The sequence below is a fragment of the Blennius ocellaris genome (genome assembly GCF_963422515.1).
Source record: "Blennius ocellaris genome assembly, chromosome: 4".
NCBI classification, from domain to species: Eukaryota; Metazoa; Chordata; class Actinopteri; order Blenniiformes; family Blenniidae; genus Blennius; species Blennius ocellaris.
Genome location: NC_137653.1, coordinates 13,078,334 through 13,222,512, shown reverse-complemented (window position 1 = coordinate 13,222,512; position 144,179 = coordinate 13,078,334). Strand labels below are relative to the sequence as shown.

Genomic DNA, 144,179 nt, shown 5'->3' with positions numbered 1-144,179 from the left:
AAGTTTTTTTTTTTTTTTTATTGAATGCACCACAACAATTAAAACATAGTTTGTAAAAATTCAAATTGGAGAACTCATTGCAGTGACCGAATCATCTTGGTTGATTTGAGATTCCCACAGATTATTGACCTGTCCGGCAGGCAGAATGAGAACAATTTACATGATAAAATACTGTGATCTCATATATACGTTTGCCTTCCTCTCAGTGAAGAATTATACATGGCATTGGTGGAAAGATTAAATGTGAACTCTGAGGCGATCAAAGCCAGGGGTTAAACACAAAACCCAGAGAAACGCTTTACTAAATATGAGACTGACCAAGTCAGCTGATTTGTTCTTTAATACATGGAGATCTGCACGCAAAGAATGAAAAATGAAATGAAAAAGCACCCACAATCTGTTGCTTTTTGCTCCTGCATGATTATGTGTGCACATCACAGGCAACCGTGATTCATACAGTTCATCACAGAGTTAAATGCCACGCCTGTCTCGCCAAGTGTCAAAGCCGCCGCTGTTTGACATGCAGCTCTGACGGTAGAAAGCTTGAAAGGGACCACAGTCACACAACTCAGATCAAAATAAGGAGCTTTTTCTGCCACGAGGGAAAATCCTCCAGACATGACTGCCAACTACAAAAGAAGTCAAATAATCTCCTTGAACAACATTTCAGGACGGTCGTAGTTTCTGAATGATGAAAAGAGCCTGACACTTCTCTACAATATCAATTTGAATCTTGAATTGTTTCCTTCAGCGCAATGAGTTGTACACACATCCAAACATTACTTTACAGACCGATGATGTAAAGCGATTGAAAGGCAACTCGGGGGCAGATATCTTAAGAGTGATCTTCTCTTCTTCTGCTTTTCATTCAAAATGTGTTGAATTGGAAGTTTTGTTGCTAAGACTGATCATTTTTATTTTATTTTAAACTTCTCAATGAAATAAAGAATTTAAAATAAAAAAAATCACTATGCTTCTCACAGTGACTCTTCATCACAATTTTTCAGGGATGAGTTAAAGGAGACTTCCATTTTTAAAAAATTGTTTTAATTCACTTCTGAAAAAAACATTTTTATTGTGGCCAGTAACCACTTAATCCCTTGTCTGGATTCCTTTGGAACATACAACAGTCTAAAATATGCTGTCCAGATTTTTCAACAAACTAAAGCTCGCACAGGTTAATAGATTTACCTTGATCTTTCACAAATATCAAGCTTTTAACAAGCCAGTTTCAGTTCCAGCCACCTTAAAGTCTCGCGCCATCAGGAAAAGGTGTCAGAATAGTTCAGAGTAGAAAAGAAGAGGAGTGTAAGCGTTGATGCTGCTGGAGCCATCAGGTGAGATTTCCCTTGAGAAATGCAAGCCTTATGATATTCAAGAGGTGTGCAGTAAGATGCACCTTACAAAAAGCTCATGAAGAATACGGTTAAATGCAGTAAGAAATGCATAATCAGGCTGAAAGTGAGCATGAAAAGCTCTGACAGCTTGTCAGGCCAACATCATGTGATAGCCTAAGCTTTCATGCTTGAGTTTCAGGGAAGAAAACAGGTATATATCATGCCAAAGCGCAGCTATGTCTTCGTCAGATTTTATGTTGCCGTCACAAATCACAGCTATGCCCACTCCTTGGATTTATGTGAGGATAGAATTAAAAGGCAGGAATCTGAAAAAAGAGATTTATGGCAATGTAAACACAATTTAAATACATGGATATGTAAATGTATTTGTGTTTATAATTTACATATCCATGTTAGCCAGCATTCTTGGAAAAAAAAAAATCTGGTATATACTGTTATTTCTTGTTGTATAAAATATATTGTTGAATAAAATAAAAAGACTCAAACAATCAAGGCGTAACTATCACTGAATGGTCAAAATACCTTCTGTGCATGTAAATCAGAATATAAAAAAACAAGCCCTGCTGCTGTCTTTGACATCATTATCCGAACAGACTGGAGATTTCGAAAGGTATAGACGCTCATACATACATCATCATCACCACCCACTGCTTAAACATACTGCGTCAACCACACAGAAAGAAAATGTGGTTATTTTCCGCACCTGTGATTGCAATCGCACTTGTTTATAGCCCAAGTAAACAACTTCCAGGAGGCTATTAATGTAAGTCATTATTTACCAAACAAATGAGCCCTGTTTTATCAGTTCCAGTGTCACAAACAAGATGTACTGCAGTGGTAATAAAAAGCAATTACAAAACAATTAGTTGTTATTTATGCGTGCCACAGACCTCCTCTAGAAATATCTCCTAGAGAGGACAATGAATCAAGACTGTAAGCTGCAATTTAGCTCTAATATTTCTAAACTGTAATCACGAGCTGATATAATGTGTCTGTGGTGTACATGCATGACTTACAAGAAGAGGACGACCCCTGCGTTGGCCATTGCGTATGCCAGTCCGAGAATTCCGCTTCCCATGATTGCATTACCGAGGTTGAAGACAGACATCCCAAAGGAGGTTTTTCCTTCAAACTACAGCAAAAAAATAAACCCATAACAGAGCAGAAAGACAAAGAAGCACATAATGCTGGTGCTTGCCGTTTTACATGAGGATACAGTTGCGCAGTATTTTAACTTACATCTGTGAACCGCGTTGTCTTCTTGTCATCCACGCCTGACAAAAACTCCTGGCTTTCTGGAAGGTTGGCTTCTGCATTTTCAGTTCTGTGAGGGCTAATCATCAGAAACACAATTGTAAAAGTGAAGTAAATGAAGTAAACACATATACAAACACATAAACAAGAATAATACAACGCTAATATATTCTCATAAAACAAATTCAATTCAATTGAACTGTATTTATATAGCACCAAATACAACACAGTCATCTCTCGGTGCTTTTCCCAGAGAAAAGAGAAAAACCCAACAAAGCTATGTTACACATGCCAAATGCAACATATTCTCCCTTCATTATGGTGTGATACATACCTTGCATTCTGGGCACTATTGCCTACAACTTCACTACAAGCAGTGTGGGGAAAGGTCATCCATCAAGCAACGAAAGCACAAAGTGGAAAAACACCCACAGTCATAACATAATAATAATAAGAGGAACAATATTACAGTGAGTAGAGCGTCTATAAATTTCCATCCGCAACGAGGAAAGAAAAGCTTTAATTAAACCATCTATTACTCTTGACAGGAGACACAATGAAGACAGCAAGACATCCCGTGATGAGATAATTAAGCACTGTACTCTCTCTCTCTGTTATTCAGTAACGGATTCTTGTGTTAGAAGCAGGTAAATGTGTTGTTCAAAGGCACTTCATCGGGACCACAATTTGACACACAGCGACTGCTGTTGCTGATTGTGTCTGCAGACCCTGGGCTACGAGGGAGTGACTCCAGCGTTTACGGTGAATATTTTTTTATAGTGATACAATTAATATACCATATTGGCAATGTGGTATTTCAGAAAGAACATATATTTACTGATCTGTGACAATCAATGAAACAAAATTCCTGCTGAACACAATATTTTGTGTCTTATCTCGGTAAGGGTAATTTCTCCTGGTGCTGATGGAGTCGACCTTCTTGATGATCAAGAAACAGGCAAAGGTGAGTCACATATAAATGTAATCTGATGTGATGAATGCGTAAGTAATACTCGCATTAGGTGGGAGGATGAAACTTGGAGTTACAGGTCCTGATGAACCGAACTATAAGAAACCATCTTATTTTTTTTTTCCTTCATTTGAATGCTCACAAACTTCCTCTGTCTAAAATGATTGACTGTATTTAGTACAGTAGTCCAGTAATTTGTATAGTTTATTTCTGTCTTAATTAACTTCTCCCAACAATTTTTCAGACCTACAGACCTCTTGGTTCTGATTGCCTGTTTGATTCTTATTTGACATTGTTCTTTTTGTAGTTGTTTTGTGATTTCTGTCTGCATTCAATTTTGTTATGTTGATTGCCTCTTGTTAAAGTTGACAATGCCAATGGAAAAAGAAATAGCTTCAGGTAAGCTAACCTAGCATTTAGTAGTACTGTAGTCTTTCTATTGTGTAATTGCACTTTGAAGTGACAACAAGAAAACAATCATGCAAAAGCTCTTCTAAATGTTGACAGCTTTTGCAAGAAAAAAAAAATCAACATTACTATATTCTCTGTTCATTTATAAAGCTGCAGATCCAAGCCAGGTGTACAGTCTTGTAGTTTAGTGGTATACTTACTTCTCACCATCTGCTGCGGGGAGTGTTTTGGCCGAAGCAGCGATATCTTCCCCGGAATCATGGCCTTTCCCATTGGGAATAGCATTGGCCTCAGCTGGGCTAGGCTCCGCAGTCTCGGCTGGTTTATCCTCACTCATATCTGCTCTTTAGGGGATGTCAATGTGTCTGTTGCAATGTGTGAATATGTGAGTCTGGTGCTGGATGTTTGACCAGTGAGCTGACGGTGATGTTTTCACTTCCCTCGTGGGATCTGTGGGGGTAAAAGAATGTTGCCAATTAGTGTGACAATTCTTCACTGAAATGAGAGAGCTCATTATCATTATAGACTTTCTTTTTCAAATAATACAAAAGAAATTGTACAAGAATATCCAGTCTTCTCAACTTACTGGCTATCTCATCTTCAGATTTTACAATAAGAAGTATGAAGTATAAGATGCTTCGCTAAACACGCCAGTCATTGTTTTTCAACCAGCACAGTGGCGACCATGGATGAAAATAACAGACATTGGGTCATATTTAGTAACAAAGATCCCCCCAGTCTTAAAATCAACAAAATTATCGTTTGGGAGTATTTAACACTCGCAAGAATGGAATCCCACAAAAATGTATTCATTCATACAGAAATAATCTGCATGCGGAATTCAAAATAATATGGAAAGCAGGATTAACTGATTTTCATAAATAAAAAAAAAAAATGCACAGATCGTTAAGCTGAACTTGAAAGGGAAAGTTCGCAAGGAGAGGAGAACTGCAATTGAAACGATGAGATGACATGACGTCAGCAAATAAGAGGGACAATGGGACAATGCTTTATTTCCTGGTTTACCACAACGTGAGAAACATGAGAAAATGAACCGTGGACATCCAGTTGAGCAACTGAACTCAAAGCGTTCACCATGCAACCAGACAGAGAACTTGGCAAAAACTACCAATGTCTAACAATAACCATGTTTTTTTTTCTTCCATTTTTCATTTCATAATTTACCATTTAAATGAGCAGTGTGCTTACAACTGAAATGAAGATTGACTGACATGAGGACAAATTAATAATATCTTATATAACTCCATGACAAAAAAATCCTAACCAAGTCTGTCAAATCCCATGAATCATTGACACAGCGAAGGAGAGGTCGGCGCTCAGAGGAAATAAAGCTTATAGTTTGTTTGTATAGACATGACACACTGGGCTTTGCATCAGGCTTCTATTTCCTGGGTGTCCTGCGGTGTTGTCCGAGAGGACCAGCTGGCATGTGAGGCCCAGAAAGGCTCCTGTGACATGTATCTCCTTGATGCTGTTGACTAAAGCCCACTATCTGGCTGGCCCTGAATAATCTCCGTTGCTCTGCAGCTTAAACAGCAGCGGAGGCGATAATGACAGCCACGTTGGGGGCCATGAAGGAGGTACATACAAAAGGTGAACCACCCCCCCCCCCCCCCCCAGCATTGAGATAAAAAGAGAAGAACCAGTCAGGACCAGCTTCGAACCAGTTCTAGCTGTCTTTGTGGCGCCATTTTTCTGCTTGTCACTTTTCTCTTGATTTCCTCCTTCATTGACCAAGGTTCAACATCGCCACAATGCTCAGGGTTTCGTGTACGACCAATTCTGGCACCGATTCAGCAGCCGTTGTTCTCCCAGTTTTCTTCAACCTCTCAGCCTTCTCCTTCAAGTATAGTTTAAAAAAAAGAAATAAAAAATGAACACACTGACTACAGTGTGAGGTGAATGAACCCTGGTCGTCAACCTTGCAGTCTTTTAAACCTGTCCTGCCGACTGCATCGCTATGAGCTTCGCTGCACAGTAAGCCCTCTTGGTGTCTCTGGTTAAAGCCAGGCAACGTGGTTGGGCAGCAAAGCACGGCGCACAATGGCACATGTTGTGCGGTTTCCTGGGAACGGGTTGGAGAACAGTGGTACTATTGTGCCAGGCATCATTATACTGCCTGGGCCCCCTTGGCTACAGTTCGCCAGGCCACTCGAGGGGCTGAAAAGGTATTTTACTGGGCTCTAATTGAAAAGGCGCCACCTTGAATTCAACAAATGCCAGTATCCTGTATTCATGCACAGTTGTAGCAGAGTTGCTGACGATAGCAATGGCAGAGGCAGGGCTACTCCCTCAGGACAAATCACTGCGCCGAACCACACTGCCACTCACACAGTCTACAAATCACGAACAGGTTGGAGGAGCCATTCAAAGACAACACGGGATGGGCCGTCCAGCGACAAGGGTTCTTCCTCAATGACCTCGAGCACTGGAGGTTCAAACAGTGGGCTGAGTTGTGTCTTCTGCAGTCGTTGTTTTCAATGGAAACGCAAATACATGACATCCTTGAGAATGATTAAATCAGCTATGTCAGTGGGAACCTTTTAGTTTGGTTTTGAGTCTCCTGAGTTTATCACAGTATGTTGGAGGGAAAGTGTTGATATGTCGAATTCACTTTCAATCTTTAACTTTATTACCAAGTTATAAGTATATAAGCAAGTAAAGATATATATTTAGAGTCGGCTATTATAGAAACTTTGATTGATTGATACAACTTGATATAACTGTGTCATCACCAGTGGAACAAATCAAGACTCAAGATGTATTTCATGCAGAATACGTTTTGAAACAATAGCAGCACATTTATTTATACATTTTCATGTTGTAATTTATCTGTGAATGTGAAAATTACCAGTTACTCATCCAAGACAATATTCACTTTTATTGTACGTCAACAAGTGAAGCTCCTTTCCACCATGACAATGGCAAGACGGAGATGTAAAAACCAGTTGCTGCAGAACCATTGTGGTGTGGAACAGAGGAAAGGTTGTATGTATGAACTGAAATGCATTGTTGTCTGTAGACATTATGTCACATGAAAACATGCATGAATCTGTCTATATAAGCCCGCACAGTTTGTCCTTAACTCAATATACTTGTGTCCAAGAAAACAAGAGCAAGGACTCGCAAATGATCAAGATTTGTATTGTTATAAATTAACATATAAAATCATGTTATTGAGGGAATAGTGCACGACGCTTTTATATATCATGGCTTCTGGAGAACATCATGTTACAAGTATAATGAATGAGTTCAATCAAATGTCTCTCTACATGTGACCATAGTTACCCAAAAGCTCCCTACTGAATAATGACACAAAACTAAACAGACGTAGGTAATACAGCTAAAGAATCAAATGAAAAAAAAGACAAGATTATCTTCAGAAAACCAGCACTTCCTCACTCGCTGTCCCAACTCCCAAATCCGATGCGAGACTTAATGCCACATTGTGATTCTCTGGGTGGGAGTAAATGAGTCTTTTCACAGCAACAGCAGAGGCTATGTTTATTCAAGTCCTCATTCAAAACATCACCTTCGTTTGCCAACACACAACGAGTGTGCGCGCTTCAGCTCATCGGATCTGACGTACACAACTCCACTGAGAGACGTCATTCCACGAGGGGGGAAAACAGAGCCAGGTGGTTTCGCTCATTGTTATTCTTCAACGGATACCTGGACCAAATTGTGCCGCGCATGCTGATTCATCCTCTTATCGGTGTGCAATCGTGCGCTCACGATTCATTTTATGGATACTGCAATTAAATGTGAGACTTTGTGTGCGTGTTTGTGGGAGTTTATGTAATGAGTAATCTAGAAGTGCAATACTGCCTCTTCTGCCGCTACTTGATGACATTCTAATAGGCCTTTGGCCTTATAAGCTTTCTTAATTGAGCCCACACTGTAATTCTCAGAGACTTTTAATCTGCTGAGGTCTGTGTGAATCTTTTTGGTGTCGAGGTTTACAGATGCAGTAAATGCAGCAATAACCTGCATAAAATATCTACCATATTCATCAGGAATGTTTTTTTTTATTTCTCAAGCTGATTATACTGAAGTTTTAATCAAAGCTATCTCATTATACCACTTATGAAAAATAAAAATGAGAACTCACACTATCAAACACTGTCAGGATTTTTTTTTTTTTCAATAACTGCTGTGCTGAAAAAGTGACAAACAACATTCACAAAGCAGACTTCCTCCAAAGTCATGACTGGGAAGAGATTTCCTGCATCTTAGCAGAATACACACCGTCCACCGTTTCACTGACAAGCAGCTAATAAATCTATCAGCCAACCTTTCATGATAAAACATGGAGTTCCGCCTTGGAAGCTCTGACAATCATTATGATAAGAGCCTATCAGATTAGCGCGCATCTCGTTCAAACAGGAAATCAGGATCAAACCACCCAGGTCACTCCACACTCCCTTGCCCGGGTATAAAAATAGCTGCAGAGGAGTGAATAGCTTCGATGTAACGCTCTGTCATGTCACACACAAAGCTGTGTTTAAGTGCTTCTGCATGTGCCGCTGAACACAACAGCGGCCCTGAAATAAGCAGCGAACACTCCAACGGATGCAGCCAGCAACCATCTGTCTGGATTGTGGTTCTTCACACAAGGATGAACATGCACTTTATCTCACACACACACACACATTATATACAGCATGATTAGAGAAAATGCCATATTGTCTTTGAATGAATGAAAGACAACAGACACACACCAGCAGAGTTGTGTCTACTGCCATGACCAAAAAAAAAAAAAAAAATAGAGAGCCTCATAGAATATGTATGTATGTTTCTAGACATAAGCTGCTATAGTTCTTAAATAACATAAAAAATGCTATTTACTTAAAAAGAAATTGTGGCGTTTAACTGTATAGTAGAATACGCACATCATGTTTTGTGAGACTATACCAGAGATAAACTGGATAAACTGTTCTGAAATTGCATTTCTTGTTTAGTCAGAGTCAGAATACATTTTTAGGATCAACCAATTCGTGGGGGGAAAAAAGGAGGCACTTAGAACCTGATTCACTGGGATCCTGCATAACGTGTGCTAAATTGCCTGCTGGGGAGAACCGATAGCGCTTTCAGTTTGTGTGCGTTTTGCAGGTGATTTACAAAGAATAACATCATGACTTGACATAACTGACTGTTTTGTGTGTGTTATGCTGTTTACAAGAGACAAAATCAGTCTCAATCTGTTCTCATGTGTTTGCAGTCACTATGAAGTGAATGGAAGGAGCACTGAGACCCCATCAGCAGAAAAATGTGCACCGAGACATAGTTATTAAAAATATCAGTGCATTACACAGTAAAATAAATCTGAATTCAGAAAAGAAAAAAAAATACAATGACTTGATTGGTGTTCAAGGTTACATAAGTTTGAGGTACAACACAGAAATAATCTAATAATAAAGTCTGCAGGCAGAAGGCATGGCGAGTCAACTGAGGGAAAACCTTCGACCATAGTGACGGCAGCATTTCTACTGATTCCTGAGCTGGTCTGGACTTAATTGAAACCAAATGTAATAACAAACAACACAAGCTTTTTTAGAGGTACTAATTCAAATTGTGCACTCTACATTAATCTATTTACATAAACTCCTCTCAGCATTTTATACAATCTGGAACACCTGTCCGATATTCAATATTCATGAAGGCAAACACAGTAGATCAGTTTCCACATATCTGTGCGCATATAATCAAGTCTGCACCCATTTTCACATTTGCTTAGCTTTAATAGATCAGGTCCTTAACTACACACAACAAAAACAAACCTGTGAGCTAACTTGAATAAAAGCACAAGTAAAAAAGGCAATTACAAAGAGAGTCATCCAATCTTGGGAGTCTAAATTGATAAAAGGCTCATAGAAATCAGCAAACCTTTTAAATAAGATCAGTCAGGTTTGTGAGTTCAGTCGCATTCATTAACAATACTTGTTCTTTCCAGCAATGAGAAAAGAAGCTCAGATGGTGAAGATTCAGTCAAATACCAGATCAATCTGATTATAAAAAGCCATAAATGTTATGGTCCTGGTATTTAGGTGTGGTTCTTTTCCCCAGTAGTGTTTTGTTTTTGTTTTTTTATTTATTTTTGGTTTCACCTGATTACCTCCATGGTTCCCTACGTGTCATGTATTTCAACATTTCAATTAAACATACCTGGGGTCTCAATGAGGAAAAAAAGATTTTGTGCCTACTCTGGCATTGATTCCTGAAGACCCAGGTCCCAATCAGGCTGATGATTTGGGAAAAAAATAACAAATGTTATTACACTACACGTCTAATACAGTGGGCATGGTAAGAAGGCCAAAGTCATGCAACAACATCAATTAAAAACAATAGAGGCCAGCATCCATGTTTGATTAGCCATAACCATGGAGGAGTTTCAACGTGATGCTTTTGATGGTGCTTTATGCAAATGCATCCATTGAGACACTGGAAAGAAAATCAACCCTGGTTGTGAAGTTGGATCCAAAACATCAGAAATGCTCAAGATTAATCAAAGCACAATGGCGATAAGTTAGAGAAGAAAAAGTCTCCCAACTTCATGTGTCTTTTCTGTCGCCAGAGTTTCTCATTGCATCATGTGTCCTTTGTCCATATTCTATGTTCACTCGACTTAAGGTCACACTAACTTGTTACACTTACCTTGTTTTAGATCTGGATTTTACCCTCTGCATGTGTTGGACTTTGTGTTTCAATTTATATCCAGCATTATTAAAGGTTGCTTTTTGTTGTAGTTTGGATTTGGGTCTTCAACCTCTGTCCCTGATCATGAAACCCTATTTGTGCCAACAAAGGTATTGGTTGGTTCAGTGTCTGCTGTAAGCAGGTATTACGTGTACATCAGGTCAGACAGACTTCTCATAAATGTGGCCATGCATTCGGAACCTAGAAATATGGCGGCAAGGATTTGTATCAAAACTTTTAATGTGAGTTCACTACAGTTGACAGCAGCTTCCAGAGGTCTGATATGAAACGAGAAATGGAACAAACAAGATATGTGACGTTCAACATACGACCAGACCTGAAGATGTACCAACACTTAAATTCTGTTCAAATATTTAGTTGCTTGTCATTTTTATTATACGTTCAATTTGTAAAAAGACACAGTTTACATCGTACATCCTGGACAGGTCTTCAGTCCATCACAGGGCAAAAGTAGTACTGTACTACAGTGTACTAACATCTTTTAGATGAGTCATGAGCCAATGGAGGCCCATGGGCTGCATGTGGCCGCAGTCCAAACTCTGTGGCCTGCAAGCCAGTTTCCCAAAATAACACAATGGGGTTTTTTTCCACATATTTTGAGAGGAGGACCGAGACATAATATACTTACTTTGTAATTGTGCTACCTAAAATAATACTAATTGCAATATATAATATCTAGCCATAGTTCTCATACAACATTCTGGTCAAATGTATTGCTCACTCTATCTCTCAGGAGGTGATGATCAGGTTTTGTGGCCCTGAGATTTTTCCATGTCAGCTTTAGATAAACATTCAAATACTTTAGTCAAATATAACAATACTGTAGAATAACAACTCTCATGCCACTTATGGAAACTTTGTCACACTAACACGAAATGATTGAAATGTCACGTGTACCACATGATGCCACATATTTAACAGTGTATCATTTCAAAATAGCAAATATTCGTGAGAATAAAATGGCAAAAAAAAAAACATGTTATGTGATACTGGTCTGTTTTTTGCGTTTTGTGTGGCAGCAAGATACTTGTGGAACATTTGTTTTTTTTAGTAGCACAGCAGCAATAATTCTTGGAGAAATTATTTGGTGGTTGGTGGACAGGACCGTATATCTCTAGATGAAGACAGGGCCTCAATATTTAAGATATAAAGCTCTTTGCGTTACATTTAACTGTATGAAAAGTGCCCTGCCACACTGTGAGAATATCCTTCATTTGATTGTTGGGTTCAGAGTGCATGGAGTTTCCATGTTCTTGCAGTTACTTTGGTGTCCTCCCATAGTTGAAACGCAGGCATATTTGGGGAATTATCTTTGAACTGAGTAAAAGTGTGAATGACAGTGTTATTGATCGCCTGTCTTTATGGCGACCCTGCGATGGACTGGTGACCTTTTCAAGGTGCAGCCTGCCTTTCACCTATTATAAGCTGGTATCGTCTGGAACTGCAACAGTTAATAAATACCAGTGTCCCTTTTCATTATCGGTATATTATTCAATTACAGAGTACAGAATGCTTTTACATACCATGAGTGATGCTGCAAAATAGTGCAAAATAATCCACCATAAACCATTTATATAGAATATAATTCAACATGTTTGATTTCCATATAGTTACACAAATGCATTTGCCTGAGCGTCACTGCTTATGTAGTTCCTGCACTGTGCCTTTGAGGGGCAGCAGAGCTTCTGTGTTACTGCAACTTGTGCAGAGGAAGATTGTGGTCTACACAAGACAGAATAAGAGTCCATGTTTGTGTGTCATTGCTACCGACAACACAGTCGTCCTTTAAAGAAGAGGTAAAAAGCCAACATGAACATACTCATATGACACCTTACACATCTCGCAATAGATGCTACTTTCCCCGTGGGCCTCTGTATCCCCCCTGTTTGTTCCCTTACAGTGTTGTTCTGGCATATCTCCCTCCCTGCTGCAGGCCATGAAGTACCACTGTGATTAGCCAGGGAGAATAGGAGATTAACTCCTGACCAGATTTGTATGTCAGCATCAAAAATGTTCCTCATCTCCAGGATCACTATAAGCTGCTGTGAGATACACACGTCAGAGACTATAATGCGAGCTATGGTCTCGGCTTGGCACTGCCTTTAAATATCCACTGTGAGGTGGAAAGTATTATCTTACAGCAGCCATTCCAGACAGAGTCCTTAATCATGATAATTTTGTGCCATTCAAGCAGAAAAAATAGATTGCAATACCGCGCCCTCTAATCTCAACTGATGATTTGGTGGACGACGTTTGCCGACAAACTGAGGGATGCCACACGTGCCTCGTGAAAAGTGTGAATTTCCCACACTGGCTGCCACACACTTCACTTCACAGCTTAACACCTTAAATATACAAGCACTAAAGTCTATTGTCAATCGGAAACAAGTCTTGCCACACTAGTAATTAGTCATTTATTCTATCTTAAAAAATTTAATAACAACTCTATTTTTCTGACTCCTAAAATCTATCATTGTTGATGTATTACAGTGAAAGAACTCAAAACCACTTGGATTGTTGGTCTTCTCAGCCCACAAATAAATTGGCTCTAGTTACATTATGCCAGTTAATAATTAATCTGATGCTCCATCCCTGTGATAACGTACACATCTTCTCTTTCAATCTATATTTCATATCATTCCATCCACGTTTAGCCAAATTTAACTTTTAGCTTCACAAATGCAAACTTCATGGTACACACTGTTCCACTCTTTTAACTCAGCGTTGTGTATCTACTTGCAGTTAATGAGACTCATACATGTAGGCTGAACAATCATAGAGAGAAAAAAAACCCAAGAAATGTATATATAAATTATATTTCACACTTCATCGAACATGAGGTAGAAACTGTAAATATCTTGGTTCTTTATCTGAACTTAAAAGAGGAGATTTTGAGTGTAAGCAAATTAAGCAACTCTCAACAGGTTATGGATTTAATGTGTCACTAATAACATCTTGAATGCTTACTTTTTTTAAATGCACAATGCAGATGATTAAGATGTGAGCAATGTTCTTTGAGACCTAATAGAGCCAAGTGGAGTGTTCTGCCTCCATGTCTGACTGGCATGTGGCACCTCAAGGAGGATGACTCCCACAAGGTTAGACAGGACCCAGGAAAGAGGTATGTGGCAGCGAGGAGTGCCTTCGGTGTCTTGTGATAGGCCTGCGTGGGTGCACCAGCCTGATGACTCACTAAAAAACTGCATTTATTTATAGAATCACACGACACTTCCTGTCACTCTAACTTAATTCTCACACCGAGGGCATGAAACGATGAAGGGAAGCAACTAACGCTCACAGAAACGTGTACAGAAAGCTTTACAACAATAAGTATAAAACATTAAATAGGCCGCTGTTCAAAAGCTTAGGGGAAGCCAAACTGAAAACTAAATCCTTGTTACATTCAAAGTAATTAACACAAATTCAGGGGAATTGGGAAATATCCGAGGGAGTCTGCAGCAATTCTGACGTGATTACAGACGTCATTAGAACATGCACGATGGTGTATGGAGGACAGTATGAAGACAATCTCACCTGCTGACAAAATGCAATGTGATCAAAAAGGTGAAGTAATGTTTCACCTTCACATAAGGAGAACTATTTTATCTTGCACTCTGTGATTCTCGTGGATAGGACTTTGACAGCCTTACAAACTGCATTATGGACTATATTTTGTGTGGAAAACACTGCACCCACTAGGATTGGACGGTGTTTTTTCAACAATAAACTATGGATTCATCCTGACATGAAGGTTCTCCTTACGGAGAAGAAGAGCGTCTTTAGGTCAGGTAACAAGGGGGAGCTGAAGGCTGTGCAGGGGGAGCTGGGGAGAAGGATCAGGGAGGGAACAGGCTGCAGGAGGAGGATGGAGAAGCAGCTGCAGTAGTGCCACATCAGTGGAGTTTGAAGAGGCCTTAAACCCAACTCCAAGACTGGGGAAGATCAACAGTGGGTCAATGATCCTAAGTCATTCTTTAGCAGATTTGAGCGTACATCTGTCTACTGGTGGGCCCATCGACGGACCCACTACAGTTTTCCTACCAGCGCAGCATCAGGGTGGATGATGCCACCGTCTTCCTCCGGCACAGAGCACTCTCTCACCTGGAGAAGCCTCGGGGCACTGTGAGGATCATGTTTGATTTTTCCAGTGCTTTCGACACAATACAACCTGTGTTCTTGGGGGAGACGGGAGGGAGACAATTTGCAAATGTTCAAAAATTGGCTAAAGTGGTCGGGTTCCATCTGAAACTTGAATGAGATGACAGTTGTTTTTAAAGAGTGGAAAATAACACTGATTACACAGTAAACTCATCGATATTATTTTGCCACTTGTTTGATGTTGTGATTGAGTGTCAAAGAAACTCTAAAGCATCTGCATAAATGAACATGATTGAAAGATAAGGAACAAGAATTACAAAAAGGGACAGCCACTGAAGGCATCGCCACATAAAATGCAACGGGCACTTGAGGTGCTCCAAATATTTGAGAGGTTAATACGTTTCTCTGCCGTCTGTTTGAACAACTGTCTTTGACGCAGATTCAAATGTTCGTTTGATTTGACTGTGACCTCTTCTTCGTGGTTCCCAGGCGGTTCCCAACGCTGTGCTGATAAGCAATAAAAGAACTGAGCTGTTGACGAGCATTTTTTACAGCATATTTGATGAAGAAATCTGACATTCATTTATTTTCATTATCAGTTTGAAGACTATTAAAGTGCAACAAGGGACTTTTGTGATTCTACTGCTGCTGGTTCTACCACTAAATCAAAAATTACAACTAAACACTGATAGTTTATACATATCATTTTCAAATGTGTTGTGAGAAGTGCGCAGAAAGTTTGAGATGACAAAGTTCTGTGATGATCAGATACATGTATAAATATGATCATTTATACAGTACATTCCGTCGTTAGCAATCGCACCTCACAGTTTCGGTTTATACTATGGTTTCTTCCACAATCATTTGTGGTTTTCGAGTAAATCTCATAGCTTGTATTTGTGAATGTGTGTGTGAGCTTGTCTGTCTCTCTCTGGATTTTTCTTGTGATGGAATAGCGTCCTGTCCAGCGCTAGCGTCCTGTTCATTCAACTTCCAGTTGAATGAAGTGGTATGGAAAATGGATAGATGCTTTTAACATTAAATATTACAGTATCACTATGATAAAAGTTAAGAGATGATGCCAAAAAATATATCCTGTCTGTTAAAACCAGCAAATTATTGTTTTGGTTTTTCTTTCTTTTTTAACTTGTACTGAAAATGTAAGCGTGATGTGTCCTGGCTCATTCAAGGGCTTGCTAGCAGTGCAAATGCTGATTTTTAAACTAAATCAAACTTGGCCTGTGAGCTGCTGCATGAGCACCAATAACAGTGTATTACTCTACAATGGCAAAGCTTCCAGGTCAGGGGGAAAAAAACAAACACTATTTTAAATGATCTTTGAACACCATTTTCATAAATAATGTTGAAATCAAAGAATATTTGATAAATATCCCATTACATGCAATGTAGAGAAGAACATCATCTTATCAGATATTTGATTTCACATGAAAAACCCAATTAGTGGTTTAACGGCATGACCACCACAAAGGCTCGGGCCAAACTTACAGAACAGCTTCAACACAGCCAAGGACATTGCGCTCATAAGGAAACTGTGCAGTGGTCGAACAATAGGAGAGAAACTGGCTTTCCGTGCAGTCAAACCTTCCTCATCAGCACACTCTTCAATGCCAGCTCTGTCTTCTCTAAATCATGTGCCCTAAAACAAAGCACCATCCTCTCCTGGCATTTGCCGCCCGACTCCCTCCTGTTTCCCCCTCATCACATGGGCTTGTAAGTGGGGGAAGAGCATTCATTGAGCTGGAAGTACATCTTTCGCTGTGTGTGACCACCGTCGTGGATATTGTACTGCTGGCTTTGTCACATGCCACGGCACCTCGGAAGTTCAAATCCAATACAGTGACAGAGAAGTCCGGAACACAGCAGGCACCCAATGTAAGCAGATCAATGTGAGTCTTAAGAATTAAATCCTTCGTGGAATTAAGAAATGCACACGGTACAATAGCCAGTGATGGAAAATAAGAAAAACGACATTCTAGCTAAAGCTCAGGAGTAATGTACCCAGAGTTTTCTAAGGTTGATTAAAAGATTTGCTTCTGTCTGTTCAGCTTAAATGTCCTTGGCAGTGCAATTACTTCAACCTCTGCCCTTTGGCAGTGGTTATCAACGTGGAGGTTCGGATTTTGGGCAACAAAAGCCAGCTCAAAATTAGGTCTTTGTTTTTTTTTGGTTTTTTTTATTAAATTCATAATGTGGGTTTAAGCAGTACCTCTTTGGGCCGCAAAACTTTCAAATAAACAGCTCAAAACTCACAGACGGTCACCCAAGAGTAAAGCGTGGGACAATGCCAAACCGTAGTAAAGAGATTGCAATGCATGTAGACACTTTGTGGCAATACAAGGCATGCGACTCAATATTTCAATTAAATAGGAAGCCGTTCTCATGAGATATTTACTACAACTCTTAATCTGTTGCTGATTACAGGATAGCTTAATGTTAAGGGCGTAATAACTTTCCCCTGCTTTGCCCTCATATATTCAATATGCTGGTATTTATCCTGAGAGGTGTGACTTTATACCAGCAGCCTCTAATATCATTCAATGTGTCCTCTAATACCACAAGCCTTTATTATACCAGTCTGCCAGTGGAAAACACAGGTATTCTGAAACATAACAGGTAACAAGCCCTTAAAAGGATAGATCCAAATCTCCAAAGTACTAAATTGGCAAAAAAAAAAAGGATGTTCTCTTCAAACTTACTTTTCAGTATTTTCCAATATTAAATCTATCTCTCCTAAAGCTCTGCTGGAGGAACAACAGGCAGAAGCAACACACCGTGCATTTGGCAGTTTTTTAGTAGCACCAGGCTCATCTACGAGAGCTAACAAATCTCAGCATTAGCTTTGTGAATAAGGATAGGATAAGTTATGGCAAATTCTTCTTTGATTTTTTTTCCCACTGTTTATTTAGTTTGCAAAATTCACAATCAAATTCATGTGAAACCTCCATGCCAGATGGTGGTTCATGTCCTTTCATAGTTCAATGCCATTGACAAAGTCATAGCGGGGGTGTCCCTTTCGTCTGACGATGAACTACATCACCCTCTAAGACTAAGAATTTCCTTCATGTTTTATTTTCATTCTTGTAGATGTAAACCAGTGCAGCTTCAGGTACAGAATGTATTTTGAGGGATTTCAGCTTTAAAGTAACACATCAGTGAAATCCTTTGGACATTTATTCTAATACTGAAGAGAAAAAGAGAAAAGAGACTTCAATATTTATCCTTCACTAATGTAAGACTTTAAAAGCAAAACAATACATTTTGGGTGCACCACTTAACCACAAATTTATGGCAGAACAACAGACCTATCAAAGAGCTACTGACACAACCTCGCTCTGATTAAATTATTAGCACCCATTCAAGAAAAAAAAACCTTTCATAATTGTGAACGAAGGCCAAGAACTACAAGCAGCTCCTACATCTTTCCCAAATTCTGACCGATAGATACATTTTATAATCAACCGGACAAGCAATGACATTTGTGTCCCACTCTGAAACAGATAAACGGAGGATTTAATCACACAGCAGATCAAAAGCTCAGCACACCCAATGACAGCAGAAGCTGGATCAGCCTGTGAACGCTCTCATTTCATTTTGGGATGGACGCGGGAACTGGCAGGATACTGGCCAAAGAGAGGAGTCAGTCGATTGTAGTAGCAGAGGCCAAGCAGGCCAGACATGAGCTCTTGTCTGTGCCAGCCTGTCAAGTCCAGCAGCCACAGCCTCACCTGCTGCCCACAAGCCCTTGAAATGAGTCACCATGGAGTAGAGGATGACTGAGGAATTTGCCTGAAGCAGGCCAAAGAAACTCTGCTACTCTGGATTTCTTTTATGCAGTCCAGCTACACAGATTAATATTAATGCCAAATTTAGACGTCATATCTATTTGACGTGCATTGTCAGTAATTACATAAATATACAGTATATATACATGATCGGAATAATATCTGTTTCATATTTTGCCCTGCCAGTAACAATGAACATATGCTAATATATTGTGTATGCTCTCTTCCTAGCTCCACTTGACATTGAGAAAAACATGTGAGTATGTCCCTCGGGCTAGCAAAGGTCACCACACATACAGTAAAGTCCAGATGGCACCTGTAGCCACAGTGTGAAGTGATAAAAGCCAGCTTGCTGGTGTGATTTAGAAAATTGGACAGCCATACCAAAACTGAATGGTGAGAATGAACAGCAACCCAGAGTATCCAGTCTAAATGCATCGAATCAATCAACACATTACTCTGTGCTACAAATGCACAATACTAGAGATATAATCCATAATCTGTTCCTTGGATCTTCAAGAACACAGTCTTCAGGTAGAATACACAGGAAATGTGTATATAATCATTCAAATAATTCCTGAGGATTTACCCCAAGGAGGAAATGTCTATTTGGGGCACTGGTTCTCAGTAGTAAAGTGGTCTACAATGAAGATCAAGTGCAGCATGTTTGTAGTGTCACCTCTCACGACACAGGACCTGGATGTCATTCGAATGAAGCCATCGAGTCACCTTACTTTTAACTTTGCCAAATCCCCTGTTTGCAATGTTGCACACGACGCCTGATGCTGCACATACAAAGAGTGACGGCTTATATCCATTTAGAAACTCATAATATACAGGTACCCCCATGTAAAATCGAGTGATGCAATATAATGAACACAGACTGGGGTTAAAAAAAAAATGGACAGCAGTCTTCCCAGTGTCTTACCAGACAAGTGCCAGTGTCCTCCTCCAACTCTAAATATCTCCACACAGATCTTGGCTGCCCCTCGCTGCTCTGCTCTGCCTCGCTCGCCCGGCGGCTTGATGTCCAGTCCTCCTCCGTCCCTCGACGTCCGACCGCCTTTCCGCCAGCTGCTGTAATGTCATGTGTTTCCCACTGAATTGTCCTCGTAAGCTTCTCAAAAGTGGGATGCTGGAGAGTGGTCGGGTTCCGCCTACCGCACGTAGGGCGACTAAAATCACATGTATTGTTGTGTGCGCGTGTGTGTGTGTGTGTGTGTGTGTGTGTGTGTGTGTGTGTGTGTGTGTGTGTATGTGCGTGTCTTTGCTGGGAGGCTGATTGGAGCGCGCAAGGGACGAAGCGACAGCTCTCTCTCTCTCTCCCTCCCTTCCCAATTGGTACGCACCTTTTTAATCGCGTGGAAAAGCGAGGTCGATTGACTATCGTCAGGCGACTTAATATGTGAGTGTCTTTTCACACGCTGTGGATGGACGTTTGATGCATAATCGTGCGTTTACCGTCGTGGTTGAGCGAGCATTAAAGACAAAGAGACGCGCGCGTCGTACATTATTTAATCAAGTCTCCGGTTTTCCCTTTAATTGCTGCCGAAATGTCGAGATGTCAGCGACCTTTAATTAAAAACCCTCCAATTGCTGTGCCTCTTCCCCGAACACGCAATCGTCAACGTAAACATCAGCCTGTGCCATGTGCCGCCGCCGCCGCCGCTGCTTACGCACATAGGATGGGGCTATACGCACGCTCCATTTCTAGGTCATCGGCTCTGGCGCGTTTTGATGTCACTCCGCTCCGAGGATCGTCTCTTTTTTCCCCCCCTCTCCTCCAGCTCATGTTCACTGAGGAAGACACGCACCTGCAGTACAAAACGCACAGCAACAGGAGCTTCCTGTGGGTGCGCACACACTTCTCCAATTTATAGTTGATTTAAAGGACATTAAACCTGCATAAAACTTTACATCTGTTTTCAGTTCAGTGCACCAGAAATGCCATGCTGTCCTCTTGAAACAAGCGCCCATAGTTTCCTTTGAAGCTGTCACAGTAAGCCTGACCTTGTGGAAAGCAGAGGACATTTAACCTGGGGGTCATGTCTGCTCTGGGGATGACCCAGTGGGGAATGGCTACCCATAGAGGACAGGGCCGGAGTTGTTGGGAAAGCAGCCTGTGCATCTCAGAGGTCACTGGAGGGGCTCAACAGATGTATGCCACAGTTCAGAAGAGTGGGTCTCAAGTGCATGAAAGCATGTACTTTTAACTGGTTAAGCTCCAAAGCACTGGCTCATCTTGTGTTTTGTTTTGTGTTTTTATTTCTTTTTCACAGTGTACTAAGTCAACTAATGAGGAGATTGTGAATTAAAAGACATGGCAAGTGGCTCTGTGAGGTCAATGTTTGCTTTCAGCAGGAAGAACTCCTGTTTTCTCTGATTTTAATGACACAAATTTGAGCAATTACCACTCCTTTTTTTCGTGCTTATGGCATTTCACATGTACATACAGAACATACAATAGAGGATTTAATAAACCGATATTCATATAGTCTTTTTGTGCACTTATAAGAGAACAAAAAATCCTTCAGTTTGTGAGTTTTTGTATTAAAGACGTTTCCACTTTTTCAAAGCCACACCTGTGGTCATATAGGTTGTTCCTCATTCATTGAGTTGTGCCCTCTATTCAAATAGTTTTCTTACTTATGCTCAAAATGAAAAAAGCAAACATTTGTCTCATTTACTTCCAGTGAAAGAAGCAAAAATGGCAAACAAAAACAGCTCCAGGTGATTCTTTTTATTCTATCTTTGTACCGCGATCACAGGTGAACTTTGACCAAGAAAACTGCATTGTTTGCCTACAAACACAGCCAGACATAACATGGCTTAAGAAAACAGTATTTTCACAATACATCTTGTTTCAGCTCAGACAACGTAAATCACACAACCTGCTCACTGAAAACACAAACTCCTCATCTAGTCAGTGAAACTGATAACTGTGCCATTAATATGTTTGAATAAGCTCCTCTGACCAGGGGAAATTATCTGACATAATGGGATATGTTTATAAATTGAGTAATATTATCTGTACATGGAATAGATTACATTAAAATCTAGTGACTAAAGTTAGCATACCTATTTATTTTAAAACAGACGATGATGAGTTCAGTTGTTTGAAATCGTGGACTTATATGACAGAAGTTGTTTTCACTTGTTTTAGATTTCTGATAAAACGTATTTGAAACAGCAAATACAAATCTAAACCAATCCTGAAGTCTGTTGATGCTCAGGTTATTTTCACATGGATCTATTTGCAAGAATCAATGAGTTTGTTGGTTTGAAAGAAGCAAAAAAAAAAAACCTGTTAAATCCCCTTTGTAGAAACTTCAGTTCAGCCTGTGCATAAAACCGTTAAAGCAGTACTGAACAGCTTTGAGCGGATTTCTGAAAACAATGGACATCTGTGACTTCTGCGAGGTCAGGAAAATGTGTAACTGTACAACAGCTTATACCTTTGATAGCTGGAGCAAATACATACAGAAAGTGGATTTAAACCTTTCAAAGTCAAATCTGACAAAAAAAAGAAACAAGAATAGCTTTTCACTACTGTGAGATCCAAACTATTTTCTTAGAGCTCTGTTACTCAAGTCTGGAGCTTGATTTGTGGCCTTGGTCTAGCCTCCCCATCTCCATGGCCCCCGCCATGTGTGTAATTAGGAGAAATGGAAAGAAAAGATCTCATCACAGATCACTAAACCTATTCAGGACTTTTTTTTTTGCGGAACCCTACTGGAAGATGCTACAATCCAAGTCAATTAAAGTTGATCCGCTATCGTGCATTCATCATTTCGGAAGAGTTGCCAGCCATTGTGTGATTATGCCTCTTCATAGATGGGCAGTAGATATCCATACTGTGGAAACAATGTGGTTATGCAATTACCTGACTAATGTTCTCAGTGAAAGAATGCTTTTGGATTTTAGGCAGTCTGGTAAAAGTGTATTACACTAAACTGCTTTTGTGCAATTCTTAAATGATAATAAAAAAAAAATGCCCAGTCAATTATGCAGACTTCTGGCTCCTAATTTGCGTTGGCTTGTTGATACTACATTAATCGGAATGAATAAAAAAAATCTGTGCTGGTCTGGGTGAATGAGTCAGTACAGTTTCAGTCACAGCTGTCAGATGTATTTATGTTAGTCACAACAGTTATTTCACTTGTCAAGATCTGCCAGATATATATGAATCCCACAGCTCTGATGTGGATTTTCATGAAGCATCCAATAAATATGAACATATCTAGTCAACTGAAATTTGACCCGTCTTCTATACTGCTTTCACCAATTGATAGTTACGTTGAGCCAACTTACGTTAACTATCAAATAATAGAGAAAAAAAACCAACAACACTAAGAATTTGTTAAACAGATATTTTGAAACGATACCAAATTATCCCGAAACCTCTGCAATATGTGAGACAAACTGTGACTGAGTAAAGAAGTCGCTGTATGAAGGTGTCCGTGTATTCTGTGCCCATATTGTGTGCTTTTGTAATTTTTCTCTTATGACAGCCTATTTCAAAGTGGTTTCTGTTCTTGATCATGAAAGCCACAGCAGTGTATAGGTTTAACAAACAATTAGCTTCAACAGACTTGACTGCAATGAATCAGGCTTTTTGAAGAGCTCCATGGTGACACATTAATTAAAGTCAGGTGAGAAGTAGCAGGAAGACTTTGGAAGCATGTATGAGTGTGAGATTCCAGGACCGCGAGTGAGCATGCCTGCAAGTAGATTATATATATATATACACTATATAAACAATATACTTTCCACAGTTATTGAGCAGAGGTGGGCAACTTGCAGCACCAGTAGCTCACAGGGGCATTTTAAAGAAAGTAGACCTTTGCATTGCTCAATGCCATTGAAGTAGTTCTCTTGTTGACTCTTGTTGTAGAAGCTTTCCGGCTTGTTAAAGCAGGATGACATTGATATGCAAGACTGCGGTCTCACTGTTTAACCCATGCCTTATACTATATTCAGACCTTATATGCTAAACAAGCTTGGACAGCATCATTTTCATCTCCTATAATATTTGTGTTTGTTAGTTTGTTTTACAAAATGTGTAATCATAAATAAACTGTTATGAGTGTATCATTATACAGTGACATCCTTGTTTAAACATTTCGATTTAAATGAAGCTTGAGGGAAGAAAATGCAATGCAATTTATGTCTTGCAATGTCCAAGAAAGAGTGAGGAGACATATTTCCAATATGTTCCAATTACAACGCTTAATGGCTCTGGATATTTTTAAGTAAACTCTGCAGAGAATGTATCCCCCATAAATGGGAAAGGCTTGGTCAGGCATGCCTTGCATATAACTTTCCAAAATGCAAATGTAATGGGGGGGGGGGGGGGGGGGGTAACCCCTAAGTGTGTTCTCTCCATCATATACTATCCTTTTGGGAATTAAAAGAATGACTCATCTTTCTGCACGGAGATGCAAGAAAAAGGATTGTCACCATTTGCTGCACTACTATGAACTTTTGCAATGTGGGATCATAACTCAAAATGTCAGTGATGGAGATAAAATTGTGTAGTCAGACAGATGGCAGCAGGGAATCAATCTTTATTTTTGCTTTACAACAACACAGCAAGAATAAAGATGAAATATTAAACTTCACATACATTACCTCTAAACACACTTGACATGAACCATCACACACACCCAGCTGTCATGTAAGATGCTGCAAAAGACATATGCTGATGGAACAGGATTAACTGAGGTGAATCACACCTACTTCCCTGACTGCCATGCTGTTGAATACTGATTTCTTTGAAAACACAATCCCTGAAGGCATTGCCGTTATTAAATAAAAGAGATTAAATATTGGTTTAACAACATAAATGTACAAAAGTTCTAAAACTAAACTTGAACTTAAATACCAATAATTCAACGGGCAGGCAAAATGGGACAAAAAAATAATGAAATAAGTCCAAGCTACATCAGTGCTGAAATTCAATTAGCAGTAGCCTTTTGTTGTTGTTGTTTTGTTTTGTTTTAAGTCTGAGTCATATTGCTCATGTGTTTCTCTAAAGATCGTGGTTTTAACAAATCTAGCTTGCACAGTGATTCTGACAAACCCTGTCAAGTCCTGATCAGTTACACAGCTCCAAAAGCTGCTCTTGAAAATCCTGTACAAGAGGAATATTTTGGATGAGTGACGATGAGCTGTGGTGTGGTGTCCTGTGCTGATTAATCTTTGCAAAAGCTATTGCTAAAATCTGTGATTCCCTGTGAAATAAATGTGACAATGATTCACATTCACACTGTGTGAGCATCAGCTAACACTGACGACACTTGAGATGGCGCTTTAAGCCATGAGTCTCTCTGTCGGCGATCAGGAGATTTATAGGTCTGAACAGCTTAGTACTGTTTACTGATAATTAATCAAATTACGGTAGCTCAAAATGTTGTAAACATGAAAAAATATTGACAAAATGTATGGCAGTTGACTAAATACATATTTTTGTAAAACATATGGGAATTTATTACAATTCAACATAGAAGGAATATGCATTACTTCTGATATGCACAATCAGAGTTAGTTAGGAGCAAGTAATAAACTAAATTGAGTCTACAGTACATGATGAAGTAGCCATCAAATTGTGCAGGTCACTCAACAATTACTTATGCATTTTACACCTTTAAATGACTAGGTCCCTTCTGATTAAACTATCAATTGATTTATTAGAAGGTAGTCCAAACAAGCAAGTTGTTTTAGGCATGTTACAATATTTGAGAAACACCAATCTAGTTACAGTCAATAAACTACAGCAAGAACTAAAGGCAATACAACACGTATAAACTGTAAATGTTATATATTAACAGTAGGCTAGAATAATCAAAGGATTTCAGAAGCCTTTATCAAGAGGAGACATCTGTCATACCAGAGGACTGCTGTTTGTTGTTTTGTCCAGGCTTCAATCATCTGAGAAAGTTTTTACAGAAGAGGTTCACAAAGTGTCCCCTCTCCTAACACACATAAACACATACTTGGGCCACCTGCCCACCCTCCTCTCTTGCCATCAAAGAGCTTAAACTGTACTCCACACACACACACACACACACACACACACACACACACACACACACACACACACACACACACACACACACACACACACACACACACACACACACACACACACACACACACACACACACAATTCATCTCTGCAGGAGGAATTCCCTGAAGCACCAGTCTGGTTGTTTCGTGAGGGGGCTGAATCTCTAAGGTCCTAACGGGGGCCAAAAAGCATCGGCAGAAAGAGCTTCAGAAAAAAAAAAAAAACTTGATTACATAAACATTTGAAAAATGCACCTTTATTTTTTTGTGATTGTAGTCCAACCATCTTATCAAAAAGTAAGATCAAAGACACAAAACCTGTCTCCTTCATTGCTTAATATACATCTATCTATCTATCTATCTATCTATCTCTCTATCTATCCAGTACACACATTGCAATGCCAGAATCTATATGGAGAATATATTTTATGTATTCATTTACAAATATGTAAGAGGACACTTAGATACAACTGAGATAACTCAACGATACTGAAAGTTTACTCAGACATGACCTTTGTCATAAATATTGTATTGTCATACAGTATATAGTATTGTAAGAAAATTCAGATCTATAACAAAATATGTAAATTATCTTCTTAGAAGTTACTCAAGGTGCTTTATTATAAAGGGTTAGGGTAGGATCTCTCGTCCACAATAGCTCTTCCAAAATTAACTTGAAAATCTCGGGGATGAAATAATGATAGATAGAACTCCCTCTTCTGTGCAAAACATTAAAAACACCACAAGAAATCTCATGGAAATGGAGAACTATTTCTTCTGATTCTCTTAAAAGCAATATTTGCACTGTTTTCTGTGCTAAGCACTTGTCACTTTAAATACAGGCAGTGTAGTCTGTTTTCATTCATAAAACTCTGGGGTGTCAGAGAATGTGGAAAGTGGATGTGCCTGAGTAAAATAGAATGTATGGTAAACCTACTTCAGGCCTTCAACCTTAGTCATTCTTATCAATGTTTTCACTCTACAAGTTCCTATGACAAGTCATAAAACTCACGGCAGAAGTGTTTGAGACGGAAAAAAATTTTTATTCCACCATTATTGTAAGTGCAACTGCTTTACAACACACAAAGTATAGTGAAAAAAAGTCCAAAATTGGATTCTATGCATTTTCATTATAGAGATTCTCAGCCAGTCACATTTGAATTCATCAAATCATTACTGACCATCCATTTAAATGCATCCATTTGCTAGATGCTTGGTATAGACTAAGGTTACTTCTTTAATCCCCACGAAGTTCCTAAAATGAAAGGCTTGCCGGCAAAATGACTTGACTTTGTGTAACAAGACTCCCAATTATGTAGATTTTGATATAAACAGGAAATACATGCATGGCAAAAACAACAAACGAGAAATACCAGTTGAAAGACAACAACATATTTAGATTCCAACACATTCCAACAAACAGATGCTTTCAGGAGCTTATTAAGGACCCCATGAAAGAAATACCCAAAGCATTCTTTGGGGGGTAACAAATAAATAACAAAGCAGAAATACCTTGTATTATGAACGCTAAGATTCAATAATACATCTAAACTCTTTCTAAATGAATTGTGCGGGCCAGAAGTTCCTCAGATATTGAATTGAGTTGTTCTGTGTTTGGACAGCTGGCGGGGAGTTTTAAACGTCTTGCCTGCATGAGACAAGTGTATTAGCAGTGGGTTCTTCTGTTTGAAACTCATTTGAGTGTAGTCTTGGATGCACTTCCTTTAAGATCCCTGAGGAAAGGAACACAAACAAATGGATGGAGACAAACATGACATTGTACAGTACGTCCTTAGGATCAGTGCGGCTTTAAAACAGTCCACCTGAGACACATCCCATAAAACTGTCCATGTTTAATCTCATAACAATGACGTCATTACCAGCATCTGTTTGTGTACAAACACTGATATCACATGATAACTTTCTATATGAGGCTAAGAGCTAAACAGTTCCGCTTGGAACATCTGAGGAGTGAGTTTGTGCTCAGAGTAACCTTGTACTACAGTCAATATCGAAATGTACATAAATACTGGTTGTGTTGTTCATTAAGTGTAATCTGTGAAAGCCTCATGAACAACTTGAAATATCACCTTGTGAATGAATACTAGTAAATATCTACTGTGTGCTATTCTGATCAGCCAGTGAGTCTCTCGAAAAGCATGGATAAATACTGAATTGCAACAAATACTCAATTCTCCGGCCATACTTGTCTGCAATACATATTTTGACCTTGGTGGAACCGAGTAGTTTTCAACTGGCTGAGCTTGTATTGTCTATATTTGTAAGCATGAACTCTCCAATCTTGGCAAACTGTAAAATTTGAAATATTCAAAGCAGATGTCAAGCAAAATGCTGCTGGACATGTTAACAAATGCTGCAATATTTCAACAGCATCATCAACGGTCATCCTCATTTTTAAGGACACTATAAGCTAAGGACACAGAAGAAATAGTTATTGGTGTGTGTGTGTGTGTGTGTGTGTGTGTGTGTGTGTTTGTGCCCCAGCTCACATTCCTGCTATCTTTCAGGCCAGGTGAGTATCTGACGCTGCTCGCTGTCCATTGAAACAAAATCCCTAAATTTAAATGAGTCATGATTATTTAAAGATGCACTTACTTTAGTTTCCTGTTCATTTCATTGTCACGATACATCACATTAATACTTAAGCACTTACCACTACTTCTTAATTTCTTTTCCCCAAATGTGGAAAGAGTAAATGTTAGATTGCTTTAATTCCACTCATAAATGCAAAAGTAATCTTGTTTAAAAAAGAAAACGTAAGTAATGCCACAAAGTATCCTTCTTAGAAACGACTTTTAAATCATGGTCAATTGCCTTGTCAATAACCAGCATTTCATTAAATTTCTCTGTATGAAATCAAAACAGACATGCATTAAATTTTCCTTATGAATAGATATGCATTTGGTATTTATTCTTTTAAAGATTTATTGGCTTCAAAAATGCATATCAAAAGTTGTATTTATTTAAGTTGAATTGAGGGCTTACTCAGTAGTGATTTGAGGTTTTATAAGTAGTGAAGTAAGAGATATACAGTGATGTGTAAGTTAAATTACATATGGAGAAAAGTACCAATACAACCAAATTACAGTGATGAATGTAATTTGTTACTTTCACCCTTTCTTTTCCCACCTGTTCCCATAATTTCATATATTTTGCTACTATCTATTAATTAAATGATGCAAAAGACAAAAAGCTTCACTACACTGTAAGACAAGTTATCATGAATCATCCCAAAAAAAACAAACAATAATAATAATTTAAAAGAAACTGGGGGGGGGGGGGTCATATGGCCTGCTTTAACATGGCACAGTAATACATGCAAGACATCTGAGGCCAAGGATCTCAAGCTTTCCCCATACATTGAGACGTGATGTAGTTGGGACAGCCCCTATCAAAGCGCAAGTGTGGTCTCTGACTGCGTAATGCAAAATAGTTTAGTCAACTGACACAGATTCGGGTAAGCTGAGCCAGAGCCATGCTGAAAACTGAGTAGGCAATCACAAGTGTCCCTGTGAGACAGTGAGCCGCAGCATTAATCAACAGGGAGATCAAAGCTGTCATTCTGCTACGACAAGCTTAGTTAATCTGTAAGGCTTGGCTGCCGGTCAACAGGAGACCTGGGTACAATTTGGCATCCTTTCTTTCCGTGCCAAATGGTATGACACATGGAGTTCGTGTATGTAGCAATACTGAGGGGTTTTCTGCCATAAAATGTAATGGAAGTGATTCAGCTTGGCTTCAAGCTGCAGCACTGTGACACAAGTGATCCTAATCTCCCTCTCGTTTCCCCACCCGATGCCTTGCAAGATGGTGATCCACACAACATCCATGTCCCAGAGACAGAGAAGGATGTCGCTAAAACAATGCAGCAGCAACACAGCAATCACAACAAACTCAGGGTGGCTGTACAAAGTGCAACAGCACTTGTAGGTATTTCTTATTATAAAAACAGAAGTTTAATCATGTCTATAATAATTGGTTGAAAGACACCCTTCTGAAACTGACACTGCCCCCTAGTGTGCAGAATGAGGCTTTTTATTTTTTTAAACCACAAAACCAAATTTTATGAGCAGCACAAAATCATTCAAATCAGGTGATTGTACTGAATATTTAACTCAATAGAGTGAATAAAGAAAGAATCCACACCCATCTATTGTGGTAGGAGAGATTCCCATCCAGCAATTTGTCCACAGCTGACATTTCACAAAATTACAGGAGGCTGAAACTCAATTTAGTGGGCCACAATAGTATAAAAGAAAACCACAAAAAAAAACCAACAACACTGAAGAATTATGTCATAACTCATGAATAAGGAGAACATCATATATTTAACATTCTATGAATACAAACAAGTACAAACATATTGAGAAAAAGTACATATTGAATCAAATACCATTTCCCCAAATGTCAAGTTGTAAAAGGAACAATATGCCATTCTAAAGATCGCCCTGGGTGCTGGGAATAGTGAATTGTCCAAAAAACCCTGTTCTCTATTTCAACTTGTAGTTTTTTCTTTACATTTTGTGGATACAAAAAAATACAACAACAGCCAAACTCTGCAGTACTTCATTTTCATCCTCCAAATCTACAGGAAGATCTAAATCTTTCTTGTCAGAGTGTTTCTCTTCAAGGTCTTGCTCAAGATGAGTAAACATCTCAGGGGGTGAGCTTTCTGCTTCATACGCTCCTAGAGTTTCTTCAGCTCCATTAGGAAATTGCTGAAATGTGGAGCATAGCAGAGACACTGAAAAACCTTCAAGACATAGGAATTCAAAGCAAACGCAGCTGGAACAAGTAGGCTCCAGGTGAGAGGATATGAAGACAACATTGAAGACTCCAAATCATAAGCAACTTGTTTTGTGAAGAAGTTCATGAGAACTCAGATTCATTTTTAGCCATCTGGTGTAAAGAGTGTCTCACTATTGCCACTCCCAATGATTGTATGGGATTGTAGTCTTTAGTCAAAGGACTTTAACGAAGTTCTAAGTAATCTGTAACAACAGCAAATGGAAGTATTCCACACACACTGCATTGTGTCTCTCACGCAGTGTAGATACAATAAAGGCATATATGTACAGCGAGCAGACAGTTCTAAACCATTTGTATTGCACACACTCTGACAGCTCAGTGAAGCCTCACAAGGTGTTGTGCTATATAAATGGTGTCAACGCATTGATTTACAACACAAACAGTTCAAGACAGCCACATCAAATATGGAAGCTGTGAGACGCTGGCATGAAGTAGATTTAAAAAAAAAAAAAAAACCTTTGCAATTCACTCTCCACTTTGATCATAGACAGATCAAGAATAAATCACACATTATTTTAAGAGCGTGCTCCGCTAATGGGTCAGCAATGTTGTTTTCGCATGTGAAAGCATAAAGCACCAAAGACAGAAACTTGAAATTAATGTCCTACATCTTTCTGGGAGCATGAGAAGTGTGTAGCTTTCATTTAACACCCAAAACCACTTTGTTCTTTAATTATTGATTTAAGAGATTACTCAAGACTACTTTTTCAGTCATTGTGAAAAAGCATTAATGTGTCCATAGATCTGCTGCTGCTTGAAGATCTTTTCTTTACTATACATTAGATAAATGGCAGCCTGAAGATTACTAATGCATATCTAGATTAGTACTATATATGGTGTAGATATATATAATTTATATAGATTTGTATTTGAGTTGTTCATTTTCATACTGTTGCATTTAAAACATGCTGACAACTGTTTGTGAATCCATAAAACAGCTTTAATCATCACACTGGTATTGAAAACAAAATCTCAGGGGGACCAAATTATTTTATATACAAACTCTACAAACTTATTTTAAGGAAATTATATTCTGAAAGTCAAAATACATTCCTATAATGAAAAAAGCCTTGATTTTACTTACTGTAATATTAAAGAAAAAAATCCTTGTCAAAGGAAGATTATAAATGATACATTTAGATTTCTAAGTTCAGTGTGATTACTTGTATCACATCAGTTCACTCTCGCTCGGTAAACCGTGCGAACATGGCTTTCCAAACAGCATCCTTATAGGGATTTGATGCTGAGAGTTCATAAGAGTTTCCTTTAACACTCTGGTCTTTGCCTTAAGTCCTCTAGGAAGCCTGTGTGAAGGAGCGAAGACAGTTATTTGGTGAGACAGATGAGACTCAGGTGCCCCTCAAGGTAACAGTGCTAATTACTTTGTACAGAAGATGGAACATGTTGACATGCAGATTCCATCTGTCAAAAGACCTGCTGGGAAGATGTGGGTGTTACTTTGCACAAAGCGTGTGAAACAAGTTGTGAATTAATGTGCTTCTCATCATCAAGATGGGAGTGGCCATGGTGGCTCACAATGGGAACGTTGTGAATAATGTCAGAAGTATGAAATGAAACCAAAACATAAGCGTCACATACGTCCATGTCTGCAGTGGTGCAGACGGGTTTAGAGATACACTGTTCTGGGATAAGATGGAATTCTTTTTTCTTAGGTGCAGGAAGTTCAGAAATACTGTATTCCTCTCTTCTTTCTGCAGCTGTTTCTCTAGTATTTTAGCTGTTATGGTCATCATGAGACTTTATTCTCAATAGAAGAAACTCAGAGCAAAAATTGTCTCCTGGAGGTTAAAACCTTAATCTCTTTCCTCTCCGGCTCTGACAAGCTCAGTCTTATGAAAGCAGTGATCCTTTCTGAATTTCCAGGTTTTGCTAACATAATAATAATTTTTTTTTAAACGTAGATTTTTCATGCCAAAACAAACATGATAGTTGAATAGAAAATACATCCTCTTTGTCTCTGTGATATACATAATTAAAAATGTTTGTACTGAAACTCCATGGATTGGACAGATGGCAGAGCTGCAAATATTCACGGTTACTTGCACATAAAATATGCCGGCTGTTCGCCAGCCTCACCTTGTGGAGGTCAGAGATCTGCTGGTGATGCAGCAGAACGTCTTTGTTGGGGAAGAGTCATCCACACAACGGGCAACCCATCTTCTTCGAGTTTGTTTTTTATACCCCCCCCCTTTCCACTGATCCATTGAAACTGTCCTCCTCTGGGTCACTATCAGCACTGTAAGGAGCAATCGGATCACTCTGTGATATGAAGGCGCATAAAGCTTGACAGATATAGAATTAGTTTTATATCATAAACTATGCAAAAGGTAAACAATAGTAAAGAGCAAGTTGACCTTCATTTCTGGCTCATCTTGCCTGTTGTTCTAGGACCTGGGGCAGCACACAGTAGTGAAGTGATGTCAGTGTTGATATAAAAATAATCAAATCCTCCAGCCACACGCTTTATTAATCCAGTAAGTAAATATTGGATTTTAATCAAACCAGAGATAAGGATGATGGACAAAAAAAACATATATATATTTTTTAAATATAGTCATTGAAGTTTGAGTGAAGCAATTTCAGAGATTTGGATGGATTATTAATTTGTATAGCTGTAAAATTGAAGTTAGATGCACATTGTGGTTGTCAATATTGTATGTACTCAACTTTCAGCAAATCTCGCTAAATGTGTTCCTACCTGTTCTGATTTTAATATGGAGCTTCTCCACTGAAGGATTTTTGTACTTCATACATTATGTTTTTATTATTTTCTTCCCTGCTCTCACCTGTGCACACAGCAAATAAAAATATTTTTTGTAATGTTGCACAACAACAACATATCAGAGAGCATACATAAAATGATGGTCACACAGTATCAAGGATGTGTGATTAACAGAATGCTGTATGTGTGCCTGTGAGATGACTCACTATCTTGGCATAATCAACACTGATTGTTTTTCCAGGCAGTGTCAAAAGTGGATGAACGCTCTGGAGAACAGTGAGTAACTGCGAAGCCTCCTGAAGAAAACAATAGGGTATCTCAGTAAACGTGTGATGTACAATATGACGAGAAACAGGAACATTCCAAAGGAGATGAGAGCCGAGCAAATGCGAAGCCTCTATTCTACCCTGTTTGTTTGTCTTTAATGGGTTGGATGTCACTGGTGGATAGGTTGGCAAACGGTGCCAACATGGTTAAAATTCCACAGTCAACAGAGAGGAAAACATTCCTGAAAATATTTCTGAAAACGAGAGCTGCGTGAGAAAACCCACTGTCATCACTGTATTCTCGAGGCTGTTATGGTTCTGCTTTAAAAATGTTTACTCCTGGAGCTGTTCACATCACATAGAAACACATGTTTCAGTTACGGTTACAATAGTATATTGCAAAGCTTCATGGAGAAGCAAAAAAAAAGACACTGACTGGTTTTTGTTGCTTTTTTTTCTGCTGCTGGAGTGCACTGTGATGCTCTTGTCATGGTTCATCAACTTGTACTGTAGAGTCAAAAAACACTCATTGTAAATAAAAAAATAAAATACTGAAGAGGTTTACAAATACAATTAGTAGCTTACAGTACTCTGATTGAGATGAGGGTAAAAAAAAACAGATAGCGATAGCGTATAATAGAATTATGCACTCAAAGTCGATCACTTAAACTGTACCTAATTACAAGTAAAAATGTTGTACTAAAAAATACTGAATTAGTATACTATTTATATCAGGAAACGGTTGGCCAAGTCATTAACGAAAGTCAGAGCAACTTATTTCTGAAAGTTCCACACGATTGGATGTGCTTTTTGTCTCTTGTGCCTCGCCATTGAGGCAGGCACAAGAATTAAGCGTCCATAAATTCTACAGTAACATATATATAATTTGACTTGCACCCCCAGTAATAAGGAACAATAACCAGCAGGGGGCAGCAGTACTGTAACACTGCGGTAAAACCCTCCATAAGAAGAAGCTCGGCGCTACTCCTCCATCACCGCGAGGGGCGCTGCAGCTTCGGGGACGAATGTACGGATTAGCTGCAGAAGCAGATTTCCGCACTGGCATCTCTTGCTCATCGCCCGGAGCCTCTCAGCGCGATGGAAGCGATACTGGATGCCGAGTGTTAAATGTTGCTTTAATCATTTAACTACCTCATATAGCGCATGTTTTGTGCGTCTGGTAGCAGAAGGATTTACTGTAAGAGGACGACGCGCCCGCTCTCGCCCACCGTGACCCGGACACCAGGAAGAAGGTAGCCAGCTGGCTAATGTCAACGCTAACTCAGCACTAACGACAGATTTGTTCATCCTTGCGGATATTTCACATGGAACATGTTATTCTTCCATCAAATGAGTTCCGCATCGCATAGTTACAGGTGGACTCTGGTGTTTAACTGCTATTTATTGGCCGGATTTTCGTCTTTTATGGTTAAATTAATGACGCTGGGCTGCTAGCTTACATGGAGTGACAGCCCATCATCTCCCTGTAGCCTCGGTCACGTGCTGAGGAGGGGATTTATAAATCACGGTTCGCAACGCAGCCGTCTTTTGCACGCGTGAAGGTGAAATGTGTCGTCTTTGTTTTGAAAAAGGTTTCAGCTGAACTCACTTTGTTGTGTCTTTGTTTGCTCAGTCGAGCAACCAGCCAGCATGGCTGAACCAGAGCTTCTGCTGGACTCCAACATCCGGCTGTGGGTGGTTCTGCCCATCGTCTTCATCACTTTTCTTGTTGGGGTGATTCGGCATTATGTATCCATCCTGCTGCAGAGTGACAAGAAGCTGACGTTAGAACAAGTCTCAGACAGGTGAGTCATGTCCACGCTATTGAACAATAAAGTTACTGACGTGCATGCAAAATGACCTGAGTGTGTTGTTTCGTCTCCACATCCAGCCAGGTACTCATTCGGAGTAGAATTCTTAGAGAAAATGGAAAATACATTCCCAAACAGGTATGCAATCGTCAGCACAAGCATGGATCTTTATCTAAAATGTAAAAAAAACCAACCCAAAAAACAGAAAAGCGGTAGTTCATTTGTGTGTCTATAATGATGATTGTGTGACTGCATGTCATTTTTTTTTTTTTTTATTTTAGTCCTTTTTGATGAGGAAGTTCTACTTCAACAATCAGGAAGATGGATTTTTTAAGAAGACCAAAAGAAAGGTTGTTCCACCCTCTCCAATGACGGGTAAACTACTTCTCAAACTCCTTGTATTTAAACATACAGTAATAAACTGAACACATAGAGTAAGGACACAGAATAAACAAAAAGCGATACATTTGCACTACATTGTCAGGTTTATGTTTTTTGGATCCATTAAATGTTATTTTCTGACTTCGAGCTGCACTTCACCTGGGAAGTGACTATTTTTGGTAACATCCTGACAATTTTTGTAAATTTTTCCTGTTTACAACATGTTTTATGATACATACATACTTGTTCATGGTGTTTTTAGTTAGTTAAAGATGGACAAAAAATTTTAATCCTACTTTAAATAGCCTCCCATAATGCCTTGGAGCTGGAAGTTTCCATTTTGGATGGAAACTTCCAGCTCCAAGGCATTCCACTTTTTGTATCTCAACAAACCCAACGAGCTCAACAGGCTGAATGATAGATGAAATACCTCAAGGCAACAAAGCAGTATTTTACAGATCATTTTTTTTTCTGTCATTTTCAGACATTGCCCTTTTCATACTAGTGTAGCCTATTTGAGTAACTTTTCTCCCCATTGTATTACTCTCACAGATCCCAGCATGCTGACGGACATGATGAAAGGCAATGTCACCAATGTGCTTCCCATGATCCTCATCGGTGGCTGGATCAACTGGACATTTTCAGGATTCGTTACAAGTAATGACATCACTCTCTCATAGGTGCTGCAGTTTGTGCTGTGCAGCATATCGCAGATGAAATCAGATGCGCCTTTGCTCCTGTCATCAGGATGAACTTTTTGTGTCTAATTGTACAATGACTGTTTATTTATTGTCATTTGTTTCACGCAGCTAAGGTTCCCTTCCCACTCACGCTTCGCTTTAAGCCCATGCTGCAGCAAGGAATCGAGCTGCTCTCATTGGATGCTTCCTGGTAAACTATGAACACCACCTGGAGACGCATACAGTATCGATTTCGTCATTGTGTTTTAATCTCAAGTGTGTGACCATTTTCCAATTCGGTGTGTGTGCCTCTTATTATCTAGGGTGAGCTCAGCGTCTTGGTATTTCCTGAATGTGTTTGGCCTTCGCAGCATGTACTCATTAATCCTTGGCCAGGATAATGGTAAGTTCAAAAAGCTATAAGGTATTTGGAAATGCTGTGTTGTGTCTGATATTGAGCACATGTTGGTGTTGTGTGTATATATATATATATATATATATATATATATATCCTTCATAATGTTGTTGTTTTTTTTTTTAAACAATCTGAGCGCAGCCTGTAACTTAGATTTTTTTTTTTTTAACATCTCATTGTTGTCGAGACAGTTTTAGTATTTTAATCCCTTAACTGTGTACACGTTGTGATCCCCCGCAGGTGCAGATCAGTCGAGGATCATGCAGGAGCAGATGAGCGGTGCCGCCATGGCCATGCCTGCTGATACCAATAAAGCTTTCAAAGTGCGTGCTGTAGTGACAGCGTAGCTTCTAAGCTCCAGGCTGTGGGTTTATTTATTTATTTATATATATTTTCATGTGACGTTTGTCCTTGATTTTAGGCAGAATGGGAGGCTCTGGAGCTGACTGATCACCAGTGGGCACTGGAGAGCGTAGAAGAGGATCTGATGAGCAGGGAGCTGGACTTTGACGGCATGTTTAGCAAGGAGCTCCCCAGCGGCATCTTCTGATGGCCTCATTGCTGCTCGATGAAGCCTTTCGATTTAGAAGTCGGAATTTTGTTTTTTTTGCTAAAAACTACAGACATGACAAATCCGTTGGTGTTATGCAACGTTTACATGAACTCCTTTTGTGGTCTTTTCAAATGTCTCTACTTTTCCATTCCTGATCATTAAGTGTCTGAAATGACTTAATATACACTGGTTTTGCTGCTGGCTAATACACATTAGAAGCTGTTGCTTTGTTAGTTCATCTTCCAGACATTTAAGACATTTCAGAGGAGTCGGGCTTCGTTTCTGGCTTTCATGTTGCAGTTAGGTCATAGATTTTAAACTACCCAGTGCTTCTTTTTACTTCTGTCATTTTGGAGTTAGAATAGCAGTTTCCATTTTCATGTGTATCATATTGAAATAAAAACACACAAAAAAAGCCCATCTTAAAAGTTGTTGATTATATTATAACTTTAACAAATCACTAATGATCACTAATGTTATCTTATAGATGAGCTGATCTCTGTCAGCTTCCTGGACCTGGAAGTGAGACCAGGGCCAGACTTTTTTTTTAGAGGACATGTTTTAGTGATTGCAAACTTGTGATTCAGAATTATCTCAACGGTTTATTTTGTAATGTAACTCTTTTGTGTTTTGTACAGTAAAAACTTTGTTTTGATGAAAACTCTGGTTTTATGTGTTGCCCTCTACAAACCACTTTAAAAAAATGTTTTAAGTAGTCTTGACTACCAGGTTCGGTGGCGCCCGGACAGTCCCGCTTTCCAGGCGAAAACAGAAACGGCAATATGTCCTCATATTAAAAGTGCTGCAAAGGATGAAGCCTCAGACTCCAATGTATATGCTGTGATTAACTATCAGCTCACCCTGCTGTGAAGGTTTGGTTGTGATACGAGCAAGAATGATGAAGACTAAAATGGCTGTGATTTAACAACTGGGAAAAGAACCCTGGAGAGGTAGGGGAGACAGGCGTGTTTGTAACGTAAATAAGCGAACGTATGTTTTGTTTTCAACAGAATATAAACAACATTTTAGAAGGTGAAGTAAAAATACTGCCAATTTTTGGAAAATTTATTAGCCCAGTTTTCTTAAATGTTCGAGCTGCAGATGTTTTATGCTGACTGATTTGATTTTTAAAAAAGTGATTGTGATAAGACAGAACAAGTAAAGTAACAAAAATAATACAAAATTAGAAGGTATTTGTAGAATCATGCAAGCTAAGTAAAATGTTTATATGCCAGAGGCAACATTAAAAACTGAATTTTAAAACAAAACAATGCTATGTACTTTTGAAACAATCCTCTGCATCCAAAAATGCAGCAAATTACTTGATTGAGCGTTTTAGACTCTATACACCTGCAAACAAGCACTGTCTTACTTGAAATATATTCAATGTTTTGCTTTGCAATTTTTTTTTGGTTTGAGTTGTGTACAATTGAAGCAACATCCCGATAGTTGTTCATAATCTCAGCATTCCAAAGCTAAAATTTCTATATGTCTGTCTAATCCATTATTTTACAATCCAAAGCTTCAAAATTCATTGGCTATTCAAATGATGTATGAGTTATTGTTGGGTAATTTTCAAAAAATGCACCACACTAAAACTTTTCTGTGTTACCATCTATGTAGTAAAATTATTAAACAAACTGTGTGTGAAGTAAAATATAAATACATTTAAAAACTGATATAAGGAGTTGAATCTTGCAGAGGGCAGGGTGTGGTGATCACTATGAGGGTTTGTTTGTTTGTAGATGGTGTTGCATGGATGGATGTGCTCTAACTGTTGGAGAAAATAGTGGCTGTTGATGTTGAGACGTATGAATGTAATGACCCCCGGAGGTCCTCAGGAAAGAGGTCTGCTCAGTGTTTCACAGTCAGAAGCACACAAGATGAAGATGCTTTTAGTTCCTACGCTCCTCACCCCTGGAACAAACCTCCTGAACACCTGAGGACTGCTGACACGTCCACGTCTCTATTATTTGCTCAGGCTTTCCAATAAAGAATAGATTTCACATATTTTATCCCCCTTCTTTCAATAAAGCTTTAAATAATGTGTTTTCCCTCTTTAAGCCTTTCTTAATCAATTTCTTTTAAAGTGTCTTTTTTCTCTTTCTTTATCAAGCACTGTGAATTGCTGTGTCTGAATTGTGCCAGTTAAAGAAACTTGCTCTGCCTATAAATTCCTTATCGACGACTGAGTATTTAATGACTATACACTTATGTTTTTTGTGTAACATATTTACATGAAGATAATCATACGTTTATATTAAGGTTGACTCCCACTGTGGTATTGGCAGCTTCTGCTTGACGTAGTACTGCTAAATGAACGCCAGAGGGCGGTGGCAGCTCCCCTCCACGGAACTGAACCAGTCGCAGAGGAAGAAGGTTTCCGACTACGGCCGAGCCCGTCGATCGCTCGCAGCGCTTTCACGGTACCGGCACACTGGCTGCATGATGGCCGAGGGAGGCGGACCCGAATCGGGTAGCGCGGCAGACTCCGACTCGGAGCCGGTTGCTGCACAAACGCCAACACCTTCAACGGAATCCCAAAAACAGACTATTGGGTCACTTCTGAAAACAACTCTACGGAAGGGGGACGAGTGGTAAGTGGTGGTGCCGCCGTTAGCCTGCCAACGACAGCTAATGAAAAACAGGAAATGCTAACATGCTAATGCTAAGCTAATGACAGCGGTGGTTTCAATTCAGAATGAAAAGCTGCAATGCTACTGATATTTGGCACATTAGCACGCTAGCTGCGATTTAGCCCAACTTGATCTCTCTCTCTTGTATAAGTGGTGCCTTTGATAACTGTGTTCAACGTTTGCCGTGATTCCCCAGAATCTCCCCAATTGGCTAATTTTTACACAGTAGCTGAGTGATGTAGCCTTGTCATAAGTTGGGCGACGTTAGCTGATGCTGTGCTAATCGGCTAACAGAGTAATTTAGGCCCTGGATTGAAGTGTTGGGCTCCACTTCCCGTCAAACCGGCTTGTGACAGAGGTAGTTGTGATCGGGAACTGGGCCTGCTGACAGGATTAATGTTTAGTGATGAAGTTACCTGCTTGTAGAGAGACGGGGCCGGTCAAGTTATGTTCTGTTTCTTCTCTCTCCGGCCACCTGTGTTGGAGAAGATAGTTTCGGACCAAACGGGCCCGGGCTCAATACGAACAATGTGTTGAAATGTTTGAATGTACCACTCATATTGGACAAGAATTATGTCCGATGAGCAAACGTTTCCACTGTTTGGTGTGTTTTCATTCTTATCAGATGATCAGGGCACACTTATGTCAGCTGCTAGCTATAAAACTAATGTGTTCATGCAGCTATTTTAGTGAGTCAGACTCTACCTACAGATTGTGTTTCATGATGCTGTTAACAAAATCCTGTACTACCGAAGCCAAGTTCTCAAACACGTAAACACGTATGTTTAGCCTACGAAAGTGTGGGCGAGAATGTAAAGTTTGCACAGCAAATTCCACTGAGTAAGAATCGGTTGCTGTGTTTCTCCTTTGTGATCACGTCAAATCAAAATAGCCTTTTCTGTGACTACCTGCTACTACACGCTGACAAGCCTATTAACTAAAGGAGATTCTTTAGATGAGATTAAGTTAACTTAGGTCGCTGTTACTATATCTGCAAATGTTAAGGCAGTTTGGTGTTGCATAAGGTTCTTGGATAGCTGTGGGCTGAATACTGTTTTTCTTTCTACACCTTTATGTCCAAGTATGTAAGGTCTAACCATGTGCGTCTTTCAACGAAATAATGAAATGTCTCATGAGGTAGTAGCAGTTTGTCTTTAACTTTCAACAACCAATTTGTTTTAGGTATCTAATAGACAGCCGGTGGTTCAAGCAGTGGAAGAAGTATGTGGGGTTTGACAGCTGGGATATGTACAATGTTGGAGAGCGCAGCCTCTATCCAGGACCGATCGATAACTCTGGACTTTTCTCAGGTAAATTTTCCAAGAATTCTTCTAATGGGTGAATTTAATTGTTTAGCTCAGCACAAGTGCCTTATTATAATAGAGTTGTTCTCCATTCTGTGATTATTATTTTTGTTGTTTTTGTTGTTGTTTTTTTTACACCTAAAGATCAGGAAACTCAGGCCCTGAAAGAACACCTGATAGATGAGCTGGACTATGTCCTTGTACCCACCGAGGCATGGAACAAGCTTCTCAGCTGGTATAGCTGCCTTGACGGCCAGAGACCCATCGTCAGGAAGGTAATGCTGCTGAGAGTTGTTGTCCTTAGTCCGATGAAATCGATATAGAAATACACCAATGCTATCACACATCCACCATCAAAAGGACAAGCAAAAAAAAAAAAAAACGTAGTATTTTGTGTTTCACCGATACACGCTCGGGTCCTAATTTTTTGTTCTGTTTCTATCTTCTTCAGGTGGTTGAACATGGCATGTTTGTCAAGCACTGCAAGGTGGAGGTCTATCTGCTGGAGCTTAATTTGTGCGAGAATGACAACATGGACAATGTGGTCACACGTCACTTCAGTAAAGCTGATACAATAGGTGAGTTGGCTTAAATAACTGCTTCACGTTTTATGAAAAATCTTTGTGCTGAGATTTAGCGTGAAAAAAGGATTGCTTTCTTCAACAAGTGTGGTTTCCATCACCTCTTCCATGTTTCTAGATACTATTGAAAAGGAGATGAGGACACTGTTCAATATCTCATCAGAGAAGGAAACCAGGCTCTGGAACAAATACATGAGCAACACCTATGAGCAGTTGAACAAACCAGACAGCACTGTACAGGATGCCGGTCTCTTCCAGGGACAGGTAATGTAGATCTGTGTTATTCGGATAACCTTGGGATCACTGATACAATCGCAGTCCAGTAACATACTGGTACTCTTTGTGCATACATAATTTATTTGAAGGCATTGCACAAAGTAACGGGAACATCAGTGAGCCAAATGTAATGCAGTACATTAGATCAGCAATAAAATATGTATCGTTGGCTTCATAATGTCATTGTTGTTAAGCAATGGGGTTGTTTGGCTGCTCAGAGACCTTTTGACGCTTAAGTTTACAACAGTATGGGATTGCAAAGGTATCATTACATATTGAAATAGTTTGAAGGCATGAAATTATTTCTTTTCCCAAAGCAGTTTTTTTTTTTTTCAAATTCTGACTTCTCCAGTTAGTTTTGAAATACACAATACATTTATATATATATATATATATATATATATATATATATATATATATATATATTTAAAAATCAGATTCAATTCAACTAAAGTCTTGCAGATGATGTTCTGACATGACAGTTGGTTATAGAAGCTTGAGTTTCATCCCATGTCTGTTGTTTTCACAGGTTCTTGTAATTGAGCTAAAGAACGAGGATGGGACATGGCCCAGACAAGCCTCCCATTCCAAGTGAGCAAACTCCTTATATTTATTTATAGACCTAGATTGGTGGTCCTTGGAAACATTTAGCCACATGCATATTCAGGGTTTTTGGAAACATGTATATTTTTTTCCTCATACTAGATCAAGTACAACCCCATCCAGGAACTTCACTACCTCCCCAAAACTCTCGACCAACTCATCGGTCAGTATCTCCTCAACAGTAACCAATGGGGACAGTAACTGTAGCCCTGGATATACGCTCAACAACAGCACCTCCTCCTCCTCCTCGTCGTCCTCCTCCTCCAGCAACAGGCAAGACATTTTCATTTCTGCCAATATTACTGCCTACTGGCTTATGCTTTGAACTTCCTCTGGTGGATATGAACTGCATGGCTCGTAATTGTTTCACCAACTGCATGCTCATTGCAGCATTTCGAATTATTATTAATATTCGTACTTTGTATGATTTTGAGCAAAGAGTTCACATGGGATGAATTGTGGTTGGTTGTTGAATAATAATCTTTACACTTGAGTATATATCTTTGTCTTGTACACTCAAGTGTTGAACTGTAACCGCAATAATTCCATGTCGAAAAAGAGGTGGTTTAAAAGTGGTGTTTATAATCTTGTTTTTAATGGCAAGTAAATTTGAGTCATTATATTTCCGACAGTGAGTGTTGCTATAATCAGATGGCTAATTTGGGAGACTGAGCAAAACCACCATAATAGTTTTCATTTTTCCAGAACTGTGCATGCTTTGCAATTTGAGTCTTTTAGAATTGGAATTCAGGTCGTTATATTTGTTGATGGTTCATAAAGGTCCTCCTCATCACTGATTGATTTGCTATTATGATGATGTAATATTCATCAGTACATGAGGTGTGGTGGGTGCGCACACACACACACACGACCACTGTCACAATCAGTAACAAATCTGTTCTTCCATCAGATTTGGGGGCTATAATTCATACAGTTCCTCCTACAACTACAGAGAGTCCCAGTCACAGCCTGGTCTGTGTGGGCTCAGCAATTTGGGCAATACCTGCTTCATGAACTCTGCCCTCCAGGTAAAAAAAAAAAATCATTCATGTGGAGGTTCCATTCAGAAGGTCACCATTTTTAGTATATTATATTCTCATATTCTGTTTTTGCCTCTTTTTTTTTTCCTGCAGTGCCTCAGCAATGCGTCTCCACTCACAGAATACTTCCTCAATGACCAGTATGAAGCAGAGATTAACCGAGAGAATCCGCTGGGAATGAGGGGCGAGATTGCAGAGGCTTATGCAGATCTAGTGAAGCAGATGTGGCTGAGCCGCAGCAGCTACGTGGCCCCACGAACCTTCAAAGTGAGTCGTCGCACGGGAAAAATGTATCCAACCAAAATCATTACGTTTTACAGACCAAGATTGCATTTGCACATTCATTTTTATTAATTTTTTTAAAATTTCTTTTCTTTTCAGACACAGGTCGGTCGCTTTGCACCCCAGTTTTCAGGATATCAGCAGCAAGACTCGCAGGAGCTGCTGGCCTTCCTGCTCGACGGACTCCACGAAGATCTGAACCGTGTCAAGAAGAAGCCTTATCTGGCCCTGAGGGATGCAGAGGGCCGTCCAGATGAGGTATACCCACGTATATTTGTGGAATACACGGGGGCATTTTTCACAAATGGTGCTGAAAGGATTTGATATGATGCTTCCTAAATGATTTGATTTAAACATCAAAGAGAATGTCCAAGCTGCTGCACTACAAAGCTGACAGCTTTGTTTCAACGCCTTTGTGAAGCATTATGTGCTTTGATCAACGTTGTTTCATAGTAAGAAAAGAGGAAAAAAGTTTTCCGACGCAGTCGCTCACGAAAGGTTTTCTTTCCGAAATTACAGATAGTTGCCAAGGAAGCCTGGACAAACCATCGCTTGCGCAATGACTCCATAATAGTTGACATTTTCCACGGCCTCTTCAAATCCACATTGGTGTGTCCGGAGTGCTCCAAGGTGTCGGTAACCTTTGACCCCTTCTGCTACCTCACGCTTCCTCTACCCATGAAGAAGGATCGTACCATGGAGGTTTTTCTGGTGCGATCAGACCCTCAGTCAAGACCCACACAAGTGAGTTAAAAGCTTAAATGCTGATGTGCTCCTAATCAAATCAAAACTGCCTTAAGAAGACTTGTAAACCTATTGACAGAAGCTGTTCATGCAGTAATATGGCCTTGTTTTGTTTCTTTCCTTTGTCTCTCAGTATCGGGTGGTCGTCCCCAAAATGGGTTCAGTAACAGACCTGTGCAGCGCCTTGTCCAAACTCTGTGGAATCCCTCCAGAAAATGTTCGCACTTTACCTTCTTCACACCACTTTTTTTTAGTTTGTCGTAAAAGGACAAACTTTGACTTTGTTTGCTGCAATTTATACCAAGTTCTCCTCTTGTTTTGTTTTTTTTTATATAGATGGTGGTGGCAGATGTTTACAATCATAGGTTCCATAAAATATACAGGCGAGATGATGGCCTCAACCAAATAATGGATAAAGACGACATCTTTGTGTGAGTATTGTATTTCTGGGTGAAAAATAATCTTGAGTTCATGTGATTTAACAATTTGTCATAAATCCTCGGTGTTGTTATGCACAGGTACGAGGTACAGGAGGAGGACAGCGAGAAGATGAACCTGCCTGTGTATTTCCGAGAGCGCCACTCCAAACATGCGGGGAGCTCCACAAGCACCATGCTCTTTGGCCAGCCTTTACTCATCACCGTGCCCAGACAGAACCTCATAGCAGACGTTCTCTATGATAAGATTCTCGAGAGGATTGGGTAAGTACTTACACTGGGTGATAAAGCTGTAGCTACATTCGACCTCTAACTCGGGGCAGACTCCACATGCATATGTGTGAAGAGATAAAGAGGTGGGAGGGGCGTGAAGCTGGTGGCATTTTAAAAGTGGTGAATGAAGTTATTATATTTGCAGCACATGCACGCTGACATTTTCATGCATTTTTTTGTTTAGGCTACTCCTTTTCAAATAAATTTTTCGCTTTTGTATGCTGCAGACGCTACGTGAAACAATCCCAGAGCCCCAACAGTGAAAGCAGGGCGTCTGCCTCAGCCACCTTTGCCAGCAGCAGCCAGGCCCCTGAATGTTCCACATCTTCGACAAGCAATGCCAGTCTGGGAGGTTGTGGCAGCCCCTTGTCAGACGGGGCTTCCTGTAGCGCGAGCTCCAGTAACGGCAGCAACCACTCGGGGACCTGCAACGAAACCAACGGGCTGTATGACGGTAAGACGTCGACACAAACGTCTACTCGGCACATAGTGAAAGCAGGAATGCCCAAAAAGTGATGCCACCATTGGGTGTTTACAGGCGAAGAGGAAGCTATGGACCACCAGGTGAGTCCAGAGCCAGAGAATGGACAGTCCGAAGAGGAGGAGGAGACCTCCGACTTGGACAACGGGTCCAAGGAAGACACAGCCAAACTCTTCACTTTCAGCATGGTCAACTCTTATGGAACAGCCAACATCAGCCCTCTGCCTTGTGACGGAAATGTCCTCAAACTTAATCGTCAGTATTGCTACTTTCAAGTTGCATTTTTATTTTTGTGTGTGTGAAAACGACAATGTACTCACACTCCTCCCATCCCTCCGCAGCACATTCCACAGTGGCCATCGACTGGGACACCGAGTCAAAGAAACTGTGCTATGATGAACAGGAAGCAGAGGTCAGTGAGTTGGTGCAAATCTGACAGTCACGTGATGCACAGCATAAACAGTCTAATAATGTTTATTTCCAATGACGTACAGGCTTATGAGAAGCACGAAAGCATGCTGCAGCCCCAGAAGAAGAAAGCCACTGTGGCTCTGAGGGAATGCATTGAGCTGTTTACCACCATGGAGACGCTGGGAGAGCATGACCCATGGTGAAGCATAATCAGCCTCATATAGAGGTGAATTTCCAATTGTATCCCTTCTTTCTTTCATAATCTAAACTGACATTATGTTTGCAGGTATTGTCCAACATGTAAGAAGCACCAACAGGCCACAAAAAAGTTTGACCTATGGTCACTGCCACGCATCCTGGTAGTTCACCTAAAGCGTTTCTCCTACAACCGGTGTTGGAGGGACAAGCTGGACACTGTGGTCGACTTTCCCATCAGGTATGAAAGCAACATCGCTTGTCAGTGAGTACAAAAGACACGATCTGATGATTCTATAAAAGAAGAGAGAGAGATCATTCCCTTTCACCCAATCATCAGCATGTATTTCAACGTCAACATCCCCAGTTGATGTTCCGGCCAATCATGTCATTTATTTTCTAATTGTTCTCTGCTGGTGTGTCCACTGAGACTGTTCAATGTTCAAAACTCTGAAATTACATTAAAATAGTAACAATAGTCTGTTCTATATAAATATGAACAAAACAGACTTTGTGTTAACATTTTCTGAGATAAAAATTGGTCTTGCTGAAGTATTTCACTTGGTTTGAGAATATAGCTCGTCTGTCAGAGGAACTGAAAGAAAGTTGTATCAGTGTGGCTTTTACACTTGAGGGAGCTCTAACATCAAATCAAATAGTGGACTCAACCAGGAAACATTTACTGGACTTCCAAGAAACGGACTCATGTTACTTGGTGCCAGCCTGTCTTACCTCAAAGAACCTGTGTTCTTTCCTGCCCTGATCTTTGATTGCGTAACAGTTCAAATGTAGCCTTGTGCCTATGGGTGAGTCATACACTTGTTTGTTTTTTGTTTTTTTTAGTCAGCACAGCCCGCAATTTCCGCCGTTACTTCTGTTGAGGAACTTGATTCACTAGAAACGACAAAGTAGAGAGGATGATGAAATCCTACTTTCAAAAAAGCCGAGTCATGCTTACTCAGTAGGCCCCTGTACAGTGTATTATAGGAATTACATTTTATTGTTTATGAGGAAGCTGATGGTATTTTTTTTTCACAGGGACCTGAACATGTCGGAGTTTGTGTGTGACCCGAAGGCCGACCCCTACATCTATGACCTCATTGCCGTGTCGAACCACTATGGAGGAATGGGAGGGGGTCACTGTGAGTCTTCCTCTTTTCTTGGGATAATTCTGATACTGCACTTTTTGCTCCAGTAGAAAATACTAAATATGGGGGGGAGGGGAATTATACTACTTCATTAAACACAAACACTTGTCAGCCAATCCAGTTTTCTTCACAAGCACTGAAATGGTATAAAATGTCTTAAGAGTCACATCCACCATTGTTCTCTGTCGACTCAAGTATTTGTTTGCTCTATTTGCTGTGAGAATGAAGTGATAAGATTTTCATCTTTTCCTGGTCAAAGAAGAGCTGGAACACTTCCTGTTAACACCACCGTCCCTCTCTCTGACAGATACGGCTTATGGCAAGAATAAAGTGGATGGAAAATGGTATTACTTTGATGACAGCAGTGTCTCTTCGGCCTCAGAGGACCAGATTGTGGTGAGTTGGGACTCGTAATGTTTCAGGCAGGTTGAACAGATTTGATCAGAGTACAGACACGGGTTAGCTTGAATGTTCTTTTAGAGATGTGTATTTTTTTCTGTCGTGAAGTCTAAAACAAGGAAGAGCGAGTAGCGACTTGGCAGGAAGTCCAATAAATGACAATAAGCTCCATCGGTGGAGGACATGTGACTCCTCGAAGTGAAATGTTAGACGTTCTTTCAAACTCCCAGCACATCAGGTGCGAGGGATTGAGCGCTCAAGTCTGTTGGCTCCTCGCCTTCGGTGTCGGGTATTTCTTTTCTTGCGATGTAATCTCATCCCTGTCCTGCTGTTGCAGACGAAGGCAGCCTACGTGCTGTTCTATCAGCGCAGAGACGAGGAATCCCCTTCCAAACCTCAGCCTTCGGCCTCGTTGGGAGGGGCCCCCGAACCGACCGACGACCACATGGACACAAACTGAGGAGCCCCGGCACAAAAGGAGACGCACTGAATCGCATATGGCAAATAAAGACACTCGGATGCGCACACACACTAAAGCTATAGTGACAGAAGATTCCACCGACTTGACATCATTAACCCACACCCTTCCCCGCGTTTCATTTGATTTCCGTCTTGTATGCTGTCGACGAGAGCCAACAGCCTCTCCGGACGACTTCCTCCCCCCGTAGCTGGTGGCCTGCTGATCTCTGAACATAATTTACTCGTCCTGGGACGAAGAGTGTAAACGGATGCAGATCCTCTCACTGGATGAACAGAATGTCAGAGTGCTGTCGTGCATGTAGATAAACAAATGTCTCTGTTTCCCACAAGAACAGTCAGAAATATAGAAGGCGAAAAGAAAAGAAGAAAAAAAAAAGCCAAATGCACATGTTTCAACCAAAGCGTTCCAAGGAATTTATGATCAAATGAAATGTGAGCAGGTCCCGAGGCCGTGCCTACAGTTATCTCCAAAATACTTGCTGTGCAGATGTCAACGCAGACTCCGAGCAGTGGTGAGTGCACACAGAGCAAAACACGCCAAGGTCACTGAAAGAAACCTGCTGCCAGTTCAAGGCTTTAAAGTAGCTGTGGCAATCGAGCTCCAGGCCTGCTGGATCTGTGTCACCACAGAGGAGGACGTTTCTCATTACAAGGTTGTTGTTTTTTTTTTTTCCCCTTTCTTTTTTCTTCCTTTACCTGCAGTTGTTGGTACGTGTTTTTCCAGCCTTGTTCATTTTCAGCCATCTTTTGAATTTGTGTACTGCACAGCACGGGCTTTGTTTTCTCTCGGGGGGGGGGGGGCCCAAACTTATGAGAGGAGTCTTACCTTGCTAAGGATTTTTTTTTCCCCTTCCTTTTTCTAATCACATTGAAATAGCGGCCTTTCGATTCCTGCAACCTGACAAAAAGGGGCACTTTGAATTCTCCAGGACGACATCATCTACCTGCTTCTGGTGTGTTTAGATGTGACTGAGCTGTGCGCTCGGATCTCAGCGGTCCGTCGTGAGCTTCAAGATCATTTTAATGTGTCTTTTAATCATAATTTGATTGCTGCCTGAATCGGACCCCTAGCTCAACTCCAAATAGCTTGTCCTGGCTGCTTGTGTACATTAATGCAGCTCTGTATTGAAATGGCTATGTTATTTGATATCTTCAAAGCACACTGAGTGAAGCGAAATAAACTAGAATAAAAGTGGTGCTTTATTGACAATACTTGAACTTGCTCCTTATCGGAGGAACAATCTCCGTGTGTCATCATGTGGGGGCAAGAACAGCAGTACCTTAACAACAGTCTCACTAAACGCAGGCGCTTGGAGCCTGTGGGTTTTGTTGCTGTGATCTTAGAATTCAGCCATAAAGTAGAATATAGATTTAAAAAAAAAAAAAAAAAAGTTACAACAGCAGTCTTGAATGTGAGGGACTGAGTATGAATTAGATTGCATTTCATTATCACGATTTTTAAGCCTAGTGAAGACAGACGGCAGTCAGTACTTCTATCTAGTAGATACTTCTATAGTATCTCTTCTTACGAGTCCCGTTTCATCACATGAATTCAACATTGTGTTGCATAACTGCGTTTAAACATATTTAGGGGCCTCAAAGTGCCCCGCCTGCAGGTTTCCCCAACCTAAATATATTTGTTCATGCCTTTGACGAGAGAAGCTTTACATCATATCTAATCCAGGCGAAAGCGAAGCCAGAATTCAGCTTTATAAAACAAAATCTTCCCTCCCCGCCCTCAAAATAACCGCAAATCAATAAAATTGAGCAGATGTAAATAACCACACTATTATAAATAGGTGTATAAATTTTTGTCCTCATATTTATCTTATTGCTGGTATCTGCAGTTTCTTTTTTGTTTTTAAAATGAGAACTATTTGAATTCAACAGGACAATAAAGACTGGAAGCCTCAACAGGATGCTTTGTCTGTACTGATTGTGTGTCGGCTGAACCTTGTGAAATAGCTCCCTTCTTGCGAAATTACCTCTCATTTGCAGATGACGCAACCAAAATTGCCCAGCGCTTCTGCTGACTAGGTTGCGAAATGCAACTGTGCACTGTAATTTTCTGCAGCCGGGGATCAAACATGTAAGCAGTGACGCAGTGCAAATGTACCATCAGCTTCATCCATCCTGCTTTGATAACGCATATTTCAACTTTATGTTCCATCTGGGATCTGATCCCACCCGTTTAAAGGTCCCATGATAATCCTAATTAACTTTCTAATGGTAATGCATCCCCATAGCCTCTGTATGAGCCCCGAGAAGTGAATGTGTCATATCCCTCACTTGCTTTCTCAACTTTTCTGTGTGCTCATACAGGGAATTCAGATTTTCCCTTCATGATGTCATACGGGGAAATAACCATGCCCTTATTAACCAAACATTACCGACTTGGTAGGAACTTTAACAACACTTTAACATTCAGACACAATGTTTTTAACTAACAATCTTCAGGAGCCTCTCCTGGGTCAAGATTCTGGTTCAAACTGGTTCCTACTGTTTACACTCCTTGTGGAGATAAATCCACAGCAAACACTGCATTGTACCAGTGTTTCAGATGAACTGGTTTCCCTGTTAAATGTTGACCCGCTTCCTGCAGCGTCCGTCATTGCTGCTAGTAGCAGCACATTTTTAGATAAGACTCAAAAGCCACATTTGAAAACTTGATTGTAAATACTGTTAAACAGCATTTGTCAAAACAGCCACAGGTTCCTGTTGTGTTTTTAACGTTATATAAATTAGCAACAAGGAACGCTAAAAGGTCACCAGTAGAAACTTAAATCTGAATCACCGGAAAGGTTTTCTCTGGGTTTGGGGAAATACACTTTGAATACATTATCGTTGGGACTTCGAGGTGAAATTCTTGGAAAAACTATATAACGTACCTGGTGAATGCAGGTTATTTTTTTGGACAGGTTCTGCATCGGGCAATTTTAACTCACCAACAACTACCAGAGTCCTTCATCTTTGTCACACTATAATGACTGTAAGCCACACAGGAACTCTTCCTCAGCGCTTGGCTTTGAATTTCAGTTCTGATCTTTAGATTGAATCTAACTATTACATTACACAAATTTTTTTTTAAATGGTTTCATAGAAAATTTCAGTTTCAACCTGAATTTATGATCATAGATTCTCAAAAATTAAGGTTGAATATAATTATGTTGGGGGGGGGGGTTCCTAGACCTCTAGAGGAGCCCCGGGCCACACTTTGATTTATTAAATGTCATCATGAAGTAACAGAGGTCTGTTGGAGAAGTCAAGAATGTTAAATGCTGGTTATAACCAAGAAGCAAGCAGAGAAAGATTTGATTGAAAAAAAACATTTATTGGTCCTCGTCGTTCATCACAGCACCTGTGCTTTACATGCACCCATTGAAGCCGAGAGCATCCTGCCTTTTACATTTCATCAGACCAACTCCTCACAGTTTGGTTTTAGAGCGAGTCTTCATACAGTAAAAGGAAAAAGAAAGAGCCACCAGGAACAGGAGAGCACAGGCAGTGTGGGAGAAGAGTTGGACATTTACCAGAGCCGTGGAGGTAAACAAGGTGAGCACACTGATGTTTTAATAGTGCCAGAAGAAGCCACGGGGAGGTCTGGGTTATTAGGCCTGGCTGAGGAGCTTCTTGATGTCTCCGTCGATTTCGCTGGTGAGGAACCGCCGGCTGTAGCGCTTGAACGGAACTCCGTCCCGTCCGATGAGGAACTTCTCGAAGTTCCAGGCCACGTCGTTCCTGCACACCGGGCTCCAGATGATCAGCTTGGTGTCGCTGATCAGGGACGAAGGGTCGTCGCTGGGGAATGGGAGTTTCTCCCTCAGGAGCACAAACAAGGGGTGGGCATCCTTCCCGTTCACATCCACCTTCTCAAGGAGCTGGAACTTTGGCTGGAAGCCGTTTCCAGGACGGATGTATTGCAGAGAAAGCAGGATTTCCTCATTCTTGCAGTTCTCCTGCAACGGTGATCAGAAAACATCCGATTATTTTAATGTGTCCTCATTTCAACCCGGAAAAGCATCCAGCAAAACTCGTTCTCTCCTACAAGGCCATTCAGATCAAGTTTGAGATTTTCAGATTCAAAGTCTGAATATGTTGGTTCTATTGTTGGGAACCCAACATTTCTTCTCTTGACCAGCAGTTCACCTCAAAGATGTTTACTTTATCATACTGAAGCCAGAAAAGCCTGAAGAGATGAACATGGATGTTAAATATTCTTCTGTTGGTGGAGTTATTGGTTCATGATGGATGTTGAGCACTCTTTTCTATTCTATACAGAAAATATGATGGAACATTATTGTGAGCAGCGATTGAGTAATATAAGTCGTCAAACATCTTCTCACACATAATTTCACTCATGAGTCATTTTTAAATGAATATTTAAACATTTTCATCTCCAATTACTTTTAGCCAATACATCAATTATTTTAACTTAATATCTATATGCTTCATTCTTTATACTTTGCTTTAAAAGAAGCTATTTTACACACGCAATTTCAATCCAAATAAATATCTGACAAAATTATGATAATAATTCTAATATAATAATTATTCAATTATAATTGAAGACAAAGCATCAGAAACAATCACTGTCCGTCCTGTTTCTCATTCTATGAGGAAATAGTAACTGTTTTGTTTATTATGATCACATGAAGTGGAAGAACCTGTTGGTGTAACTCTGGCCAAACTGTAAACTTCCTCTTTCCTGGAACTCTTTCACAGCTCAAAGGTTCAGATGAAAGCATGAGATTATTCCACCATTCAACTTTTAACCCGTAAATGTAACGAATCAAAGGGACCGATGTTCGTTTTAGTTACTAATTGACTGAAGAGGAGAAACTTTTACAAAGTCAGGAGGAAATGATCCTTTTCAAAACACTATTTCCCGAACAAATATGAATGAAGATCGATTTTTTTTTTTTTTTTTTTAAGGATAGCGGTATAATAAAATAGCCTCCCTCAGGGCAGTTACAGGTTCCACTCACCTGGTGGCCGAACTGGTTGCAGGGCACTCCCAGGACGACGAGCCCCTTGTCGCCGTAGCGCTCGTGGAGCTCGTTCATCTGGGTGTAATCCCTGGTGGTCGTCCCTCAGAGGGACGCAACATTCTCGATGAGGACAACTTTCCCTTTCAGAGACGAGAAATTAAATGTTTCTCCTGAGAGGAGTTTGGCCGTGAGGTCGTAGAATTTGGACATTTTGGACGGGAGTTTTTCTTTTCTTGAGACGGGGAACCCGAGTTCCTTCAGATGCCGCTTCAGTGCGCCTCTTCGGTCGCTTCTTCCTCTTTTATGTGACGAACAAAGATGTTGTACTTCTATCAAGATAGTTCACTCCCTCCTGTTCACGACACGGCCTTTGTGGGAAGTACCAAGATTATTAGACGCCCCGTGTGAAGTGCGAAAGAAACGACAACCATAAATGTAAATGCAACATTAAGTTGGGAAACGGTGCTGAAGATGAATGGAAATAGGGACTTCTGTGTGAGATGTGATGCTGCCCTTATTTCTTGGTGTGCATTTAACCAAGGAATGGATCTGAAAACTAAAATCCTTCAATTACAGGATTTATACTTTATGATCATAGTTTTGGGCATCCTGTGATTTTCAATTCTTGTCCAGCATTTCTCTTCACAGTTTACCTTTCAATCCATTTTTTCATTTTGTGTCTTTCCTTGAACAGTTATTCAAACAAACAAAACAAAACAAGCAAAACAAAACTGGTGGTTTAAGAGCTATTTGTCTGAAAGGTCACAAAGAGTTTGTTTTAATGGTGCATTATCTTGCAGTAAGTCTCTGGACTGTGGAGTCCCTCGAGGAAGCTGCCTCAGACCTTTGTTATTTTCAATTTTTACTAACGATATGCTGTATGTGCTCAGTAAGGCTACATTGATTATGTATGCTGGTGATTCCAGTCTTTATCATGCAGCCCCATACATGTTCAGAGCTTAATCAGGTTCTGTCTTGTGAGATCAGCAAATTGTTGAACTGGATCAAAACAAATAAACTTATTCTAAATATATCAAAAACATTGAGTATAATATTTGTTTCCAAGTATAGATAATCACATAATACAAAATTGAATATACAAGTAAATGGTCAAACTATACAGCAAGTAAAAACAATGAAGCTTCTGGGACTTTGGCTTGATTGCACATTGTCATGGTCTGATCACATAAACAAAGTTGTTGCCAAAATGGGTAGAGCTGTTGCCATAACATGTAAATGGGCACCGTTTTTTAATTCACAGGTACTTCGTCGTGTTGTTTGTACATTGGTTTTATGTCATTTAGATTACTGTTCAGTTGTATGGGCTGCTGCATCGAACTGTCTTCTAAGAAAATTACAAGAAGCTCAGAACAAGGTCGCAAGACTGGTTCTTGGTTGTTCTGCAAGAACTAGTGTCGCAGAAATGCATGAACATCTTGCTTGGCTGACTGTCAGGCATAAACTATCTGCTGATATATTAATATACTTTCACAGAATTATTAACACTCAGACTCCTAAATTTCTTTATGATTATATAATTTACTGCTTAAACATGCATTCACATTATACAAGAGGGGCGAATAGTCGACAGATCATTTTACCCTACCTAAGTCTAACAATATGAAGAGGACCGTATTCTATAGAGCAACTGTACTTTGGAACAATCTTCCAGTTGTGGTTTGTAATATTGAGAGAAAAACTGATTTTAAAAAGAGACTAACAATGTATTTTGTTTTCAACACCAGAGCAATATGTTGATTATTTGATTGAGCGAGGTTTTGTTATATGATGCAAGGGTATGTGGCTTTTCTGTATTTTATTGTTTTTATATTAATAAGTGCTTTTAGTGTTGTTTTTTGTTTTTGTTGCCCAGTATGACTGTCATGCTGCTGCTGTCAGAGATTACCAACAAAATTCCATTGTATTTCATGTACATTGAAAATAAAGGCAAATAAAAAAATTAAAAAAAATTAACTGCTCTAAACTTTTTTGAAACGTCTTTTCTTCGTGGTATTTTACCAACAGTGCTTTCAGATGCAACTAACAACAATCTAAGAAATGTAACTGTAGTTTTGCTTCACCTTCCTTTTTCAAAATAATTACCGTCTGTATTTTCCAGTTATTCGGCGGTGGCGCTGCAGTTGGTTTTATTTCATCCTTTCGACGAAGAAGAAGACACGGGGGCGGATACAGCTTGACTGTATATTCTGACGCAGCTCCATTGGTGTGGTTTGTTTTAAAACACAGCGTGTCCCGTTAAGGGTTCCTCTTTATTTTTAGATCACTGAGATCTCAACACCGCCTCACAAATTCCTAAACATGTCAAAAAACAAGCGCCTCCACGATGACGCGGCACTGAACTAGTGGCGCGGAGGTTTGTTTTGTAATTTTAGTTTGTCACGGTGTCCGTGGAGCGCCTTTTATCACTTTGAATAACTCCGTCAGTCTACATTAACTCCTCACTACGGTATGTCACACACTTAACTCCTTGTTTGTGTCGTGCGTATTGGTTAAAGATAAACAAGGAAGTTGTTTTTTGTGTAGTTTGGGTCGCTTGTTTTCCTCTGTCGATGCTAACCTGCTTCACTGTTTGATTAAACTTTTCTATTTTCCACCAGATGATGCGTAAAAAGCGACGATCCTCTGTGGATAAAACCGGAGGAACTGACACGACCACGAGTAAGTTCCACGTCACAAACAGCCACCGTAATGATAATAATGTAACCCACCTATATGTGAGGGTTTTTCTTTTCTTTTCTTTTCTTTTTTTTTTTTTAAATCACTTTATTTTATTTTCAGAGGCGAAGAAGAGTCGCAGCACTGGTCGCCAGGCTAAACAAACCGTCCAGGAAGAGACGAGTGAAGGTGTGTTTGGTGACTTCCTGAGGAAAGCAGGCGTCACCCTGAAGACCTGCGGAGCCCCCAACGAGATCGGTACAAACCCCCAGTCAGAATGTGACTGCCTGGTCCAAACAGGACGCCGCAGCTTCACCTCCACTGTTCGTGTGTTTCCTCCTCCAGCTGTTGACCAGGTGGTTTTCCAGAGGCGGATCCAGCAGCAGCTGCAGAAGAGTCCCCGGTACCCCGGTGTGAGTAGAGACCAGAGCTCAGGTCACTGGGTTAGATTTAACCCTTCATATCAATCAGGTGTGATCCAACAGGAAGAGGGTCGCATGCCAGACACAGGTACTCCAGGACCATTCTCCAACTGCTTCTCCATCCATCCGTCTACTATACTATCTGCAAGACATTAAGAGCCAATCCCAGCTCACTGTGGTCAAGGGCACGATACACTTGGAAAGGTCACACGCTCTCACATTCACACCGAGGGCCAATTTATGACCAACAATTAACCTCGCATGCATGTTTTTGGGCCGAAACCAAAGAGCCGATACACACATGGGGAGAACATGCAAACTCCTCACAGGTATTTGAACCCACAACCTACTCTGTCACCACTGCACCACGTCAGAACATTTTAAACTTTTAATGCACTTTTTTTTGACAACTCCAAAGATTTTCTCTCGTTTCTGTGCAAAGAGAGATGGATATGTAAGGAAAAACTAGTTTAAGGGAATAAAAAAAAAAAAAACAAACAACCAAAGCAACAACCCCAAAGTTTTTTTTAAGAAAGATAAGAGCAATTAAAATTATTTACCACTGTGTTGTGTGATCCTGTGGGTCAGATTGGAGACTCTGCACTCTTTGTTTGACACCCCAGTTTTAGACATACCGGTGCATCACAAATAAATGAGAAAATCAGATTGTATCCCCCTTGTTTAATTATTATGATTATTGTTATTATTTTTTGGGGGAGCAGATCATACAGGAATTCCTCACTGGTCTGGAGTCTTATATAGAAGATACCGACAGGTTCAGGAACTGCCTCCTTCCATGTGTTCCACAACTCTCTGATGGAGACTCCAGGTAAACCTCACACAATACGACCTGCTGCCACTGTTGATGATGATGATGATGATGATGATGATGATGAAACAGTTCTAACACAGTGGCGTTCTGTGCTGCAGCTCTGCCAGCTCCTTCCAGGAGAGCGTGCTGCGTGCGATGCTGGGGATCGAGATGTTGCAGGTAAAAGACCAAATCATAAACCTCCAGGTTTTAGCTGTAATGTGTGTGTGTGTGTTTGTAGCGTAACACTCTGTTTTCCAGACTTTGATCATCAACACTATGCTGGAGAAGCTTCCCGAGTTCATGTTTGATAGGTCAGCAGTTTCCACTTTGACATCATTTATTGTACCACGATTGCATCTTCAGAAGCTTTTCCTGAACGTGTTCCTACTTTGTAACTCTCAGTGCCGCTGACGGAGGTCTCGGTGTCCCGCGCCTGATAATCAACCAGCTGAAATGGCTGGACAGAGTCGTGGACACGAAGGTAAGCGGCTTTTGTTGCCCGTTTGTGTATCAGTCATTAGGCAGCATTACGACAACATGGTGAATACAAAAAACAACTACAACAAAAAAAAGATCTATTTCCCAAGCAGTCATGTGATTTTTTTTTTTTTTTTAAACTTCAGATTCAATTCCACTGAACTGTGTTTCTTTCTTTTTGCCTCTGTCTCTCAGGAGTTGGCCTCGAAGCTGATGGAGCTGGTGTCGGTGGCTCCAGTAGAAGTTCAGCGCGACATTATCACCAGCCTGCCCGAAATACTGGAGGACTCCCAACACAACGACACGGCACGGGAGCTCCAGTACGTCCACTCAGTGTCTCTCAGCTCGTTGACGCTCGCATGCAGATTTTAAAGCCGTCGCTCTCGTCTCTCTCTCTGAAGCTCTCTGCTGCAGGAAAACACTCAGCTCACCGTCCCCATCCTGGACGCCCTCTCCAGCCTCAATCTCAGTTCCTCATTACTGACGGAGGTAACACGCATACACACACACACGCTCTCAAGCTGATTTTTTCTTTTTCCTCACATGTCTGCTCTCTCAGGTCCGCGGGGCTGTTATGGCCACACTGGCTGCTGTGCAACTTGAGGACCTTCCTGTTGTTGTGAACTTCATCCTTCACTCCGTCTCAGCTTCTGATGCTTACGAGGTCTTTCCAACAGCATTTAGCAAAATGTGCACTCACTTCTTTGTTTTTTTTTTTTTGTTTTTATTTGACACTAGCAAGTTTGACATTTCTCCTTCTGTGCAGGTGGTGTGTAACCTCCGCACCAAGCTGGAACTGGAGCAGTGTGTCCTTCCTCTTGTGCTGCAGGCCTCTCAGAGCCGCGTGAAGAGCAAAGCAGCAGCCGTGTAAGACGCCAGATCTCTCTCCTGGTACAGCCGGATGTCAGGATGTGTAATTTGGAAGCCTCCAGATTCACGCGTTCATGATTTCTTTGGTTGTGAGCAGGGCGGCCTCCTCGTCGACGGCTGGCGGCAGTCAGGACAGCGTCGTGTTGATACTGGACTGCATCAAGTCTGCGGTCCAATTCCAGAAAAGCATCTCTGAGGCTTGGATAAAGGTATGGAATTAACGTGACACCGTGGCCACACGGGTGCTCACTGCAATCACTCCTGGAACATGAAGAATGTGGGGGGGGCAAAGGGAAAGCCGCTGCAAACGTACATTGACATACATCCAGGGTAAACCCTGGAAAGGTCGTCACAGAAAACACAGGAAGAAGGAAAAATCACACACACTTCCACACCAACGGGCAGTTTAAAGACGAACTCACAGGAACAAGTAATCATACTAAACCTTCTCCAAAATATGTGTAATTATGCAGGAATGCCCAACGCTCACTTCAGTGTTAAAACTCCCTCTCATCCCGACACATCATCCAGTCAACTGACCGGGAACAGTAATACAGTAGTGTCAATCCTGCTGCCAGTAGGTGGCGCACTAACACCACCAAATGAACTCAGAGAGAACCCACACACCATGTAACTAATGTAACATTATAATAGAGAGAAAACCAATCCTGTCAAGTCAACCAGTTTTATTTAATTTTTTTTCAAAGTATTGAAATCTTACTATTTTCACCAAAACACTCTCTGTTTCCTATGATCAGGCGATCGAGTCTGTGGACGAAGTGGAGGACCATCGGGTGAGTTCAGGTTTCAGTGTCTCATCTCAGAAATTCTAATTACTATTTTTTTCCACAATCAAAATTTTTTTTAATTACAATTGTGATAATTACGTTTCACTGACTTACGTTTTGAAAAAAAAAACCAAAAAACGATCTTAATTAATTAACATACCCCTGTATTGTGGGCCAGAGTTCACAGGATACTGATGCAACTTGTAAAAAATTAAAATGGATGATATTAAAAACGATACATTTGTATCGACAGTTCTATGTGATGTAGAATCTTGTGTATAGAGACAGGACAACAGTTTTGTAATCAACGCGTTTGATATAGTGTCATTTTATCCTCGATATCCTTTTTTTCTTTTAAACACTCAGGTAATCGATCTGCTGGTGCTGCTCATCCTCCACTCCACCAACGCCAACCAGAGCCGCCGCGCTGTGGAGAGAGTGCTGAAGGCCAAAGTACGGACCGGTCTCATCCAAGACACTTTGCTCCAGAAAAGCTTCCGGGACTTTGCTCAGGTGGAGCCACATGCATTAAAGCGGTAGCATTTATTGTAAACGAAGAGCGTTGAGTACATGGTTTTTGTAATTGTAGGTCATGCGGGGGCAGTTTCCCTCCATACTGGCTTTAGCTCAGAGTCTGCTGCGCTCGCCCGACCCCTGCATGGTGCCGTTTGGTGCCCAAATGTACCGACACTCGTTCGCTGCATTTGATTCCTACTGCCATCAGGTGGGTCGAAGGTCAAACCTACACTTGGAGTTCTTGATGCAAAGACATCGGCGTGGTTTTAATTCTGTATTCCAGGAGGTGGTGGGCTCTCTGGTGACCCACGTGTGCAGCGGCGTTGGTGGGGAGGTGGACACGGCTTTGGAGCTGCTCTGTGGCCTGGTTTCTGAAAAACCTTCAGAAATGGCTCTTTATGCTGTTTTTGCCAAGGTGATGAATCCATTCTAAAATTGTAGCCTGCAGAGGTCCCCCAATAATCAACCAAAGCACATTTCTCTTCAGGTTTAGGGTCACATCAATTTAAATCATCTGATTTTAACAAAATGGTCCTGATTGATCAAGTTGGATTTGCTGCACGTCTCATTTTAATTGTTTTATGTATTAAATGAGGGCCATATTTGGAGCTTCTTTTGACTTTCATGTATATCTTCCTGCTGAATCTGCCTATAAGACATTAAAATTCAAGTGCACATATATTTTGTGTGCTATTTGGTTGAAGTATTTCCTTTCATTTAATAAATGACAACCTCTTTACTGTTGCTCTTAAATCTTGAAAGCTTAGACACCAGGTTACACAGAAATAAACCTTTTTGTCTGATCATATGTGCCAAACAGGGAATCTTGGACTACATGGACAACCTCAGTCCCCAGCAGATTCGCACACTCTTCCAATTTCTGAGCCGACTGGCTTTCGGGCATCATCAGCAGGGATCTCACATTCAGGTTTTCGTCCAGAGACACAACATCTGAGGCAACTCACAGTCCGTACCACTTTATTATCCACCTGCCAACAACACATCACTGTGTTTTTTTTTTTGTTTCCTCCCTCAGGATGATATGCACATAGTGATCCGCAAGCAGCTCTCCAGCACAGTGCCTAAGTACAAGCGCATTGGCATCATCGGTGCAGTGATGGTTGTTGGCAGCATGGGCGCTCTGGGGTGGGGGAATGTTTTTCTGTCATCATTTATATATATATATATATACACACACACACACGCACAAGTCCCTCCATCTTCATCACACTGACTCATGTTCTACTTTTATTTCTCAGGCCAAAATTAAAGGAATCACAGCAGAACCAGTCATTGAGCCAGGAGATGTTAAGACAGGTATGTACGTGGATATTAAATAGCACTTAGGCAGTGTCTTATGTTTATGGTTTAACAAGGAAAGGCCTCCAGCCTGCCCATGTTGGGTATTATTCATTGTTTTTTGGTTGGGTTTTTTTTGCCTGTGTATTTGAACAAAAGCTTCCTATACAAGCATGCTCTGTAAAAATATGAAGAATCACTCTGCAGCTAGATTTAGTGTGAAATCCCATGAAACTGAATCTCCAGGTAATATTTCTACATCCTCACAGAGAAGTTCAAATGAGTTATTGATTCCTCACTTTTACCAGCAGGCAGCCAGACACTCATTTGTCTTCATGTTGACACAAGCTTTTGAATTCCCACAGTTACTAACATGGAGTCATTTTCCATCTTTTTTCCCCGCAAAACATCGGTATGACTTCCAATAAGGTTGGGTTTACGGTGAAGATCTACTCAGGGCAGACAAAAAATACACTAAATGTGACTTTGTCTTTCAAAACTTTGATTCAGATGTTCATGTTTCACACAATCACATTGACACATCTCTCTTTTCAACCTTCCTGTAGATGATTTATAATAGAAGCGAGGACATTTAGATTCTCTTGAGAGTGACACATCTCGGCATTATACAGTTCAGTGTAATATAAGTTATGGTTAAGAAACTTGTAAATATTTGCTATGCATTTGTGGACTGTAGGTGAACTTGTGTATATTTGGCTGGCTGCAGGTGACTGGCTTGTTGGAGCTGGTGAAGTGGAGCAGCGAAAGCTCTCCTGAGGCTGCAGCTCTGTATTATGATGAGCTGGCCAACCTCATTCTGACCTCTGCTCTGGACCCTCAGGTGCAGGTATGTCTTGGTGAATTACAATACATTCTGCATGTGTTGTTTTAGATAAAACTGAGCCGTGTTATTTTCCTCCCACGGTCAGGAAATGATTGGAAAGAGTGTCTTAAATGACTTTGAAAGGGACTTTGTAGTAGACCTGGGCCCAGATGTAAAAGGGTGAGTTCCATTTAAAAAAATATATATATTTTCACTGTAGTTGGAGAATTATTCATTGATATTCAATCCATCTGGCCTGTTTGTTTCAGCTCTTATCCCTTTCCGCCTCGTGTGATGTACAATTTGGATGAGGAGGATACTCAGGGGGGCATTGCCATCAACTTGTTGCCTCTGCTGGTGGCAGACATCCAGAATAAAGGAGAGCACCAAAATCAAACGAAGAAAGCTCAAAAGTCAGTTGGAAGGAGATTAAAAAAAAAAAAAAAACTCATTCCAATTTTACTTAGATAATTTGTATTTAAAAGAAAAATGGAGAGAGAAATGAGAGCATTGATAATGTGTGACGTAATTAAAATGTATGTTTTATCGATGAGATTTTGGGCTAATTTCTTGTGTCCTTTGGGAGCAGACAGATCTCTCCTCTCTGCTTGTCTCCTTTTTTTCGTCTCCTGAGGCTCTGCGAGGAGAAACAATATCAAGGAGACCTGGAGGAGGTTGATGGGCTTCTTGGTGAGGGAGCCAAAAGTGACACATCCCTCTGAGCTACATAATTGACTCTTCAATGGCCTGCAGCATCATTATAGCTCTCTTTACATTTTGCTGTTTCACAGGGTGCCCTCTGATACTGACTGACATGGATGTGGTGGAGAAAGTAGAAAGCCTGTCGAAAGCTGAGAAAGAGTTCCTCTGTACGTTGCTCTTTCATACCATCAACTGGTTCAGAGAGGTAAGTGCACGTTAGGAAGAAACTGACAAGTTTTGATCATTCAAACAGGCGACGTATGCCTCCAGCTGTGTGTTTTTCACAGGTCGTGAATGCGTTCTGCAGCCAGAAAGGAGCTGAGATGAAGATGAAGGTGATGACTCGTCTGCAGAACATCACTTACCTGCAGACACTGTTGGAAAGGGCTCTAGCAGGTTTGTTCTTGATGCAGCACTAACGAAAAGTCTGAGGGTCTACCCAGCATGTCCAACTAAAAGTTCATTTTCTTTATGCTCCAGGCACACCTGGTTTTGTTCCACCTGTTTGCAACTTTGACGGAGAACCCACGGATGGGATTGTACTTGGCTCCACTGCTCATGTGAATAAGACCAAAAAAGGTAACGATACATATTTTTTAATCAGTTATAGTCTAATTGTGTGACCATGAGATTTTCCAAATTGGACCCAGGCCAGTTTGAGTGACTCCAAACAAATTCAGGCAGTTCATGGAAGTGAAGATGACAAAGAACAAGCTGAGCGCGTGTCTACTTTGAATCAGGAAGTGATAAAGGCCTTATGAGAGTCTTCAATGTAATTCAAGTATGTAACAGCAGTATTAAGGTTTCTTCAATAAACGATTGAGTAGCCATGAGACCAAATAACATAATCATAACGCAATTAACATCCAAGTGAAGTTTGAACATTGAAGCACCAAGCTCCAACTTTGGTCCGAGCTGTAACTTGCATATGTTATGTCGATGGCACAGGAAGGAAGAGGAAAGCCGCCAGTAAGAATTCCTCTGAAAGGAGCTCTCAGACTGAGGACGCGAATGAAACGGATGCAACTCAGCAGGTAAACACTGATCCCTCACACGCTTTGGGGTTAGAATGACATGACTGCCACGAAAGTGTGATGAGTGTGTTTCTGCTTGTGCTGAAGGAGCAGCCCGAAAAGGAGAAAGAAAAGGAGAACCGGCCCAGCGTCAGCCTGACGGCCTACAGACAGTTCTTTCGGGAGTTGGACATGGAGGTGCTCAGTGTCCTGCAGTGTGGTTTGCTTTCACGCTCGCTGCTCGACTCGGAGCTTCACACCAATGTAAGTAAAACAATTAAAAGTATCCCTCCCTCCCCTGAAACTGTGTATTTCATTCTACTTCCCAGATGTTGAATTTATTAAGACATCAGTGTCATCATTTCCCAGGTGCGAGAGGAGGTTTTGCTGGGTCCTGCTGAGCTCGTCTTCCTGCTGGAGGATATGCTTCGTAAGCTGGAGTTCAGCCTCACTGCTTCCCCAACCAAGAGAGCGCCTTTCCTCAAAGTAAGTCAAGAGGCGCAGCAGTTTAACGCAGCGCCTGAGGGGCAAAACTGCTCTCTCACAATCAGTGAATTATAGTTTCATAATAGTTCATATATTATAAGACTCATTACTTTCATACGTTTTTAGATGGAGGTGTGTAAGTTGAGGGTTGATGAAGTTACATTTCCCATAATAGGATGTGACAAAGGTCTTTGGCAAGTGACATTTATAACATGATGAGACGGCAACAACTGCAATGAAACCTATTGAACTGGTCTTTTAATGCAGGCAAGGACTGATAGGAGTGTTGGCTTCTCCCACCTGCAACAGAGGACCTCCAAAGATATAGCCAACTGTTGTGTTCAGCTGATGCCTGCTCTTTGCACACACCTGGAGAATTGCCACAACCATTTTCAGGTACAAAACACTGCCCCCTCTAAACTTTTCAGGAAATGTCTCCTCTGTAATAGTTCAATGTGTGCATTTCTGTGTACTCAGGCTGTGCTGTCTGAGAACAACGGCATTGTGGACGGTCCAGCCACGGATGTGCAGCAGCACCAGTTAATGTCTTCATGCTACCAGCTGCTTCTGCAGATCCTGAACACGGCGTTCAGCTGGTGAGGCCGAGCATACCTGTTAACTTTGAAGCAAACTTGTTGCCATTTTTTATTGGTGGAGTGGAAGTTTGCGACTGATGTGATCCTTTGCACATGCGCCAGGTCTGGCTTTAGTCAGCCAGGACAACGGAGCTTACTGAAGAAGGCACTTGGAGTTCTGGCTGGACGCATCAAAGAAGGAGGAGCCGAGTTGGATCTGGAGCAACTGGCAAAGTGAGAATTTACAACTTCAGCACCAAATAACACTAACTATAATTTGATTAAACTACATTTTCTTTTAATTTGTTTTTGTACCAAAAGACCAGAATTCTCTGGAAGAAAGGAGTCATTGTCAACAGTAGCCAATGACCATTAGAAAAGGTCAAAGTGTAAAATGTTATCCAACCAAGCAGGAACATGTTGAGTCAGCAATAATTATTTTGCTTCTGTGTGATAAAAGATTGAACATTTCCCCCCTTTTTTTTTTTGGTTCAGGCACAGTTTTGAGTACCTGCTGAACTTCCGGAGCACAGTTCCAAATCTCAGCACAGCTCTGTGTCACTCTCAGCTTCTGTCTACTGTGTCTGAGAGAGGAGGAAACTCAGCTGCCTACAGAGAGCAGACCGGTCAGGCCAATACGTCTCCTCACTTTAAGTTATTTGTCCACAATCTAACAGACTTTGATTGTAATTTGCCTGTTTTTCTTCCTAGCTTCCCTTGCGCGTGGTTTCCTGAGCCAAAACTGGGTGACAGCCGGTGGGGAGAGAGAGCGAGGAAATACATTTAACAAAGCACTTCACACTCTGCTTAGGTGTGTCTGCACATCCAAAATAGCCCAATTGTACTCAACAAATGTAGAGAAAATGGCAAACAATCACAATGCTTGAGTTAGATCCTGAAATACAGATTATAAACACATTTGATCACTTATAAACACATAAAAATAAGTGAAAACTTCAATGCAGATGAAAATGCTGTCTTTTATAAATCCACTAAAAAGTGAACATCCATAAAATTCCATTTTCCAATTCACATTGTGGGATGCCCACTGTGGCCATAGAGGGGGCAGTCCATCATGGAGAACCAGATAGACATTCATACCTGCACTAATGTAACTATTGGCCTCGAGCTGCAACATCCAGAGAAAACTCAGGTAGAGAAATCATGCAAACTTCACGCAGTAGTGCTTCAAAGTCTTCAACAAACTGACATTTCAAGTCTATGAAGGGAGGGAGAAAACATGAAAGCTAATGGTTGAAGAGGACTAGTACTCACTTGCTTCTCTTAATTTGAGGCTCAATTTTACTTTCTGATATGAGATATTCACGAGACCTTGTCGACGCACACAGATCCAAGTTCACACAAAAATCCAATTAAACGCGCTGAAATTATTTTACACAAATGCGAACGTGTTTCTAAGCAGAAATCTAAGCGCGCATGCACAGATCAAAGTACAGACACAAACCATGATGCACACGATCCTTCATATGCGCATGCACAAATAATGTTTGCTACTATAATAGCCCCGCTAACGTTTCTGCCATCTGCATAACAGAGCACCAAAATAAACCTCATAGTTGCAGTATGACATATTTCTGACCCTATATAAATATAAACGGGCTTTTCTGCAGCGTCTACCTGGAGCATGTTGACGACGTTCTGAAGGCAGTGGAGGAAATCGCTGGAAAAGGAGTCCCTGAAATCCTCAATGCTTCAAAAGATGAGTGCTCTGCTTCCTGGCCCACTCTCAGCAGGTAGATCCTCACCTCCGCCGTCAAGTTGTGCTCATCTCACTGTGCAGTGCGGGATTCATATGAATAAGGAGGTGGACAGATCCATGTGCTGCTGTCGTTCTGCATGAAGCTTTGATGATGATTATTGTTGCTCACCTTTGAGTCTTCTTGTCCTCAGACAAACCTTCCTGGTATTTTACAAAGTGTTGATGGCAGAGCTGGAGAAGGCCATACGCAAGATTCCTGCTGGCAAAATAACTGACACCACTGAGGTCAGCCATGAGTTGTCACACTCGTCAGTTTTTATACTATATGTAGCATTTACAAATTCTATTTTCAAGAAAAACATCACTTTCTTGGCCACTTTTTGCTTTGCAATCAGTGAACGTGCCATGTTAGTTGGTGTTTTTAGTATTTAATATTCTTCCCTTCATGCTTCTAATGATTGAAATGGTGTAACCTGTGTTCCTGATCTAGATTCAGACTCAGAAGCTGCTTATATGGAATCTGGCTGTCAGAGATTTTCACATCCTGGTCAACCTTGTTAAGGTACCTGTTACTGTAGTCATAAAGCAATAAATGCAGCTGTCTTTCTGTGTTACTACATCTTTTAACACAGTAAACATAGCCGTGTGTCACGGTGAGGCTCATCTGCTTGTTAATTTGATCTTCTTGTAGGTGTTTGATTCACGACCAGTCCTTATTGCTTGTCTGAAGGTGAGGCACACTGACGATTCACTTCACATCCATTTCCATGTTATATCTTTTTATCAACGGATTATACTTTTGTGACCCTTATTAGTATGGCCGCCTTTTCCTGGAGTCTTTCCTGAAGCTGGGGATGCCACTGCTGGACTACAGTTTCAAAAGGCAAAAGGTAGATGTCATACATCCTCACAGAAATGGAAAATGTACTTTTTGAGAATATGCCCAACGTTGTCCTCCTTCCCAGATGCGTGTTAGAGACTGTTCATGCTCGCAGATGTTTGAGAACCAATTCACAAAAATAAATATGATCAAAGTTTTAAGTAATCTGACTCAAATTAATTTGATCTGCTCAGCATTTGATTCAAAATACGGTTAAAGAAAACCCAACTGCTAATAAGCTTGTTGTTGTTGGAATGTGATTTTAATCACTATATTATATCAATGGTTTTGGTTGTTTAGACATTTTTTACAAGCTAACCCTTAAAACAGATTACATGAAGGTACAGAAGTACTAAGAGAGATTTTTCGACTTCAAGTTCAAATTTCAGCTTCTGCTTTTCTGTACTGCATATGATTTAAATAAAGATCTACAATAAAGCTCAAACAAACATGCGTGTTGTGTTTAAGCATCCATAGTGATTTGTGTGCGATTCACTTTGTTTTTCAGGAGGATGTTCAGAGCTTACTGAAGACCTTCCAGCTCAGCACTCGGCAGCTCCATCACATGTGTGGACATTCAAAGGTAGCTGCTTGTCTTCATTGTCGGAACCCGGCCTTAGGCCCGCTCGTTCCTCCCGGTCCTTTTATCATAAGCTTGGTTGTTCAAAATAAAGTCCAAACTTCTGAAGTTTAACATTTTCATTAAGCAAAGATGGCCAAGTGCAATGTTCAGTGCTGGACCCTGGAGAAGTGTTGTACAAAGAGCATGACGTATCCTCTGAGTGCCAGGATTTCAGTTTCAAACAGGTTTTTCTCCAGGTTTTGGCCAAACCCAACGGGATGGACTTGGGAAATGACATCTTATTTTCCAGCCAGAAAAGACGTCCCATCAGTTCACGTGTGAAAATATTCTGTCAAGGATCAGTTGTTTGCTCCCCGAGTTACCTTGTGGCCTTGACTGTATTGGGCCGTTTCAGCAGTTTCATCAGGTTTAATAATGAATAGTTTTGTTCTATTGTCCAATAAGACCCAGACGGCCAGACATTACTTCAGCATCTTGATCAAAGGCATTCTATTCTACCATTTAGGCCCAAATGTCAATGTAAGATAATAGGGCGATGCCGATGGCGCAGATTTGTAGCCTCGCTTCCATCAGTCTACCCCAGGGCAGCTGTGGCTACATGCGTAGTTTACCACCATCGAGTATGGAGTGAATGAATAAAGCAATGTAAAGTGTCTTTGAGTGTCCAGAAAAGCGCTATATAAAACCTATGTATTATTATTATTTGTATAAGATTTTAGTCATTAACGTTAGAAGTGTAATATTCTTCATTATCATTCATCATTTTTGCACCCAGAGATGCAAAATGAGAGCAAACCATTCCTTGACACTGCTTGTGTTAATACCCTGGAGCTTTGTCATAATGTGCTCAGATTCAGCAGGATACCAGCCTGACCAACCACGTACCGGCCGTAAAGAAGAGCCTGGAGCTCTTTATATACAGAGTAAAGGCCATGCTGACGCTTAACAATTGTCAAGAAGCCTTTTGGATGGGTAACCTGAAGAATCGCAACCTGAAGGTAAAGCAATGTACAACTTAGATGCCTTTAAATCGAGGCGCATGGCATTGAAAGAGATTTACTTTTAAATCCTACAGGGTGAAGAGATTCTTTCTCAGAGATCACAAGGAAGTGACGCTGAAGACGAAGAGAGAACTTCAACCCCGCAAGAGGTGTCGGAGGACGAGGTGCTTCTTAAATACAACTTGAACCCTATTTAGTTTGACAGTATTTTTAAATTGTATTACTTCTATTTAGCACATATACGAATTCATGTTGACTTTCAAACTAAATTATATTCAAAAGAAAAAGTCTTTATCAAACTTGCTATAGGGACACCAAACACATTGTAGTGTGAATAATATCCCTTGATATAAACCACTCTACCTCAACCAACACTCATCTATGAGTAGATTGTACCCTAGCAGTCCATTACAGAAGACCACACACTGTCACACATACCCAGGGAGAACATGCAAACTCTACGTCGCAAGGCCTCAAAGTCTAACTGACTAATATTATCGCTTTGCCACTGCGCGTCCCTCTCTCTGCTGCCATATTGTCTTCTTTCATTGCAGAGTTGCATTAGAGACACCTGCCCTGAATGTTCTCATATTTTGAAAAGCAGGGTGCAGAGTTTTGTCAGTCCATCACATGGTTAAAAAAGACAAAGAGAAACACACCCACACAATTTCACTGTAATTTTGGAGTCACCGGTTCACTGAACAAACCTGTTTTCAATGTGGACGTGGAGGAGATGCTATACTTGCCAACTTGACACAGTTGGATTCTGAGAGCAGTAACTGAACTGGCTGTGTTGAAACGGTGCAAATCACTATACCTCAGCAGTGTTGGGCAAGACAACCCTAAACCCTAACCCTTTATGATCTTTAAACTCTGTTTGCCAGCAGAGAGGCAGTTGAAAGTGTGGAGGGCCGCAAGCTGATAAGATAACTGATGGAGGTCTCCTTCATGCTTTTGATTAGTGATGGAGACGTTAACGTTTGATGCCAGGCTCCAAGGCTGTTCCACTTAATGGCACTTTTAGGCCAACATATTCATAACTTTAAATATTCTTGTTGTTAAATGTCTCTAATGTTCTTTCCTGTAGACCCTGGACAGTGACACAGACGATGTGAAGAAGACTGACAGAAGTGGAGAGGCGGACGAAGACGAAGTTTCAAATGATTCAGAGTGATGCTTCTGAACTCACTAAGGATTGAACAGTTTTTTTTTAATGTTTGTGTCTTGGTTAGTAACAAAGTTCTTTTTCACTTTCTGCGGAGTTTCAGACACAGATTTACTTCATAATACATAATAATTCGCACAGTTATTTATTTTCTTGTGTCCTCTCATGGAGGCAATGGCGCACCCACAAAGCCCATTGAAAAGCTCACAAGATTTTATGCACAAGTGCAATTTATGTTTTAGGTTTGGACAAGCGAACAACACTTTTTTGAAGAAAAAAAGTGCAATGTAAAACGTGTTTGTAAACTAAATAAAAATTTGTAATGATTTTGACAGAGTATAAATATATTTTCTTGTTTTTTCACAAGATCATTTGAAGTGTCACAACATGAAAAACCTCATTGACATTGCACAATGCTTCGTTGCATAATACATCTCTCCTTTGAACTGAAGAGAATCTGACCTTTTCTTGACTGCACCTTTTTTTTTTTTTTTACAAATACAGTTTCAAAATGAGGGATCATAATCATATGATATAATAATGACAATAATCAATCAACTAAATAATAAAAAAATGCAAGAGCACTGCCATCTTTTTTTGAGTATTTACTCAAAAATGAACAAGTTAAACTGGTTTGAGACAGAAATACCACAGTACAATACACTGAAGCAACGCTGTGGTCTCTATTTTAATCCCATGAAGTGCAACAGTGCAGATTAGCATGAGTTTAACATGCGAGGAAACCAAATCCTTCATACTTTTAGGCCCAGTGAGCATATGGAGACATAACATAGTGATTCAGACTTTACTGAAAAGTGAAGCAACACATTGGGGAAAAAAAAGTATTTTATTTTTAGACTGAAAGGAAACTCGATAACCTGGAGAAAACCCTCATATTTGGACAACATACCAATTCCACATAGAACGTCCCCCAGCTACCTAAACTTGTACTGAGGAATTCTAACTATGAGTACTGTGCATCATGCTCTAGTATGGAATATTTTAAAACTGATAGCGCTTTTCCAACGTATATTTTGCATTGTATTCTCCATTATGTGACGGAGATGAGTCAAGAAGTCATAAAAATCTTTCCTATATATATTTAATAAATGAAATTGTAAATTGTTTGACACATTTTTAATCAAACAATAATTTGTCAATACTATTATTCATAATAATAATAATGGAAGAACATCAAAAGTCAAAGTTTCCTGATCAATCGTTTTCCCCTTTCTATCGAGTTGAACCATCACGGAGAAAAAATGGGGGTGTTTCACATTCGATGCTCTTAGACTTTTGTCTTGAAAAGGCTCAGAGAGGGTTAGATAATTACAATATATTTTAGTAAGAATTTACACTGAGTGTTGATTTTTGAAATGCGTGGTTTACAAATTCAAGCCAGCCATTTGAAATATACGTGGAAGAATGCCTCCCCCGGAAAAGATCAAAATGGTCTATCCAGGAAGCGCGCTCCACTGTTTGGGGAAATACCGTAAACAAACTGCCATCGCTGTCTACTTTGACGAGTGTTTCGTCTTTCCTTGCAGGTGATCGAGCCAGGGGAAACGTCATTTCACGCACTCCCTCGGCTAGTTTTATTGCCTGTGTTGTTGGCAGGAGCACAATCCCTGCGTGTGTGACCCGGAGGAGGACGTTTTGGCTCAGACACATTTTGCAGATCGCCCTGACTGCAGCTGGACCGCTTTGAAAGACCATGTCTGATTTATTTCTGCTGCTCCTCATACTTGCCCTCCTGGTGTGTCTGATTGGGACCGTGGGGGTCTTACTGATGTACTCGGGGATCCTGTCGGAGGTGGTTATTAAGACGGGCCCCCCTCCAATCAGAAATGTTACCATCGCTTATAAGTTTAAAGAGGGATCATACAAGGACTGTGGTGCCGCTTACACGGAGTGCTGCAGCATTGGGCCAAAGCTGAACTCCATTGCTGTATTTTACGATGACCAAAAGCAGGTGAGACCCCGAGAGCCAGCACCACAGGGTTGAATGTGTATTTACACTTGACCTCATGACACAACCACAAAACCCAGCGTACTTTGTTTCCTGATAAGATGTTACAGTGAGGGAGATATGTGCTGTTTGACCTGGACAGAGTCCCAAAGGTCACTCGAAAATTGATTGTATGTACGAGAAACGTCGCTTTTTTTTAAGTATTACATTAAAAAAAATGTTTTACCTTCCCACTGGATTCTGTGAGCCCAGTAAGATTGAACATGGGTCGGATGATACATGGTCCCCCAGAAAAAAAAATCAGTCAATTGGAAATGGAAGTGGGGATTAAGAGATATTCTGGTGAGACAATAAAGGAAAAAAGTCACAAGAAATGGGAATATACTTTTAGTATGGGCCATCACTGTCTCAGTTTTCCATAGGAACCACTGATGTGTCTCTTGTGTCTATAGAAATGGAATTATTTGGTGTACTTAATGTGCATTTAAGTTCAGGAAAGCTGCATCTGATATAATAAAAATATAAAATTAGTATATGATTGTAACTATTGCAGTTTCCATTTTTTCTTTATCAAGGCCTTATGTAAACAAAACCAATACATTTGAACTGTTAAAGTGGCATTTTTCACCAAATGTATGAAACATGCAAATGTTGGACAGACTTCCATCAGCAAATATTTGTTCACCAGCTGAAGCTTGTAGAAACAAGTTGATACTTCTTTCTTCCAGAGATAAATTACAAAATACATTAGTACAGTAGCACTCTCCCCAAAAAAGAGAAACTTGAAACTAATCAACAAGATAGAAACAAATCACAGCAAAAATCCACAACATTATTTTTTTTTTTAGGGGACAGCAAATTGATCAAGTGTGAAGAAAAATTCTCAACAATCTCTAAAGAAGAATATGATTTAACTTGATAAACCTTAAATGTCGGTTATCTGTCTATTTGAAAACATTGAGTGAGGCAAGCTGAGAAACATAAGTTGTTTAACAAAGGTGTTTAAGTTCATTGTACGTCAAACATTGAGTTGGATATATAAAGCTGACAATTTATCAGCTGCACTTCCTGAGACTCTCAGCGATGAGGAAAGACAATACTGTGTACAGTAACTATAAAATCATGTAATTGAGCATTTGCACACAAGGGGTTAATTGCACAAGCCTCCTTTTGAAGGAACTGAGTATGAATGATGAAACCAGTCAGCTGTTCAATGCCACGTTGCAGTGTTGATATTTTTCCTTCTCATCTGTGGCTTCAGGGTGTTTCAGGATTTGTCTGCCTCTGACTCAGTGATGGTAACTAGACTCCGACCAAGAAGGGCACACACAGCCTCTCCCGTATGTGTCTGAAAATGTACGGGTTGAGGCAGAAGTCTGAATGGAAAAGGTATTACAGGCACAATCTAGATGCAGTATTCAGTGAATTTCCTCTCGTCACTGTGATCTTACACAAATTTGGCATAAAATGGTTGCTCCTTAGTGGAGAATCATGGCTGTTTCCTGCTTTCATGCCACATGCCGCTGCTGGTCACGAGTTGTGTTTTTAGTCAACAAGACACGTCTGCATAACAGCTGCTTGTTCGACATGAGTGTTTGAGTTCCCAGCTGATAGGGGAACAGTATCCACAAATGATGTGTTTATTAAAAAAAAAAATGCAAAGTATTGGGAATAACTTATGTGCAGCTTTTTAAAAACCCAAACTAAATGTGCAGATCTTCTGATAATCGGATTAACTTGTTTTTCTTTTCTCAATTCTGCTGACATTGAGTTCCATGTTTACTTCGCTTGGGTGATTTAAGCCACCTGACACACAGTGAGCCAAAATAAAGGCATTTGGCTCCCCAGCCAAAAGTTCTGGGTCTGCGTGGTTGACAGAGGACAGAGTCACTGTGTCTGAGCTGCAGCATTTATGGCTACTGAGCTAGATCATAATTTAGTCGTCCTTTGTGGAATAAAGAATGTGACACACTGGCGGGACAGTTTGTAATTCTGCTTACACCCACTAGTTTCTTTCCTTCTTCAAGTTAAAGCTCTTAGTTGCCCTGACTGTGAGTCACGCAAGTGGAAAGTTGTAGCAAGAGGCTAATTGACTAACTTTCAAAACTTTTCTGCTTGTGCTGGAGTTTGCGGAAAGTCTGGATTGTAAGGAGCCATTACAGTGTCTCTCTATAGAGCAAATAGATTGCAATACACATCTCATGACTATGGCTTAATGCAGAAATATCCCTGTGATGATGAATTGTGCTTCACTTGGGTGAATTACATTCACAGACACGCTAACTATCTTTGTTAAAGTTCAATTCAAAATTGCAAATGTTTAATCACATTTTGACTTGAAGTTTTGCTTGCTGATGCAGAAATAAATGACAAACAATATGAATTATTGGTCTGCAATAAAAGGTCAGTAAATGTTGCATTGTGAAAGAATTAGATGAAGGTGTTTGGTTAGTTCAAGGGTTTTCACTCAATCATTCACATTTGTTTTTCTATTTTTCTTTTCAGTGTGTGTTCTATAATTCTCTGATTATTCACCATCTAGCACAAACATTAGATCAAACTGTAGGGGTGCCTTATTTCTCAGCTTTGGCTGAGAGGGATTTTCTGGCATTATGGTTTTATGTAACAAGACCAATACTGCAATGTAGTAAAGCTCACTGAAAGGGTTCATTGGATCAAGTCTTTTTACTTCCTTTGTGTTTGTTTACATTTATTGTGCACAGTTGATAGTTTTACTTGTGAGGGAAACAGTGTGAGACTCAATATGGATTATGGTATTCAAAACTACAATTACACTTGTGTTGAATAAGAAACTTAACATTGTGGTATATTCATGATGTGCTCCTGTTACAACAGAGAGTGGTTTGGTGTATTATTCCATTTGTTTTTCTCACAGTGTTCATGGGTGCAATACAATCATCATAGAAACCACCAAAGAGAACAAATATAACTATTCATGTCGGAATTTATAAATGGAAAGAAATCACGGGTGACAGTTCTTTTCCAGTTCCTTTTTCTTTATGTATCTAAAATGCAATTTTTTTTAACATAACTTCAGCTGTGCCATCACTCATGTATAAATCATGATGAGAGTTTCTGTCCTGTATTAATATAACAGACAGCCACTGTGTATTTCTGGAGACAAAACAGATCAGATGATTCAATTATGAAGAAAAACACAGTGTTATGTGATTTTCATAATTGTTAGACATTCATTCATACTTCAAAAAATGTATAAATATATCAAATTAATTCAGATAGTTTGCATTACCTGGAAATACTGCATTACTGGAATTTTGTACTTACTCTGATCGTGAATTAGTCATCGACTTGTCCTGTTCTCCGTTAGGTACTCATCATGTTCCGTTTACTGTACATTAATGGACACTAGATGGCACTATTAGCGTTGAAAATAAGGTTGTGTGGGACGTGGGAGAGTCCTCAAAGCCATACAGATCTTTATAGTAATTTTCTATTAAAAAAAATAACATAAGTAGTGCAACTCGACCTTGTCCACATTCTTAATTAATTTAAAATGAGTTTTATATTTTAATTAACTCAAAATGAATGCAACAAAAGGACCTTGTTGCTGCGGCTGTACTTAGTTTTTCACTCCTGCTGCTGGATCTTGGAGTGTGGTTGGTGTTCAACAAATCATTTGCATTCAACTTGCATACATTGTATCCTAGTTCCTGTTTAATGACAGTTCCTGTTTAATGACTATGATGAAAGCCAGCAGGACTCTTGTCTCCCCAGGATGAGAATTCAAAGCGAACTCAGCCAGTTGATCAAAGAGCAGCCTTCTGCTACAGTGGCTTGTTCTGTTGTGTTGTGTATCTGACAAGTCTGGGAGCTCGTTGGACATTTATGGGCCATTTTATTGTTCTGCTCTGTTGTTGTGACTGTAAATGTTATTGTGGTAATACCTGGCACGGAATCTGAAAGCTCATCTTCTTGCTTGTGTACGCCCACTCGTCCGTGCATGTTCACAAATACGCCATAACTTATTATTACAACAGCCTAAGGGATTGAACAGTTCAGCAGTTTGGATCATAGGTGTCAGCCGACTGGACGGTGACCCGCAACATCAGAGGTGACGCTTTAAACACACCAGACTGTCCAGGACAGACTCGCCTCAGGTTCTCCTAAAATGAAGCTTTGACAAAAGAATCAAATGATTCCCAGACTGGGAAAAAAAAAAATCACACAATAAATCTTTGGATTTGGTGTTGTTTGGAAGAATAAAAATAAGTGGAGAATCCATGGGCGGACTGCTTGTCAAGAATGTGCGCATGTTCATATGTGTGTATGTGTCCGGATGAATTAAACAACAAAGAGCCCAAGAGTAAGAAACTCAAAATTGTCATTTTATTGGTTTGTTTATTTATTTTTTATTCTCTAAACAGTCACCAATACAGCTTCATATGAAAACCATTATGTCATGTACAATTCTGTATATAGTGGACCTGATCAAAGTTTGTTGATACATAATCAATTTACACAGCATTCAGTAGCTTCTGGAATCAGAAGCCGTTGTCTGTATGAGGCTCAACTCCGGCTGCTTTGTGGCTCTTCCTATGATCTACTGAATCCCAGCTCTGGTGTAGCTTCTGATGCAAACCCACTCACGGCTCCCCCTGACAGGGAGGAGAAAATGAAGCACCATGTGTAGACTTATATGGGAGTGGCATTGAGAGATGAGGCGAGGTGTCGAATTGCCTTGCAAGAAGAGTATAAATTGGAAAGAGTCTGACTCACCTTGAGAGCCTCTCAGTGCTCCAATTCATCAATCGGAATTTCAGATCAGAGCGCTGAGCATTGCTGTACTCCCAGTCAAATTTATTAGCATTTTACTGCTGCTTGTCTGTCGACAGCAACAACATGAAAGGGGGGCTTCTGGGAAGGGGGCTGCTGCTTTTAAAGGTGGATGTAATGTGAGAAATAAATACGGTGGTACTCTGAAGTCTGGTCTCACAGGTCTTCAAGTCAATATTATGCAAGACTGTGGACATGCCAGCTTACCCAGTAGTAAAGCACCCCATTAATGTTTATGTGCATCTACTGTGAGGGACATACTATGAAATGAAAAGGCAGCAATCTGGATGGAGTCTATTAAATACCATTTTTGTTGTTTCTTTTGTTTTGTTTTTTTTACCCAGAAATGGCACTGGATTGTAGTTTCAGGATGACATTTTATCATGTGTTTCACAAACTGTCAAAGAAAAAAATGAAGATGCTCCCATAAATGCTCACATTTTATAAGTATTCACTGAAACAAGAGAGTGAAATATGTCTTCAAATCGGTCGCATCATCAATCTTATGACATGTATTGGATTTTTAGCCTGTAGTGCACCGTGCACTGGATTCCACAGCTCAATATTTATCACATGCGCATGTGGGGGATAGAGATGTTGAAGGAAGGGAGATGAACATTTGTGGAGAAGGTAGTAGGACTGTTCAGAGAAGGGTGGGGTGGGGTAGGGATACGGGGGGGGGGGGTTCATTCATATTTCCTGTTAGGGAAGATTAACTCTCTGCTCTGTGACATCTGGCTGGAGGAGTGCCACACTGTGTCCAGCTGGCCAAGGAGCAGTAAACCAGCTCCTTGACTGTGGCAAAGGAAAACTGTGCTCTGCCTCCAGCAGGCTGCTTATCCTTACCAGTAATTATACATGCCAGAACTCCCAGGATGCCACGTGTAATTACCAGCTAAGTCTGAGCACAGCCGAAAGGGAAAGTGCTATGCACTTGGAAGAGAGAGAGCGAGAGAGACAGAAAAACAAAAATCTGAATCCTATTGGCACCTGACTTAAGGGGCCATTGAAGCTTGTGTCTCATCACATCAACAGATTTAAAATCTGATCTACATACTTCAGGGCCTACTTGCAAACGAGGGCATATTGATGTTCTGCACTTTGTTGTTTGGATGAGTCTTCATTTTAGTTCCACAGCCATCATTAGCAATTATCTATTTAAGTGACCGACCACCAAATCAGTCAGCAAGATGGATGATTTTGCTTTGAGCCTGAATTGTAAAAATGAAGCTCAGCTTTTTTTTTGTAATCAGTTTCCGCTAACACCCCTTGTTTGGGTAAGCAAACTTGCGTGTCTGCAAAGTCTGTTCTATTAATTTAACTACAAAAGACCCATCACAGCATACCTGCAGCCCCAGCGCCATGCAGCCTTGTAAGTTTCAGTTTCCTTCCTGGTGATTTTGTCTCTCTTGTCTCATCTGCCTGCGGGGGGCCCAATGTCTTCCGCTCAGCCGAGACAGGTTATCGCTTTAACACACTGATGCAAAAGACAGCTCTAGTTGAGAAACTGCTTATCCCATAGTCCTCTGTTCGTCTTGCTCCCCAAGTGTCAAGTTCTTTAGCGCGTTCATGGACGTACCCCAAACGCCATCTGTCTTCCCATTCCAGATTCCAAAACCATACCGTGCAGAGCGAGAGAGCTCCATCATAAAAGCAGTGGTGTGCATTGTTTGTGCAATATATTCATCCGAAAGTTCTGGTCTGGAGATGAAATGAAATGTGTTTTGTTTTTTTGTTTTTTTTTTGAGGCGGGTGAGGGTGGGGGTGGGGGTGGGTGTGTGAGGACTGGAATTGGCTCGCGTCATACTTGGCGTGCTGTTTCTGAGAGCGGCACATTTGCTGTTTGCTGTGCTTCACTGCAATCCTTGATGTGAAGATGGCATAGAGAGCCCCTGTGTTTGCGGATTTATTGGCTGCAGAGCAATGAAGGACCCTTGTACAATCACAGTCTGTTTAACGCCATGCTGTCATAATGGTAAGCTCAGCTTGCCAACAAGAGCATGAAGAGCAAACATGCCATGTTGGGTTTGTAGTTTTCTTGCCCCTTAAAGTTTCACAGTGTCTTTATTTTGCTCTTTTAGTTAATGCACATTCATAAATCTAAAACAAACCCCGCTTCTATGGAATGCATAGGGGACAACCTGTTCCACCGACTGAGCTTCAGCCACCTCAATAATAACAGCCTGATAACCCTGAAAGAATCTCATGACCATAGTAAGGCCCACATCCACAGACTACTGATCTGGAGCCTGACCGCTAATCCATGAGGCCATTATTTATTTGATGTCCTTGTTTCATGTGTCGTAGCAATAGTGTCGTGTTGCATACACATGGTTTATAAGGCTCATCTCAAGAGACAGCTGACGTTGTGCTCCTTCAAAGTTAATCACTCCCTCTCTGCTAATTTAGCTTCGCATTTTGTTGATGGCCCGCTTGTCAGCTCTGTTTAAGCAAGTGTGGCGTTGGTCCTTCGTGTGGCAGAGTTTTACATGCTTATTAGGATTCTTCTTTGTGCTGCAGTAACAGCGAAAGAGAGACGGTCACTTGGTTTGTTTTGTCCCCGTCTTATCTAACCTGGTAGCACTTCAGAAACTACTTGTTGTAAATGGGCCTGGGCTCAGAGCAATGCATCCCGAGTGGCAAAGCCCCAGAGGAAAAAGAGGAAGGGACCGGGAATCAGAGAGATGAAGAGAGTAAATCCTCATTACGTGTGTGCTAATAAAGAATTACCTCTGTCAGCTGTACCTTTTTATTGTTGGAAAGCCTTCATCCATCAAAAAACACCTCTTGTAGCCTCCAGCAAAGAATTGCTTTGAAATTACTTTTGCTCTCAACAGGTCCTTGGAGACCTGGCTGAAGAAAACTACTTGGAGATGGGAATATGGTCACGGCAGTATATGTGCATGGAAGACGTGACTTCTTCTACAGTTATATCTCTCTGCATATATCCATATCTATTCTATATCAATACCTATAACTATACCCAAACTTTACATTGACTTGCATACATTTTCTGCTGATTAGCTGACCATATTTATAACTACTTTCTGTGGACGTCTAATCATATTCAAATTAAAACATGTCTTCATCAAGAAATGAATGATTTCCCTCATGTGGACCTAATTATCCTCTTAATGTGCCCTAAGTTAAGACTGATTCTCATAATAGGGGTGTGTTAACAGAGACTCAGACTATAAGTCTATCACACACACTTAAGCACATGACATAACCAGAGAGAGAATCTTTTTGTATAGCTTTCAGATAGCCTAAGTACGTATATATTCAGCGAATGTTATACGCCACTTGTGCCTGAATTGGTTTTTCGCAGCTTGGTACAGGCACATAATATGTCAGTGTTCAGTTTCTGAGGTAAAGGCTCCACAGTCTTTCCATTATCTCGCGCTCTGCTTTTCACCTGGGCCAATCAAAAGCCACAGTGGGCTTTCCTCAGCTACCTGCAAGAAATGGAGTGTCACACTGTCTTTCAAAATACAGCCTTGGCTGTGTGGACACCATTGACGAATTTCTGTCTGGTGTGGTGTTAGAATTTCAGGCAAAAACAAAACAAATGCGGTGGAGAAGACAAGACAAGTCAAGTACGTGCACTGGTGTTCCTCTCTTTCCTAATTGCCTGTAGTCTGTGGGGTGTGTTATCTGGAGGGAAGCAGAGATGAGATGCAGTCAGAGCTGCTGTTTGTTCTTGCCACTGTGTGGGGTGTGAATGATAGCTCAAGCCCTGAATGATATCATTAGTGAACTACTGGTTTGGCTAACACACTCTATTCTATCAGTGCAGTGAGCATGAGAGATAGCGAGATATAAGATACTGAAGCTAGACCGTGGGAGGACAGTTGTTATCCTCTCTGTTTGAATGGTTATTGTTGTGCCTTATCATAGAGCAGCAGTGTTGACAGGGTGCAGTTCACTCCAGAAGCCGTGCTGACAGCCCATACATTTGATGTATCCATGAAGGAGAGGGGGCGATGCAGACCAATCCCTCCACATAAATCCATGTCGATGATATAAAAAAAAAAAAAAAATATATATATATATATATATATATATGGCGATACAGAAACAAAGCTTTTAACCATATCAGATTGACATAGTGCATCGACTTGTGAGATAAATGATTCTGGGCTTTTAATTTCCCTGCTATTTAGAATTTTAAACTAGATTTCATATATAAGCTGGTGATTGAACTGAATAGTATGATCACTTTGATGAATAACATTGGATCACGCCTAACGGCACCTGCGAAATATCAGTTTGATAGTTTAATTCATAAAATTGCACCATTTGCCATAATGATCAAGCTATATTGGTGCATTCATGAGCAACTAGAAGGCGTGAGAAGTCTGTTTTCCCTCGAGGAAAAATGCATCTGAATACAAACTAGGAGTTTCTCATTGGTAAAGTGGGAGGTTTCACTGAGCTCCCAATCTCCCATCAGTCAACAAGACAGTGGATTTGCAGAATTAAAAAAATGTAGTCTTTACACTAAAAAGATTCATGCTTCCTATTTATTGCATGTGCATACTGGTGGAGCACACGACACCCACCCTCTACTTCAATGTAATAGGCTTACCATTTGTAATGAGAACATTTTATAGAAATGGTTATAATAGTTGTTGGCTATATCAACAGGAGACAACAACGTAATGGCTGTACATCAAATATGCATAAATGTAGTGTGAATATAAATTGTACCTTTGAGCTTCATTTTATCTCCCTCTTGGTGGATGTAGATTATCTGACAAAAAACTTATTTTTTCTGGATTTTGATAGCTGCAGTAAAGCAACACTCAGGAAGGCAGCCAACTTGCTTCATTGATATAGTTTTGTGAGTGTTGTAAACTGGGAAAAGGCACTTTATTCTATTTCTTCTGTATTAAATGGCAGTTTGCATCCATAAAGTTACATCACCACCATTTGCTGGTTCTATCTATTTGCCACTCCTCTGGGTGTCCGTGATGACTGTTTCCCTCGGTCTCTTATCAGCAGCTTTTTTTGTTTGTCTCTGGTGACTATTTCCCCTTCTTCTTCTTCTCCTCCTCCTCCTCCTCCTTTTTCTTCTTCTTCTCCCTTTTCTTCTTCTTATTTACTTGGCATCCGTGAAATTGCACTACCACCATCTGCTGGTTCCAGCTTGTCCATACTATTCCCACTGCTCAAAAAAGAAAGGTGTGTGTGTGTCACCTTCCCAAGTGGTATAACTATCCCAGATGATTGAAAGAAGAATATGTGAAAACAAACACTATGGTCTTATTAACTAAATGTTGCTTGTTTATTGTCATGTTCATAATGACAATGTTCTCCATCTTTGTTCAGTGTTGTATATTTCTGAGTGATAGCAGATGTAAAAATACAACTACAGGAACTCTGAAATCAGCCACGAGAAAAGAACGAATCCATCAGAATATTAAACATCATCCTAGCATGCATTTGCTATTTTATGACAATCAGCCACAGTGTAAGAAGTTTTTCGATCAAAAACAAATATCAGTGTCTTCGTGGTGCCCCAGAAGTCATGAGTCACGTTGTTTTAGTGCATCATGTTGAGACATTTCACCAAGCAAAGCTTCCCATCTGTTGTTTATACTCAAGTTTTATCTTCACAGACAGTTAAAAACGGTTAGAGATATAACACATAATCCCACATAATGAAGCATGTGGGACAATGAAGAGGAAAAAGCTCCCTTTTTCAAAGGAAGGAACCTGGAACAGATTCGGAGGTGGTGTACATCTTGCTTGACTGGTTGGGGTTGGAGTAAAGCAAAAAAAGAAAGGACGAGAAAAAAAACTCAACAGCAAACTAGGGCTACAGATCAGAAAACATTTATCTCCTCATTGGAGGTTTGAAGCCTTCAATTGGACTGTGACTGGCTACCATATTAACCTATGTCGTCACAAATCCTACACTGAGATGCAGTCTTTAAGATTCAATTTTCAATGAGCGCAGAGAAGTGTTTTACTTCCAGATGGTGAATGTGTAAATGGCGATCTCATTCTAAACCATACGTCATTCCATAAAGGGAAGCTGAGATATTCAATTGTTTCACCAGCAAGAAAAACGGTGGAGGACCTGACTGCTTTTTCATGTGTCGATCATCTATTCATCTTGAGTGTACTATTAGATACTTATCTCTCAAACTGGATTTGTAACCCAATGACAGGATTCACCCACTTGAATGCCTTGAAGGGCACTTCACAGCTTCAGGAGCTTTCGCTCTTTCTGCTTTCATACATTTCAGATCACACTGTTGTGAATGCTGATTGTGGAGCAGTGTAACTTCTTCCGGATGTACAACAATGTCTCATTTTCTGTCTCATTCCCTCCCATTTTTTTAAGCTAATGCTCAGAGGCAGTTTGTGAGACAATGAAGCTCTCAGTGCACTTGTGTCAAAGTAAATAAATAACCATTTCCCTGTTTAAAATTCTAAAGCCACAATTGCATTCTTATACAGATTTTACTCTGTTTGCATGTTCTCCCTGTACTTGTATGGTTAGATGGGTTCAAAACAAGTATGAGTATATTGCTGCAAGGATTTACTTAGACAAACTTAACTCAGCCACTGTGGATGTTTTGATTTGCAGTGACTCGTTGCTTCATTGTAAATAGATCAAGTATATGACATGCAGTCTCCGGTGAACAATTCCCTGTCAAAAGCAGGTGATCTGTCCTCTTTGACTCAGTGTTGAACACTGTCAGGTGACAGTGAGGATTATCAGCTCATACTGCACAGACACTGTCAGTCATTATTATCACCCACATGATGCAGACATTAGGAGGCAGTGAGGGTGAAGAAGTGGATGATCAAATAGATATATCTCAGCCAAACAGCAGCCAGCAACACTAAACAACAGCGCAAAAGCTGCTGGATGAACAAAGTAGGACAGCGGGAACAGTGCAATGGAGTAGCAACACAGTGCAGTCAAAAAATAGCCCCGAATGTGAGAAATGAGATGGAAAAGAAGGAAATGCTGAGGGGTTTAGATGTGATAATTATGCATGGATGCCAGGGACATGAAGATGAGTGTTGCTGGCATCCATCTGTGTCCCCTTACTGCCAGCCCTGCCAATACAGACACTGTCATACAGCAAAAAACAGGAGTAGGTTTCACAGAACTGTACTGGGTTTTTAGATGTTTTAATTAATTTCCCACTAGTTGGCTGAGCTCCATATTCATTTTTGGACTTTTAACTTTATTAATTCTGGCATTCCAGACAATTTTTGGTCTCCAAATATTCAGTGTTCTTTGAAAATTAAATGGCATACATTTCAAACTTTTTGAAATGAGAGCTCAGTGTCACAGTGAAGATGTTTTTTTCTTCTTGTTTTTATTCACATTTGGCAAAGTTTCTCTTGTTGTGCAGACCTAATTAAAACAGGCCCACTACATGAAAGTTTGGAAACAAATACTCAAACATCTGTGACAAGATCTAAAAGATGGTGGGCTGTAATGTGAACCTGTACCATCAAAAATGTGCAGAAACTGATATGATCTTTTAACAACAGCTCCCACTCTCCATCTGTGCCTGTCAGACAGACTACAAACTGTAAGGAAATGCGCGTGGGAGATTTTCTGTCAGATCCTCATCTGACTGACAGCCTGCTCATGCTATTTTGTCTTCAACACATCTGCATACACACATGTTGATGCATTAGGATAAGTAGAGTAAGTCATTTAGCTTTTAGGGGAACAAGGTCCAACTTCCATGTCCCCTGATTGCCAGTCCCACTGCTGTGAATTCCGTGTATGCAGCTGTGGTATATCGAATGTTTGTTTAGTAGAAGGAATAATTTCTATCACAGGATAGTTTGCAGTTATATGTAACTTTTCTGATAGATATAATGATTGTAATAACTTCCAGAAGTGAGTTAGGTCTCACCTCTCTTTGAGATGGTGTAGCATTTCTATGAGTTTAATTTAAATTATTTCTATTTTTACATCTGCACCCGCGCAGTTTTTTTTTTTTTTTGCCAATGCTGCATAATTTACACAAAATTCAAAATGATGGTTTTAACATGGTTTAAGTATATACTTTTATATTTATAATAACTGAAGTCCAATGTAATACGGTATTGTCTTTGATATCAGTAATTGCCTTTATTGTCATTCAGATGGTCTAAACCTTGGCTGGATTTGATCACTTCCAAAAAATAAATCATACTATGACCTATTTGTACCTGCTGACAACAGTGGGTACAGTTTGCACAATAGTTAGTGGTTAGTGTCCTCTGTAAAACATTATACGGTTTTGTTTATTCATTAATGCATTGTGTGTGTGAAATGTCAGACATTAAGTGAAGAACTTTCTTCATAGCAATTAAAGTATCATGCTATATTTCAACTTACCCAAAGTCGTAATACCACAATCCAAAGGAATAAGCATTGATGCAACAAAAGATCAGATTGTATCGTGTGTACCGTCTTTATTTTTTTAAATTCTCTAACAAACAAAAATATTCCACAGGTATGTTGCGCAATGTTTGACACAGTGAAGCTAAATTGTAGCTGTCGACTAGTCAGTGTAAATTGGTCATAATTTGGTTTATGATATATTGTCTTGATTAGATTTTTTTTAATTATGAAATTGCAATATTTGTTTAATTATATTTCAATATATATAACTGCATAGAAATTGTCAGAATGTATTTTTTTTCCCCCAACAGAGGGCGTTCACTTGCTGTGTGTTGTAGTTGCATAAGCGAGGGACTTCATTGTGGTTTGTAGATGTTCTCTTATACATTAACTCTGTCTCTTTCTGTCCTCCCAGAGACCACCAGAGAAGTGCCGCTATATAGTGGGCAGTGTCCTGTGTGAGGGTGAAGAAAAACCAGATGAGGAACTGCAGAAGATGTACGAGACGTATGGCTTCAAGCTGTTTTCTCTGCCAGAAGTGAGCCATGCTGTGACCGCCAGTTTCCCTTCCACCACCCCTCTGTCCTACGTGCTGGGACCTTACCGGGTCTACCCCAGCTTGGCATCCTATATTGAGGTACAAACACTATGAGACTGTATACACGATTATTGTTGAGCCATATTACAGCTTCACTTAACACAATTGCTTAATTGTATTTCAATGTTTTTAGAGGTTTAATCACTGTGAGTTTTGACATCAGTGTCACTCCCCCATGATAACCTGATTTGACAGGAGAATAAATGTTTTCTTTCTTTCTTTTTTTTTTTTTTTGCAGTGTTTGCCTATAAACCTCTGATAGTGTATGTCCTCCTTTCAGTATCCTGTTTGTCAAAAACCCTCTCTCGTGTGCTGTTTAATTCATCACATGAGCAGATGAGGTCTTTAAAGTAGATTAAGAATAGATGAAGTAGTAGGAATGAAGGTATGTCTGGGTCCTGGAGCCCATATGCTGGGCTCCATGTCCTCAGGACAGGCCTGAAAAAGCTATTGACATTTACTGATGACATTTACACACATGGATTCATTTAGGAGGCATCCCGCTGCATGAATAATGATCTACTTACGTTTGTGTGTGGGTGTGGGCACGTGCATGCTTCCATCTGTTTATTTAAGCCTCTGTCTTGCATAAAAGGAGATAAAAACAAGGTAGTGTGTGTGTGTGTGTGTGTGTGTGTGTGTGTGTGTGTGTGTGTGTGTGTGTGTGTGTGTGTGTGTGTGTGTGTGTGTGTGCGTGCACACGTGTGTGAAAAACTGCTCTGTGACAGTAGTGCCCTACACTGTTAAAGGTCATGGTTCTTCCTCTAGAGTTCTGGAAAATTACCCAGTTTAACAGGAAACAGTATTTTTGAATTGTCTACGCAAAGGCATTCATTTTATGTTCACCATGTCGAAGTGAATAGTGGTGCTCTTGTGTCATACATACTGCTTTCTTCCATACTCTTTCATTGGACACGAGGTTCAAGGACTCAAGTTGATGGAATCATCGATTCATTGTCACAAGTTCTTTCATAATCTTAAAGCTGTCAGGCTCATTATTGAGATAGTTTATATCGGGTGGAACATTTATGAAAGGTCTGAGCCGGTCTGTGATGGCTTTCTAGTGAGCTTCAGGCCAGAGTGTCATTTGCCTGTGTTCATGATGCATGTGATGAACTCAAACAAACCATATCTAGGTAAGAAACTTTACATAACTAGTGATTCAGGGGTGTGGGGAACTGGAGCCAACCACAGTTGACTTTGAGTGAATGCAGGTTACACCTTGGATGTGGACACTCCACACATACCTCCACACACCCCCAACCGAACATGCTGTGAGGCAAGAGAGCGAACCAGTACACTACCGTGAGGCCAACTTTTATAGTACATCCTCATTTTATCTTTGATCCTGTTATTACTTTTGCCACTAAAGGTGCTTCCTTTTATTTTCCTGTTAATGCTGCCATGATTCACAGAATTCTCCAGCCCCAACTCTATCCCTAGCTGGATGCAGTTTCTTGTCTTTCAGTGCCAGTTCTTGTCAGTATGGACTGACATGTATTTATCCTGATACATACACTACAATCACTATATATATATATATATATATATATATATATATATATATATATATATATATATATATATATATATATATTTACCCTGCCTGTGAGTTCTCAGACCTATAAATCTCCCCATGCAGCCAACAGCTCAACATACTCTTTGTAGCTGGTAGCACAGTGACACGGGAATGATATCCCCTCTGTCAGGAACTGAAGCAGGGTCACGATGAAATGGTAACTTAAAGTTAAAAGTCTCAAAAGCACAGCTACATTGTGTGAGTTTTGGTTAGTTTAGAGCAGTGGTTCTCAATTATTTTCTGTCACGCCCCCCCTAGAGGACAGAATTTTTTTCAGGGCCCCCCCCCCCGAATTGTACTACCATTGAGAACTTGATAATATGTATTTATTTATCTGTATAAACCACTGTATGAGTTGCTGGCACCAGCATTCTGCATACAATCGCCTGATTATCAAAATAAATCTGCTATGGTGTGAGGGTTTATGCACCTTGCGATGTGGTGGGCAACTTTGTAAGAGGCTAACAGGGCTTCTTTGTTTACTGATGCCGCGCTGACAAAATGACCGGCTTGTTGGCGATACTCATGGAGTTTACGATGAAAAAACTCCAGTGGCTTACTGACATAACAGGTGTATGGTCTCCAGGTGTATGGTCTCCAGGTGCCGTCTTCATTTATTTGGTTTCATGCGACGCTGCCAGAGTTTTTAGGCATAAAACACAAACGGGTGTTTCCTCGTTTCCGACGTGTTCACGGTAAACCTAAGGGCGACGTAGCATCGTCATACCTTCTGCTCTTACTAGGTTTATGTTTACTCTCACCTGTTTTCTTTTCCTCTGACGCCTCGTCCTTTTTTCTTTTCACTCCTGTCAGAAACTTCTCCACCTCTCCTCCTCCTCCTCCGCCAGCTCTGTACACCGGTGTTCATGTGTAGTACTTCTTCTTCTCTACTGGTTAAACAGGCAGCCTGTTGATTAGTTTGAGCACTGCTGCCACCTAGTGGCTGGAGGCCCTTTTTTTATTGTTCAAGCATGAATAAAGACACTAATACTGAAAGTCGCGCCCGCCTCGCGCCCCCCCTGACACCCCACCACGCCCCCCTAGGGGGGCGCGCCCCACCATTTGAGAAGCACTGGTTTAGAGCAAGAAGCTGCTCCGATTTTTGGCACTTTTGCACCGTACAAATTGTAATCCTGAAAAGAAACACACAGTATCGAGCTTACAAGTTTTTTTTCATCTTTTTTTAGTCTGGTCCTTCCAGCCATATATATACTGCAACAGCCAGCATCAGAGGACAGGACAAACTCATAACATGTGTGCTAACGCAGACTAAATGGTTTGAGGGCAAAGTCATGGCATCCCTTGATGTTAAAATTTTGTAGTATTCCCATTTTAGTCTGTAGTGCTGTTACATAATTATGACTTGTGGCAGTGGGGGTTTTTGTGTGCATGTATCTCTGTCCTTCAAGCCATCTGATGTCACCAAGAAAATTAAAGTGCCTGTTTTTACTCTCTTACACTCATCCGCCATGAGACTGTGGTGTTTAGTCCATCAGCCGACCTGCATGCTGTGACAGGCTGTTTAGCAGCTGCCCCTGTCTGTGGACGAGCTAATAACACACTTAACATTAAGCCTGTACTGTGGACTTGCAAGTGCACTTTGCACACAACCTATAGCTGGACCAATGAATAATGGAGTGTGGTTTAGAGAGGCTTGTTTTAGAGGATGGTATGTGAATGTGCCAGAAATGCGTGCATAACGTACGCATGACTAGTTGAGTAAATTTGTAGAATGAGAGACTTTTTGAAAGTGCGGAGACACATTTGAATTAATGAAGTAGATGTGCTTAATTGGAATATCCTTCAATATTTACTCTTTTCCATCTACAAAGTAATCAAAATGTTTCTTACATTTATATTTCTATCATATTATATTTCTTTTTTGTGTGGTTTTACAAATACTGAATCTCTAAACCAACTCACTGTATCCTCTACAGTACGGTCCATGAATATTTTGGCAGTAACAGATTAATTTTTTTTTATCGTCATGATTGATTTACAAAGAATCAAAATATTGTTCAAGTGCAGACTATGAGCTTTATATTGAGGCTATTAACATCAAAACCATGTGAAGGGTGTAAGAATAAAAATTTGTCATATTCACCTTTTAAGGGGACCACAAGTATTTTGATGAAGTAATATAATCAAAAATTGATTTTAATCAGAATGTCTTGACCTTGGGAGTAAGAGACTTTAGTTTAAGTTAGTGTTTCTGCAGGAAGGGTGCCCTGTGTAAAAACTAGCCAAGTCTACATAGCAGGTTGTAATGTTCATAATAATTATATATATATACGTTTGGTTTTTTTTTTCACTTGTGAAATGTCAGTCCAATATTGAGTCATTCTCTAGTTTCAGTATAGACTTCCACAACTCCTGATAGGATTTATGACTCCTTGGTTGCTGAGCAGTGTACTGCTGTGTTCCCCAGCGAGCAGTGATAACTGGGAGGATCCTTTAAGCCCTCAGCGCAGGAGCTTTTTCATGGCTACACCTACTAACAAGGCTGCTGAGGATGGTGAGTCTGAGCCACCACAGGAATTGGTGGTCTTTATAATCAAAACAAGAAGCCAAGAAACTCCAAATTAATCCTCATCCCCCTGAAGTCACACATGATATCTTTGCAATTGCTAGTTTGTTAAAAAAAAAAAAAAAGTTGATTCGTGCTGGTTTCACCCTCACATTATGTAAACGAGCTTTGCTCCTGAGACCATAGAGGTGGGTTTACTGCCTGGCTTTATGCCCAGCTTTCAGCGTAAAAGACTTCTCATTGACCATCGTACTCCTGCTGGCATCCTTCAGTACTCAGCAAGCGGTTTAAGTGCATGAGTGCCTTCTTATAAAATCTATCTGGTTTTCTGCAAACATTAACTTTTCTCTGAACAACACATAAAACAAGAATCATGCCAAAGATGTGTGATGGATACTTAAAACATCTGAAGTAGAGCTGCACCGTGTTTACCATGCATGTTTTATGTGAAAGGGTGTCTTTATATTTCTTATATCAGTTGAATATCTGACATCCTGTGCTTTTGCTGTTTTTTTCATCCATCCATCCAAATGAAAGCAGAGATTGAACGGTTTTGACCAGAGGATGCCTGGGATTATATCACTTGAGCCAAAATGACCAGTGGTAAATGAAGGACACATGCGAGGATAAGGCAGGAGCCGTCACACTCTATCAAAGGATTTGGCCGGGTCCCGGTTGATCTTTTTGAACAGACCTTTTTAGGACATGAGGAATCAAAGCAAACAATCACAGTGGTGTTATTTTGGTGCTCTTTTAGAGAAAACTGGAATTTTCCTGATGAGCAGAAGCAGTTTTGTTGTCAATTAGGACACTGAATGAAGTTTTTTGGTTTCTATTATTTCCTCTTTTGTAAACCATTAATAATTGGCCCATATGCTTGAAAACCCCCGAGGTCACAAAATTTCCATTTTGTTTTGTAATATGGTGAATAAGGTCTGTATAAAAAAATAAAGGTAAGGTGCAATTAAACTGTGTGCTTTCACCTTACTTCTCACAACAAACTTACACTCCTCACTTCTTCACTCCTGATTGGTGACAATGCTGCCATGCAGGGAGCAAGTTGTGGTTGTGTGTCTTCTGCAGAACACATTACAAGGCAACTGTAGGAATCGAAGTGTTCAATCAAAGAGAAAACCTTTACTGCCCGAGTCACAGTGAACTGAACACCATTGATTACAAGTTGTTTACTTGTGAAGTACTGTATTGTTAAATATTATATGATTGAGTTGCAGCCAGGAGTGCGTTCTTATGGTTTCAGTGTTAATTGTTGGTACGATTCAGTCTGTTGTCAAACTTTTAGTTAGTGGCACTCCACCACTGCACATGTTTGATTCTTCACCACCACCATCACACCCTGCTCATGGTTTATTCATCCGCCACTCTCCTGCAACTTCTTTGATCTTATTATTTGTTGAATTAAATATAGAAAATTTGTTTTGCTTGTCCACAGCATCTATATTTCATACAGTGGCTTGATTAGAGGTTAGCCAGTGGAACTGTTCTGATTCCAGGTGTATCCATCGAGAAAACAAGAACTGAGATGCCCTTCGCTCTGGTTAGATAGTCCTGTCTGTGAATATAAATGTGGTTGTTCACTCACTGCCAGCTGCTGTTTCTGCAACAACTGCCAACATTAATTCTATAGAGTTGTATTGTTGTATATAGAATATTCTTGGTTACTAGAAAACATAGCAAAAACCTGTTCTCAGCAGATTAAGTGCCCAGTTGAGTGCAGCTGAAACATTATATTCCAACCCATAAGCCAGTAAATTGGGAGTTGAGGCACTGTTAAAAAATATGTAGGGTGGTAGCTTTTAATTAGCATACCAGCTGAGGTTACTACTTGTCAGAAAATACGGTATCGGGGGAAAAAAACAAACAAACATTCAAAGGAAGGAATTCTGGGGTCGAATGGTAAGGTAGTTGCTATGACTTTCACCTCTCAGATCCAAGATTTGATGCCAAGTTCAGGGGTGTTTCTGGGTGGAAATTAGTAGTTCTTACTGTGCATGCATGGGTTTCCTCCAGATGTTCTGATTCCCCCACAGTCAAACATGTGCTTAGGGTTGATTGTAAATCGGTCATTGGTGTAAATGTGTTCCTGAGGTTGGCTGTTTCCCCGACGCTTGCCTTGTGGCTGAAATACTGTCCAGGATGAGCGGAGCTCTACCTACTTGGAATTAACTTCGAAAAAGCACGATACAAGTTTGATAGATGAAAGAAGGAAGTAAAATTGGGCAAGCACAGGCTATTTGGTCTTAAATTCAAGTGACTAAAATGGAGCCAAAACGTTGTACATTGAAGCAATTCCTGCTTGGAACTGATGCGCAGACTAAAGTTTCTAAACCGAGTCCATCACCAATTAGCAAAAACGTAACAAGGACTTTAATAAGGCACAAGGCTTGCTTACTCTCTCACAGAGATGAATGTTAAATGGCTGTGCTTCCACCACATTTTGTTGCACATTCTGTCTCCAACCTTGTCACACAGAGTAACACACATACACAGGCGGTGTACTCCTAATAATGTTAAATCGGGTTACACGGTTATAAAGCCAATTATTTTCTTCACTTAGTCAGGTAAAAGGAATCCTCCCACTCTCTTCCTCTCACAGCATTTCGGAATGTCATGCTTTATATTGTGGCTGTTTTTCCTGTTATCTAGCTGCCAGAGTTGTGTTCAGGTACCAGTCTTGGTTGAGGGTTGAATTGTTATGCAGATAACAACTCATCTGGCTTTGTTCTATGGTGTATTGACAACATACAGACGAGACCCTCTGGGCTCATAGATAGTATATCTTTTAAAAGGTTCTAAGGTTGTTTGGGTAAAGGGGAATCTGATTATCTATTCAGGATTATTTTAAGACACTGTTCAGAGGTTCTGTTTTCCTCTTTGTTCTGCCTTCCCCACCTGTCTCATTTTACTAAGTATGTGATAATGCATTATGCTAATCGGCTTTGCTTTTAGTAATTATTTTGGATGCTCGTTGTTTTTCCCTGCTGCGGGGAGGGAACCCAACAAGAGACATTTTAACAGGTTGTGTTTTGTCACAAGGGAGGAAGGCAGTTCATGGTCTTGCGTGGTGGGGTAGCAGAAATAATAATGTGTCTTTAAGGCATGGTTTAGTTTTGGGAAATTTCAAGTAGCTCTCCACTGTGGGATGCAACTACAGCTGTCTGTTGAAACTGCACTCGACCCCAGCTCATTTTATGGATATTTACAGATGTATGTGAAATCTGAAAGGAGTTGCTTATCATATGGTGCATTCAAAGAGCAAGCTATGGATATACCTAAAAATGTACGAGTTATTTCTCATAATAATTAGCAAAAATGTAACTGTTTGTTCTTAAACATTTACAATATCTTTCTTTGACTCTGAACTGGGTAGAGCAATATAGAAGATGGATGGATGATAAAAATGTCCAGAGACCATACCGTCTCCCTATAACGCTTTACAGAATCAATGGTAGCATTACTCATCTGGTTGGCACTATTATCAGTGACAATGAAACTTGGCATGATCGTAGCACCCCTCCCATTTTTTCTCCCCTGTTAATTCTTTTTTTATATCACGTATTGAGAAATTCAGACGAGCCTGGAGGGAGGTGTAGGCGGAGGGAAAGGCGTGGCAGGATTGCACCTGCTTTGATCCTCTTCAGCCCCTCTCCATCTTTAATGCCTCCTAGACTCAGGGCGCAGACTCCCTTAACTGCTCTCTGTTCACAGATTTCTGCGTGGGCTGGTGCAGAAAAGCAGGGGTTGTGGCTGTGATGCCATCAAAGTGCAGAAAGGAAAGTGAGAGTCAATAAGTGATGTGTAAGTTTGTGAGCGGGCATCTGTCTTGGCGACTGATTGCTGTGGAGCTGGGTGAAAATCTGAGTCGGAGAAGAAGGAACATGTCTGTCTGCTCACCGTTTAAATGTCCGTCTGTTTTAAAATGTCGATTGTGGTGAATGCAAGATGAATCTCTTTCAATATTAATGCTGTCATTCCTCAGTGTTGTTCCTTGCATTACATTTTTATTGGCCAGCACCAGATTCTTGTTTCTTGAGGGCTGTTGAAAATAATAACCTGAACATCAGTCCGGAGGAGCAGGCTGCCCCTGAACTGCGATGCTTCATATTATGTGTTTACAATTAATATGCCTGTTATCCCCCCAGTCTGCGGTGTGACAGTCTGCAGAGGAAACACTTGGCTGTAGATGCACAATTCTATATTTAGACTCCAGTGACGCTGATGACAGTTTCATCACTTTTTTTTTCTTTTCCTTCCCACAAAGCTTGTGCCGGGATGTGTCAGGGGCTTGTTCACACACGCGCACACACACACACATACACTGGGTTCTTTCAAAAATTTCATATGAAGCCTTCCTTATTTGCTGTGCCAGGTTATCATTGGAAAGTATTTTATTTAAAGCTAAGAAACTGATAATCAATCACACATCCATGCTAATTAAGAGCCCAAAACTGAACTTTCATTCTATTTTTACTTACAACAGCAGTGCATCTATAAGCACAAGCCAGTCATTAACCTTTACTCAGGGTTATTTTGAACTACAATGGACAGTCAATTTCACCAACTGTTACATAGGGAACAATAGGAGTCTCAACAGAAAGTAACAAGCAAGAAAATAAATACAAAACATTTTGAAAGTAATGAGGGAAATTGAAATCTGGGGGAATTGGAAATTCCTCTGGGGGAAGTTGTTGCGACGCAATTTGTCTCTGGGGACCCTCAATCATCTCGGTCACAGTTCAGCCCTTCCATTGTCTAAGTAATCATAATGTCCATAATGATAGCCACAGTTAAAGCTAAGCAAGGCCTTTGCATTTTACTAATCATGTTGAACAACAATTTGTTTACAACATGTCATCTTTGAGCAGTAGTATAGAGAGTGTTAAAACATGATGCTTGAACCTGTCACTGAGAATGTTGAGTAAAATTTCAAAGCAAGAGAGAAAAAGGAAAAGTGTGCAGTTTTGGTCAGTTGGGCAACTTTCCAACAGATGTGATTAGATGTAATGCAGTGGTGATTATTTACTTCCTCATATCTTTACATACATAATATATCATTGTGTCCTCTAAAGGGTTGAGTGAAGATACATTTATTTCATTTATTTTGAAACTTCCTTTTACCATTGTAATGGCACATATGTATAATACAATTAACACAGCAATTGAAGGGAAACAGACTTGTACACACATGCAGTGGCTTGTATATGTGTGGAAAAGGTGAGGTGTGAATACATTTTTAAGCACTGTAGCTCATCCATTAACATGATGCACTGACGATCACCTCAGACAGAAGAGAAAGTTATCGGAGTGCATTTTCCTTCATGAATGTAGAAAATCAGTATGTTGTTGACATTGCACAAAATACTGGGAATGTCATTTACAGCAACTCAAAATGTTTGTCTTGTATATAATTTAGCTATAAACAAGTTATTCTAACCTGAAATGTCCAATTCTATGGTATCACACTTCATTCTGTAATAGTGAAGGCTCAGTGGTTAACATCCATTCCAAATATTCATATTTTGAATTGATTATTAATCCAGAGGAAAGGAGGTCATGTCAGACACTCAGGAGCAGATGGAAAACAGAATGTCATCGCCTCTCATAAAAGATAAGAGCTTATTGAATTAATATTCTGACCTTCTGATACTATGTTTTCTGTCTTTGATATATTTCCGCATATGAGCATCTTGATATGATTCAATATGTCACATGCATGGTGCCAAACACAATCCAATCAGTTTCGAAAGAGGAAAGTTTTAATAGAGGTGTGGAAAGCTGAAATACTGCAATCACAACATAAACTGTCTTAAATTTGATCCTTGCAGTCTCGGAAACTCAGATTTGAGGATTTGTAAAGACGGTCAGAAAATTAAAACATGCATGTGTAGCTGAAGATGGGTGACACTGGTGATGGAATCAATCCCTATTTCTCTAAATCGTATTAACTTGAACTGTTGTGAAAATTGAGTGCTGAATAATTTTCCTTTGAACAAACTTGTTATGTTGAGGTAAATGCATGTTTCTTAAAGGCCTTCTTGTAGTGCTCTTCTGCAATTCTTTTCCTCATGATCATCCCTCCCCTGTTTTTTTTTTCCAGATTGCAGAGAATCCAAACATAGCAAGTGTATCCCTTCATGAAGATAACACAATGTTCTTTTTAGCCTCACAGTTGGAGGGAAAAGGCATCCAAAAGCATAGTTTCAGACCAATAATGAAACAGAAGAAACTTGTTAGTGTTAAAACCCTCAGACAGTTGCTTAAAGAAATGGCTCTCAACCCAACTTTTGGTTTTAATTGGAAATCATTTGTAAAAATAATGACTCTTTGGTATAACCTTACATTAAAACGTCTTTAAATGTACTTGAAAATAAAAATTTTGAGGCCAAAGTAACTGATTTGCCTTTTCAGCCACATTAGTGAAATTAATCTAACTAAATTGGGTAAAGAAAAATGCACAAGAAAATGTTTTATTTGGCTAAAGATAGACGTGTCAGAAATGGCAACAGATTAGGTATTAAGTCAAATGACAAAAGAAGAGCAAAAGTTGTTGTAGATGAATTTCTACCTGCCTGTACCTCAATTGCCTTTGTTTAATATCATAAAAAGTGGGGTTCTATCTGCTAATCTAACAAACCGTAAAAGTCCATTTAGAACTTATCCATTATGTATTTACTCAAGCTACTTCCTTCAAGACCATGTTCCAAACTTGTCACTTGGGGTTGGCTTTAATCATTCGAGTGGTTTTGTGGTGTTGCTCTTAGGCTACTAATCTTAGTGACAATTCACTGACGCAGTAAGTAAGTTTGATAGAAGGCAGAAGTGCTTGTGGTGTTCTTATTGATTCCTGCTTCCCTCTGGCTCTGGGATGGTCTTCACACTGCAGCTCCAGCTGGGCGTCACGCACCATGCTGCCAATTAGACTCTTTCTTCCTGAGCAGGCTCAGGTCATGTTTCCACAGTTCTACATGTGACCTGTGTGGATGCAGTCATCTATCTTCTCTACTGTGCCTGCAAGTCTGGTTTGAGGGAGAGTTAAATTGACGACAGACATTTTTCTGATGACCTTTTTTTTTTCTCGTTAAAATGCAAAATACATGATTTCACTTAAATTAAATTCACACTTTTCTTTTCTCACTGAGCTCAAGTCTTGCTTTCAGACCTATTGTAGTCATCTTGTAAAAATGGTCTGTCCTCTTTAATCGGCATCGGAGAAAGGTAGAATAGATGCGATAATGATAGTGTTACGCAAGCACGCACGTTTGCGAGTGTCAAGTAAGTTGTTCATCATCAGATGGCTCCCTGAGGTTAATTGACTTGATTTGGGCTCATTACATCCAGCTAAGTTGGTGAGGACATCTTGGTCTGTAAACTAGAATTTTGGTGGAGTGCGTTTGTGAAGATTACGCTTATCTTTCAAATTTTAACTTCAGCATTGACTCAATGATAGGTATATCAGCTGTGAAAGTTAATCTGGATTTGACACAGTCTGGCTTAGAGAAGTAAATAACAGGTGGCCCCGTTTTTGAAATGCACCCAAACCCAGGTCAGGTAAGGATCAATGTGTATGTTGTGCTTCCTAGGTTTCACATTTTGGGGTAAATGCATGGTTTTCATGCAGTTTACACAGCTCTGGCATGCTGCTGCTAAGAAGATCCCTTTCATGATTTATGGTGTGGCAATTTGTACAAATAGGCTCAATGCCAGTTTATATCATTAACTTAGTAAGAAGAGTGAAAGTTTGCCTTTTAACTGAAACTTCAAATGACATTAATTACTACTACTACTACTACTACTAATAGTATGTAGTGCATCATTTATTTTGTGGGAGCATTTTACAAAATCAGAAAGCAAGCATAACTGTGCCAGTATGTTGAATCATAATCCGTTGATAGATATTTGGTCTCCATGGTGTTTTGTTTAACAATCATGCTGCGTTTTATAAAGGCTCTCAGTAGTTGTGGTTATTGCATATATTTCCATCATTTCTGTAAAACCCAGCCCCTGTGGTTCTGTTTTGATGAAGAATGGATACCGTATCCATTGATGTATTTCAAGTCATCCCCAAGTTGGCTGAACACTTCCCAGAGCTCCTTTCAAATAAAAAAAGGTCTTTATAGTTTGCTTGCAATTGATTGTCAACCTTGAATTATCATTTGTCACATAGTGCTGACCTCTGTGGGCATATTGTTTCTTTGAGCAACATGAATACAGCCCTTTATACCAGTCAGTCGTTCTGCCTCTCTGGCTATTCCGCAGCATAAAGGCCACTCTGCTTCACCACTGTGGGTGAGCAAATATTAAATAGATGCCACATTACTCTTGAGAGACCCCGATGGGTTGACCATACGGCGGCTAATCCACAGCCCTCAAGCAGCTGTGACACAGGAGAGAAGAAGGAGCAGAGGTGTCAAAAGAGATAAGCTGTTGACATTTCCCAAAATATGTTACGACTTTAGCTTTTCTGTTGCTTGATTTGGTTTTTCCGCTGCTCTCATGCTACAGGCCTCTTTCTATCTGTTTGGGGTTTGTTTTCCAGTGGATGCACACACTAAGATGCTGAACTTATGTAAAGGAGCCACGCAGGCATGCACTGGCCTTCAGGCATTTCTGTATCAAGGGCATGGAAAGGGATAATATCATGAAAGGAGTGGGTGAATTCAGTGTTGTGCTGAAAAAGTGGTATTATTGTCCTTAATGTTTCAGTCATTTTTGTTTGGTTAAAGATATAAAGAGTGTTAAATGGTATTGAGGTTATGACGGTTGCAAGAAAAAAAACAAACGTGTGAACAGTTTGGTTTTGAAGATGCTTCAAGTCAATAGAAATGTTTGATGGTTGCCACTATATAAAAAAAAAATGTGTTCCTGTTTTTTTTGTGTTTGTTTTGTTTTTAAAACATTCACAGAATAAACCAATGATGCAACTCAAAGGTCACCTACACAGTCCATAATTAAACTGTGAAAGTATCTCAAGTTTAGATTTGGTTTTGTGTAAAAAGTGGCATGGATTACATTGAAAGAAATGTGCACACTATTCATAACTTTTACTCGAAGGACGTATATGTCATACGAATTTTGACGCAGCGCCCCCTCAGAGGTCTGTGCTGCTACATTGGAGTAAACCCCAATATTAGGGGTCATTTTTTCTTTCTTTCTACTATCAACAAAGAAGTGCTTCATCTCTTGGATAAAAATGTCTCTGTGGAAGAAGGTGCTCTTTTCTTTCCTGGCTGAGACTTTGTTAAAAAGAAAAAAAAAGAAAAAAAGTCTAGAAGGCAGCCCTGTGCGAGCTGAGCTCTCACATAAAATGAAGACAAATGATGTAAAATGTTGAGACAAAACACTGAATCTCTCATGGTGAGACTTGAGCTTCTGACCTGTCTCACTAGCCTGCCTTTTTCCCTCGGCGCCAACATCAGTGCCCACCTGCAGCTTTGCCCTCTTCGGGGAATTAAAGGGCTTCAAAGATAGAAGGTCTTGTAGTAGAGGTTGTGTTGTGTCATGCAAAAGTAATTTTCAGATCCCCTTTCTGCCATGGTGTCCTTTCTCCCCGTACCCAGGTGTCTTCAGTACAGAGTTTACTTTTCAATCCATGGACCATCCACGTCACTTTTGTGGAAAAAAGTCATTTTCTTCTATTTCTTTTCTTTCTTTCTTTCTTTTTAATATCTGTTTGATAGATGTTCTAAAGGAAACACAGATGGAATGAAAACAAAAAGCAAAAATAATTTACATTCTTCCTGAACCTAATCTCTGAAGTGTATGCACATTATTAATTGCAAAAGTGGCCATTTTTTGTCTATTTTCTGATGCCAATTGTTATATATGTGACCTATTTTCTGACCTTAGATTGAATATGTGTCCTAAATAAAGATCTGCGTGAGTTATTTCACTTGTTCAATGATGATTGGAGGAAAGGATAAGCTAATGCCCCAATGTCACAGTATTATGCACTGGAAATCCATGTCTTACAGTGAACACACATTATTTAAGCAAACACTTTTATACTTGAAATTGGTTTTGATTTGGAGTGTTGAAAGAATGTTTACAGCAAGAATTGTCTGTTAAAAGCTAGTTTATCGTCAGTAGCAGTACTTCCTATTATTCCTGTCATTTATCATTGGTTCTGCAGCTAAAACTAACTTAGCTTGACATGTCAGCATAGTTCAGTTGTTGAAATTCAAACAAAAACTACAATGAGAAACAGGGTGATATTTTCCTTGAAGAAACTTTGCGCAAAGAAATCCTGAATGCAATTGAAAAGGCAAAAATGTGAGCATTGTATGACCAAAATGTCAGCATATATGATACAAACTTATAAGCTGATCAACATTTTCTTCACTACAGGTATACTAACTCAGGGTGTTTATATGAATGGATAAATATGTGACTGTGTCATGTTTTCAGCCTTGTCTTGCATATTGTGAAGAGCATACTTAGTGCACCGTATGTCACATCCTAACAAGCGGCAGCCCGGCACTGCAGTGGGAACAATCTGTGTTAAGGATGCCTGGTGAGCCATCCCTCATTAAAAGAGATGAGACATTTGTGGTTTGTACTCTGGAGCTTGGAGAAATGCTTCATGGGTGCAAATATTGATTCTGTTTATTCTCTCCCAGTGGGAGGAATGTCGTAGATGCATGTGGTTGATTAATGATCAAAGACTTTGCTCCTCATGTCACCAATACACTTTGGGTTAATTACTTAAAAATGTGGTATATAAAAATAATATATATATATTTTTTAATAATGAGAGAAGTTAGCCTTAAATGTTAATCTGTTGAAGTTTAAACTTAAATTTTGTCACGCTTTGGTTGTGTTATTTTGCTTTTATTGTGGCATTTTATAACATTATTATCATATAAATATTATTGCATTTTTTTAAAATCAAATGATAAAATGAAAAATAGTAAACGGCAGAAGAATGGCATATCATAAAACAATTTAAAATAAGGTGAAGTTCTTTCTACTTTCTGTAGGGCCGTTTGTTAAAAAAAAAAAAAAAAGCTAAGAAAACTAAGTGCGAATGTCCAAAGTGAAGTGCAATGCATTCCAATAAAGTTTTTCTTATTCAGGTCACATGTATTTGACAACAATCATGATAACAACATGACTGGCTGTCCCACTGTGGGGCTCTTCTCACCTCTCACCTGTCTGTGAAGCTGCTAAAAGCATGCTCGGGAGATGAATGGTGCTGATCAACAGCCAGTGTCTACATCATCACCTGCCTGCGCTCCGATTGCTGCCCTACATTTTAACCAACTCCTAACAAGAAGGCACCGAGCTCCTGAGAGAGGCCAGACTTACATTTGTTTGTTTGTTGGTGTTGTGAAGCATGCATGTCCGTGAGGGCGAGTGGTTATGCATGTCAGAAAATGGGTTTATACATGTGCTTGTGTGAATTTGTGTCATAATATGTGGGCGCTTGTATGTGCCTGTGGATGTGTCTCATTGTTTGGCTCTGGAATATGATGTTTTCCATGTCACCAAGTGTGCAAGTAAAAAAAAAAAAAAAAGGAGGCCACGGTGTGGCGTGTAAGCTGCTCGATTAGATTAAGGCAGCAAATTGATTGTAAGCGTGTAGTTGTCTCCATCGGAAAGTGCCACTGATTGCGGAGGCGGGTGAGCGTGCTGGCGCCTAATTTGATCACTCAGTAGCTAATGCGATCTGTGTTACGGCAGCTTTTGTAGATTGGGATTAATGTACCAATAGGCTGAGCAGCAATGGAGTGGTGGATGAGCGCTCCAGATGCTGGTGATCCCATCAGCACTTGTGATCGATCGAATTTACAGAATAACAGACAGTCCAACAAACTCCTGGAGTGGACTTTTGCTATCTTTGCTGTCCACGGACCTCAGAAAACAATCTGAAAAAGTGAATGCTTGATATCATTCAGGGGTGGCATGGTGTTGCAGTGGTTTGCTGTTACTTCAATGCAGGATGGTCTGGATCTGATGCTGTGTCTCTAAACTTGGTAAGATTTCAAAGTCTGGGAAGAACCTGTTCCAGTGGATTTCAACATTGTATAGTTGAAAATAATATGGATTCATCAGCACAAGCTGCTCTTGGTCTAGCATTTTCCTAGCATACCATTTAACACTGCTGTATCTTTAAAGAACATTGTGACTTTATATATGCAGGTAGTATCATGGCAGATCTGACTGTATAAGTCACTGAAATGGACAGGGTTAGAGCAGCATTAAAACACTGCTAATGTCAGATTGAATGCTGAAAATTCAATGGCAAAGAGTGACGATGAAAATGCAAAAACAATAGTTCTGGACCAAGATATCCACTGGAATGCAGACTAACAAAGGAAATTAGTATCTTATTATTATATAAACCATCTCATTATATAGCATGATAAGCCTTTGAATTGTAACATTTCTCATATTTCCAGATAACCTGATATCAACTTTAACATCTTCAACTTTTGTAGTAAACTGTGATAATACATTACGATGTTTCATGTTATCTACATTGTGAATGGCTCTTCACGATAATGTGAAAATTAAACAGGCTGTAATTTTACAAAACACAATACAGTAGATATAAAATGTGTCATCCGTGAGCTTTTTCTCCTATTCTTTTTGCTCTAGCAGCGCTGTGCTTCGATAAGCTGTTGTGGTATTTATTTATTTATTTTTTAATATATTGAAATGACAGATAACAAGATACACTGAGAGAATTTTTATGACCCTGCCGGTCAAAATGACAGATGGCAGGAAGGTCTCGGGTAACCTCTGCTCCCTTTGCACTAATCTGGACTGCTTTATTTGAACATTATAACATCAGACCCCAACAACGTGCACTATGCTTGATTTTGTCGTCTAAATAAGTTGCTTTATGTCTTGTAAAAAGCATTAATTTGCAAGAGGATGAAAGTCACACTTTGAATAAGGAAGGCATGATGCATGTTCATCTATAGCAGGGAAACTCATTTGCATATTGACATTTAGATAATTTGCTATGGTAGCAACTTTATCTCTCGGTTTTTATTTATTTATTTATTTATTTATTTATTTTGCATCGGTGCAACTGTGAGCAGGCTAAACATTCACATGACAGCGATGCTCTGTTGCACACTCGCTACAGTTTGTGCATGACTGAACAGTATATCTTAGACAGTTCGTTAGTGAGCTGTAGCCATCTTTACAAGTGACTCTGAGGATTAAGGTGATATGATACACATAATTAAAGCTTTTCAGTAGAAAGGCATTTAAAAAAAAAATTCCATCTGGGAAACTATGTCCATGTTGGTGGTTCATGTTGGTGCATTGCTACTTTTATTTATTTTTACATAACGGTACTATTTTTCTTTTGCTACTTTTTATAATGCAGTAACACTGTCAGGTCATGCCTTTCTTTGTTTCTTCTTGGTCCTCAAAGGAATAACTGTGTTGTTCAAAGCATCACAGCAAACCTCTGAAATTTTAATAATCCAAAAGTAACTCGGACTTTTGTCAATTGTTATGACTGATGCTTTCAGCGTTTAATACTTTCTTTTCATTGGTCAGTCCTTTGTGAGAGGCCACACCACACCCAAGAGGGTTATTGATTAAACTGTTTTGTTGTCCAATACAGACTGACCTTGTATAAAATCTTAAAAAAGAAGAACTGGCTATCATAGTGATAATAAGGCTCTTCCTGTCCCCTGACCACTCCTGTTATCTCCTGTCACACTCACTTCTGAACTCAAATGCCACATTAGCATGCCTAAGACCCAGTCCCACAGGCATCACACTGACAGCCCTCATACCTGCACTGCCTATAGATCTCCTATTCAGACAGAACAGCAACTTCCATCATGGTTTATGCATTTTCTCAGTCTTCACGGATCTTTAGGAGCATCCAGACGGGCAGCAAATGGCATGGGGTCGAAAATATGTGCAGTGTATCAGTGGGTCTTTTTGAAGATGTATTCCTTTCTTAGTCGAACTCAAGAAGATGAAGGCAAGCTACAATACATATAAAAATGGGCCAATTCAAAAAGCCTTGACAAGACCAACCAATAAAAATCATGTTTTTTGCTTGTTCGTGTGTGTGGGTTTAATATGCTAGGACATCATAAATGAGTAACTAGTCAGTGTCATTGCTGAGTATTTCCCTTTAAGTACTGCAGTGTATTATTGAGGCTGAAACCCACAGATTCTTTCAGTGTTTTACACTTGTGTGTGGGATGCAGTCAAGCTAATTGTTAATTTTTTCCATTACTGTTATGACTGTAAAATTATGGAGTGCCAGATATAAAATATATTTCCATTAGAGTACATTGATTTGTGGGCTCTGATTTAAGGACAAGCTGGAGGGAAGTGGCAGGGGATTGGAGGAGGTAGAAATGGAGATTATTTGTATATTCATAGATTTGTCATGATTTTATGTATGTGTGGATTTATAGCAAAGTCACTTGACGACATCAGGGAAATGCTTTTCATAGGGGAAAAATCTTGCTATTATGATTTTAATGAACAGATGCATTCCTTGGGGATTTTTTGGGTAATTACATAAGCAAAATGGAACCGTTTTCTTTTAATAGAGTAATCTTGATATGACGCAATGCTATTCATGTCTTATCTAGACTGTGTTTAATGCTTTGTCCCATTGCAATGTGTTACAACTGGTGAAAAAAGGCCTTTGTTCCTCTGAGGAAAGCAATGAAAGCCGTGGTTCATCTTTCACCTTTCACTGCTGCACCTCCATCATCAAAGTCCAGGCATGTCGTGGTCAGTAATATCATCCAGCTGGGGAACAGACCCAGGATGACCATAAAGGCTTTAGTGGTTCTGTCAAACAGACCAATATTTATATCCAAAACAATTTAGTTTTTTTCTAATCAAAGAGACTTAGAAACAAAAGCTCAGCGCATTTATAATGACCTCAGTAAGTAGTTGTACAGCCACAGGTGGATGGACGAATGGTCATTTTCTTATTTCAGCTGCTTTTAGTATACCTATGTAACCTAGACTGTCATTCCAAAAAGAATAGAAACACCACTGAATTCTAAAGGGTGCTTTACTTTTTTAATTATTTTATATATTAATATTATCACAATTGTTCTCACCTTGACTGAAAGTGCTCATCATGTTTATTCAATCAATTTAAATTGGCTATAAAAGTATTTTTTTAATACAATATTTAAAACAATTTATTGTTTACCGCTACAGGGATGTGGGATGACATTATAAAATCACATTTCATTGTAGAATGACTTTGGAACAAATACTTTATTTGATCTTGATTATATTTACAACCCGGGATCGGACCAACATAAAAAAAACTAAAAAACTAAAACAATGCCATGGTCAAACTGACAAGAGAAATATCCATTTTTGTTATCTAACCCCCATGTACATACCCACTGAAGTTCACAGCTCACGCAAAACATGGACAACTGTAAAAAACACAAGTTATTAAAGTATGTAACTGTCCATTTATATAACTAAAGTACAGATAGATGCTTCTGTGTTTTTTTCTTTTTTTTTGCAAGAAACACTCAATTATGGCACCAATGCTAAATCATTTAGCTGTATGAGGAGAGTAGGAGAAGCAAGGGCTGTCATCTCAAGGGCATATGTGGTATTTTAACATTCAACATGCCACAGGTTATGGATCAGCAATCTCAAGCACATCCCCCTCAACCCCCACTAACCTTCATTTTCTTTATAGAGTCTGCCACTACAAGCGCTGAATATGCCCTGTACTGGCGTGTCTTCCCCTCTCATGCCCACTCTAAATTTCTTGTTTGTCCACGGGGGATGGAAAACATTAGGAGCAAGAGGAAAGGTTAATGTGACACAGAAAGGATGTCCATGTGTGAGGCTGATTTAAACAGCCCTGTGAGCCCCTCCAGAAACAAATGATTAAAACTGATATTCTCTTTTTTTTGGTCTACCACCTGACGGGGGAGATGAGCCCACCCGCATGCACACATATATAAAATGTAAGATGGTGGTGAATATAAATAGTGCAGTATAAAAAGCCAGACCAGCTAAAGCTATTCTGTAACACGATCAAACAGATGCCATTTCATTATGTTGATATTTGATGTGTGAGCTTCATATACAATTGGACAAGATATATAGTTTGGCAATATAGCCCAAATCTTGCAGAATGGACCGCAGTGTGAACACTAGCTTGTTCCAGGCAGTACCAATGTGAATGATTTCTGCAGAGGTATAAGTGGAAACTGATGTTGCGTTAATGCTTATGCCACACAGTGAGTGTTTTTCAGTTGATAAAATGCTTCAGACAAACTAACCCTTCAGACCCGAGGTCCCTCATAATTGCTGACTGAGTGCTTGCTCTTCTGTGAACTGAAGTGAAGACAGCTAACAGGGCAACTCAATTTATTAATGCCATTCAGGATGCTGTCGCTCAGAGGAATGAGGCGGAGCTGGGCACAGTGTGAAAAACCATAAACATCTTCATGGCACTGAGCGGTTTGCTGAGCTCGATGGCAGAAGGCGATGGGATTCACCCAAGTGCACTGAAGAGTACTGCATGGGCAGGAGAGTGAAGAATGTGTAGTGCTATGTAGACCACTAGACCGCTAAACATCCTCCTGCTCTCTGCTCTCCTGTGTGTGTATATTTAAGGCCTTTAAGTATTGCTTATGGCATGTGTTCACCTATTGAGTTCAAGCCTGATGGAGCAGACACACTTGCAGGAAGACACCAGTCAAGTGTGCTGCATATCTGAATGAATGCAGGCATAGGAAGATCTGAAGTGGATAACATACAGATGTGCTTTGGAATATTTGGAGCAGGCCACTCTGATCAAAGAATACATTCATGCTTTCTAAAGATTTTGTTAAAGCTGTACTCGCAAGCGCATATGCAAGTTGAAAATAGTAGCGGTGGCTGTCGTCATTCTCATGTCCATACTAGGTCTGAAAATGGTTCTCCCTAAATGAAAGGTGTGAATAACAGGAACCTTGGTACCCGTCCTTTCGTCTTCTGTACCGCTTTATCCTGTGCAGGGCCACAGGTACTGGAGCCAGTCCCAGCTGCTATGGGCGAGAGCAGGATACAGTCCATCAAGTCACCAGTCCATCACAGGGCAAACGAAGACAGACACCCACAAACACACCTCGGGGGAAATTTAGGACCGCCAATTAAAACTGACCTGCATGTTTTTGGACCATGGGAGGAAACCCACGTACACATTGAGAGAACATGCAAACTGCACACAGAGAGGCTCGGCCGGTATTTAAACACTTGACATTCTGGCTGTGATGCGAGAGTGCCATCTACCTCTCTATTGTGTGGCACCTTGGTTAGTCATAATATATAATATACCGTAAACGTCTCTCATCATGCTAATTGATAAAGCTCCAGAAAGTTAGAGCATGTATGCTAATCCACATCAGCTGTCAAATCATCAGATAGTCCGTGTGCAAAGATGGTATGTGCTTCAAAGGCATTGCAGTCATTTACTTCTGTATATGTAATACTCAAATAAATCTCACATCACCCATTCTAACGACTCTGCTCAGGATTTGAGGGAGCCTCTGTAACACACAGGTTCCATCTTCCTGATGTTAGGAAGAAACTTCAGACCCAGCTTGTTTTCATATCGAGTAAAGAATGATGTTCATTTCTGATGCAAGATTTCAGTCCGGTAAACTGATTTATGCAATAACCACAACCACGGCCCCTTATCATGTTTTGTTAACATCGTTATTTATAGAAAATGGAGGGTATGTGACTTGTGAGTCACTCATCTATGTGTGCATAAAATCTGCCCTTATAAGAAGAACAAAACACTGCGCCATGATCATAAAAACCTGCTTTTAATTTGTCAAATGTGCAGTCGCTTTCTGTTGTCTCAGTGTAACAATGTGCCACAAATACACCCGATCACACAGCATTTTAAGACCAACACAAAAGTGCAGGGGTTGTGCACAAGTACAATTGCTATTTCGGAAGCGTGGGTGCTGAATAGGTGATTACAACCTAGACGCTTGCGCTGTACCGCGTGTTCGTTTGTCTCGCATGCGACATAATGCCGTAGGTGGCAGAAGTTCGGCTGGGGAACATTTGGAACAATGGCCAGCAAACACAATGCAACTTATTGTTGTGATTTCATTTTAAATCCCTGATGGTGAGAAAACTCCTTCTTGAAATAACTACTCAGTGAGTTGTTGAGAAGAGATCCGGTGAGCTGACTCTTCAATGTATTGTCCCCACATAAACATCTGTGTGCTTCTGCACAGATGAGATCTAATTTTGAGCGTATTCTCTTAAACATTAATCCAGTGTGATCTAATCTATTATATCATTAAACCTTATCAAATTTAGTTGATTTGCTTATTTCTTTTTAATGGGCAAATATCAGAGTTTTTCTCCCTGTTTGTAATAATTTAGTTGTCTTAGCAAATTGTGTTTTCATTGGCTGACTGCAGTTGACACTAGATTTCTGGATTCCTTGACTTTTCTAGCTAGTCTAATAGTTGTACTCTCCATATGAAGTATTTTTTTTTTACAAAACGTGGATTTATTTTGGGAATTTGGATTTGATAAAACGTGTCTAATGTATAAATACATCTTTGTGCTGCTATGGTGAAGTATGATAGCCATATAGATTTGTTGATGTAGTTTACATACATTTTCTAATAAATGTTTGTTTTCCACTTTATTGATGCTCAATGAGGCAGGAAATGGTGAACTGATTATATCTGCCATCCAAAGAGCCGAGATTCATACTAAGTATGTGTGAGTACGCATGCTGCTATCCTTTTTGCACATTTGCTAATTGGGCAGAATATCCTATAAATAGAGTTTGCTTGGAACCTATACACATTGAGTGGGAAATCAAATGTGTTTCCGACATATTCCCCTCTCTGCAGCTTGGGTCGGTTTGTGACTACGGGTCTGCACATCTCACATTTTGTAACCTCTCACTGCATTGGACGATTTTAATCAGCTGATGATCAATGTTCCAGACTCTCCCAGTTTGCTGTACATTAAGAATGTGACATCACGGAATCACTCTGCTACTAGTGAGAACAGAACAATCTACACGGCCTTCATTCATCTCCCACCTGTCACCAGCACAGCTTCCGCTACGAGGAATACTTTCATATGGATCAACCGTCCCTCGAGACTCGTTGGTGGCTTATTGTTCTCCACATTTTCTTGTCTGGGGAACTTTTTTATATTTGGCTGAAAATGAAGATAAATTGTTTCTCTGTTTTATGTGGCGAGCAGGGAAGAAATTTACATTTTCTTCCTTCCCTGGCTCATTTGCATATATGCTCATTTTCTGCCTATGAGCAAGTGGACTCTGTATCGTATATTTGCTCTTCTGCACATGCAGTGCAGTATAATGATGTACAGACTGAAATTATCAACTGATCTTACTATATATAGCTTGACTGGATATTATTTTATTATTTCTTAAGGTCATATTTTGCAGTTGTCTTGAGATGACCTGCATTATATTGAAATGTGTTTCTCATATTTTGGCCATTCCATCAACATGTCTGACAGAATATTTGTATATTTACACAGCACTATAGACACTGTTTTCCATAAATGTTTTGTATTACATTCATCCCTTTTTGGTGACAGTAAAAAGTAAAAAGGTTGAAAATTAATTTCACAGCTTCATTTTGCAAGACTTTGAGAGTTTGACTTGATTTCATAACTCTGAGTCTGTTGATAAGCAGGGGTTTTTGGTAGATATTAATTTTGCATTGGTTGTCTGTGTTTCGGTTATTTTCTTTTTGCCAGCAGTCCACCAGGCTTATGAGTCATTTCAAAAATGTTTCATCATCTCCCTGACATATTTAACATGATTTTCATCGCTGTCACAAATCCAATTAAACATGATGAAGCTGACCTGGGGCCATAGTTTCTTGTCTGAGGCTATGAATTAAGACAACTAAAACAGTGCTTTTATTAAACAACTGGTAACTAAATTTGCTTGATTCAATTTAATAAACAATATTGGAAATTTAATTATCTTCTTTGCACTGGAACAATTAGGCAATTGTTAGCCCAAGAACACCAAACAATTGTTAACAAAACCTTATTTATTCAGTCAAACATCTTCCTTTTGAGATAGAACATAAGGTTACAATAACTTTTAAATTGGTTTTTGAAAAGACATATTTCATTTCAAAAATAATTTTAGCTTTTGATGTCAATAAAGAAACTACCAACATCGTGAGCGTTTCATCTGATGTGCTAAAAAAAAACCATACTTTTCAAGAAAGAATCTGCTTTTGTTGGTCAGCATATCTGCACAAACAATACATCTAGTGTGGTGGTGGTGGTGGTGGTGGTGGTGGTGGTGTATACAAGCCCTGTGATTTGTGACTATAGACAATAAACAAGCTTAAACAGGAATCTGTGTGCGCTTGTCTTACAAATGAGTGTGTGACAGGAATGCAGACATCTCGTGTGCACACAGTGTCCCTCTTGGCATTTCAACTACTTTTTCTATGCTTCAGGAGGGCATTTGGCTGCCATGCAGCACTTTCCACATGTCTTCTGCAATCCTTCAAATTATCAAAGTATCCGGTCTCTAAGGAAAACAGAGGGGGGAATCTTTGACAGAGGTGGTTGCCCTGGCAACAAGCTCAGTTAAGCCCACTGCCCAGAGCAAGGGTAAAACATGACTGGCTAAACCACATAACTGGACATTGGCAGACGGTTGATGTAGCTGCCTGTCTCTTCCCATGACGACGACCAGGACGAGGATGCTCCTGTCACTCAGGAGACGTGCTGCATAAATCTGCATCAATACATCCTTGTGTCATTTTCAAGCTCTGGTAACCCAAGTGTCTGCAGTGAGGTTCAAATATTTTCCTCCAACAATACTTCTCTTCTTTTGAAGTTTCTCTTATTCACCTCCTCCATTTTTCAGTATGCTGACTCCAAAAATGGTGTGCTGTCATGCATCAATGACAGTAATTGCTCATTAAAAGTATTGAGAATACTGGCAAAGGTACAGCAAAAGTTTTGACACTAGCAGCCGAACAGTCTTTAACAGTACCTCGTCTTGCCTTGCGCATGTCCTAGTTTGCATTTTATTCTTCTAAGCTCTGCCATTCAAACCTATGTCAGTGGTTTTTTTTAGCAAAGCTGCTGAACACCTCAGTTTTCTTGACTTTCCTGACAAAAGTCTTCTGTCAGAAAGACCGTCAGACTTACGTTAGTATCACGTGTTTCATTTTAAGAAGCAGTCAGTGTTGACATTTTCCATCATCTGTGTTTGTGTCAGCTCCAGTACGGAAACATAGCAACTGTACCAGACAAGTTTTCAGCTTTTCCTTTCTGGCAACCCCATTTTGTCTGAAGCACCTTCTCAAACAGTTCAGATGTGCTGCAGTTACAGAATGAATGTTCCAAAAATAATGACACGATTGGAATACACTGTACCTAAAGAGAGGCACCTTAATGTATTATGCCAGCTACAAAAACTGTATTGATGTACTCCACATCCAGAATCGGGAAGACTAAATAATGTATGTCAAATTGATGTGTCCTGACAGCACCTGTAGTTTTGACCTGAAGAGGCCCATACAGCAGCCTCAGGGCTGTTTGGGTTTGACTGTATGCAGCTCCGCTGCTGAGACCTGTCTAGTTTTCAGGACAGTAGGGGCCAATTAGCAACTTGTTGACAGGTTGTGAATTTCAACACTGCAAGCCTTGAAAGTAAAAGTCCAAAATGAAACTGTCATCCATAATCAAATGCAGCAGCTCATCACCTAATGACAAACATTAAGCAGTGTCACTGTGTGAGGGATCAACTCTCCTGAGTGCTTCAAGTTTTAGCCAAATGTCTTAAAATAAGGAAATACTGAGTGTGATGTTTTGGATCCATGCAGCATCACCATTAAGGCATATTATGAATGCATTACGGCAATTAAAAACAAACCCAAACTTGATTCTTTTAAACAAATTCTCAAAACTCTTAAGTGTCAAGCCAAGAAGTGTGCAAATGAGTTATACTACAGAGAAAAGTGGGCAGAAATGTTTTCCAATTTGAAGTTTACCTCAGCAAAACATGTAATAAGCACCTGTGAGACAGGAGGTGGACAGACACTGCAGGCTGACAGAGAGAAATAGTGGTGGAATACAGTGAAATAGACCAAGTAATGGGGGAGTTTTGCTCCGGCCAGGGGTTTTCTGATGAAGTCTTATTTAGCTATTTAAATAGTAATTTAGATCCAGTGAGGCGTGGCCAAATTGAAAGGAGCTTACAGAGGGCAGATGGGTCAGCCCTAAATGTCCCCTGAAGCGAGGTGATCCACTCTTTCAAGACAAATGTTCGATGTGTGAATTCAGTGCAGTAGTGACACGAGGAGAGCAAAAAGAGCAGAGAACAAATCCCCCCTCCCAAAAAAACCCAACAAAAAAAACAGGCTCCTCTGCACTTCAGAGGAAATTAATCAAGTCAGCTGAGTAATTTGTCCTAATTCATTCATCTTTTATAACAGATTCATGCAACTTTGGCTTGTGAGAGTGAGAGAGACAGGCATAACTTCAGCTGACAATGGACAAAAGACTCGGTACACCTTTTTGAGGTTGCCAGTCCCTCACAGTGACAGACGATGACACACACTCACATCTATGGGAATTTTGCAGACACTAGTTCAGCTAATAAGTTGTGGGTGGAAGATGAAGCACCGCGAGAATGTCCCTCACACACAGAGAGAGTCCATGCAAACACAACATACCAAAAGGCACTGAAGCATGAATCAAATGTGGGGTGATGTCACTGTGGGGCAGCAGTGCTAGCCACCACTATTTTTGTGCAGTAGTTTACTTTAATAAACTTGACATATTCACAGGCCTAGTGTATTTGTAATTATACAATAACAATCATATTCAATAGGCACATTTGTTTGTTTTTAATTGCAACACATCACTGAAGGCAGAGGTATATTTATATGTTAAATAGAATTGTATACAAATTATGGATGAACCACAAAAAGCCATCAGGTAGGTGTTTTGGAGACAGAACATAAAGTGAAGCTGGCAGGAGAAGAAAGATGGCCTCATGGGATGTTAATTTAAATGCTGCCAGACTCACATCTGTATGGAGCCAGTTGGTCAGACGGATCAAACAACATGAGAGTTTCTTTTCTTCCTCATTTCATATTTGGTGTTGTTAGACTGATAACAAGCCCACTTGTCAAGCATCCCACCAGGAAAACTCCCACTCCTCCAGATGGCCTGTCTGCTTCTGCCTGCCAATATCCATGTGGACTTTATTCTGAAAAACTGAATAATTAAAGCATTAGAATTAAGAGGTATGCATTTTCTTTTTTTTCCAGTTAACTGGCCATACTCAAACAGCTAAAAATGATTTAGCATGTTGCAAACTGATTAGAGAAAAATCCTGGCTTATTTTTAAATTATTGCGGAGCTTAATATTTTTGCCTGGAGGTTGGAAAAACCTTCCACAATATATTGTTAATGAGAAAGGGGATTGAAGCATTATAGTTTACTACACTATAGGTAAAACAACATTTGAAAAGGTCAATTAAGTTGTTGTTTGTTTTGCACTCTTTGGTTCTTTGCAAAAATCACTTTTCCTTAGTTTCACTCCTTAAAATAATGCCCAACATCGTCGAAAACCTTAGAAGAAAGTTGTATTTTCTAACTGGAATGACATAGCTACTAAAATACACTATATATAAATATGATTTCTGTGATGGCAAAAAGTGCTTTCATTGTGAAAAATTGGTTTAACCAGCTGATTGTGCTTATCATGGCAACAAACCTTTAAATTGGTTTGCATTTTTTTTCCTATTTTTTTTGCTTCTTACACTCTAATATAATAGTGATTCCTTAAACCAAGCAATATTCTACAACATGTCACAGCACTGCATAATATTGCTTATCCAAGCCTGAGAGTCACATTTTTATTGTTTTCGCAAAGGTCTCATCACTGTTACATTTATCTTCAGTTTCATTTTCACAGTTTTTTTTCCCCCCGCCTTTTAAATGTGTTCTTCCTGTATCGCTCACATTCTTTGTATTTGGCTCAGGTTTCTTTTTCGCTGCTCCCATAAAACACAGTCATTAGCACAGGATCAGGCTTTGAGTAGCACAGAGGGGGCATTCAGATAGGAGCTCTGTCAGCAGAAGGGATGGTTAATTGTTACCATTAGGCTGCCGTTGTGCCATGCTGACTGAGCTGTAATAAAGGGTGGCCTGTGGTTTAAACATGGTTCTTGCCTTGTGGACACCAGCGGGGCAATGGCGACTTTAACCCAGACCCAACAGCCTCTGTCCTGCAGCTGACAATGGACCAATCCTCCCTGTTGTTTTTCCCTGGTCTTTGGAGATGGAGGCGTGATGTGAAAACAAATTGTTGCCTTTGGTACCTTCTAAAACATGCCGTTAGTCATACGATTAGTTCTCGTCTCCTGTTTTGTTCTCTGTGCGCCACTTATACTGATTGTGGCCATGGAAGTGAAGTTTGTTTGCCTTCTTGATCACTCCTCTGTTGGCATCATGTGCCATTTATGGTGGTTAATTGACACCCTCGGACAGAGGTAATCACCCATTGGCCGCCGTGCTGCACCATAATTAGATATTGGCAGTGCTAGTGCTTTGAGGAGTATTGGTTGTGATGGGTGTCACGTTGGCTCCCTACCAGAGTTGATAAAGGCATGTGTAGCTACATGTTGAGCAAATCTGGGCGCTTGATATTCAGACTAAAAGTCTCTAATTTCAGTGAGCTATGGTTGTCAAAAATACACCGACAGAAACGGATTTGATGAAATGTGTTGATCAACATCTTCAAACTTAAGTATTTGTATGTTGTATGTCTGATTAAAAAATAATTTGTTAGGCAAGTTTTCATCTTCCTCGAAAAAACAAATTGGCTTTAGGAGTCGAACGTTGAATCTAATCAATGTATTATAAAATTATATTTACACATTGGCATTGGTGTGTCTGTCAGTGTTTTTATTTTTCAATCAATCTGTCAATTATTGAGGATGCCTGTTAATAAATAATAAAACATTTTTTTTTTTAAACTCACTGACAGCAGTTCAACAGGTCAAAGTTTCAACTAAATAATAATCATAATAATAATGGTGATGATAATAAATTAACAGCTGGATATCAGGTGATGATTATGCTTTTTTGTAATAGACATATCCATAAGATTACAATCTTGGTTGTTCAAAGTAAATACAGTCAAAGTTTCAAATTTAACAATCTAGGACAATAAAACTATTTCTCAAACAAACTACTGAATTTTGTTTATCTCTTTATATAATGCTTCAGCACTATATTCATCTCTTTATACAGTGCATTAGCCATTGCAGCAACACCATTCAATGGCTGATGGAGGCAGATGTTGTTGCTTGTTTCATAATGGAAATCTAATCTGTTATGCTGACTGGTAATTGGCGAAGGTAAGAATGTTAGGGTTGAGCCATCACAAAGAGAGTTAGGTGAATAATGACTTTTGCGTAGCTTATCTTCACATCTGTAGCGTTTCCAGTACAAATTAGATGATTAAATTGGGTTCAGTGACAAATAGGCTCAGGATGGACCTTTAAAGAGACAGATGCTAAAAGGACGCGTTACAGACACACCGTATAATGGAGAGCACATGAAGGGACTTTTCTGATCTGTGACTAGCAGAACATCTCTTGTGGAGATCCACAACATGAAAAAAAGATAGAAATGATCACCAACAGGTTCTCTTGAAATTCAGCTTTACAAAGCCAAGAGTGTGACTGCACAATCTCCCAATGTGTAAAATGTAACAAAGACTAACAACAGTGTTTCTCACTTCATAGCTAAACCGGAGTGACAGTGAACCACCAGTGTTAATGAAAGAAATGCTGCAATTAACAATTTTTAATGGATTCTGCATGCTAATGTTTGGGAAAAAAAACTTGTCGGCAGGCAATCTGGACAAGAAGGACCTAATTTTAGGAAGCCAACTGTTCTATACTGCATGATGATTTAAATATTCCTTCCAGCAGCTGTGTGAGGCTCATCTGTTTTGACTCATTGTGGATTCTCAAGGCTGTGTGAATCCATTTGATGATCAGCACGATCTGGCAGAGCTTGTGAAGCGCTGTACAGACTCTCTAGTTAGAGAGATACCATGTAGAGCTACAAAACACGAGTAATATTTTGGGTTCCTACTGTTCTGTCTGGTTTTTTGGGTTTTTTTTGTTTTGTTTTTAATCAATGTGCCCGACAATAGAGTGAACAACCAGAATTGAAAAAGAATAGAACTGTGGTCTGTCTGTCTGACTGATCTGGCCTCTATATTAGAACAGCGCTTTGTTCCATTCAAAATCAATGAAGTTGATGTCAAACTAGACTCATGGAGAAAAAATTAATAGAGGTACAGTATTAAAACAAAATGTAATTTAATAAGATATAATACATTTTGGGCAGCACCATTATTCTGAATGTTGCAACTCTCTCCATGGGTGTGTCTCTATCGGGTGTGTCCTCCATTAAGTGAAGTCTCCCATTGTTTTGATTAGGATATATATATATATATAATATCAGGGTCGTCCTAAAAGAAGCACTAAATATTTAAACAAAGCAGAATTTAAAGTAGAAGTAGTGTTGAAGTTTCAGTTTGAAGTTTATAGTATATGAGGCGGCAGTTCCAGTTCAAGAGGTTGAAAAGTCTTTTTTCCTGTTTTCTTGTCAGAAGAATTTAATTTGGCATGTATACCTCTTTCCTGTGTGGATTCAGGGATGGGTCCCCATGGTTTATTCATAGAGAGGTGGTAGAATGCCTGATGGCTCATTTCTTAGTTCTTTGAGGTAAGGCCGACTTCATAAAGGACAATAGATTAAATGAGTCATTGTTAACAAATTAAAATTTTCTCTGGTGACCTGGAATATTGTTGTGTGTTAGGAGTAATTATTTCTTTGCTATCTTCTTCCTTCAATTCACAATTCACAAATCACATGTCTTTATTATAACTTGTGCTCTCTGCCGTTTCATTCTTTACCAACTCTCACAACGCAGGAGAAGAGCCACATACAGCCACATTAATCGTGTGGCAGCTTCGCTAATCACACCTTTTCCTATCCTTGGACAATATGTTTTTTTTCCCCTGCAGTCTTTCATAACTCTTTAATTATGTCTAGACAAGGTGTATGTTTATAAATTTGATTGACTCTGCATGTCTCTATAAGAATACAAAAGGGAGCCAATTCTAATGATGTGCCCGAGGCTTTGTGTTTCTGTGGAGCTTCATTATACTGCAGAAACTTAACAAACTGCCATTTCTACAGAATTAGACCCTTCACTTGACAGGTCACAATTTATCTACTAATAATTTCTTGGTCCCTCAAAATGCCTCCAGGATTGCTGGAGCAAAAAAAGCCGCTGTGGTGAACAGAGACTTATTATGTGGCATATATTTAAGGTGCTGTGCATGAGAGGCCTGCAGAAGCAAAGAAGAAATGTACCTATTCCCACTCTATATATCCATTGTCTCTCCACTGTCCACATCCCCTCCTTCTAATTGTATCTCATTAGAATAGAGATATGAGTACCTCTAACATTAGACTCTCAGATTAAGATCTCAATTAGAGGAGGGATCTGTCTTCCTCTTCAAAATTAATCACTATTCACATTCATGCATTTCCATATCCTGCTTTCTTTGCAATGGTTCACTGAATCTTTAGGCTGTAAAGTACAGGACTAATTGACTGCAAATGTCTCCGATGGTTTTCTTAATGGCCTTGCACTTTCTTTTGTATTTGTTTTCAGGGGGAAATCTCACAGCTGCTGCAAGGCAACTGTTTACTTTCTTAGTGGTTTTATTTTTTTACTTTTGGCTTTCGAAGCATATTGAGTACCCTCCTTGAAACTGTGTTCAGATCTCCAGACAATCTGCAACTCACTGAATAGATGCCATTTGGTGGAAGAACAAAAACATTCAACACAGCCAGACTATTGAGATATAAATGTCCACGCAACAGAAGGCTGATGATTAAATGTAAATAATTCAGGACCAAGAGTTAAGGGCACTTTATTAAGTCACTTAAGTTTAATTATAACTGTCATTTTCTATGCAAAAGTTCATAGATGTCCTCCCAATGGCTTTCGAGGCTTTTCCAAACCAAAAATGCAAGTTAAGCCCATAATAATCACTGTTTATTTGTCATCGCTATAAATAGAAGCACACCAATGACTTAGCAAAGTACAAACAAGAGAAGGGCACAAATCTTTTCACAGACAAAAAAAAATAAAAAATCTATGTATTTTTTTAATCTCCTGAACTAACCCAGTTCCTCCCAACACCTTGGCGTCCTTTACATAGATGTTTGATTATGATCTAATTCTGATAATTTTTTTGCTGTGTAGCAGTGCATTTTAGACCCATATATCATTGTGAAGTTAGACACAACTGTATGGGATTGAGGCTCTCTGTTAACTGGTTTCTGTTTAATTTTTGATCATCCTGTGCTTCTGAACGCATCGGGCTCAAAAGAAGAGAACAGCAACATAGGCGGGGGGAGGAAAAAGTGTTATAATTCACAGTTGGGAGCTTGCTGCTCTTATTGCCTCTCACCTCTTGCCAGCACACCAGATCAATTGTAGAAGACCTCTGGAGACCGTAGCAGCTGCTGACAAAGTCACTATACTTGTACCTCATCAAGTGTTTGTGCTTATTGATTGCACGGGTGCATGGAGAGGTTGCAACAAACCCAGCGCCTGCTCTTTCAGCTCCAACGTCTTCAGAGTAATGCTTCTTCTTTTTTTTTTGTCTCTGCTATCTCCACCCAGCCATTTTGGATACGTCCACCTGGTCAAGGATGGTAGGAGTTGATGGAGGAGGCCCGTACTTGCTGTGAGCGTTGCAGAAAATAGCCTTCTTGTACGCCGAATGAAAATAGTCCATCCTGGAGAAGTGTGTGACCATGAGGGACAGTCTGAATTGGACACCTCTGCAGAGGTGTGAAGTAGAGTTTTTGTCTCTTCCCACAGATAGGAAGGGGAGCGGAGGTTACTGGGGGTGTGAGGAGGGTGGATTATGTGGCTGTAATAGTGCAGTGGGAGTAAATAGAGCAAGGGAAAGAGAAAGCTCTTGAGACTATCACCAATTGTCACCATGACATGTCTTGCTTTTGGATTAATTTTCCTTTTTTGTCTGCCAGGGGACCTGGGTGACATATCAGTCATCTATAAATAGATGTGTGTGCGTATGAAAGAGGAAGCATCCATTTGTAATGTATATGTTGGTACATTGCATTACCAGTTTTGATGATGAAATGACTTACAGCGTGAGCTATAGGCTCTGACGAGCTTGCAGTACAGTCCATGTCAGTTGTATGCTGTTGCTATGAACACAGGCCTGGATGAATATTCTGCCTCCTGTTCATTATGCACCACAGCTCCATGGCCATATCTCACATTGATCCCCGGAGAGAGAGGTGTGCTCGCACTTATTCTTACTACTGAGATGACTACAGCTGTTAGTATTTTAGGATCAGCAATTTCTTTGGATTTAAAAGGGGAGTGACACCCTATGCTTGTCCGATTGGGTGCTGTAATCTTTATTGCTCAGCTTGTCTATAGCCTAGTGATGTAATTAAATGTGTAGATTATTTACTTCAGATGATGAGCCATCGTCAGTGCATCTATAATGACTTCACCGTTTCATACAGTTAAAGGAGTTGCTTTCCGTCTAACCTGTGACCGGAACCTCATGTTTATGACCACAGCAAAACTCTTGCGTCAAAACAAGGTCTGCTGTTAATTATTACTTTTAATAAAGGTGAAGTGTGATTTTTGTACTTTCATCTCTGAACACCGCACCACACAACCTGTGATTTAGTGTAAATTTGGCTGAGTTGGAATAACATTAACTTTACAGTCTTAACATTGACTTGCATTGTGTGTCATACTGTTTACTAAAATTAAGCAATTTAACACTCTGCAGACATGGTAGCAACTTTTGTGTGTTTGTTCATTTCATTTCAAAGATAATAGATAACAAAACAAGGAACACAATGAAAATGAAACCAGATGTGTGAATTTGATTGCTTTTGACTTGAAGAATACTTAAGACGGTGAGGATCTGCTGTACTTTGGCTAAACTATTTGGACTATATACTAAATCACGATAACAGACTCAAAATATTGATAACAAGCTGGTGTTTAGCAATGTGCATTCATGGAACTAAATTGTAATGGCTGCCAAAGCAGTCTCCAAATGGGAGTTTGCCAACATGTAGTCTTTTGCAGCTTTCGCTCAGCTGGTAGAGCATGTCGCCTGCAGGTTCCATTGCGCATCAAGTGTCCTTGAGCAAGGCCCCAAAAGTGCTCCTAAGAGATGGATTGAGTGCCTTGCATGGCAGCAGTCCCAATGGGTGTTTGTGTGTAAATGGATTAATGTGACTCACAATGTTAAACACTTTGAGGCCTGCAAAAGCAGTGGAAAAGCATCGTGAAACAGAAATCCATTGGATTTGTTTTTTGGGTGTTTCTCCTCAACTATCTGTTAACCAATCTAGTTTAGATCTTATGTGGTCAGGTCATTTAAATGTCTGAGAATTTGGGATAACAACTTCAAAGGGTTCATTTCCAAAAATGACCCGACATTACCCGCTTGCTCCAAGCTATTGTTTTCCTCAGTGTCTTGTGTTTCCATCAGAGTGATATTCTGAATATTATGTTTTCAGAAAACATGTTTTTGATATTCACAGATGCTCCACAAAGAGTGAATATAAATAAAATATCAAAACAACTATGTTTGGAAGAGATGTGAGATAGCCACTGCTCACTAAATGAAATGAATTATTCTTCAGTTTTGAAGAGGCAAAAGTACGATACATGTTCAAATGAAAGGTTTCATAAACTGTTTGGGTCTGTGTTTCACTCTTCCATTTATTTTGCCAACATGTTTGGAGATCAGCCTTCAAGACAAAACTGGGAAAATGTAAATTGGTAAATAAAGAATGAGACACAATTTTAATCCCCCTGTATTCGAAAAGTCAAACTGATAATTATGATGATCATATTATTATTGTTTAATTACCAAGCCTCAGATGTTAGATTATTATTAACATTATTTTTGTATTATTGGATGTTGGCTTTTAAAAGTAAATAACTACTGCTTATTTGCTTATCAGCAAAAATCCATACTTACTTTTAACTACTTGGAAACATGACGATTGTACAGTATATACCTACAGATTTTACTGAGCCCGCTACTAGAAATGAAACTTTTCAATCTGAACCCACAAATTTCCGCCTCAAGGTTGCGAACGAATAAAAGTCACGGGAGATCACCAAGGTCAGTATTAATCCTCTGAGGACTGTGAACATCTGCACTCAGTTCCAAACCAGCCAGTCTGACAACTGTAGATATTTTTATACCTTGAGAAAGGTCCTTTGAGTCACATTCACAGGATGAGTTCACCACCGATACAATAAAATAAATACACAAAGAACTAATGTGTGATTTTCTCCTTCCGTTGTTTACCACCACCATCACATGCTTTGTCAGAAATTGTGCTCGTTCATATATAAGACAAGTCATTTAATGGCTTCCCTGGTGGTCCCTCACATATAAAATGTATACGAACTCAGTTGTGATGCTTTGTCCCTTCAACTCAGCCAGTATTAGCTATCCCACAGCAGCTCTTTCCTCCAGCGGAGCAAGAATTGGCTTATTTTCATTATGAGTAAAACGTTGCATGGGAGCAGGTATTTTGTGTCATGTGGGAGCACAAATGGTATTATGAAATTTAATTCCTCCTTGTGAATGTTAACAGTGTTACGATGCCTCGCTTACATTGTGACAATGAAATATATGACCTTGGATTTGAAATTGACTCTCATAAAATATTCAATTATGGCTTGAATTAATTAATCACACAAGAGTAAAGGATAAAAAAAGAAACTGAACAATAGTGTGTTTCCAGTTCACAAAATTGAGCAATAGCCGTTTTTTTTTTGTAGTGTTGGGTGGTGATATGTGGTTTTATGTATTTATTATTCCTACATTTTTATATTTTTACATTTTTCATGAATGTTCACTATAAACAGAATGTATTTCCCACAGGCTGGAATAGAATAGAATATAATCAAAATATTGTATTAATCCCAAAGAGGAAATTCTTAGTTGGCATCTCCTCTCCAACCCATCATAGAAATGTATAAATGGACCACACAATTACATACGATTTTATCCACTTAGCAGTGGTGGAGCATTGGAGTGGATCCTAACTAACTATAGGCAAAGGCAGATGCCCGGTAATGGACTGGTGACCAGTCCAGTTTTCTTTGGCAGTTTTGAAGGCACAACCACCAAAATAATCAGATGTTATTCATGTTGCTTCAAAAATGTTATTATACAGTTGAATACCAATATATGACACTAGGAAGTAAACTACACTATATACTGTCAACTGCACATCGGCCCTCCAGAGTCACCATTTGAATTAATGCACTGCTACAAACAGTCCAGTGCATTATTAAAAAAAAAAGACCCTGCTCGTTGTGAAATAAAAACTACGCCTCTGTTTGGATAATCACAAGTCAGGCCTTTCGATATTTACTCTGATTTGTTCATTGATTTCATGAGACTGTCGCCTCTTGAGGGTGAGATGGACAGTCCTCCGTCTCTATTTTTCTGGCCAGCAGCCAGGGCAGACACCGAGCTGAACACAAAGGCAGGGACTGAGAGACGAGACATGAAAAGAAGGATGCAACCTAATGTTCAGATCTTTGAAAATTGCCTTTTGATGTCATATCTTTCAAAACACATCTGGAAGTGGAAGTTTGTTTGTGTCTGCTATTATTTATCAGACCTGGGAGGGCAGAATACATTTCATTTGTTCAAGGCTGAAATAGTCTGCATCAGTATTGAGCTTATTTGCTGTACTTATGGCCCAGTTACTCTGTGGCCTTATTTATGGTTCAGAGTTTGTTAAGTGATGCAGTAAATCAAGCTCCAGGGGTGTTGTTATCTATGTTTACTTTCCTCTTATTGGTATTTCTATTGGAGGATGGATAGAGTGTATCCATAGAGCAGCTGCCAGAGAGGTCAAAGACACTACAAAGCCCCATGAGACCCTCTCTTATATCTGTCTGTTTCTACCTTCCACTGTCTACACACACACCCACACACACACACACACACACACACACACACACACACACACACACACACACACACACACACACACACACACACACACACACACACACACACACACACACACACACACACACACACACACACACACACACACACACACTACATTCAAAGGCACATAGGGTTTATTTTCACTTTAATAATTGTCACTCCTACTGTGTTTACATCACTAGCTGGTGACCCCGAAATGTTCATGTCTCAAGCAGAACTAATTCTGAGCTTGAGGACAAACAACTATAAAATATGTATAACGTCACACAGAAATCGGCACTGTTAAATAAATAGACAACAACACATAAAAGATACTGTATAATATAATTCATCCAAACAAATTTCTATTACAGAATTAGTTGTCAATTTTTTTTTACCTTCAATCATCTGGGTTCACTTCGCAGTTAAACAGTCAAAGTTACAATTGTCACAAAACCCTGTAAAAATAGTGAAACTCATCTTGAGCATTACAGTTACAATCATACGAGTCTTGAGATGCTGTTTGATGAGAAGTAATAAAAACAGTGGCACTTTTAATGATTTACTGGCAAATTACTGCTCACATCTTCCCATGAAGGTTAAAGGTCAAGATCCCCAGGGGTTCAAAAGATTCACAGTGTTGGTTAAGGGCACTTTAGGGGAACAAATTCTGGAATTGTGTTCTTTTTTTTCCATGAAATGATGTTCTCACATCTGGCGACATTGCTATCCAGCCACTTAAGTTTGTGTTTTTTAATACCTCTTTTTTTTTTTATAGACCCTTTCGGGCAAAACTTTAAAGCCACTAAATGTAGTGAATATACATTCCCAGAAGGTGTGACTTGAAAACAACAGACACTTTTGGATTAAGTCTAAAATAACCCTTTTATGCAATTTTGCCTTTAATGCAGTTTACCTAAAGATAGGGTCTTTCTGTAAAAGCTCAAACAAACAGAAGAGGTCTGTTTTTCTCTTGTTCAACGGTTGGGATCATGTGAGTTCACTGTTCTATATCACATCGAATGCTACAATAATCATGCAGCATTTTGCATTGATGCAGAACATATTTTATTAAATACATGTGCAGATCAGTATACTCATTTCATTGTTGTTGCCCTAACTTGACATTGTAGTTGTACTTGGGATGGAATGCTGTACCTGAAAGATTGATGAATCAAGCTCAGCTGTGCTTGTGTGAAAAAAACAAACTTCTTTCATATTCTGTGTCACTTCACAGGGTTTACACATAACTAGAGGTGGGTGGTCGCTACATCATGTGTAATTGTATGTAGTCAGTCTTTTAATAGGACTTCTTTTTTTCCAGGTTTCACTTAGCAGTCATGTGCACTCAATACTATAATTCTGCACATTTGAAATTATACAAACATGTAGTTAAAAGATGTCTGGCAATCTCAAGCAGCCTGCAACGTAATATAATTATTGGATTGCTATAAATCAAGGAAAGATGCGCGCTCCCTTTAATGCTTTGCCAAGTTTTTTTGTCAAACAGTTAAATCGGGTTGTTTTTTGGGGGCTTAGATTAATAGCACATGTCTATAAATGACTCTTGAAGTTTGCTGGTTACACCATCATAATGTTTTGCCGATGTCTGGGACAAATGTTTTATTTATTTATTATAATTGTTTTAAATATTTAGATATAAATTTGACTTGTTTTGGATTATTGAGGGATATTTATTTTCCTGAGGAAGATGGTGACCTGTTCTCCTTCAACCTTTCACACCAAATTGAAATGTAACATGTTTAATAGCATTTTTATGCTGCAGAATCATTAATTATTGAGAGGTCAGGTTTCATAACATGGAGAAAAGGGAACGTACTCAAAGTGACCTATTTTGTGAAGCTGGTGTCGAGGTTAGGAAAAGGTAATGATATGATAATGAATTACTTTTTTACTGAAGTGGATGCCAACTGTTTGTCACATTCTGATTTTTTACCCACGTTGATGTGTCAATCAGGAGAGGCAAAGGTCTGACTGTGACGATCATAGCTGTTGAGTCTTCTGTGAGGCAGCAGACAAGAAATGACTGACCTGTTTTTTTGGTTTATTTAATACTCTCCTTTGTATCCCGAAGGAGAACTCATTCAAGTCGTAGCATCTTCAAGACACAGACACAAGTTGAAAGTATTCAGAACCAGAAGGGTGCATCTTATGTTGTCGTGGGTGTGTGTTTGTGTTCTTAGTGTTTATCTTGTCAGAGGAGGCAGGGGAAACCACTGACAAATTAATACATTATGTGAGAGTTTTATGTTATTTTATATAAAAACTGAGTTTAACTGCTGATATTGACTTAGGTGTCAAGTGTGATGAAAACTCACAATGCCTCTCTGCATAATCTGTTGCAAAATACCCCTTTGCCCTCTGAATGATTTCTCTTGATGCGTTCCCATAAATCTTCCTGTTCTCACATACTGCATATTAACAGTGGAAGCTTTTCACTGTGTTCTTCTTGGGGAGGAAAGGTCCATCAGTTTTACGTTGGAGTAAACAGAAGCAGCTCAGTGTCAAGTGAAATGTCAATGGTTGCCAGCGGATTTCAGCAGCTGTAGCTTGGTATCATATGCTAATGCCAAGGCTCCCACGAGGATGGAAGTTACCATTCATGAGCTCTTTGTCAGTGGAGGTAACACGAGCCATATGGCGTCTTTACTGCACTACTTGAATCATATGACTCTTTCAGATTTAAAAAAAATAAAATAAAATAAAAAATTTTGTTTTGAATTAAAACCATTCTTATAGTTTGTGCATATTCTCAAATGAGTTGCTTTGTAGAAAAAAATTAATGCACCAACAGATTTGAAGATATATATTGTAAAGAAATTAAGCACGTACAATTGTTACTTCAATATATCCTGTGATTTTAAAGTAAATGAACTTAGTTAGGTGAAGGTCTTGACAGGGACATCACTGATATCACTAAAGGTTGAATTGTGGTGTATTCAATATTTGTACAGTTTGTGCATGAAGACAAGTGACGTTGGAGGGAAGTATCTTTCGTTTGGAGTTGTTCTGTATGTCAACAAAAGAGGGATTGATAGGAAACAGACAAATATCCACAAAGTCATCAAGTCTTTTGAAATACATCAAAAAGTAAAAATCTGGACATTGAAGGCAAAGTGGGCCTAAATGAATACAATAGCCACATACTAGGTTATAAGATGTCAACGGACACAATTTAATAAACATATGGTGGAGAGTGTCCATAGAAAGTGGTGATAAAGTTTTTGAAAATCCACTTTATATTGGAAAATATATTAGAAGTTACATGTCATACAGATGGCTAGAATGTGACCAGATATAGAATTACTTGTGTATTTTCCAAATAAAAATGTATTCAAAATTAAAGTACATTATTGCTCCATTTATCGTCTGTACTTGACAGAGACACTGGGGGCCTTGGACACCATGTACAACTAACTAGTGCATCACAGGGCAAACAGAGAGACAGACAGCCACACACACTCACAGTCACACTTTTGGCATATTGAATTTACCAATTAGCCTCACATGTATGTTTTTGGTCTTTTGGACATAAACAGACTTTTTTTTGTACAATCTGTCCCGCACAACAGGACAACTATCAGGCCACAAGCCAAGTTGGACAGCAACTTCTTCCACAGCAAACATGTGGAAGAAGTTGCCCTTTGGGCTAAATGCAAAACACCATGTGTGGTGGAAAACTATCATTGCATATTACCCTGAACACACCATCCCCACTGTGAAACATTGTGGTGGCAGCATCATGCTGTGGGGATGCTTTTCTTCAGGAGGGACAGGGGCGGTGAAAAATGAATGGAGCCACATACAATCTTAGAAGAAAACCTGTTAAGAGTCTGCAAATGAATCATCTATTGAATCCAGGGGCATAAATACTTTTGTGTATCACACTTTTATTTTTATTTGTACTTCGCTTGATATGCCAAAGCAATGTCAGAGCAGCTGTAATTAGTTTAATCGGCAAATGAAATTTGTTTGTAGAATGATGTCCATCGTCATATCCTAAAGGCACAACTCCTCACACAATATACAGAGTGAGGTTTTATGCTGTGCTGAAAGTATTCTGGTTTTTCCATTTCCTTCAAAGATAATAGGAGATGATTTCCTCTGTGGCTGATGGTGTATTAATCAGTAAAATCGCCCAATGTATTCAAGTGTAGAAATGAAAACCCGCCGTAGCTCCTGGCAGAGCGAATGACACCTCCACTATGGACCAGAAATGACAATTATGAACAAGTTAGAGCCTTAACAAGGTGTGTGATATGAACATTTCTCACATGCTGTTTTTGTTTTCTTAGCTGTGACAGTATCCCTTTGAGATGTGTGTGTGTGTGTGTGTGTGTGTGTGTGTGTGTGTGTGTGTGTGTGTGTGTGTGTGTGTGTGTGTGTGTGTGTGTGTGTGTGTGTGTGTGTGTGTGTGTGTGTGTGTGCGTGTGCGTGTGCATGCACGTGCGTGCGCGTCCGTGCGAGCGTGCGTGCACACGCGCAATATAGTGACTGTCTTTGTCTCAAATTCCCTGCTCATTATCGGAGCAGGTTCAAGGATATGGGCACTCATTTGCATAGGCGGCCCCAGGGCTGGATCCTCTGTGTGTAGCAGCCAGGTGATTCATACCAACTCCCACAGTCTTGTTTTTTTTTGTTGCTAGGATTAGATTAAAACCAATCAATCAGCTGAGATCACCCTGACCCATGGGAAAATGAGCCAGGTTACTGCTGTTAGACCATCCAACTTGTTCATCTCTTTCTTTCTTCCTTTCTCTCCCTCTTGGAATAGCCCAGAATAGCTCTTTTTGTCACGCAGCCATGACAACCTTGCAAGCCTGTATATCCATTTAAATATAGAGATGTGGCATTTACCAAATTCTGAGAACATTCACACTATGAGAGGAGGAGCAGCGGGAGCATAAACATTCAAATAGTGAGAAATATACTGTTTAATATAAAAAAGTGTGAAATCTATTTGATAACATGTTTGTGTGGGAGAGGGTATGTGAAAGGAAGTCACAGGAGATCTGCCAGACAGAAAAGGAGGATGCAAAAGTACTATTCAGCACAGAAACACATTTATGCAGTCACAGTTCTTTTAGAAATTATTTCGACAGTCTTTTCACTTCATAAATTGTTACAGATTGAGTAGGTTTTGAAAAAGCTGATTCTTAAACGGCAGAGCAGTTTCATTCTTCACCTGGACACTTCAGGTCTGTGCTCTTTTTAAATTGAGGGACTTTGATTTATCTCTTGCAAATGGTGTTGTACTCATCCCCAATTCAAAGAAAGTATGTACAATAAGGACGTTCTTTTTTGACTTGTGAAAAAAATTCCTACCATGTATGAGTATTTTTTTTATAGTGAAATGTACCCATTTTGACAGGAAAATATTTACAATGTTCATTTGCTTAGTATTATGGAGCTGCATTTGTTGATTATTGACTTTATTAACAATTCACCTTACAGTTCCAGAATACAGCAGGAAATGGTCTTCACTGTATCTTTAATTAATACCACACCAACACGGTCAGTTCAGTTGGTATGACTGCACAAATGGTACAATATGCTGAACGAGTACAGTCCAGATCCTATTTACCTGTTTGTCGTCCTTGAACGTTCACAGTTTTCTGAAACGCATTTACCTTTCCCCAACAATAACTTTTGCATGTCCTCTGAGACTCAGAAATGTCGATACATACTATGATACAGAGCCATGCATTATGGAGTTTGACCAGCACCTACAACTCATTATATGGCTGCGTGTGTTTTTACACACTCTTGGAACAGTTTCTACCTTGACACACTGGGTAATTGGTGTCACACAGCTACATGGCTCAGTTGTGTGTGCAGCCGTAGCTGTGCTGACTGGAGCATTTCATTGAAAGTGCATACCTCCCGAGCTCCTGGGGTGTTTTGGCCATTCACCTGTCAGAAATCCCTGCAGGGGCAAATATTCGCTGGACTTTAACCACAAATCCAGCTGAAGTCCAAACCAGTCACTTCAGTCATCAATGTCAGACAGAGCGCTGCAGTCACAGAAACTGGAAGTCAAAGTTGCATCATGGAACGTAATACAGTCTCCCTCAGTTAGTGTTTGTATATCATGCAGTCAGTAGGACTCAAATTTGTTGCAGGCCTAGAGAACTTCATGGGGGATGCAGGAGAAATCTGGGGACCATGCTCAGTATTGGGGGCAATAAATGCATCATTATTGTGAGATGTTGCAAAAAGTATTACTATAGAAAACAATAAGCGGATCTTATTGTGATCGACGTGCAGTGCTTTAGGTTTAATTTATCGACGGCACTTGGAATCTTGCTTTGCGCCCCACACTAAAACATTCATCTGTCACTTTGCGACTGATTCTAACGGAGACCAGCTTGTGCAGCTCACCCCCGCTTCCTCCAGCTGTACTGCGATGGCTCATCAGAGAGTTCACTCTTCTGCAGTCCCTTGAGAACTATATGAAAGCATAAAACAAAATTATGCAAGGCTAATGTCCTCTTTAGAGAAAATATGGTATAATATTTATAAACTCTCCACTTTCTACACACACCACTGGAGAGTGCAAATGTAGACACATCAATGTGGATGGTAATGCAACTTTAATGGACTCACATGGGAGGGCATACAGTATATTCATATTCATGTGTGAAAGACATAGTGTTATGTCAGCAAAGTGAAGACATTTTGAAGCTACATATCTTAGATATTTTGTGCTTGTCTGAGATTTTCTATCCATTGAAAAACCATCATGCTCTTCACTTCAATATCGTGTTTTGCTCCTTTTTCCGACCGTCTCGCGGTTTACAGCAAAAAGTCAGATTAAATCTCTAATGCAAAAGGAATGGGCCAAAAAATTGTCAATTAACTGTATATGCTTTGTTTACTGGTGAGTTTTGAAGTTATGTAAGAAGTTTGCACCTCATATTGGCTGTGTAAATATATTGTTTTGCTACAAGGTAACAAATAAAGGTTAACACTTACTTCATTAGAGAAGCATTTGTGGAGGTGTGAACAATGCATGCTTGTGGTGGTATTACCACCTTCTGACTGCGCGCCTGACTTTTAATTTTGTGTTTTTTGCTTTGTCCATCTCTAACAGGAGAGGAAGCTGTCTGCGTTCCCATATATTGAGATCTGTAATTCAGGTGTCATCAACTATATGGTCCCACTGTCTCGCCAGACGGATTTCTTTGTGCCAGAAATGAAAGACGAGTTGAAAACAGACACGAAAGAAGAGGACTCTGATGAGGACAGAGGAACTGACATTACAGGTAAAAGGTCATACATTCTGAGATACGGTGTAATAATTGACAGCCAAAGTACCTTTCTCAAGTAACCGAAAAGGCGTCTTCATCTTTCAAAGTAGTAAGAGGAAGAGAGCAGTAAGAACGGCTTTAAAACCCTCAAAAAAATCTTATCTCATTCCTAAAGTATGGTAGATTTCTTAAATTTGCTTTTAAGGTGACAATGTTTTTGACATGCTCATGTTACAAATGTGCGACAGGTGGGCTGGTGGGGATCATTATTGCAAGTGTATGTCTTACGCTGAAATTTCTTGCTATTGCAGACTTGGGGTTATTTCAATGAGAAGTATGCATGCCAAATCAGTCAGTGGTGACAGGAGACAAAGCTAAGGGTTTAATCTTCATTTTCATCACTGTTCAACCACAGCATATATTAAGTAGCCTGTGTGGACTAAGTCGAGTTCAGTAGTTCTGCCTGCTTAAGTTGAATGAAATGAAAACGCTGTGCAACGATGCCTCTCTGGGTGGCAGTGATGCACAGGTGATGGACTTCTGACCACTTCCATCTATGATGACTACAAGCGCAAAAAAATGCGTCTTCAAAAACAGCTTTTCTGTGTTCATCAAGTTCATGTTGTTGTTTAAGTTCAGTGTAATGAAGCATGTTAATAGAAACATTGTTTTCTGATGTTATAGATTCTGGCAGTTTAAAAGAGAAACGCTTGAGCAACTTTTATTTGACTTGACACCCCACTGACTCCTCTCCTGCCCTTCATCACTGAAGACAGGGGATATGTGAGACTCTATAATTGCTCTGTCATTATAAGTATGTGTCTTCAAGTGCAAGTGCCTCTTCTGCTGCTGTTACTCTCTAAAACTGCCTGGAACCTGCAGGTTGGTCTTATGATTGTATTGACCTTGTCAGTGTACAAATCTCTAGAAAGAAAATGGTGTTGGTCTGTTTTGTCACAGTGGGTGGAAGTGGACAGATGTACTGCAGGTATTGTTTGTGTTAAGTTTTCATCATACAACAACTCCTGTGAACACTAATCGAGAAGGAGAAGGATGAGGGGAAAGCTCCACATGGTCTGTGAATGTCTCTCGGTTTAGGCACGTTTGGTTTCCTGCATCCGCTGGAATGAAGTGCCTTTACCTGAAGCAGGTAAAGGTCCCTCGCAGCACAAGTACAGAGGAATTGACTGCAGTCGAGACAGTGAAAAAGCTGGCAAACTAAAAGCCGAGGCTATTTTCAACTTTAAATTAGTTTGTCAGCATCACCAGACCGAGTCCCGGTTCTGATTATTTCTTGCCTTTCGAACAAATGAGAAAGTTAATAACATAGAACTAGATTGCTAGAAAGCATTACAGTGGAGTAATTCGGATAAAATTAAGTTGATCTTGAATGTTTTATGATCTGGAGGAGAAAGTAATTTGTAATTAAGTCTCTACTACCTTGTACACTGTGATGCAGCCACACACGTTTTTATTCATATGCACAGGAGACTCTTCTTTTCTTGTTCTGTCATTGCAAGAATGAGTCAGCTTTGGTTAAGCAGTAAGTTGTGCAGCCAGATGAACACCTGTTTGAAGCAAAACATAGTTCAGTATTACAAATGGATAAGGCTGGAGTGAGAGGTGGAAGAATATATAATCTTCACTCTGTGTTGCATTTATGAACTGTTCAAAACCATGAACAACACAACACTGTATCTTTAATTAATACCACACCAACACGGTCAGTTCAGTTGATATGACTGCACAAATGGTACAATATGCTGAACGAGTACAGTCCAGATCCTATTTACCTGTTTGTCGTCCTTGAACGTTCACAGTTTTCTGAAACGCATTTACCTTTCCCCAACAATAACACTGCACTGCTAAGTTCACATAGATACTGTATCCACAGCATTCTGTTCAGTTGACAGACTCACTATCACGCATGTTTCTGATGGAATTGATGTCATTGCATAAACACCTATGAAGACACATTTACCATCAATACCATTGATTTTTATTCATGCAGACTTTGATTTGACCTATACGGGTTAATTAAATTGCCCCACCTACAAACTATCAATCCAGCAAGGTAATGATAAAATTGTTTAGACGTTAATAATCTAATTGTAAATAGTGGCTATAATTTTCTAACCACATACCTCTTATTCCCTAGTTTAGTCCAGTAAAATATGCCCATCAGCTATGAGGCCTCCTCAACCCCTGATGTTTCGCTTCTGTTTGGTCTATTTTTTCAGGCTCATGTGAACTGATATAAAATTGTGTCCAAAGGAGGTGGGTATGTTTCAGCATGAGCTCCACTTTTGAGTAAATCCCAGAGATTTTATAGATTCTTTTTCATGATCATACAGGCATGAGACTAACAAAATACAAAGACCAGAGGAGAACGGTTTTAGCAGATGCAGGCCCAACACACAAATGCACAGTCACACTTTCACAGTCATGATCGTGTGAACAAGCCGACAGCGAGGTGGTTGGTACAGTGACAGTTTAGGGCGAGGAAACAGAAACGGTACCACGGTCAAGTTTGTACAAAAGATATTAGCTTCATTTTCTGTCCAAACATCACTCGAGGGACAGTCATAACCTCTCGCTCTTTCATGACAAGCAGCAGCCCGGTGGTGAGACGCCACTTTCTGCTGCCTGGATTCTCATTCAGACAAGACTTTTGAATCAATATTGTTTCATCAGGTCATTCTTTTATTTGTCTGAGTATCATATTAGAAAATGAATATGTTATCTACAAATATATGTCACATCTTCTTCATTCTTTGTTCAGAGGAAATTCTTTTATGCACCTTTCATAGTATTTCACACCCGGAGCAACTTTACTGTTCAAAAGAAAGCTTAAAAGGGCTGTGATGTGTTTGGCTGGTAATAGAAAATTAAACAGGTTTCATGAGAGGTAAAATGTTCTATTGAGGAGTGTTCCGTCTTATCAGACGGCGCTATATTCTTCTTTGGCACTATTCATGAAAATTGGATTGTAAATTCATCCGAGAAGAGATTTATTTATTGTCTTTTATGATTTTTTTTTTTTTCTGCTGGCAAATATGTTCTTTCTGAACTGTACCTGTTGATAATTGTTCGGGATTTGTACTATTCCTACTAGTACATGGCATACGTGATGGAGCAGAAACATGCAAAGTCACACAATAACAAAAAGACACAGGTTGTAGCTTATCAGCAAATAATGACTTATTTGTTTTCGTAAGAAGAAGATAAAACTATAAATTTGGCTAATCAGTTCATTTGGAACTTTCCTTGCAATCTCCTATTAAACTGCACAATGTTTTTATTTGGCAGTGTTTGTGCACATACATCGAGCTGCTTTCAGGATGTTCATTGAGTTTTGCTCGAGATCTGTCTGGACGTTCCAGTTTTTTCATGCTTTGATTTATTATCTTGAAAATTTCAATCTTGAAAGGTGAACTTTAACCCGTGCCTGACATCCTGAGCATTAACAAAGTGTCTTATAGCCACAATTGCTGTGCATTTTTCTTCATATATCTTTCTTTATACGCTAACAGTCTCGGTCTCGATCATCAAAATCTATCCCCAAAGACAATGAGGCCATGCTTGCTGCCTGATTAAAAATGAGAAATTATGTGCAAGCAGTTCAATTTAGGGTTCATCAAACTACAGGATTTAGCTTTTATGGTCTGAGAGTTTTTCAGATGACTTTGGCAAACTCCCAGTGGGCTGTCAGGGACATTTCATTGAGTGATAGCCTTTCCAGCACCGACTCCTAATTGGTTAAGTGCTGCACTGATTGTTGTCTTTCTGTCCTTTGGTTTAGACTAAGAATCCTGCCTTCAACTCAATAGAGAAATTGTTTTGGGTTCCTTTTCTATTCGACCACATCTGTGTACCTTTGATAGTTATTTGTTAAATTTAATGAGGCAGAGGAGGTGTACTGAGGGTTGAGTTGTAAAAGCATATAAAGAACAGTTGATAACAGTAGGATGCATCACAGTTCATTTGGAACGGTCAACAAAGGCTCATAAAGCGCGTGTTAATTAAAGTTTCCCTCATCCTGTCTGGCTTAGCTTAACAGTTCTGTATAGGATGAGAGGAAGTCATAAAAAGAGCACCAAGCTTGTAAGATTTCCTGATTTACGGTAATAATAAAAATGTAAAAGCTTTCAAATCTTTTCAGTCTAAAACTTGAGGTATGTAAAAGAATGTGAATGTATAATTTGTATGCATCACTGTTTTAGAGTCAGACTTTGGTTCAAATTTGGTTTAGTGCGAGTTGCAGTTGAGGATAGAGTACGCACGCAGACACCTTTCTTTTATTCAGACTTACTCTATGTCTGAATTAAAGAAAGGTGTGTGCGTGCCTGTATTTGTGTTCTCAGCCTCAGACTCAGACGTAGCCATGTTTTGTTAATGGGACCCAGTTCCATCATCACAGCTCAGCCTTGTCTGACAAGCGAGCAGTGGAAATCCCAACTCAGCAGGTCGATGACTATAAATATTTTTTCCTTTATTCACTGTCCATATCATAGACAACCTTGTCCATATTGAGAGAGGAGATATATGAGGGAGGAGAAATGTCTTCCTGGTTATCTCAGCAGCAGTTGTTTGAGCTGCTAGATTTTTGTTCATCTTTGTGTGGAAACAAAATCTGCTCCAATGGCAAACATGCCTGTGGGCTTTTTTTCTTCTTCTAACATTTATACTGATAGTAAATATCCACTTCATGCAGAAATTCACAGGGGATTTATTAAACTAAGCTCTTGTCAGAACAGCCTTTCAAGAAATTGCTTGCTTTTTATTTTGTCAACATACTTCAAATTATGGATTGAAATTGTTATGAAATTCTCTGATGAATTCATAATGCTCAATTTAGATGACTAATAACTGTTTGAAGTATCAGCTTCTGTCCCCCTGCTTCAGCGTGTGTTATGACACTCATTAATGATCAATCATAAATCAGACAGGGAATACCAGAAATACATAAAATAGATCAAATACTGCAATAAAGGCTCTGATGTTGGCTGTAAAGAAAATATTTCAATTGTCAATGGACTTCAGCGATTGAAGTGAAATTACAGCAGTTACAGGATTGATTTGATCTTTTTCTTGCCACATGTTATTTTTCTATTAGAAAAACTAATAATCTCATTTTATTGTGACTAATGCCACTTTGGAGCGGAACATCAGTTCCTTCGTTCTTGCGATGGTATTAAACACTTTTTCCTTGAGGCCTTCATTTGCAAACAAGACAATCCCTTTATTTTCTCACATTTAACCTCTGTTTTCTTGTCACATTTATCTTGCCATCCACTCAGACTGTGATTCTCTAATTTCTCAGCATGCCTCAGCTATGTCTGTGTCTAATTACCCCCTTAAAAAAGAACTCTGTTTCAAACAGTTTGAAGAAGAAGACCTTGATTCTCTGCTAATAATCCCAATGGGGCCAATTTAGCAACTGATTTAGGCAAATGTTATCTAAAAGACTTTCAGAGGCTCCAACCACACTACCAATTTCGGGACTGGCTTGCAGTAGTAGAAAGGGCCAAAGTTGGCCAGTACCTTGAGACTCTTCCTTGGGGGGCTTTCTATGCAATTACTCTAAATAGACCCATTATTCCCTGTAAAATGTCTTGTATTGTAAAACGAGCCTCTCAGGAAAGTTATTTCACTGCGACATGCAGATTGGATATAAATCACCACATAAACCAGTCTCTATGCATTTTAAAGCAATACCACTGCGTCAAATGACATTCACACACCACCCAAGAGCATTGCCATTGGTTTTGTTTGGACTTGCCAGCTAATCAACAGACCCATAAATAGACATAATAACCTAAATGGACTTCCCATATATGATTTTCTACACAGTGTACCAGATCAGATCTGCTTTATGTGATAATTAGATTGCAGGGATTCAAATGAATGGAAACGAATGACTGACCTCAGCGAGCTGCTCAGAGACTCTCTGTTTATTGTATTTGGGTCCCCAATGACACATTTAGCACAAACACACTTAGATGTACGGATGGGAGTTATTTGGAGTGTGAAAGCAGGAGGAAGGTGATGTGCACTGTTGTGTTTTCAGGTCCAGAGGGACAGTCAAGTCGAGTCAGATTTCACTTGTTAAACACGTTTTAATTTTAGGACTCTCATTTCCTCTGCAGAAGCAAAACAAATGCATGGTAAAATGCAATCAAGTACAAAAAAATAACGTGTGGAGGATTTCTATAAAGAAGTGTGTGTGAACCTTCACATGTGAAATGTATATGATGTCACCTTTGTGCATTGCGTGGCAGTGGTTAATCACAGTATGCCTTATGTCAAGGATTTCTGTTACAGTTCTATTCATTATGTTTTTTTAGTTAGTACTTTTCTAGTACTCCAGCTTCCCATCATCTTGTTTTGCACTGAGTTCACGCGGGGTCATGGTGAGGATATAAAGAGCTGAAAAGGTCCCCTGCAACTTCCTACAGCTTTTCTCACCGACTGCAAGAGTCAAATGGTTGGGCAGACTGGGATTTTCTGGTTTTGCTGGTTAACCTTCGGGCTTCAGTATTGTTAACTAAGGTGTAACACATAGATATCAACAAAATGACATAATGGCTGCTTTCTTCTGACAGAAACAAAAACAATACTACATACTGTACCTTCAAGTCACTGTATATTTAAGTTACCTTACAAACTGAAGGTTGATCCAGATGGTGGCTGATTGATGAACTGTTTCACATTTGCAGTATTAGAAACTGAACGAGCTGAGTAGGAAAGGTTGTAGTACACAGTTAGCAGGAAGCATTCTTGCTTCAAGCCATAACCACCACCAGTGATCAATAGCTATTCCATGCAATGCTGGTATTTCCGCTCAAAAAACCATGGGACATTTCAGAGGTTAGCCTCTGAAATGGGCACTCCACAGAGTACATGTAACAAATCAGTTTTGGACTGAAGCAGCATCAAGCTGCGCAGAGAACTCAAACTGGAAGTTCCCTCTTATAGATTCAACGGATTGGGGCCACTTTCAGAATTGGACACCTCTCGTCTCATGTTTCACTTTTATAATTCAATATTACGCCATATCTGTTGGCAACAGGCCGGCGTGAGAGAAGAGTCAGAAGTCCCTGACACCTTGGATGTCAGGGATCTTTCTCCTTTTAGGTAAAATCCAATAGAGGCAAAAACTATTAATGAGTGCAGATGTTTATGCGACACAGAGGTGAGATCATAATCCAAATCATCGTCATGGTAAAATCACAAAAATGAAGAAACGATGACCAAAGGCAACACTTTCAACAACTGGTCTGTTTTAAAATGCTGCTGGTAAAAACTGTTGTCGTGTGCAACTAATCCAAGCTCAAAATGTATTTAGATTAATGTTCAACGTGTCATTTTTCATGTTTTCACCAGAGGTTCTTCACTCAATCTTGGAACTGACATTTGAGAGATTTTGACTTTGACGTTTATTGATTTGTTTTTAATGCTGGTTTTTAGTCCGATTTTTCCCTAAGAGGCTCTTTTATACAGCCTTTTAGACTCTTTTTGCTGGAAAAAAAAAATAAAGAAATCACTGAGTAATAACTGTTGTGTAGGTGGGAGGTGTGATGTGCTTCTTTCTCAGTCATGATTCATTTGCAAGTTTAGGGAGGCCAAGCAAGAACATCATATTTCTGATATTTAATTTGTATCTTTCATTTTTTTAAACATCTCTTTATACCTTCGACCTACCCGACAGTCTTTGCTGCTCGTCTGTCTTTGTACCTCGAAGGGTTGGATGCAATTTATTTCAACCTTTCTTTAACTGTTTCATTCTGCAGACTTCTTCGCATATGTCCAGTTGTGCTCACTTCAGTGATAACTTTGTGGATGGCTTACACGAAATCACATGAGAATAACAGCAGTCCTCGATTATGAATGGCTGCTGGGTCACAGTGCATCATGGATCAAAGGCCAATTAGACTCAGGTTCAGACAGAAAGCATTTGAAAACTGATCATGTGGGTGAGGAAATCGCCATCCATTAAGATAATGGACACTGTTTTTGATTAAGCATACGTATGTGTTATGTGCTGCAGACAGCAGCAGCAAGAATTCACCTTTTCTGCAAAGTTATGGTCAAATACACAGTACCACTGGGTAATCAGATGGACATGACATTAACATGGTAATAAGTGCTCTCTGCCTGTATATGAAGGCTTCTTTGTGTCTTTAACGGTACTCTGGTTTGTCTGCGCTCAGCTGATGGGTTAAACTTTTTTCCGGGATGTATCTGGTGAATGTTAAGTGACTGAAGACTCAAAAGTTTCATGAGACCTCATTTCTTATCTTTGATCAAAGAAGAGTTGAGTATGTAAATGCACATACTCAACTCTCCTTCCAGCCTTGCATCATCTTGAATGGGCTTTAATAGTGGGCGTAATGTTATTGTTTCTGATCTCTCAACCAATAGATACATCCTCCATCCTCGTCCACGAATGTCAAACTCATTGTAGTTTATGAGCCATGTACAACTTAATTTCATCACAATGTGCACAGAGCAATTTGATGAGGTCATAATGATGTATAAAAAGAAACAACTTCTTTTTTGTTTGTTTTTGCTTTAAATGCAAAGCCTCTTGCTTCTCAGGGCACGGCGTTTCTCTAGTCTCTAGATAATCTGTACATTTCTGTACACTCTGTTATTCTGTTGGTCAAATATCAAAACCGGTGAATAGACGCCACTAATGCAGAGGTCATTAATCTTTTCTAAACTAAGAGTGACTTCAAGGGGCCAGAGTATTACGAAGGGGTACTTCTCACAAGCTTCTTGAATAATTACAGTTGCACAGTTCATCTTCAATAACGACAAGTATCCAAATATGTAAAGAGGCTCCTAACAAGGATTTAATTTTGTAGGGAACATACATTTCATACTCTTTACCCAACAAGTGACAATATTTGGTAACTCTGAATGTTTTCTTCTAAACTCAAAATTGAGGTGAGAAAAATCTAGCTGTGATGATGATTGCGATAGATATTTTTTTTGTGGTATTCTTGTAAGTTTTGTGCCCTGGTGGATACCACTGCTGTAATGTATCATAACATATATACCAGATGATGCATAGCTCTGTATTTTCGACATACGCTTATTGTTCGCCTGCAGTTTACTTCACATGACCTGTATGTTTGAGTTGCCATAAAACATATTTTATCTGTGTCTGTTCCACATCGCTGCAGGTGCAGATTCCCACAGTGACGTCAGCTCAGTGAGCGGCGGCGTGCCCTGGGACAGCAGAGAGACCTCCCTGGCTGCCTCCACGGCCGCCTCCCTGGCCTCCTCCCTGCCTCTACGAGACGTATTGGATGCAAATGAAGACATTACGCACAAGGACCACAGCGACAGAGGCTCGAACGAGTCTATGGGCAGTGGCTCATCCTTTGAAGAGCTTGACATGGATCAGGAGGACCAGGAGGAGGGGGAACAGAGGGAGGAGAGGGGAGATGGGGAGGAGGAGAATGTCCCCGAGGGCGAAGATGGGGCTGGAGAAGCAGCCCAAGTGGTGGCTGAGAAGAAGGAGCCCTCTGGGGATGGAGAAGAGTAGGGAGGATACTGAAGAGATAAGGGATGTAGCCATGCAACGCTGACATGCTCAAGAATTCCTTGGCTGTGCTGTTGCTGGTTGTCTGTTGTGTAATCTTGTTGGTGGATCTAAAGCTGTTCATGCCATGACAAAGATGCTGTATTTCTGCGCCTTCTTAATCTCCTTTTGAAACCTGTACCTTTTGTTAAACTGTAATCTCAGTTTATAAAAATAATTCCTGACTCTTATGTTTAAAGCACATCTGGACAGAACGTAATAAAATCCCACTGGGTTGAGTTTTTCTCAACATGTGTTGTGCAACAAATGAGGTTTGTTTAGTTACGAAATTTCATTTTAAACTCTTGCATTTGATCATTATTGTTCTGGTTGGGATCTGAAATGACACTTTGGTATAAGTTTACCATCAAAGGAAATGCAGAGGCAGTAACTACCCCGGATCATCAGATAGTATGTTTTTTGCCCATGTGTGACAGTGGACATAGTACTCTGCTGTCAAGGTCATGTCCTGGGAACTCTGTGTCATGTGTTTGTGTTCATTACCTGACTTTGATGTCTAGATGTATAGTTATGAATGGCTGAAAATGTTCAGGAACTGCTGTTGTAAAGATGTTGGTGCACCTATCCTATTTTATTATTTACACAGGGGGGAATTCTGAAGTCTGAGGCAAGAAACAATACAAATAGAAAATACAAATGAGAGAAATCAACCAGCGACATCAGCAGCATGTCGACACCACTAAGACTGGGATTTATATTGAAACTAAAAGATGCAAGCTTTTCTCTGGAGACTGTATAGAGTATTTTACTGTCACTCGGTTAATTGCTTTTTAAACATTAAAAAAGTAATATCCCCTTTCTAAAAGTGGTTTGTTAAACTGCTCATTACTTCTATTTTTCATGTTGTAACCAAATTCACTGACTACCACAGACTAGCTGTGACATGTTTGTAAGTGCTGTAATCTGACTGCACATCACCATGTTTGTGTCTTTCTGTGAGTAATAAAAATTTTAAATGAAATTTTGAATTGCTCCGATCCGCTCTTTGTACATTTAGTTTCACACTGAAACTATTACTGTTTCGGTTCAGACGCCTGTTTAATAACGTATAATGAACATTTCATTTGGAATCCTTCAATCCATCCATCAATCCACCTCTGAGCTAAAGGTACGTCTGGCATGGAATCGAGGCTTCCTCGCTGTGAGACAAGCTTGATAACTGCTGTGGTTATTCTCATCCCCTTCTGTAGTGAATGTTTCCTGACTGAGGAGGAGAAAATTAGCAGGGTGTGGGTGGCAGAATGACACTTTCTAAGTCAATGATGAAGTGATCTGCTCCAGATAAGTTAAGTGGTCTCCTAAACGCCAACCACTTTCATGTACTCACAATGCAATCATTGACAGCTCCTCCGCTGCTTTGTTTGTGGCATGAATTCAGAAGCTGAATACAAAGTTGAAGAAAAAAAAAAACCGATAATTATGGCAGTTTTTCAGTACAAGTTCAGCAAATTAGTCACAGCTGTTTGAAGAGAGTAATTTCCCTTGGCACAATTAAATAGTTTAATCAGATCAACTCCTAAAAGTGTTAATTTCGGGAGGCCTAAACACTGTTTAGACTATTACAGAAAATGTTATTATATCCAAATTCTGTACCGATAGCAGGAGCCGCATTGATCTGGTCAACATCTGACTGAGGGGTTTGGCATTTGTGTCACAATTTATTTAATAAACTGTGTGTACAACAGAGGAGGAAGAATACACTCCAGCACATTATTGATGCTTGATGGACAGAAGTGTTCTCTAGCCAGTCGTCCTTAATGAGCATCATGACCTATAAGTATAAATGTTTTCTTTTCAATCAAACACCATGGTAGGCATAGTAATTTTACAGATTAATAGACCATCCACCTCTTGATCAGGCCACTCTTTTTAGTGTTGGCTTGACAATGTAGGCTATATGTACATATTAGTGATTTAAGTATATACAAAATTATTTCACAATTACATAGTTATTTTAACAGAGACCATTTTTAGTGCTGTAAAGTTATTTTTCAAATCCACATTTAACAGGTTTGAATCAAAGGTTTTACGTATAAATGTAAACAGCTGTAAGTCCTGTGTTGGAAAACACTTGATTAATCAGATGTCTCATACATTGTATACAAAGGAAAGCTAAAACACAACTACAGCAATGCGATTATTAGAGAAACTTGGCTGGATAGCAATGTGTGCAATGTTAGCAGGTTAGTTAAGTGACAGAGAAATTGACAGCCCTTTTAGGCCCTCTTCTCTCTGTAGCCCTATGGTGTTCTCCAAGCACAGATTTTCTGCACCAAAAATAATTCCTCTGGCATAATAAATGTCATTGAGATGTGGTTCCTGATATTTGCATGCTGTGCTTTTGTAGTGCAATTCACATTACGATTCATATTTTCAATCATAAAAGAAATTGCTTGCATTGGCTAACAGTTTATTTGTTTTAATAGTAATGTGCTGAAAACCAATAACTGTTATCAATATCAATTATCAATTATCCTATAATCAAAGTTACATCTAAAAATACTGTTGGCATATTGTCAACTACGCTTTCCAAAAATAAAGATACTCAATTTTGCTTGAGAATACAACATATTTAGATGTGACCACATATATTCATTTGAATGTTGCAGTTTGCATTATATTAGAAACTCTTGTTAATAAAGTGCTTAAAAATGGCATGTGAAGGTGAGGCCAGCCGAATTTGTGGCAGAACTGTTGTATGTAGATTGCACGGCAGTTTTATAGCAGTTGGTGAAGACAACAGTAAGTATCACGCCCTCTTGGTTAGAAGATACACCAACACATCACCTTGGTTGTTTATTTCTCGCCGAGCAGACCCTCAGTGCGATTTGATTATGATGGCTCCATGAGATTGGTAGCGCCTGCTTGCAGAGGTGTGATCAGGCTGCAGAGACAGATGCCTTGGCCACGTGTCTGTTGCACTTTCAGGTTTTAATCCTGGCACCCTCCAACCTTTGTCCGAGAGCAAAAATGAAAATCAGTATGAAGAGACTGCGATGGCACAGTGGGTCAACAAGTGATTTAATTAATTGTGAAACCCACAGGGGGTGTCATGCAGCTTTGAGGGCACGGAGATTATTGCCTTCCCATGACGTTAATTATTAATCTCATTACACTGCAAGTGGAGAGGGAGAGGTGGAGATGTCTGAACATACAAATTTAGATGCCGACCATTGTGCGTGTGAAGCTGCTTTTGGCGGGGGAGAGGGAAAAGGGGTCTCAGCTCATCCTCTCTTCCTTTCCTGTGCGCATCGGCTGTGCCATCTGGGACTGACCTCACACTCTCCCGTGCCGTGTCACAACTTGTTTGCGGATCTCGAATAACATTTCCATCGCTGAAGATAACCAGTTACTGAAGAATCGCTATTTTAATATACAGCACAGCCCACACACACACCCAGTCGGACTGCCTGAACAAATAGGGGGGGGGATTGTTAGAGCGCCTCCTCACTGATATTCGTGTGCAATCCAACAGTTTTTTGGAAACAGGAGAAAGCGTCGTTTCCACTATAGGCTCTGAAATACATGATGGTGATGTGGCTCTCACCTGCGACAAGGCAGACCATCTCCAGGACTCTGCTTCTACGTGGAGCAAATACGTCTTTGTTCCAAGTGTGAGAAGCTTCAGAGAGTTGGGGCTCTCTCAGGTCGGTGCGCGCTTATATTATCACATTTACTTGAAAGCAGGCTTGGCGCAAAATCCTGAAGCGTCAACCCACTCAAGTAACAGGTAGAATTGAAAGTTTGCATCCGTTTGCTGATTTAATTATTTATCTTCTTCCTCTCTTTAAAGCCTTACAGACTCAGGCGCGTAATCTCTGTCCTGATCTTTTAATTCATTCCGTTAGTACTGATGCAAACG

The 144,179-nt window shown here is 39.8% G+C and overlaps 6 protein-coding genes across 6 annotated transcripts in view; 4 read left to right on the top strand and 2 right to left on the bottom strand.

Annotated features, from left to right (window-relative positions):
* The window catches only part of LOC308129108 (sodium-coupled neutral amino acid transporter 3-like), a gene marked incomplete at both ends in the record, with an annotated part of 16,684 nt that extends 12,354 nt beyond the window's left edge, over positions 1-4,330 (bottom strand). Inside the window, 4 exons of the mRNA XM_080494892.1 lie at positions 2,375-2,490; positions 2,598-2,691; positions 2,947-2,979; positions 4,194-4,330. Of these exons, the coding sequence (XP_080351018.1) occupies positions 2,375-2,490; positions 2,598-2,691; positions 2,947-2,979; positions 4,194-4,330 (380 nt within the window). The remainder of the gene's footprint in view (positions 1-2,374; positions 2,491-2,597; positions 2,692-2,946; positions 2,980-4,193) is intronic.
* A 30,248-nt stretch (positions 4,331-34,578) lies between these two features.
* Positions 34,579-38,040, top strand: emc3 (ER membrane protein complex subunit 3). Its single transcript, XM_080495752.1, has 9 exons — positions 34,579-34,792; positions 35,173-35,344; positions 35,431-35,488; positions 35,632-35,725; positions 36,284-36,388; positions 36,541-36,622; positions 36,735-36,814; positions 37,067-37,149; positions 37,248-38,040. The coding sequence occupies exons 2-9, from the start codon at positions 35,190-35,192 to the stop codon at positions 37,374-37,376; spliced, it is 786 nt and encodes a 261-aa protein (XP_080351878.1). The 5' UTR covers positions 34,579-34,792; positions 35,173-35,189; the 3' UTR covers positions 37,377-38,040.
* A 1,769-nt stretch (positions 38,041-39,809) lies between these two features.
* usp4 (ubiquitin specific peptidase 4 (proto-oncogene)) lies at positions 39,810-50,588 on the top strand. Its single transcript, XM_080495070.1, has 22 exons — positions 39,810-39,976; positions 41,198-41,325; positions 41,464-41,594; positions 41,771-41,897; positions 42,019-42,164; positions 42,706-42,767; positions 42,882-43,052; positions 43,690-43,807; positions 43,913-44,086; positions 44,201-44,359; positions 44,621-44,845; positions 44,979-45,062; positions 45,182-45,276; positions 45,364-45,546; positions 45,783-46,009; positions 46,094-46,291; positions 46,378-46,448; positions 46,531-46,646; positions 46,734-46,883; positions 47,681-47,784; positions 48,098-48,186; positions 48,527-50,588. Exons 1-22 carry the CDS (start codon positions 39,825-39,827, stop codon positions 48,647-48,649), a joined length of 3,033 nt encoding a protein of 1,010 aa, XP_080351196.1. The 5' UTR covers positions 39,810-39,824; the 3' UTR covers positions 48,650-50,588.
* Positions 50,589-51,985: 1,397 nt separating this feature from the next.
* Positions 51,986-53,942, bottom strand: gpx1b (glutathione peroxidase 1b). The gene is made up of 2 exons (XM_080494597.1): positions 53,655-53,942; positions 51,986-52,625 (listed from the first exon to the last, which is right to left on the bottom strand). The coding sequence occupies exons 1-2, from the start codon at positions 53,865-53,867 to the stop codon at positions 52,278-52,280; spliced, it is 561 nt and encodes a 186-aa protein (XP_080350723.1). The 5' UTR covers positions 53,868-53,942; the 3' UTR covers positions 51,986-52,277.
* A 2,333-nt stretch (positions 53,943-56,275) lies between these two features.
* Positions 56,276-70,695, top strand: fancd2 (FA complementation group D2; the record flags this gene model as incomplete). The annotated part of the gene is made up of 43 exons (XM_080494631.1): positions 56,276-56,336; positions 56,457-56,591; positions 56,679-56,746; positions 57,478-57,584; positions 57,686-57,746; positions 57,828-57,880; positions 57,972-58,050; positions 58,242-58,366; positions 58,448-58,535; positions 58,606-58,710; positions 58,813-58,913; positions 59,014-59,125; positions 59,675-59,710; positions 60,071-60,217; positions 60,294-60,428; positions 60,504-60,635; positions 61,041-61,148; positions 61,257-61,366; positions 61,480-61,537; positions 62,247-62,366; positions 62,449-62,522; positions 62,612-62,759; positions 62,936-63,032; positions 63,134-63,249; positions 63,332-63,440; positions 63,525-63,623; positions 63,993-64,078; positions 64,166-64,321; positions 64,427-64,543; positions 64,811-64,939; positions 65,021-65,139; positions 65,242-65,352; positions 65,614-65,744; positions 65,830-65,929; positions 66,750-66,872; positions 67,030-67,123; positions 67,329-67,400; positions 67,530-67,568; positions 67,654-67,728; positions 68,227-68,301; positions 69,153-69,299; positions 69,377-69,466; positions 70,390-70,695. 43 exons carry the CDS (start codon positions 56,276-56,278, stop codon positions 70,474-70,476), a joined length of 4,335 nt encoding a protein of 1,444 aa, XP_080350757.1. The 3' UTR covers positions 70,477-70,695.
* Positions 70,696-71,980: 1,285 nt separating this feature from the next.
* Positions 71,981-141,272, top strand: tex264a (testis expressed 264, ER-phagy receptor a). Its single transcript, XM_080494632.1, has 4 exons — positions 71,981-72,439; positions 86,035-86,256; positions 130,548-130,719; positions 139,896-141,272. Exons 1-4 carry the CDS (start codon positions 72,182-72,184, stop codon positions 140,258-140,260), a joined length of 1,017 nt encoding a protein of 338 aa, XP_080350758.1. The 5' UTR covers positions 71,981-72,181; the 3' UTR covers positions 140,261-141,272.
* Positions 141,273-144,179: the final 2,907 nt, after the last annotated feature.

Bases quoted from the DNA above. Each gene is read 5' to 3' on its own strand.
- emc3 (XM_080495752.1), top strand. From the start codon at position 35,190: ATGGCTGAACCAGAGCTTCTGCTGGACTCCAACATCCGGCTGTGGGTG. The intron at 36,815-37,066 runs GTAAGTTCAAAA...GATCCCCCGCAG, and splicing joins AATCCTTGGCCAGGATAATG to GTGCAGATCAGTCGAGGATC. The intron at 37,150-37,247 runs GTGCGTGCTGTA...CCTTGATTTTAG, and splicing joins ATACCAATAAAGCTTTCAAA to GCAGAATGGGAGGCTCTGGA.
- usp4 (XM_080495070.1), top strand. From the start codon at position 39,825: ATGATGGCCGAGGGAGGCGGACCCGAATCGGGTAGCGCGGCAGACTCC. The intron at 41,595-41,770 runs GTAATGCTGCTG...TATCTTCTTCAG, and splicing joins AGAGACCCATCGTCAGGAAG to GTGGTTGAACATGGCATGTT. The intron at 46,010-46,093 runs GTAAGACGTCGA...GGGTGTTTACAG, and splicing joins AACCAACGGGCTGTATGACG to GCGAAGAGGAAGCTATGGAC.
- tex264a (XM_080494632.1), top strand. From the start codon at position 72,182: ATGTCTGATTTATTTCTGCTGCTCCTCATACTTGCCCTCCTGGTGTGT. The intron at 72,440-86,034 runs GTGAGACCCCGA...CTGTCCTCCCAG, and splicing joins TTTACGATGACCAAAAGCAG to AGACCACCAGAGAAGTGCCG. The intron at 86,257-130,547 runs GTACAAACACTA...CATCTCTAACAG, and splicing joins GCTTGGCATCCTATATTGAG to GAGAGGAAGCTGTCTGCGTT.